Source organism: Pocillopora verrucosa, chromosome 4 (genome assembly GCF_036669915.1).
Source record: "Pocillopora verrucosa isolate sample1 chromosome 4, ASM3666991v2, whole genome shotgun sequence".
In the NCBI taxonomy this organism is placed as follows: domain Eukaryota; kingdom Metazoa; phylum Cnidaria; class Anthozoa; order Scleractinia; family Pocilloporidae; genus Pocillopora; species Pocillopora verrucosa.
The window spans coordinates 16407962-16536002 of record NC_089315.1 but is presented as its reverse complement, the minus strand read 5'-3'; the positions used below and the strand labels follow the sequence as shown (position 1 = coordinate 16536002).

At 38.2% G+C, this 128041-nt stretch overlaps 8 protein-coding genes, 1 long non-coding RNA gene and 1 pseudogene across 9 annotated transcripts; 3 read left to right on the top strand and 7 right to left on the bottom strand.

The window, feature by feature from the left end:
• Nucleotides 1–13362: 13362 nt before the first annotated feature.
• On the top strand, nucleotides 13363–17807 carry LOC131788492 (uncharacterized). Its single transcript, XM_059105586.2, has 2 exons — nucleotides 13363–13896; nucleotides 17559–17807. The coding sequence occupies exons 1-2, from the start codon at nucleotides 13363–13365 to the stop codon at nucleotides 17805–17807; spliced, it is 783 nt and encodes a 260-aa protein (XP_058961569.2).
• A 5611-nt stretch (nucleotides 17808–23418) lies between these two features.
• On the top strand, nucleotides 23419–24171 carry LOC131788493 (uncharacterized; annotated as a pseudogene).
• Nucleotides 24172–29473: 5302 nt separating this feature from the next.
• Nucleotides 29474–36505, bottom strand: LOC131788509 (quinone oxidoreductase 1). Its single transcript, XM_059105597.2, has 5 exons — nucleotides 36269–36505; nucleotides 34858–35056; nucleotides 33087–33302; nucleotides 32500–32679; nucleotides 29474–31200 (listed from the first exon to the last, which is right to left on the bottom strand). The coding sequence occupies exons 1-5, from the start codon at nucleotides 36359–36361 to the stop codon at nucleotides 30899–30901; spliced, it is 990 nt and encodes a 329-aa protein (XP_058961580.2). The 5' UTR covers nucleotides 36362–36505; the 3' UTR covers nucleotides 29474–30898.
• A 199-nt stretch (nucleotides 36506–36704) lies between these two features.
• On the top strand, nucleotides 36705–43305 carry LOC131788511 (coadhesin). Its single transcript, XM_059105600.2, has 6 exons — nucleotides 36705–36909; nucleotides 38670–38846; nucleotides 39785–39967; nucleotides 40487–40669; nucleotides 41412–41610; nucleotides 42239–43305. The coding sequence occupies exons 1-6, from the start codon at nucleotides 36810–36812 to the stop codon at nucleotides 42435–42437; spliced, it is 1041 nt and encodes a 346-aa protein (XP_058961583.2). The 5' UTR covers nucleotides 36705–36809; the 3' UTR covers nucleotides 42438–43305.
• A 545-nt stretch (nucleotides 43306–43850) lies between these two features.
• On the bottom strand, nucleotides 43851–51157 carry LOC131788494 (structural maintenance of chromosomes protein 2-like). The gene is made up of 9 exons (XM_066165335.1): nucleotides 51091–51157; nucleotides 49748–49842; nucleotides 46376–46612; nucleotides 45849–45909; nucleotides 45344–45598; nucleotides 45040–45195; nucleotides 44781–44927; nucleotides 44161–44277; nucleotides 43851–43903 (listed from the first exon to the last, which is right to left on the bottom strand). The coding sequence occupies exons 1-9, from the start codon at nucleotides 51155–51157 to the stop codon at nucleotides 43851–43853; spliced, it is 1188 nt and encodes a 395-aa protein (XP_066021432.1).
• A 1883-nt stretch (nucleotides 51158–53040) lies between these two features.
• On the bottom strand, nucleotides 53041–56087 carry LOC131788486 (structural maintenance of chromosomes protein 2). The gene is made up of 7 exons (XM_059105580.2): nucleotides 55884–56087; nucleotides 55351–55411; nucleotides 54886–55140; nucleotides 54317–54472; nucleotides 53992–54147; nucleotides 53183–53299; nucleotides 53041–53051 (listed from the first exon to the last, which is right to left on the bottom strand). The coding sequence occupies exons 1-7, from the start codon at nucleotides 56085–56087 to the stop codon at nucleotides 53041–53043; spliced, it is 960 nt and encodes a 319-aa protein (XP_058961563.2).
• A 9302-nt stretch (nucleotides 56088–65389) lies between these two features.
• Nucleotides 65390–71069, bottom strand: LOC136280558 (uncharacterized). The gene is made up of 5 exons (XR_010717299.1): nucleotides 71014–71069; nucleotides 70858–70910; nucleotides 68289–69311; nucleotides 65872–65963; nucleotides 65390–65572 (listed from the first exon to the last, which is right to left on the bottom strand). It is a non-coding gene; the product is annotated as an uncharacterized lncRNA (long non-coding RNA).
• A 1181-nt stretch (nucleotides 71070–72250) lies between these two features.
• LOC131788512 (DNA-directed RNA polymerase, mitochondrial) lies at nucleotides 72251–86444 on the bottom strand. The gene is made up of 16 exons (XM_059105601.2): nucleotides 86289–86444; nucleotides 84841–85691; nucleotides 83719–83970; nucleotides 82346–82775; nucleotides 81343–81548; nucleotides 80581–80742; nucleotides 79538–79820; nucleotides 78895–79135; nucleotides 78163–78368; nucleotides 77499–77689; nucleotides 76882–77115; nucleotides 75593–75868; nucleotides 74568–74909; nucleotides 73427–73515; nucleotides 72987–73063; nucleotides 72251–72600 (listed from the first exon to the last, which is right to left on the bottom strand). The coding sequence occupies exons 1-16, from the start codon at nucleotides 86428–86430 to the stop codon at nucleotides 72551–72553; spliced, it is 4032 nt and encodes a 1343-aa protein (XP_058961584.2). The 5' UTR covers nucleotides 86431–86444; the 3' UTR covers nucleotides 72251–72550.
• Nucleotides 86445–87556: 1112 nt separating this feature from the next.
• On the bottom strand, nucleotides 87557–118907 carry LOC131788504 (collagen alpha-1(XI) chain). The gene is made up of 54 exons (XM_066164968.1): nucleotides 118867–118907; nucleotides 118297–118350; nucleotides 117520–117573; nucleotides 116971–117024; nucleotides 116207–116260; nucleotides 116026–116079; nucleotides 115206–115250; nucleotides 115017–115070; nucleotides 114602–114646; nucleotides 114337–114390; nucleotides 113168–113221; nucleotides 112390–112443; nucleotides 111898–111951; nucleotides 111137–111190; nucleotides 110710–110754; nucleotides 110149–110193; nucleotides 109413–109466; nucleotides 108173–108226; nucleotides 107689–107742; nucleotides 107063–107116; nucleotides 106512–106565; nucleotides 106233–106286; nucleotides 106057–106110; nucleotides 104947–105000; nucleotides 104257–104310; nucleotides 103635–103688; nucleotides 102668–102721; nucleotides 102046–102099; nucleotides 101472–101525; nucleotides 100871–100924; nucleotides 100169–100222; nucleotides 99816–99869; nucleotides 99496–99549; nucleotides 98549–98602; nucleotides 97724–97777; nucleotides 97214–97267; nucleotides 96733–96786; nucleotides 96438–96491; nucleotides 95805–95858; nucleotides 95313–95366; nucleotides 94388–94441; nucleotides 94143–94196; nucleotides 94013–94030; nucleotides 93651–93668; nucleotides 93145–93162; nucleotides 92802–92819; nucleotides 91688–91720; nucleotides 91461–91478; nucleotides 90916–90966; nucleotides 90124–90259; nucleotides 89221–89327; nucleotides 88730–88756; nucleotides 88380–88538; nucleotides 87557–87871 (listed from the first exon to the last, which is right to left on the bottom strand). The coding sequence occupies exons 4-54, from the start codon at nucleotides 117010–117012 to the stop codon at nucleotides 87755–87757; spliced, it is 2778 nt and encodes a 925-aa protein (XP_066021065.1). The 5' UTR covers nucleotides 117013–117024; nucleotides 117520–117573; nucleotides 118297–118350; nucleotides 118867–118907; the 3' UTR covers nucleotides 87557–87754.
• On the bottom strand, nucleotides 117346–124202 carry LOC136280318 (collagen alpha-2(IX) chain-like). The gene is made up of 16 exons (XM_066165334.1): nucleotides 124176–124202; nucleotides 124030–124083; nucleotides 123198–123251; nucleotides 122718–122771; nucleotides 122296–122340; nucleotides 121588–121641; nucleotides 121216–121260; nucleotides 120795–120848; nucleotides 120167–120211; nucleotides 119972–120025; nucleotides 119801–119827; nucleotides 119285–119338; nucleotides 118867–118911; nucleotides 118297–118350; nucleotides 117520–117573; nucleotides 117346–117351 (listed from the first exon to the last, which is right to left on the bottom strand). The coding sequence occupies exons 1-16, from the start codon at nucleotides 124200–124202 to the stop codon at nucleotides 117346–117348; spliced, it is 726 nt and encodes a 241-aa protein (XP_066021431.1).
• Nucleotides 124203–128041: the final 3839 nt, after the last annotated feature.

Here is a 128041-nt window from a genome sequence, read left to right as displayed (position 1 = left end):
TTCACATAACGACATAGCCGAGAGGACTTCGTTATGCTTGAACGAATGCGCTCATAAACAAATTCCTTCAGTTTTCAGCCCTTTCTTCTGAGACGTTTCAGAGTAGCTTCAGTTATTCTACTGGGTTCTCGATCACGTCTAAATACACGGGTGTTTACATGTAAACATAATATTAGATAGCTCGTTTGATATAGCAGGTTTCGCTTGATATTTCTCGATAGAAAGTTCACTCGTAAAGAATCGCTCGTAAATTGATCTAACGTAAAGTTCACGGACCGACCCGTTCCCAAAACGCTCCACAAGTTTTAGTGTGGGTCTACCGCGAACGGTGTGTGACTTTGTATGTATATTGAGCGTAATAGCCATCGAATTTCTTTCAAGTACATCAAGCAAAGAATTGCCCACAAAGGCAGCCATTGCTTTAAACCATACCCTCAGGGGTTGATTCTACGCATGCGCTGTGGTGGAACTGCGTTTTGTGACCGAACGCAACTCTTTACAGTGGCCAATTTATATTATCAACTCAGCTGATTAAACCAGATCAATTTACATTATCAACTCAGCTGATTAAACCAGATTATCTCGTAATACCCCTAAGAAATGAGGAACCGTTGTTTCTCTAAAAATTAACCCCTTTTATTCATTTGCTACTTATTGACGCCCAATTGATATCTAGGGAACATAAGCTCGAGCTCCGTCAAAGCTTGAAATTTTTAGACTGGTTAAAAAACAAAGTTTAACACTTATTCATGCAAACCGCGCTCCGAACATTTTTATATCAAGAAGAAAATATGGCCTAAACGTTAAGTTTTTGTGAAACTGTCAAAATGGCGTTTATTTACCACTGAAGCAAATATCTTATTACTGTTTAAGTAACAAGTCCATTGATTGTTAAAAACCGCAGCCCAAAGTAGACCTAGCCAATAACCGACCCTTTCAGATGAATTCAACCATGAAGACCGCTAATTACTCTTATCACTTGAAGTAGACAGTAGGCTTCGATTTCTGCATGCTTCATGCAGACCAATTAATAAAGAAAAACTCAGCTCGAATTTGTGCGATGCTCGAACAAGTTAAGTAAGAAGTCCCAAATTAAAACTTTTTGAATGCCGATATAAATCGAATTCAGTTTCAATATGGCGGGTGACTGCAGTTTTGCTCGATTAAATTTTATTTGATTGAAAATGGTGATGAAGCAATATAAATCTAGAGCCACTGTCAGTACACAGTAAGAATCTGACGACTTGCAACATAAAACAATTGCAAAATAGTCAAACAATCAACAAATGGTAAGATAAATAAACGAACAATTAAGAGTGAATAACTGAATAAGAAAATAAGTGATAACTTAATAAATAAATAGGTAAATAAAACGTAACGACATAGTCAAAGCTTTATTTTTATGGCCAAGCATCATAGCATTTTGAAAGGTAAAGCGTCTCGTGTCTCTAGGTTGCCAGAGACGTACAGCTCGAAGTGGCAAAAACAAAAGAGCTGGATACGCTCCTACCGCTTTATTCATCTCAAGTTATGTTCTTGTTTCCCAGTTATTTGCCTCATTCCTTCCTAGTCGTCCACAGGAGGCTGTTATAGCTGTCTAGGCTCCCGTCAAAATGACGTCGACATAGCTTTGACATCTGGCTGATTGAACTGTTTCAGTCGAGTTTCGACTCTTGTTGACTGCCTATTGTATTTGAGTTGACTGCCTCCGGCACAGCCATATTCAATGTTCGAGGGAGTGAAAGCGGCTTTTTGAGTGGGGCGGGATTAATTTTTGTGGGCTCCTGGTTTTATACTCAACTCTTTGAATTTTTTCTGAAAAAAGTCTCTACAAATTGAAAACAAAGCTTTGAAAATTCATGTTGTTGGAAATGCAGTAACTATACTTTGGTCCAACGTGTCGTAGATCACGGTCACAGAAGAGCATGGAGCTCCATTCCTTCCATGTTTACCGAATGGCGAAGAAAATTTCTTTTGGAAAACAATCCTGTTCTTATAAGATCTGTGAGGCGTTTTGACATCTTGGTTATGAAGGGTTTCTTCAATCATTTTCCAAACAACAGTTTCGCCAGCAGCATAGAAACAGCTTTTCCCCTGTTCGCCTGGGTCCATGTGACTAGCTCTAATATGTTCCTTCACATCATCTTTGAGTGTATATGTGATATCACGCATCCAACTTTTGGATGATGATGTCATTTCGCTACAACGTTCGCTAAAACTCCCAATAAGTTTTTTGTTTGGACTGATCACAAGTTTCTACTGGTAAATCCTGTGCAAACTGCTCCAAACTCCCGAAGGTTACTGCTTTAACTCTCCGCCGAAAATTTTGGAACATTCTCAGGTTTCACTATGTCGGGATGATCAGCCATCCGAAACGGCGGCATGAATAGATTTTGTGGAATCTGTAATATTTCTCAACAACAAAAGCGCAATTCTGAATAATGAGAAATTCAGAATATTTTTAGTAGGTTTTGGAGTAATTGCTTTCACTGAATTTTCAAAATACCTAAACAATTGACCTGAAAAGCTTTATTTAGGAATAAGTATTTCTCCTCACATTGCTTAGGGTTAGGGTTAGGATTCGTGCGAAGATGATTCTTATTCATAACATCACATACCGTTGTTTGACCTTGCCCCTCTTGACAGATTTCGGGGAGGTTGGGATTGACGATCGGTCATCCGTGAAAGGAGGCATCGAAAATATTTTTGTGGGATTAGCAACGGCAAATATGTTTTCACCATCACAAATTCAAGAACGGAAACGAAGTACGTGTTCCTTTCTACGCTATTTCGCAAGTCTAAATTGTTATCTATACCCTGTGAGCAGGGTAACTGGGATACCTGGATGGTACTGGATCCTTGGAATCAAGTGTTGTGATACTACGGGTGTCGGACTAGTATACTGAAATAGTGAGCTCAAGTCTAGCCAAGGGCATACACCTATTTCAAAACATAGGCATGCTATGCATGCAAGAGTTATTTTTTGTAGGGTGAGTGGATTACTTGAAACATTGTAAGTGGTCTACATTCTTTCAAAAGGAAAGAAGAGTATTAACGCGGAAAAGAACGAAAATGTCGAATTACTTCACACACAGGTTTTCCCTCTTGCTTCCTTTACATTTATTTATTTAGTTATTTATTTTTTGTGTTCCTATGTGAATTGACACGGCTCTTGAGCCTAGCGGGGCATGAATAGTTGGACTGCTATACAAGTTATGCATGTTTCAGGTCGGCTGGTTGCCATGGGCCACGTGCTCATGTGTGAGATAAACTAGACTCTGTGAGCAGGGTAACTGGGACACCTGGATGGTACTGGATCCTTGGAATCAAGTGTTGTGATACTACGGGTGTCGGACTATTATACTGAAATAGTGAGCTCAAGTCTGGCCAAGGGCATACACCTATTTCAAAACATGCATACTATGCATGCAAGAGTTATTTTTTGTAGGGTGGCTGGATTACTTGAAACGTTGAAAGTGGTCTACATTCTTACAAAAGGAAAGAAGACTAAATGTAACCAAAAAGAAACTGTATTGGTGCCACGGATACCTGTTAGTACAAAATGCTGACAGTAGACTGCAGACCGGATACAAAATATAGACTGCAGACTGCAGAGTGGGTACAAAATGCAGACTGAGAATCTGAAGAGTTTTTACGTCTGGTATATGATAACGTGTCATCTAACGGCTTACCGAGCGTCACGCAATCGCTTTTCCGCGATCAGCCTTCACGATTATTTGCACTATTGTGGAAAATTCCTGCCCATTTATTGATGAAAATCGATCGTAACATAATTTAAAGCCTTCGATATATCTTCTTACTTTGCGCGCGAGTTGGTGGGTGTGATGTCTGCACAGATTTTACCAACGTAATAAAAGTAGTTGACGTGAATAACAGTGATGGTAAAGCAAGCTTAAAACGGCAGAAATCGCCAGAAACTACAACGGATACACAGGGTATGAGTAAGCTCTATTGATTTTACAAGAATTATGTTTATATTTTGAAACATTTATTGTTGTAAATCGACCATATTTCGTTCCCTATACTATTCCTTATAACGTGTTCAAATTTTCAACGGTTTCTTTCGTAACTTAACACCGAGTCACACAACGCGTGACGCATTCATGAATTAATCGTTGGCTTTTTCTCGAGGCGTGAGCTTGGGCCACCTGTGACATGACAATTGCGTGAACAATACTTAACATAATAACATTATACACAAAAAACACAGGATTTTGGATCATGTATTTATTAGAAAAGAATATCCATACAACCACAATGAAAACAAACATAAGATTCACCTTTCTGATCGTGAAATTAATACCATTCGCACTGTTATCCTAGCTACATTCCCGGGCATCAAGTGAATCCAACATGGCGTCTTTCTTCACAAACAGTTTGCATCCATTAGAGTTTTGTTCTTCAGTCTCACGGTAGTAGTGTTGTTCAATAGATTACATAGAGTATATGTATGGGGTGTAATTACCGTCAAAAATAAATGTTTAACTATGATATCCACAATTTCAGTTATGACACTGAGATATGCAATTGTGCTATTCCGATACGATTTCATGATATTTGCAACTATGATGTTCAAATTGATAATGAGACTTTCAATTATGATATTGAGACATTCAATTATGGTATTGAGACATTCACTTATGATATCGAGACGATCAGTTTTGACATTTAACTTTTATGTTCAAATATGCAATTTTGACATTTAATTCCGATACTTACATCCATCAAATTTTCAACAAACATGGCATTGTGACATTCAAATATTCAATGATGATATTCAGATGTTAAATTATGAAGTGATAATGTTGTATTCTGCATGACACTCAGTGTTCTGTTTTTGGAAACGAGCCGTGAAGGCCTAGGTACCACTCGGAGCAAAGAAGAAGGAGAAAACATGGCGGACATCTTGCAACGGATAAGAAATCAACTGATCCAGGGACTCTCAAAAATCCTTTGGCAGTTGAATGTGGAAAATTTAGAGAACAACCGCCTTGATAGCTTACAGTTTCGTGTTGATTGGATTTACGGTAGAGTTGTCAGATATCAAGGACTTGACGTTATCGATGACCGAGTGGTTGCTTGTTTAAGGGAGGCCAGAGACTGTATTCATAGATCTGTCATGCAGTAGTCAGTGGAAAGCCCCGCACCCCCATACCCGGGGAATAGCGGGACATTAGACCAGGCGTCCCAACTAAATGAAGCAAATTCCCCGCTATGCGGGGCAATTTCTTATGTCAAAACCTCATTTTTGTACTCCGCCCCCGGGGCAATACTTGAAAAATCCCAAATACACAACGTTGACCAAAATTAATTTATTTCAAGAATTGTGCCTCAAATTTAACTCTTACAAAAACTTTTTCAATGTCTTCATAAAATAGATGAAACAATCATGGCTTCCTCTACTCCTCTTGGTAAGACATAGTTCTGTAAACTTTTCTCTGGACGTGTAAATGACTAAACTGGAACATGGTGATTCAAGCAACGCATCAACACAAAACAAGTTAAAGATACACCCGAAATTGTAAATTTGGCAATAACTTCCTTTAAAATTGGCAAAAACCACTCCTAAAACAGTAATATCAATTAAAGGGCTTAGCTGTACCCGAACACGAACTAAAGTAACTACTAGATTCTTTGACATAACAAGTCCCAACATGCATTTGACACACAACTACATCTAGAGTAAGCCAGATGGCGGTTGAATAATCTCAAATAATGGTAGTTTACACACTACTGTGTTTGAAAAAATGCATGATTACATGTAGAAGTGCCCAATGTGTATATTTCAGACACATCATTTGCAATGTGTTTGAATGTCCTTTTGTATGAGAATAAATTGAACAGTTTGGAGATATCACTTTTGGGACATTTTAACTGAACGAGTTGTTGGATTCACATGTATTGCTAATAAGCCAAATTCTCATTTCATATTCTACAAATGCTTATCTGTTGCTTTCTTCACAGTCGGGACACAGCCACCTGCCAGCTGGAGCAGCAGTCAGGCCCAGGCACTCAAAGTGAAACCATTCAATTGGACAGGCAACATTATCACATGCTATCATCTCCCCATATTCCCCCTCTTGACACCAACAGTACACATCATCCCTGTCTTTAGATTTTGCAGCTCTCTTTGATTTCGCTTTGGAAGTACGAATTCCTCTTGAACACCGTCTTTTTGCTTGGGCCTTTTTAACACCCTCTGCTCGTCGTTCTTTGATGCTTTCTAGATGCTGTAACCAGAACGAAACATCATGCTCAGGAAGAAGTGTCTGCTTTGCCAATTCTGTTATCTCCAGGCTTGAAATGGTGGTTTTACTCTTCTGGGACTTCTCAAATGCTTCCTTGATGATTGCTGAAGGAGGTGTGAGCATGCAGTCTTTCATGCCAAGCTGACGAATGTGTTCAACACACTCCTTGGGTGGTAAGAAATGCCCATAGCAACCAGAAGTACACTTGTCACATTCCCCTCCCCAGGGTCGAGCAGGATCTGGAATAGGGAAAGGTATTTCAGGCAATGATGGACCACCCTCGAACCACGTCATTTCAACATCAGGCCTTCCTCGTTGACACACAGGATGAACACAGTCAGTTTCATAACAAGGTAGTAGGAAAAAAACATATTGCTCCGGCAATCCTTTCACCATGTGTCGGTTCCTCAAGTCCCAGATCTTTTCGAAATAGCTATAGTCATTTGGTTTCGTTTCCTTCAATGTGCATTTCATTTTCTTTGAGCCTTTAAGAAATATCAACAATTCATGGCGTCTGTCCTGTAACCTCTTTGCATGCTCGTCTATCGCCCCTTTGTAAAGGGCGATTTCACTCTCGCCACAAGGTGCTCCATTTACTCGGTTGATGTACACATCAATGGCTACATCCAAATTTGTCGCCAGTCTGTCATAGTCAAGTCCTTGACCAGTTATGTTTGGGCCCGTCAACGTGGATGGTATGAACAAGTTGCTATGAGCAATGGCAAGGCAACCATTTTGCATCTCAACCCGATTGAGGTACGATCCTCCACTGTGTCTTGTTGTAACAATTGTTGCTTTCTTTCCTAGCAAAAAGTTTCTCTCTGTCCAGTAAAACTGTACTTCATGGTGAGATGGCCCCTCATCCCCGGCACCATCTACCCTGATACAATCTACAGCTTTGTCCTTCATCCATGGCTCAAGCTCATCTTTGCTTTGCAACATAACCAAATCCGAAGCATGCTGAGTAGCATTCTTTTTGTAGAGATGTTGAGCCTTCACTACACCAACACATCTCTCAGCTGTCGTACTTGTACCCAGGAACATTACTGATGTTGTTTGAATTACTCAGGCGTACTTATTACGTAATCTGTACGAGTTGTTGTCTCAGGCTTGTCCGTCAGTGCAGTGGCCTTATGCAACTTGTGTGTATACGTAGTGTCCAATCTAAATCCTGATTGATCGTCCCTATTAAGTACCATCTTGTTTTGACCATCCCTTAGTTGAATAAAGTCCAGACCTTTATACATGGAAGTACTGTAATGAGCGTCGGGGTTAAGCTTTATAGCAAATCCTTTCCTCGCTCTACGGGAAGTAACACGGGCAACACTATGGTACCTTGCTGCAGACAACTTACGCTTGTTTCTCACAGTACAAAGCTGGACTATTGTCCCATAGCCAATTTTTGCATTATACTTGTCATTGACGTACTTCTGGATTCTCCGGTAAGTTACTTTTGGCCCTTTCTTTTGGTTGCCATCAAAGGTGAATACACCAGTCCGCCGCCATTGATCAGCCCCAACTCTATGCTCCTCCACAAAATCTTCAATATCCTTACCAATAGTTGGAAACTTTACAAATGTTTTATACACTTTCGCCGGTACTTTTCTCCTTAGGATATGCCTGTCAGCTATCTCCTTAGCCAGTTGCCTTCTCTTTTTTCTTTGAAAAATTTTTCGTTGTTTTATCACAAGTTCCTTTCCCTTCTCATCAAGAACATCTTGCACACCAACCCAGTCATCCGGGTTCTCGCTTTCCGAACTGGTTCCAACTTCTTCCTCATCAGCTGCACCAGCATCTCTTTGCATGGCCAGAAATGCCTGTCTTGACTGCTCTACTTTGTGTTCCTCTTCATCTGTTAAATCAGTGTTTGGCAGGTTGCGAGCAAAATCAAGTAGAGCTTGATGAAGAACCTCTGGCATGTAGTTCACTAATAACAATTGCAGTTCCCCAACAAACGTAAACCAGTTTAAATTGTTCTCACAAAGAATGGAAACTAGTGTTTCAACTGATGGAATTGGACTAACAAGTGATTGGCGTTTTAAGAGTGTGTCAGGATCTGGTAGGCCAGGCACTTGCTCACATACAGCAGCTCTGCTTCTTGGCAGCGAGTCTGTTTTTCTCTGAACCTTGCTTGCTTCCATAAGGCCATCGCCCTCATTTTCATCTCCAGAGGATTCTTGCATAATGCATTCGCCTTCACTTTCTTCATCGGAACATTCCGAGTCTTCAACATTAATTCCAAGTGCTTGAAGAGTTGCCTTTTCTTCCACGTTTGCAAGTGTATTTACAGCTTTTCTTAGTTCTTCTGCTTGAGAAAGAGCATCTTCTACTTCTTCATTAAGCTTGCCTAGACAGTGGATTCCATATTCCTTTCTGGCTTTTTTGTTACTAAGACCTTGTGCTTTGCATGCGGCAAACCTAATAAGTTTTCTGTCTTTCTCAGAAGAAGTAAGGGAACAAATTGCTTGGAGTTGATCTCTGGTCACGCCTTTCTTGATTTGATCAGTTGGGATAACCTTAGGAAACCACAAAACAAATAACAAAAAGTCCACATATGGTTTGTTCTCAGTCACGAAAAGTCGTTGTGAGCCAGGCCCTTGAAGGGTAAGAGTAAAAACTGCCACAGGCAATTGCAGTAATCTGCGGACGGCCTTGTTACTAATGTACTTCGTTTCAGGGAAGTGTTTACAATAAACAGTTTTAACGTCTATTACACCATAGTGTAAAATGTCATTAGCACATTTCAAAAGTTTTCGACACTCTTGACAATTCCTATGGTTTGCCCCACAGAAAAACAAGCAGAGAGATGTGAACTCAAGAAGTGAAACATCATTTATCAACGACCTGTACAGACCCCCGCCAACTTTGTAGGAATCTTTGTTACTCAAGTTACGTTTTACGGATGCAGCGTATCTTCTGTATGCATCAAAGTCTACAGAAGGCGCTACAAAGTCTATAAAAAAGGATCATCTTCAGAAGACTTCTCCGACACTGCACTTTCTTTGGTGGATTTGTTAACAGTACATTCCCCTTTGTCACTTGACCAATTGCCCTCAATATTAAGACTTGTTTCTGTGTTGTGTGGATCTTCTATGGCAACTTTTTGTTTCTTTGTGTCCACACCTTCATTATTACCGTCGGTAGCACCAACAATGGCTACAGGGCCACATGCTTTTCTTTTGAGCATGACATCAATTGTTGCACCTTGACCTATTGAAGATGAACTACAGTTGGCTCCAGTTTTCCTTGCCTTGTGCTCTCTGTATCTCACTGATTTGGCATCTTTACACTGTAAATCAGTAAGTTCATTTTGAAGTCGCAATTCAGCCATGTGCTCGGTTAAGATTATTGCCTGAGAATACTGTTGAACGTTAGTTTGTCTTGATCGCTGCTTCTCGTAGAGGCTCATTTGTAAATCAACCTCTTTAAGGTCTTCCATTACCTCGTTCATGCGTTTTGTCCTAACTTCTTGAGTAATGTTCTTTGCTTTGGTAGTGTTCAATTCAACATCGGTAGTCATTAGTGCCTTTGATCTTGATTTTTTCTTTTTGTATGCATAACCATCGGCATCCACTTTTGCAATATTTTGCAATACTTTTGAAGATTTTTTTTATCATGAACAAGACTTGGATTTTGTTTTGTTATCTCAAAGCAAGCATTATTGATGGCCTTGTGGTAATCTTTTAGTTTATCACCAGGATCCAAAGAGTAAATAGCTGACTGCATTCTTAGTTGATTTAAATCAATTTCGGCGTTAATTATCTCTTTGGTTTGTTGCTCAGGGAACTACAATCAGGAAAAAACAGAAACATCTGTGAAAATTTTACCCATAATTGGTCTGATTATGAAGGGATAATTTGCAAAGCGCATGACAATGTGAATCACTAAATGATTCAATGATGGTGACTAGTTTCAGTCTACAATTTTTTTAGTTAACAAGCTTTACTTATAAAGACGACCCTGTTTATACTCACTTTTACCCGAGGGCCAACTGCGAGTCCTCCATCATTAAATACTAACGTGGTTTGTCCTGACCTTGGTGCATAATTGATTATGTTTTGGGCTGCAAAAAATATTGACAAAGTCATCAAACTCTTAGTTTCCCAGCCTCTATGAGAAAGGAAGGTGGCACTAAAATTGTATATGTCAATAAAATATGTAGTTGAAAATTATGTGCTGTGCACAAGATGTTTAATGAGACAGAGTCCAGTGTCATATAAAATAAAACTCAATGCATGGCATCTCTATCATGAGTAAATACAAGCACCATGAAGCGGTAAAAGTGAAGTATAGAATTCCTGTAAATGTGCTAAAAAGGTTGAGAAGAAAACTTAGCAGAGAGGTAAATGACATTTCCTTGATCAAGCATCTGCTATTGACTTGAAAGGTACTCTCACAATTTTTTGAGTATCGCTTTCAATAAATAGCTCAAAGATGTCAATGCATCAACAGGACACCAAAACAAAGGTTTAGATTTCTTGGTAAAGACTGCAGTCTGAAACTATTTACCATCGTCTCCTATTATGGATGTCAAGCCAAGGATGGAAATGGATTCAATCTTGAAAAATTGGTCACTTTTTAAAGTTCTGAATTAAAGAAAACTTGTAAATCACACAGAAACATACTGCAACAGACCACGACATCTTCTCAAAAAACCTTAAAATAATTTTCTCTCATGCCTGAGGCCATTAAAACGGCTTTATCATACCATGCGAAACATCTCTGCATCCTGTCTGTTCTTCCACCTGCCAAAAAAGAAAATATCTTTTGTATAAATATTTCAATCAATGAAATGTTATGATTATTTATCTACAAGACTTATTACATTCAATATCACTGCTAAGTTTTACAGCCAAGACAGCAGCAAGTGAATAGTGAAATAATCATTTTAACAAAATAACTTACTATGGTCTATAAACTCCTCTATCCTCTTATTAAATCCCACTTGTCTTTTTACTATAAAATAACACATTGAAACATTGAAATAGACAAACTCCTAGCATCTGGCAACAAAACAAAACAGACTTTTAACCTCAAAAGTTAAAGCCACAAGGTACTAAACTTGTTACAGTATGGACAACACACGGATCTATAAACTGGAACTGGACTCATATCAATCATGTGCAATTACCTGGATATTTGATACTTGAGTTTTGTCAATGGACTTCTCACTGTCAGTGTTCTGCTCCAGCACAATTACATTAATTTTGTCCTTGTCACAGATATCTTCAACTTTAATGTCGATCCAGTCAGACCAAGTCTCTGAATATTTCTGTAAAACCACAGCGGCAGTGCTGCTGAGTTTGTAATAATCCTTGATTTTCATAATGACACCCTCAGTTTCACAAATGTCTACTGCCTACCTGCTGTCCTTATATTGAAATAAAACCTTTGAAAAACAAAAATTTCATTGCCACTTAAAACACAAGGTTAAAACCTTCAATAAGCTTTAAGATCAAAATCGATTAATGACTAGCAAATATAAGCGTATATTCATATACACATGTCGCCGTACCTATATTACTAAACATTCTCACCAGATGAATGACTGAGGTGTACACAATGGAGCGCCTAAAAGCTAAAATATACTGTATTATTCCATTAAGTTACACCGTCTGCCTTTAATATAAATATACTGAACTGATGTTTATAACTAAAAGGTGTGACGGAAAACTGAAAATCGATCCGATCCAACACAAGAGTTAAAAGTAAATTGACACGCTGAGCACATTATAGAAACATATTTCAATGAAAAAACAAATACAGTTACTTAAAACAACAAATAAAAAACGCCCATTGGCTCGGTTTGCACAGTTGCAACGGAAATGAAAACAAGTGCCAAAAGACAAAAGGTCAACGCTCTAAATAAATCGCTAATCAAGCATGACGAGGGCATAAACAATACCCAACTTTTTCTAATTTCACTACAAGACATGATAATATTTAGAGATTGAACACAGAATTTAATCGATGGCCCATTACAAGCATGAAAAGAATGGATTTTAAATCGTACATACCTTCTTGTTGGCGGCCGCCATTTTGAGATCATACGCTTTCCCAGTGTTCTTTGCAGGCCTATTCAAAAGCGAAATCCCCGCCAAAGCCCCGCTAGCCCCGCTAACGGTCCCCGGTCGCTGCTATTTGCGTCTAATGTTGTCGAACACCCCGCACACTGGGGCAAAGATGACCACTAAAAACCGCTAAAATCCCCCGCTAATGACCCGCATTCCCCGGGTATGGGGGTGCGGGGCTTTCCACTGACTAGTGCATTATTCAATACTCAGGCACACTCAGCCGAGCGGTTCTAATTTTTAACGGCGGGAGAGGTAGACCTAGATTTGAAATACCACGTGCACAGTTAGAATTTATTGTCGAAAAGGGATTTAAAGTTGCCGAAATTGCGCAGCTTTTTGTTACAGGCCCCAGTACAGTGAAAAGACGTTTGGCAGATTTTGGGCTGTCTATCAGAACAACCTACGCACAATTGTCAGACAGCGACCTAGATGCAACCGTCACTGAGATCATGAGAGAAGTCCCTAAAGTTGGATGCAAAAGAATGACTGGTCTTCTTCTTGGGCGTGGTTTACGTGTACAGTAAGCCAGGATTAGAGAGTTAATTCGCAGAGTAAACCCGGAAGGCGTCCTACTTCGAATTAAATGAATGAATTAGAATTAAATGTTGTACGCAGAAGAAGTTACCAAGTTCAAGGTCCCCTCTCCCTGTGGCACATCGACGGGAACCATAAATTGATTAGGTATGCTGAATATCAACTTGCAACTGGTTCATGTAAGTGGTAACGTTTCAACAACACACAAAAACAAATAATAAATGGTTGTTGCATAAAGAAAACGGCCCAAAACTAAGTTCTTTAAGGTTCACGGCTTGTTTTCATTAGCGATCATTTGCCCACATTCGACTGAATTTCTTTGTTCCAAGTTTAAAGCATTTTATTCAGCTCCTAAAAGAGGTGACAGGTTTTCTTTTCCTTGATTGTTTTCTTAAATGACAAAGTTGTAAATATTCTTGTAGCTCCTTAAAACTACCGATGATAAAAGGGTTATTCCAACAAATTCTGCTATTTACAGGTGGAGAATGGTTATACACGGAGGTATTGATGGCTTTTCGAGGTTGATAGTATACCTTCATTGCTCAACAAATAACAGAGCTAGTACTGTCCTAGAACTTTTTGAAGCAGGTGTTGCAAAGTATGGTCTCCCATCTCGCGTACGTTCCGATAAAGGAATGGAAAATGTTGACGTAGCATGGTACATGCTAACGCATCCATTGCGAGGTCGTGATAGGGGCAGCCACATCGCGGGCAGAAGTGTGCACAACCAGAGGATCGAGAGGCTTTGGAAGGACTTGTTCACTGGATGTACCTATCTCTTTTACAACATCTTCTGTCACATGGAGGAGTGTGGCATACTTGACAATGCAAATGAACTTCATCTAGCAGCATTGCACTATGTGTTTGTGCCTCGAATCAACAGGCATTTATCACTCTTCACAGATGGGCATAATAGAAGTCCAATTAGCACGGAGCGCAATCGATCTCCTAAGCAGTTGTGGATCAGAGGAATACTGTCCAATGCTTCACAAAGGATAGCAGATGAATTCAGAGATCAAGTTTGTATTAAAATTATTGAAGCATATATACTTTTCACCCTTTTAGCCATAAGCTATACTCAGTGAGCACAAAGTTAAGGTAAATTAAAGTACATGAAGGCTTGAATACAACCACCCAAGGCATACCCAGATCAATCAATCTTTATTGTACTCACTCTTGCTCAAAAATAAATAAATTACAACAATGAAAATATTAAAAGTAAAAATTAGAGTACTGGCTACCTGGAATAACCACGGGTGGCTAGCAGAGCCAGGCAGCCAGATGACATCAGCATTAAATAGAATAAAATTACAGGTCAGCAAGAAAACCTAAGCACAAATGCACACGTAGAAAGAAAAAGGGAAAAAAATGGGAGAAGAGGAAATATGCTATTTCTATGCTATGAAGGAGTCTAAAATAGTTAAATTTATAAATGAATACAAAACATTAACTTTAGAAGAACTTGAAAAGGTGACAGAATTTAACCAAAGACTAATTTACAGGTAATTTGGGAAACAACACAACTGCTAATAAGAATACAAGTAACAAATAATCTTTGACAAAATTGCATTTTACTGATTCCTTGAAGTTTGAAATAGAGGTTTTCAAATTTTCACTAATTGAGTTCCATTCTTAATAAGTGTGGACTATTATCGCAAGAGGAAATCATAAGAATGTCATGATTCCTTTCAAGCTAATTCAAATTTCAAAAAGCAGCTTGTTTATCGCTTCCTTGTCGTTCGCTCTCATGTGACTAATCTGATTACCATGCAAGTTGTCCATGGGTACCAGTCCCCACGATAACTTAAAACTCATGGAAAACGCGCGTTAAAAAAGGGAGAAAAAACAAAGAAACGCAACTAAAGGAAAAACGAAAGGTAAAAGTCGTGAAACTTGAGTATTGAAACTCTCAAAATTTCACCTTGTGCCACTGCCCATGCCTCACGCACTTACAGGCTACGTTATTATAATCAACACAAAAAAAGAAGAAATAAGTGGTGGCGAGCAGGAATCCAAGTGTTTTTTCCGACGTTTTTAACCATCCAGTTAGAAATATACAGCGCCGTTTTGTTGTCAGTACGTGTACCGAGATGCCGCCATGTTTTCAGCGGTTTCTTCTAAAAGTCATACCGTGGGCACGCTACATACGTCACGTCCAAAAATTTTTTTGCGATACAGCTAAAATAAATTTTGCCTTAAAATAACCAGAAGTCGGTATCTATTTGCAGTAAGCCCTGGTAAGTCCCTAAAGGTACTTGGCACCTGCCTACACTATGCATGTTCAATGAAGAGTATATATTTCAGAAAAATAAACAGTAAATTTTTCGACTGGCTTATAATATTTCAGCGCTATCACACAGATTGCTTATGACACTGAATAAACATTGTTAATGAAAAGATTTATCATCCGTTCTCGTTGAGCCATTAGACGCATGAGGTCTTAATAAAAAGATTGACCAATGTGAAACTAGGGGTGACGAATGGTGAATGCAACGTTTTTCTCTTAGATCGAGACTGTTTTCAACCTTTGATTTGCGATTTTGTCCCCAGCATGATCAAGTAAGCTTAAAGATATGAGACTGCGAGACGTTCAGAACCGCCGAAAAAAATACATTGCGAGACCCGCAAAATTTGACCAAATTTTTGCGAGACCTTCAAAGACCATTCACCACCCCTAAAAACTTAGTGATAAGAAAAATTCTTAATGATACGTACTTCAATCGGTTTGAATTCCGCTGGTAAAATATCTGTGGCATTTCGGAGGTACTCTCTGATTTTTTTCCTCTTCATAGACCGCGAAGACTTATCTACGTCCCAATAGTTTTTGCGGCTAACGTTAAACTTCACAGCGTTCTTTACAGGGTGACGACTTTGGGCAAGCTCATTTCTTAGAAGCTGGAGTTCCTGGCGAAGCTGAAAAACTTCTGCCCTTCTTTCTGCCAATTCCGTCGCCTGGTCACTGACGATTTCGTGCAAATGGCGAATGCGTTGGTCGTACGCCTTGGTCGTACGCCTCAAGAAGGGGCAAAGAGAGGACAGACTGCTCTACCTCGAAATGCCTTGGGCCACGTTTGTAGAGGACGTTTGCTTGCGGCTTGTCTACTTTGAACTTCGAAAACATTTTAAGTCTTTAAACAACTTTAAACCGATCTTTTCCGATGACTATTTTCAGATAACTCTTTTCCAATGACGAGAGCGAAATGATTGTTGTCAATTGCAAGTGGCACGCGCGTCAGTTTTAAAACCCGTCATTAGCATAATAAGGGCATTCATGAAAACTAGAGAACAATTGATGTCAACTGAGCGCGAATTTCAAAGACGCTTTCAAAGATGTTAATGAAAAAATGAAATGAAATGAAATGCCTTGGGTCAAGTTTTTAGAGGACGTGCTGACGTCCTGTTTGCTTGCGACTTTTCTACTTTGAACTTCGAAAACATTTTAAGACTTTAAACAACTCTAAACCGATCTTTTCCGATGACTATTTTCAGATAACTCTTTTCCAATGACGAGAGCGGAATGATTGTTGTCAATTGCAAGTGGCACACGCATCAGTTTTAAAACCCGTCATTAGCATAATAAGGGCATTCATGAAAACTAGAGAACAATTGATGTCAACTGAGCGCGAATTTCAAAGACGCTTTCAAAGATGTTTCGGGACGGAAACAAAGTTTGTTTAATTGTATACATAGGCAATTCGCACAGTGATTCCCACAACAATCTGAATAAAAGTCTATATTAGAACCTTTCAAGGCTGCCCAGCCGCTTCTTCAAGCAAGCGCGCTTGTTCACGGAAAGAAAAAAAATTAATTAATGGTTTGTTGACGATCAAATTCGCGACAAAGCCCATAAGACAATACACAATACTATGAAAGCGTTTAAAAAGCTTTGAATACTTTCAAGGTCTTGATGCACTGAAAGGGGTTTTATTATGACAATAAACCGCTCTAACAGTAGATATTTCAAATATAATTGGTTATGACGCTTTTTAATTCTTCGCTTGAGACAGACAGCTTTCTCGCAACTTGTTTGGCGCGCATTACAACAGGCCAGCAAAAATAATTAAAAATACTTGTACCTTCGCTTCAGTTTCGATTTCTTTTACGATAGTTGTGTGGCATATTCCATTCGTATTTTAAGATACAAACTGTCGTCCTTTCTCTACCTCGAAATTTGCGTTTATTTGCGGGAAAAAGGAGAGAACTTAACACAGCCGACAGCCCGCTCTCCATGTAACAAATTTACCCTTCCGTCCGCCGGCAAGTTTGCCGTTGCTCTAGACAACTTCTCCCTAAGCCCACCCCGAGAAAGAAAGATTTTGTCACATTCAGGTCATTAACGAAGTTTTTGAATCTCGCGCTCGGAAATCGGATACGCGTCGGTTCTTTCAAACCTTTGTTCTTATAACAAAAGAGCCTCAAAGCTGTCAACAATGACAATGCCCATAAAAGGATTAAAAAATCGTGCCATTGTTAGCAAAATCCCAACCCAAAGTTTGATATGAAACGCGGTGTTCGACTTGTGAAGTTTTGGGTGGTTTGCGATCTTTTTAGCCAGACAGCGGGATTGAAGAAACAGCTTGCGTAGCTGGAAACGGCATTTTCTGGAAACACTTAAACACGACACACTACATTTCAAATTAGAAGCATGTTAATTATTGTGATATCATCTTATCATTGACAGGTTTCCCTTGACGACTATGGAATTGATTGGGATGGTACGCTCCCAACTCAGGAATGGGATGGTTCACATGAAGAAAATAGTAACAACGTTGAAGTGCCATCAACACAGTTTCCTTTCTTTCAACAGGAGGTGGAACAGATGCAAAGAATTATTGACCCTTTAAGAGATTCACAATACTGCGGAGTAGACATCTACATGGAAGTTGTATACCTATTAAAACAACGTTTGAGTGATGGAGATGTGCAATAGCCGGAAAAATGCAAAGTAACAATTACTGCAACCATTTTTCTTTTTCCATTAACAATAACTTTCATTTACTATGTCACAATGACTAAGGTACTTTCATTGTAATTAAAATAACCAATAAGCTTGTTCTAGCCTCCTCGACAGCTGTTTTACTTATGCAGATTAATGCTATCATAAGAGCCCCAGTGAAGTTTGAAAGAAGGAAAGGGTGCCGAAAGTCGTTTATGTGTACAACTATAAAACAACTATCTAACTTGCAGTGTAAGTTTAAAAAGTTGAACTGTCCCAACAACTATACCTATCAAATTTCCTTTGTTTTCTGGTTTCAAATAGATAGGAGAGACAACTAAATTCTGGTTTTACCCCAGCATGGATTTTATGAAAAACATTATTCTGGCAAACTGTTTGACCACATATACTTGTAAACAAAGTCAAAATATTTTTATTGCCATGGCCAGGTAACGTAGCGCTTGAGTAATTAACAGCAGTTCAATTTATAATACTCTCATCTTCGCTATTTCATGCTCTCTCTCTCTGATACAGTATTTTCAAATATCAAAACATTACAACATATTTTCCCAAGTAGAATGAAAAAATACAGTAATTACAGTCAATACTGAATTGAACAGTTACAAGAAAAAGTTATTAGTAATTCTTTTAAGCTTTAAAAATGTTAACATGAGTTGGTGTTGTAGCAAGTGCATTTAAGAGTGCATGATGACCTTCACAGGTGTTTAACAATGGCTGTAGAACCCACCACTAAGTAGCAAAGGCACAATGATTTTATCAAGTTCCATTTACTTTATATTAGCACTAATGATTCTTGCACTCAGATGCACCAAAATAGAACATGCCCCCTTCGGCAAAATCAAAGCTGCTTGGTAGCACTTTTGCTTTAACAGATATAAACAGTTTATGACAGTTGGAATGATACTTCAGACTCAAAAAAACATTTAATCAATGCTATGGGATTGGAAGACAGTTTTTTCTGACTTTTTTGCTGAGCGGTCCCAATTAAGTACATTAACCATGTGGTAGGGTAACCCATAAAAACAGTAACCATAACACAACTAGAAGGAACTTGCAAATCACCGTAGGTTATTACGGTAAAATGCTAAACACCTATTCTCTATTAAATGACTACAGGTACACCCTTTAAGCTCGTCCATATTCTTTTCCTTGAATACGGACTGTTGCATCAAATGCTGCCTCAAATTGGCCATATGTGGAAAAGCATGTTGGTATCTTCAATGAACAAGCACAGGTGTCGGGATCAGGCAATGAATGACCTTTATCATCTGGCAAAAATCCAACAATTACTTCTTTGGGCATGAGGGGTGTTCCAGTGATAAAGGCCAATATAGATTTGATTTCAGTCCCTAAAAATTGCAGCATAAATAACTTGAACTTAATGTTTGAATTTCTTTCCTTGAATTTGATCTTGACCTTAGCACTCAGCATCTTGTTTCTCCTATATACAAATCACTACTCTATGACATAATCTAACAAAGGAAATGATCAACAAAAAGAGTTTTGATTGTTAACAAACTATTTTCATTGGGGTATTATAAGGGTTTAATGAGTTAAACATAACAACAGTATCACAACCCATAAAGGAAAGAGTACCAAAAATGAATATCCCAACTATTAAGCTACCTACCTTCTTTTCTCTTACAAACGTTTTGAAGATATTCATGAAAATATCCAAATGCTGTGTCACTCTTTCCACTTTGGCAAGATGTAGGGTCTTTTTTCACCCTTGCTAACAAGACATGAAGATGGACTGTAACTTCATCCACCGTTGGGAAAACCAGGGAAGTAACTTTAGGATGATCCATTAGCAAAGTTCCAATATGCAAAACATTGAGTCCTTTCCTGATCTCGTCTAATTCCCTTTACCTCTTGTGGATAACTTGGTGTACCATAATCTCATATGCAACTTGGGCTGCTTTATTAATGGTAACAAAAGAGGCACTAACTCCACTTTCATCCAGAAGATTAGAGACTATATCTTCACTATTCAAGAAGGCAACTTCATCTTCATCAACTTGGGACATGCGTTGCAGCACTTTCCGGACATTCAAATCAGGAACACCTTCTGTACACACCACTTGAGCGGCAGTTTCAGTGCAGCCAGTGGACAAATACACTTTGACTGCCCTTGCCAGACCAGCAAACCACACTTCATCATGAATAATGGCATGAGCCACAATTTCTCCCATCATTTTGAAATATCCACAAAGTACCAGCTGCTGACTATGGACGGGGAGTTTGTGGTCATCATCACCTTCAAATAGTTGAGGAGCTGTTTCTTTTGAAAGTGATTCTAAAGCAATGGTGAAGAACTCCCTTAATGGTCCCCCAATATCAGCTGCCTCTTCTTCCAATAAATCCTCTTTACCACTTTCTGAGACAAAATAGACCACTGGTGGTCTAACGAGTTTGTTGGCACTTTTCTTATAAATCCTGCAAAGCTCTCGAAAAGGATTCTTCGAGTGGTTAAAAGTGATGGGCATGGATGGACCATCAGTAATCACATCTTCCTTAAAGATCTTTAAAATTCGATAGCTGACAGGCCTGAAGGAAAACAATTTTAATAAAAATTAAATTGTTTTGCATGTATCTGCAGTATACCTTTGTCAAAGTAGCATTGGAACTGTATTTTCAATGCAATATTTGCAAAAACTTTTCTCTTATTTGCCTAAATTGTGCACATTTAGGTATAGTCTGAGAGATCTATTCCCTCTGCACAAGTTAAATGTCAGAGTCTTTTGTTGGCATTAAACCTGGTGACATTACAAGCAGAACAAGAGACATGGATTCACTTGGGAAGTACATGTGGTTCATGAGCAAATGTGTTATAAGAAAATATTTAATAGCACTATAGGAATATATAATAACCTGGACACCAGCAGCAGATATGAAAATTCATAAAAGGGTGGCAAAGACCCAGTTATGCTACACCGACCCCCCTATCAAAAAATGCCAGACACTATATTCTCTTAATCTGATGTCAGTTTTGTTAAAATAACTCTCACTACATGCAAGTGGACAGTTCTGAATATTAACTGAAGGTAAGTACCACAAAACATATAAGGACAGAAAAATAAACCCCAAAATTAGTGTAACAAGATTGGTGTAAATAAAACTGTTATACCATCTGGCACATGTACAGTCTTTGGGAGAAATGGACAAGAGCTTTGTCATCTATATCAGCACTATTGGTGGAGGGGATAACTGAAAATGGTAAGTTAAAGGGAAAGAATCAGCAGAAAATCAGTTGAACAAGTTTCAAATTCATGTTGAGTGAATGGTTGTATTGAAATGCAACAGAAGCAGGTCAGTACCTATTATAGTGACAATCATACCACTTGCCTTTGTCTTATTTCAGTAAACACCTGTAAAACTGATGTGAATTTCATATAGCAATTACTTTTTCAGTATGCAAAATTATATCCCCTGTACTATTCTTCTGAACTGATATTGAGACATTTTTAATAGATGTTCCTCAACTGCCATAAAGAACATTTCAATTAAATATCACCATAGTTGCAACACATACCTAACGCAGTCTCTCCAGAGATCCCAGCAGAGGTCCTGCTTGCACTATCACCACTGGCCCCTGAAAATAATAAATATAGATATTAATTATTGTATTGTCATTATATTATATAAGTAGATAACATAATGATGATAATAATAATGGTCCAACAAAACCAAACAGGCAATCCAACTAGGCTACGCAAATCGTATAATCTATTCCAATATATTATTATTCGATCTAAAGAAAAGAACTAGATACATTTGAGAAATTGAACAGGATCCATCGATTCATAAACACACGAGTAAAACTATTAGATAGAATTACAGCACTGAGAACTTACTTCTATGACGATGTCTAGTAGGATTGTTTCACGGCGTATAGCTACGTACAGGTCAGCAACAGATGAAACAGGTCAGGGTATAACAGAACACGGGTCAGCAAGACAGGTTAGCAGAACCTGTACGTATCTTCGAATCTTAAGTATCTGAACTGAAAACTGAACTATTCACGTGGCTTAATTACATAAGCTAGTGTCAATCAAAATCAATCAGGAAAATCAAGTTAATAATTCATTATATTGACGAAAAAAATAATAATATTAATTAATAATAATAACAACGCATATAGTTACTATTATGATTATGTTGTGATTTACTGGTATGCACTGCTACAAGCAGACAGAATTAGTAAGAGTAGACCATACCAACCTCTTTCTTGTAGGAGGAAGTCTGCTACTTCATTTACATCTCCAGAGAAAGTTTCAAGGGCAGCAAACTATTTACTGTCCTCCATGCTCGGAAAAAGAACCTTTAACCTTTTAAGATTCTCTGAAATACACAAGGAAAATGTGATGCACTTAGACCAAGTTATCCCCATGAAATAGACCATTTAAAGCTTGTAATTATGTGATCTGCTTAGTGCAAAAAGAATAGGTTACAAAGAGAGCATGAGAAAGTTAGTGGCTAGAAGGCTATTTTTGAGGTGACCGACACAAAAGACCAAGATTTTATAGGTGAATGTGTGTAAAATCAAAAGGGTTCTTATGATTGCAGTCCAGTAACTTTTTCCAATAACGGGTACACATTTTTCAAGTCACCATGAAATTGCACTGTTGAGAGTGTATACCGGTAACCTAACAATGGGCAGACCTACTTTTTGTTCTGTGAGCTCTCCATCTCTGGTACTTTTAAGGTGGTATTCCATGATTTTGGCATGAGATAGGTCATGTGAGGCTGGGTGAAAAGGGCTGATTCATTTCAAAGGCATACTTTTCTTGCCAATGGAAAATGATATCAAGCTTCTAGTACCATGACATCTAAGGCCTAGTTTATACGTCGCACTACAGTCGAATTTAATTCAGACGAATTTAATTCCATTAAATTCGTCGTTCCGTCGACATAAATCGTGGCGTGGTTTTATGCGTCGAAATCAATACGGTCGAATTTAATTCTCTTCCCAAATGCAGTGTCTCTGGTCAGAGGTGTCATTTTGAAACAAACATGGCGCGGGCTAAAGCTCTGAAAACAATTTTGCTCGAGAAAATTTCCAGGGAAAGACAACGGCGACGTCAACTACGGCGTAATATGGTTACATTGGTGTTAATGAGGAAAAGGTTTATCGTACGACTTTGTTTGCTGACGTGTCTCCTGTTACAGTCAGGTGAAGATGAAATTAGCGCTCGAAGACCTCGCAGTTGTCGTCGCAGTCATAAAAACACAGGTTGGCGGGAATTGGTCTGGGCGTCCTATGATGAAGGAAGATTTAAGAAAACCTTTCGTGTATCAAGGAATACGTTTAACCTAATTTTGAAGAGTCTTCGACCTGATATTGAGAAAGATTTTGTCACAGAGCAGCCCGTTTCTGCCGAATGTAGGCTGGCTATATGTCTTTTACAGATTAGGTAGAGGTGACTACCTATACACCATTGCGGAACTGTTTGGCCTTGGTGTGACGACCGTTCACAAAATCATAGAGGAAGTATGTGAAGCGATCATAAGAAACCTGTGGAAACCTTCGGTGCAAGCGCATTTTCCAATCACCAAACAGAATATTATGGAGAAAATGGTGGATATGACAGCGTTTTGGCAATTCCCCTGCTGCTGGGGTGCTGTAGATGGGTGCCACATCCCCATTCAATGCCCTCCTGGCGGTCTGAAAGCCTGTAAAGATTATCATAACTTTAAGAACTTTTATTCAATAGTATTAATGGCCATTGTAGATGCACAGGATCGTTTCATCTGGGCAAGTGTTGGTTTTCCATGAAATTCACACGATTCCATCATTTTCCAGTCCACGGATTTGTGGCACAACATTACTGAAAACAACATCATACCATCAATTTCTCAAGTCATTGAAGGTACCGAGGTTTACCCGATGATTTTGGGCGATTCTGCTTTCCCATTCAGAGTGTGGTTAATGAAACCATATGGTAATGCTAACCTTACACCTGAAGAGGGCTATTTTAACTATCGTCTAAGCCGCGCAAGAATGGTAACTGAGCGAGCCTATGGACAACTGAAGAGCAGATGGAGAGTTTTGTATCGAAAGCTAGAATGTAGACCAGATTCGGTGAAACTGACCGCGCTCGCGTGTATTGTACTTCACAACATCTGCATTACCACAAAGGACAGCCTTCCTGCCCAACTGGATTTGTCAATTGATCCTTTCACACAAAAGAAAAGGTCCAGAGAAGAAATACGAGATCTGTTACAGATGCGCAACTGCCCTAAGAGAAAGGATTCATCTCGCAAAGCTGGAGCAATAAGGGAGGCTCTGACCAGGAAAATGTGGCAGGAAAAAGAAGCAAACGAACTGGAAATGTAGACGTGATTAAAATAATTTTTTTGTCATCAATGTTATTTTTAAAGTTCTCCATATATTGTAACTTCACATTTCAGGTAAACTTCATAAAAGCAACAGTGTGTTGTTCCATAAAACATTCAACGCCCCTGTGAAGTTTTTTGTCAGACCTCAAACTCCCGCTAACTCCGGCAACCGTCTTAAACTTTAGCGTGTACTTCAAGAACTTGCTACTTGCCTTCACGCCGGAACGCGAGTTCTACGCTCTTAATCCACGGGGGTAGAAATGAATATTTTGTGGAACTGTCTCAATTTCAAGCATTACATGTACAAGCCCTGCAAATCGGCATTATATGAAAAACTCTCTTACTTCACTATTACATTTCTTTTCAGTACACATAACAGAAAAAAGAATCAAATTGGACCAAAGGAACTGAATAACATGACATTCCTAATACGTTTGTTGCATTACTTCTCATCAATGCTTTAAGCGACCCATTTTAAATGCAAGTTAGAAATGCACAGGTCTCGAGTTCATGTTCAAGCAAGCAATGATAGTCATTGGATCAAGGAATACTATTAATATATGACATTACGTTGCATCACTGTATATTTTTCAGACATTACATACAGTACCAAGAGATAAACACTGTTATGATGAGAATTGCAATACTGTAATTCAGTTGTTATTTCCTTCGTTAAAGAAATGTATTGATTCTTTCACCATACAATTTTCCTTTGTTTTCCAACTTTTGTAATATAATTTCAAACAAATTAACAAAGGGATATAAAAAAATGAACGAAAAGATTCAAAGTGAAACACAACATTTGAATGATTTGTAAACCATAATGTACATTTCAGTAATACACATTATGATACCCTGTTCCTTTCATGTTTTTGAGGGAACAACTTTGAAAGGGTATCTACACTGTCACCAGGGTATAGCCTTGAGGAGACAGCAGTACTTGTTTTCCATTGCACAAGTTTTTGTTTTGACTACTCATAACCACAAAGTAAACATTAAACAGAGAATTATTGAGGATCGTATCTTGACAACCAAAACATACCAAACTACCTATGGTGGTATCTCAGTGCAAAGAAACTACATGGGAACTCAGGTAATATCATTAATACCTCTGCTGCCAAAAATAGATAGTTTGGCCTGCACCTGTACATAATTTGCATCCACTTCAGGAACATTGCCAGGTACACCTTATAAGTTGGCTATCAGCTCATTCAATCAATTATGACAGTTAACGGTACAAAACTTACTGGTCGGACATGATCACCACTTCGTTGATATTTGCTTTAAAATATGTTCTCCCCACCAACTGTTTCCCCCAATTTTTCCCTCAAATAAATATTTGTATTTTTCTCTCAAATATATATTTGTATTTTTCTGAGCAAAATTCCACTGTTTTGTCTTAATTTGCTTAAGACCTGGATTTTTATGGATAACAACAACGACCAACTTGGACCACAAGAAGCATGGCTCTATTCCTGTTTGACATCACAGACTTCTTTCAAAGAATTTTTGCACTGCAAAGCAGTTTGTGATGTCATGAACAAGGAATAGATCCATGCCCCTCACAGCTTGGTTGTGTTTGAGATAAAAACAGACTTAATTTACAAATTCTTTTAAAAAACCAATATTTAAACAAAATGCTACACTTCTTGAACCATCATATCAGTGCAATATTGAGATTTCTGCTGGTGGAGAAAGATTATTTGAGTTATAGGAACTTCAAGACCATAGTGTAGAAGGCTCTTTTCAAAGCAGTTCCAAAATAACTTTAAAATATTAGAGTGCATGCCAAGACCCTTTCAAAATTGGTACAACTGTGAAACACCAGATTGTCCTTGAGAAGTCATAGTTGACTGAACGTGATGTAGGAGAGACTGCTCATCATTTTTTGGAGCAGATGACATCAATGATGTGTACCCAAAGGATGGGGTACTTGGGTGACTGCTGCTAGCTCTGGGATTGGACACAGATTGTTGTGCAAAATTATGGCTTTGATGATGAAAATCATCAGAATAAGACCTGCTATAAGGATGGAAATTACCATGGGGTTGCATGTTTGGGTTGCTGTTGGGTGTTAGTAGGCCACACATCAACTGGAAGTACCTCATTTCCTGTTCTCTAGACTGCTTCATATCTTTCCTTAAAATTTGAAAAAGTTCTTTGGTGGGATCATTCTCAATAGTACTTTGAAGTAGTTCAACAGCTTTTGCCATCTGCTCAGTTTTAGCTCTTTTAGAGGCAGGTTTCTTTGCCAAGAAACGTTTACCCTTGGATGGGACTTCTCCACTGCTATCCATAAGGCTGGATGAAGTGCTTGCACAGTCATCATCATCACCATCAACTTCTTGATCATTCTTGCTGGTATCTTGCTTGTCTACATTTCCAATATGTACAGAGGGTTTACATGCATTTTCTCGTTGACATGAATCTCTAGTTTTAACAAGTACATAAAGAAGGTCAAACCATTTACCATATCCCCGTTCTTCAACAAACCTTTCATACCTGAAGCAGTTTTCATTGTCATGCAGATCTGCTTACACGTACTAATGCATGACTTAAATTTATTTCTCATTTGTTGCACTTGGAAAGGAAAATCACTTCCGGTGGTCTTATTGTATTCGACGTTCAGCCGTTTCCGCACCATCTCATAAGCTTCAGTATTGCTTGCTTTCTTAGTATTGCAAAATATCAGTTTCTTGACCAGCTGGTCATCATTAACAATGATATTTACCATATCAGTGATGTGATCTTCTTTCCAAGTCGCTCTCCGCCCAATTCTTTTCTTCCTTTTCCTACATTCAGAACTCACCATTTCACCTTCCTCGATGAAATCTGACTCTTCTTCTTCTTCTTCTTCTTCTTCTTCTTCTTCTTCTTCTTCTTCGCGAATACATGTTGTAAGATCCCTCTGACCATGGTCTTTGTCATCTACTTCGCTCTGACAATCTTTGACAAGCTTTTCTGTACAAAAAGCACACTTGAGACAATACCCAACACGTTTATTTGGTTGCCAGCCGATAGCTTCTTCATTAACTTCAGGAATCGAATATTCCGATCGAACACATATACTTTTACCACACGTTATACAAGAATACTTCGTTTGTCTCTCACAATTACTGCAAGAAAATGACAAACTTTTCCTCCAAAGCGCCATGGCTATGAACTACAATGTAAACTCGCGCCCAAGTGCCCAAGAGGAATTTCTGCGCATGCGGAATACTTGAAAAGCTCGCCACGGGTCGCTGCGGGCTCGCCAAAATAAATTGAAATACATTAAGGAAATGTATGCATTTCATTCGACGCGAAGTTAGCGCGACGTTAAAACTGAAGACGCTTTATCGATATTTTATCCGTCTTGGTAAGACGGATAAAAAGTCTAGGACGAATTTAATTTACCAGACGAATTTAATTCGTTTTAGACGTCGCGCTATCGTCGAATTTAATTGCTTGTGGGACTTTGAATTAAATTCGTCTGAATTAAATTCGACTGTAGCGTGACGTATAAACTAGGCCTTAGATGTGTGTTCCCTAATAAGACGGGTCGCCTCTTCTAATAAATTCATCGCTCTTTCACGAAAAGCCGCCATGTTTCCAACAAAGACAAGGCGACAGGGAGGGAATATGTTAACATAATTATAATTCTGGCGGTAAATAAATTATCTTGTCCAAAACTCGTTTCTGAGAGTCATGACGAACTGCATGTTACCATGTCAAAACACCACAATGAAACGCACGCTATGAAAATGACAAAATCACAACAGCAAAACTGCGTGACCCAATGTCGAAATTGAAGAATACAAGAATGAAATGGCAAAATAGTAAAATATAATAGCCGAACGCCAAGGTACAGTGATAAATCAGCACATTACAAAAGCAAAATAGTCAAATGTAATAGCATGATGTCATAACACAAGGACCAAATAGCACGATTGCATATCTCTCATATTTCATAACTGAAATTGTGGATATCATAATTAAACATTTATTTTTGACGGTTATTACACCCCATATATATGCAGTTTGGTTTCAGATTTCAGATTTTGCTTTTTTACAACAAGTGTACGTTTTTCAACCGAGACATTGGTATACTTGGCATACAAGGCATACAAGGCATACAAGGCATTAAAGGCTTTCATGGCTTTCAAGCTAGGCTAGGTATGTCTATACTTTATACATACTGAAAGAAATTTCACCGTTAGTTAGCTTCTCTAAATCTTACGGTATGTATACTACATACTGAAAGGAATTACGCCGTTATTATATATATTTCTAAAACATTGCTGTTTTTCTTTGTTTTGTAGTGATCCCGGCTCAAGTGCAGTCACCTGTACGATGATCAGCTGTTGCATCAGGAGTAGAAGCGAAAGGCCGTCTCTGGAATCTAAACCAATCACTTTTACGGTTTCCCGTTGTGCCTTTTTCATTTCCTCCACGCCCACTTCTCTTTAAGAAAATGAAATTCCTTGCTCAAAGTCCATCTTTATTAAAGTAACGAGCTTGCAATCGATTTACCCCGCGTGGGAACCTGAAAACAGTGTAATAGCTGCGTAAAAGGCCATCACTTGTTTCTTCACCTTTCACTTTCAAACTTCCAGAGCACTGAAGGGCATACAAGAAAAAATCTCGGTATTATCTTTTGCTACAAATTACACGTTCGTTCGTACAAAAAGAGATTTATTGTGTTGGAGGGGAGGGAGAGGTGTTTGATTGACATTAAACAAAGGATCGCGCTGAATTCAAAGTTTAGGTTGTTACGACCATTTTTTTTCTGACTCATTCAGTATCTTGGTACGACTCCATGCGAAAGAGAAGCAAAAAGCCAGTGGTTGGACTGGATTTAACATTTCTGTCTGCAATGAGTTTCAAGTCTTGCATTATGTCATCGGATATTCCCGGTGGTGGTGCGGACGGAGTGAGCGGAATGGGCGCTGATTAGCCTCCTTCAATGATCCCGCTGTAGTTGAAGCTTAAAGAGATATAAATATAAATAAAGTGCAATAGAAACAGGTCTTCCTTTTATCCCTACTATTTAGGAGATTGAGAGGGGAGGGAAGCATTTGTCAAAGGAGGCCGCTCATTACAGAGGGCGCTTATTCGAGGAAATACGGTAGATGCATTCTTGTTTGTTTTATTCCTACTTTTGATCCTGTAAAGCACCTTACAACTTTTGGATTTTCACGCTATGTAAATTGTCAAGAAGAGATTTGCTGTATAATTTGCATAGGTAATCACATGATTTCGAGTGCAATTTGGAATAAATAAGCACGAGTAAATTTTTTCAAAGTCTAACAAAATTAACAAGTGCTTATTTATTCCAAACTAAACGGGAAAAATCTTGTGATTATGTATTAATAGTATACATGAAATAACCCTCTTCTGCATTGAATTACCTGAAAGCTGCATTTAACTTAACCAATAAGAACTGAGTAATTTTCTCGTGCATATTATTAGACGATAAAACACTGCTGAAAAATTGAAGGACGTAAACTTAAAACCATCGAGGTTTGAGATATTTTCCAATAAATTGTTTCGAAAATCACGACGTTTTGACGCTTGCTTAATGTCATTAGAGACCATAAGCAGTCAGAACGGCAACGTCGGGGGAAGACATTTAAATTTACATTTTTAGTTAGACTTTCGCGAATGGCCTGATGCGTTCACCGTCTCTTACGACACTACACTTCAACTTCAACATAACGTATGTGAGCAGGGTTGAGTTCCAAATGGAAACTTTGGGTTTGCGTGAACAGTTCAGTACGAACTTAACGAAGTCCTTTTGAGTGTTTAATGAAGAGTATTCTAAAAAAATCAGGTAATCGACCTTTGATTTGCATTTTTTCAACACTGAAAAAGCTGTTCAGTGTAAACCGGAGAACCCTCCTTTATAAGCGCTGTACACTCGCGCAAATCCTTCCAGCAGTAAATGTTAGGTTAAAAGATGTTCACACCGAAATGAGTATTAGATATTATGTAATTAGGAGCCAGAGTCTTGTTTATTGGTACAGGATACAACAAGCGTAACAAGATATGCAGCAGAGAGTAAAACAAACACTGGTCTGATCGCCAGACTGATAAAGTTGCCTTCAGTGGCTCTTGCATAAATTTCAAAACTCTTAATATCCCCCTGGTCCTTAGAGACATCTCAAAACCCCGTGCATTAATATATATTGATTAAAAGTACGTTAGCATTTGATGCAGTTTGTATCAGCCTTTAATCTACTAAAACGATAGAGGTTATGTTCGCGGGCGTAAATATGTTTTGGGCCCGACTCAGACTCATTTTAGCCCGAGCCGCTCAAGAAAATACACTCTGTTACTATTATTGTCACTTTGAAGGGCATTGAGAAAATAAAAACTGAAAAAAAAATACACACAGCAATCTGAACCCTAAAAAGTATGTTTTTTTTGGGGACGGAATCAGCTTCTCACTTTTACAAATCTTCTTCTCCTCGCTCAGAAGATTGATTCTTCGTTGAATTCTACGATTTCAGATATCATTTGGACTTTGAAAAGATCGCTTTCAATTCTTTCACCAACTCTGCGGGAATAGGGCGCGAACATATCTATGGCTTCTCGATTTCAATTTGCTGCTTTTATCGTACGATTGTTTGACTCTTATTTTCATTGGCTTATTTCAGCAGGATTAAATACAAAATGCGCCACAATGCCCGACAACGTGATAATAATGAACATTTCTTTGGATAGTGTGCTTAAATATTTTCAGTTCAAGGCTTCATCAAGATTTTTCCTGTAGATTTTCCACTTTCCAACAAATCGTAAGCTTGCTTTCCCTCGGACAGTGGTAATACAGTAAAGTCGCCAAACTTTACTTCGCCTTTCTTGATCCAGGCAAAGACTTCAGAGCTGCGCTTCTTCAAATCTTCTTCGTTTGCAATGTAGTGAAACAACATAGGTCGGCAAATAGAGAAGGAACCTTTGGCGAGTTTCTCCACATCAATTGGAGGCGGGGGTCCAGAAACTAGTCCAAATGATACCACGATTCCTTGGATAGCCAAACATTCAAAGTCTATAAAGAAACAAGACATGAAGGCTGGAGATATGTGTGGCACCTATTAAAGCCATGAAGTGACATTCCTATTTCGATTTAAGAGGGGCTTTTTCGTGATTTATGAACGTGTTTTTTTGTCTCTGCTTGAAACGTGAAATGGCAGTTTTAACTTTTTCATGAATCTGAAGATCACTGATGAAAGACAGTTTGCCACATGACTTAAATGATCCGAAAGTTACCCAATGATTCATGTTTCTTAGATGCAATGACTTAAGTATGTCAAATTGTTTTGGAGTGGTTTGAAAAATAAGTAAAAAAAGCATTTTTGGAGAAACACCCGCCAGCTTTGGTTCATCCTGTCAAAGAACGCTTAATCGCAGGCTTTTAAAGAAGGGATAAAGAAGCGTGACAAAAAATAAGAGCCGTTTTCTATTGACTCTATTGAGCAATGAAAGTAATCCAGGACTGCATTTATTTTGCTTCACAACGTCCCTGATTGGTTCAAAAAACTTGGGTCTACAACTCGATCGATCGGATACAAAACTAAAACCAAGCGCGACTTGCTCAACCGCGTTTTCCAGCACTTTTGGCACTTCGCTTGTTTACACTATGACTTCTCATTGGTTAATGATGACGTTACACTTAATTCTGATTGGCCATTGGGATTTCTCTGGTTTTGTTATCTCGATATATTATTTAAAACTGCACTGAAAAGCTTTCAAGTGATGCAAATATGCTAGATGTGCGAGAATTAGACGGCGAGGTGCAAATGCTAGGAAATCGAAATTGGCTGAGAGTTCATTCCTTGCGTTAGGATTCCTATTTATATACCAAAAGAGTCATTTTTGATTAAATTGTGATTTGTTGCTGAATCACATCGGACAAAACCTCTTTAGGAAATATATTCCAAGTTAATTGCCGTATGTGTGTCTGCTCAGTACTAAATTAGAGACTTCAGAATGAAGGAAGTAAAAAAAATTGTGGAGGAGGCAAAGCCAAGACTGCCACTAATGTTTTTCCCACATCATGGTATCTTCTGTGACCTAAAACTGAATAGAGGCACGGAAACATGGAATATATTTATTTTATGTAAATATCAAGCACAATCTTGTTAATGGTGACATTATTCTGTGAGTCTGTCCTCCAAAACCTCATAAGTTAGAGCCGTGTTTCGTTCTTAATTCACCTCATCATACAATATGTGGTAGACAACTCCACTGCTCTAATTTTGATTTGAGATAAGTCATAGATTTGCGCCTTTACTTGAGCCAAAAAGATCAATCAAATATCCTTTTTGATATGTGATCCACATCATACCTTTCTCAAAAGTTTTTTTTCCAATACCATCGTAAATAACATTAACCCCTTTTCCATCAGTTATCCTGTTGACTTCCTCTGCAAAATCTTTCTGTGAGTAAAGAATAACCTCATCAGCACCGGCCTCCCTTGCTTTTGCTGCTTTGGCCTCAGTGCTGGTTGTTCCAATCACAAACGCTCCTGAAAAAAATTGAAATTGAAATAATTAAAGAACTTTGTTTGGCCTCAAATTAATTTCTTTTTTTAAATCTTATTTAAAATGAGTGAACAATTGACTAAATAACTTAGATAGACAAACAGCAGTCCAACCCAAATTTAGAGGAGCCTATTTCATTTACCTCGCACAACTGACTTCACCAAGTCAACTAGCATGAAAGTAAACTTCCAGAGTGTCATGCATAATGCTTTGATTTTTCTTACTAAAAACTCACTATTCAATATCATGTTTCCCTACGAACTACCTTCAGAGAGCGTCACTTGAAGAGTACTTGGGAGTGATACTGTCTTGCTATTTTTACAAGAGAGTAACCCCATAAAAGAGGTTCCACTAAAAATCTCCAATTTGCAAACCTGATGCTGTTTTTTACCTCTGTTCTTTGCCACTTGACACACAAGAGACCCAGTCCCTCCAGAGATTGCATGAATCAGCACCTTGTCACCAGGCTTCACTCTGCCAGTTGTATGCACCAGGTAATGCGCAGTTAACCCCTGAATCATTGATGTAGCAGCTTGCTCAAAACTAATCTCATCTGGAACTTTTACCAGTCTTGATGCTGACACTTTTGCATATTCAGCATGTGCTCCTGATTATTAAAATGATCAAGAAGCTATTGTAGGTACCATAGGAGCTCTTCTAAGTTAAAACAGTTAACCTAACTAGTTTAAGCTTGGTAATTTAGTATTATCAACTGAGTTTATAAAGTAAATTGGTCACCATAAAGAGTTTAAAAGCTGACGTTTCGAGCGTTAGCCCCTAGTCAGAGTGATCGGAGGAATTTAGGGATGTGTGTGGGTTTATATGCAGGAAATGGAGCTACGCTATTAGTGGGAATATGGCGACGAAAAAACAAAAATAAATTGGTTGAATGAAAAGCGCTCGTTGATACCGTGGAGATTAAGAGTGCAGATTGGAAAGATAAACTTTTGTTTTAGAGTTTTGCGGTTTTCCGAACTGCCTAGATGAAGGGAAAGGCCGCAAACTGCTATATGCTGCTTAGAATGATTAGGGAGATTAAAGTGTCTTGTGACTGGTTTGGATGCGTCCTTTTCATTTCTTTCTACGTCGCGAAGGTGTTCTCAGAATCGGTCACCTAGTCGTCTTCTTGTGTCACCAATGTATAACTTTTTGTAATAAGCGTAAGTTATGAAATAGATGACATTGGCGGAGGAACACGTGAAGTGATCAGTGATCTTCATGGATCTCCTAGGTCCCGACATTTTCTCTACGTTATGAATGAAAGGACAAGTTTTGCATCGTGAGCGAGCGCATTTGAAAGTTCCAGGTTGGTCATTGGTTTGAAATGAACTTCAGTGACCAAAAAGTTACCTTTGTTTTTGTCACATTTTAATGAAATTGCTGGAGGTTGCGAAAAGATAGAACCAGTCTCTGAATCGTTATTAAGAAATTTAAAGATTTTAAGAATGATAGATTTAACTGCGTGATTGTGAGGGTGAAATGTGATAGTGAATGGAATGTGATCAGTATTTTTCTTCTCAGCCGTTTGTAGTGCTGACCGTTGATCAATTTGTTGAGCGCGGTGGTGGCCTACTTAAATGACAGAAACAGGACAGCCACGTTTATCGAAAAACTGGCTCAAGGCCTGTGATTTTTTCGGAAAAATCAGAGTCGTCACTTCATAAACGACGAAGTCTGAGAAACTGAAAAAGGTATGGAATTCTTGACGTATGGTGGATGTGAAGATGAATACAACAAGTAACTATGTGAATCTGTAGGTTTGTTGTGAACACTAGTGCATAGAACGTTGCCTTCAATTGATATTTTGATGTCTAGAAAAGCCGAAGAAGTGTCGGAAATTTCCCATGTATATTTCAGAGCCGGGTGAAAGGAATTGATGGCGCTTATAAACTGAGTGAGCTCCTCTCTGGTAGAGGTAGCGCTGATACAGTCGTCAATGTAGCGACCGTAGAGTTCAGGTTTCGTGTAAATACAGTACACTTCGTATATTTACTTTTTACCTAAAATCCACAAACCTAAAAACCTAGGTCGACCCATCGTCTCTGCACTCACATACACAATTTTGGTATTCTAGAAAATGGTTACTTATGAGAGGTGATCAGATATACGAGGCGGTTACTTAAGAGCATTCTAAAGCATCCATGTGTAAATCACTTATTTACCAGATCCAACAACTGCATAAGCCACTCTCTCTCCTTTGGTTACACCAATGACATTTGCACCGATTTTTTCGACTGTTCCAGCAGCCTCCACTCCCATTGTCAAAGGAAAACCAGATCCTAAAGCTTCGAGAGGTATATACCCATCCCTCATCATGACTTCCAGGTAGTTCAAGCCACAAATCTCATTTTTTACCAAAACCTAGTATGAAAATAACACAAAACAATTTTAAATCTCATACATACTATGATTTATTTCATACCTGATAAAACTTCATGCAAATACTACAACTTCTGGGAAGTAGAAACGTAGAGGGAGGATGTAGGACATCCTAATGTTGTTAAATTAGACCACTTCGTTGCGGTCTTTCCCACAAACATGTAAAAGAATTGTTTTAAGTGAGGGCACACAAGCCGAAAAAGAGAAAAAATTTTCACAAGCACTTGAATTGTCCATAAACATAAAACCAATCATAAGAAAATTACATGTATAAAGATGTAAGACTTAAATAAACTTTTAAAAAAATGATTAAAACATAAGACTTAAATTTTATCAAATTGTATGGCTGAGACAGGGTAATTTAATATAATCAACTGAGTTGATAACGTAAATTGGCCACCGCAAAGAGTTTCAAAGCTGACGTTTCGAGCGTTAGCCATTCGTCAGAGCGAAACCAAGGGCTAAGGCTCGAAACAGTGTCAGCTGTGAAACTCTTTACGGTGGCCAATCTACGTTATCAACTCAGTTGATAATACTAAATTACCCTGCTATACTCTCCCACCGACGCAGCACTACAGGTTCTTTAAAAACTTACCCCCTTAATTCATTTGTATGGCTTAGCAACTGGGAGATTGATTAACTGCACTAAGATACAGGAATGCCGAAAACACTTTAAATGCTAATTTACATATCAGTAATAACAATGCAAAATATTTTTGTAAAGCCTCGTTCTCTAGCTGTTACAAACTAAATGAAATTTATGCAATCCCGCTCTTCATTGAAAGTTTTTGGTTATATAAAAAATTCTCTCATCCATTTTTATCAAAGCATCTTGTGAGATTATAGCATGTGAACGGGGTGGTTTGTAACTGCAGACTTTGACATAATCAGATATGCGATAACTCATCCAAATAGCGAAGGGTAGATAAACAATAAACTTGCACTGTCATCATCATTATCTTGCTAATTAATGGGCTCCCTCTGCTTAGCTTAGCATGTTTTGCCTTTTGAGAATCCTCTATAGATCAGGTTTGTCGTGAAAGCTGATCCCTTCCAACAAAATTATGTTAGCTCTAATTACATGGTCATTAAAAATTGAAGACCCCGAAATTATCCATCAGTACCACACATGAAAGTAGGTGCAAACGCTGAAAAAGTTCAAGGGTGGGGAGAAATGGATTTGAGCTTCTTTACCTCTCCTTCTGCGGGTTCTGGCTTGGGAACCTCACCATACTTTAGCTTCGACGAGTCGCCGAAGTCTTCAACATACAGAGCTTTCATTGACATCCTTCTGGAAGAAATATGGACGGCTTTCGGAGAAGCGTTTACGGCTTCGCACACACTCTACACAAAAACAAAGAATATGCCGTCTAACAATTAATATTCTCATCCTATGATAGCGTGATAGCGTGATGGCGTGACCAGTTTTGTTATGACCCTCTAATTCTGAGCCAGCAGTTTGTCAGTGGCAATACGTATAAACAAGTTGGCTATAAGTGTAAGAATACACTGACAATCTGTCTTGCAGAATTTTTCTCTCGATGCCTTGGTTGTTTGGGGAACGTAAACAAAGTCACATTAATCATAAGAAGTTTTGACCACGTAGCAGATGAGGTAAGCAATAATAGATTCAGTGACAATGTAACTGCTTGCTCTCGAACAAAAGCACAAATCATACGTTTTAGCGGCATATATATTAAATACTAGTTAATACCCGGAAAAATACGACCGCACGATGACTCGCAATGTACGTGTCTTGCAAGCTTTGACAATTGTGGCTCTAGTGTCAGCCATATTTTATGTTTCTCACAACTTTGTGCGTTATATTTTAAGAGGTAGGGATAATTCTTTGCTGTGTTTGTATTTTTAAGACGTCGTCTAATTGTTGACGTCGTTAAAGACTTCCCTGTTAGGTAATAGAGTTGGCTTTAAAATTTAGTGAAGCTTATATTTAACATTATTTTATATTTTTTTCCCCTTTTTTTACCACTCTTGCTTGTATACACTCATGAGGTCTTTCACATTGCTATTACCACGCTCACATTCTTTAAAGTTGCTGCTCTAAATTTTTCATTTACTCTGGTTCATATTATTCAATTATTGCTTGCAATACACTATCGAAAAGACCAATACCCTTACACTTAATTTTAAATCAGAAGGAATGATATGATATATTGCATCTATTAAGAATACTGAGCAATAACGACTACTTTTCGTATACATCAGTAGTTAACGCCGAGGGCAATTTTTTTCCCAGAAAGCAGAGTAAATACTGTTGATTAGTACACACCACACAGATGAATAGTGGCTTTCTCAGTTCAACGCTGAGCATCCGAAGAGAAATAATTGCAGATCAAAAATTTAATTTCCAACCATTTTATGGTATATTGACAGAAATGAATTTTTTTTGGTTTCTGAGTGGTATCTACAATTTACTAAGACAACTATTCACCTAAGTGATGGTGAAAGTGGTGGATATTTACTTCTACTTTGGTGAATTATTGTTGAGATCAATCGCTCTATTGCTAAGCTTGTTGGTGCATAATACATATACCTCATTTGTATTCTCAAAAGCCATTTTTATGCCAAGCATAATTTGCATTCTGGCTTTGATCTTTGATGCTTGTTTCTAGGTAATCTGTTTAGTCTCCTTTTTTGGGATGTTTTGGAAAAGCCATTTAGTAGCAAGTGCTGCCCACTCTGGTGACCCCTCATAGTAACTTCCTGCTCAGATTTACAGATTTCAGCAGGGGCTCTTCTGAACATCGGGGGGGGGGGGGGGGGGCAAAATCATTCAGTTCAAAAAATGGGTGGTACAACTCCCCTTATACCTCTCCACCTTCTTGGGTTTGGAGTATTATTTGATTTTTAATTTATACATATCATGTAAGAGTTGTGTATTTGTGAAAGTATTAGTTAATTAGTAATTTTGTAATAAGGATGCCTACCTTTGTCCTAAACATTGCTTTTAGTCCCGCTAGGTGGGTTAGACAGTTCTTTGATTACTCATATTGAGATAACAGCCAGTTTCAACTAAAATTTAATCCTCTCATTCTCAAAATTACAGTTATTTAGTAATTCTCCTTACTGTCTGCTTTATAACTCTTGTGATGTTACTTCAAAGAATTTAAAATGGAGTCAACTAGTAATCTTCTATTGATATTTCCCTTTATTCCCATTTCCTGTTTTCTTGATATGTTATCTATATTAATTTATAAAGAGAAATTCTTTCTTGGTCCTTCATGGGAGTTAAAGGGTTGACAGGTATATTTAATTTAATTAGCTAAAACTTTGTATCTTTAAAAAAATTTTATGTCAAAATATGTGACATCTTTTGTGTTCGTGAGCAGTTTGCTTGGTTTTACTTGGAGTTCTCATTGGTTCTTAAGAGCATTTTCCTTTCCTCTGTTGGTCATTGTAATAAATTTGGTCTTGTTTTTGCAACACTCAATCAAAAAAGCATTGTATAACATTATACAAGTTATTATGGTAAAACAATTCAAGCATCAGTGTTGTTGAGTTAGTAGAGGATGTATTACAATTATACTAGCTTTTGATATTGTAAAAAACAATTTCTCTTTTAAACTTTTTGCAGAGGATGGAGGGTACTCACATTGGACAGTATTCTCTAGGTGCACTAAGTCCTGTGGAACAGGGGTGCGTTTCAGAACACGGTCATGCAACAATCCTGAACCACAGTTTGGGGGTAAAAACTGCTCTATTCTTGGAGAAGACAAGCAAACTTTCATGTGTAACATGAACCCTTGTCCAGGTATGATAAAGTTTTAGGCTGCTTTATTGTGTTGTTAGATTGTCTGAGAAAACAAACCTGATATTTAGACAGGTGAATTATGAAGAATCTAATTATTTTATGGGAGTATGGATGATGCAGTGGTGACAGCATTCACCTGCTACTAAGAGAGATTCCAACCCTTTTGAAATAAAAGAGAGAGGTTTCGGGATCGGTAAAGATGAGACCAAGAACAACAAAAGCATTAGCCTCGACATTGGTCTTGGGGCATGCTTCATCTGAAAATATTTTGAAAACATAGGCTTCCAAGATGCCATTTCCTTCATTTTGAAATCAAAGTCAGAGGAAATTTTATCTTGAATGACCTGATAGATTTTAAATCACATAGTGAAAGCCTAGGCTCACTGGTTCCTTTGACATTTTTGATGATAATATTTGCTTTCAAGGGAAATGTAATATTAAATAACACTTTCAGATGTTGAAATTTTTGATTAGGGGATGACCAGAATGACATCCAAAACCACACAACACCACACATAAATGCAAATCTCTTGCAAGGTCAAGGAAAGTATTATCTTTATTTGAGGAAACTTACAAAAGGAGAAGAAAACTGAATGAAAATGGGAAGCCAGAAAAAGATCTCTGAAAACAAGAGGTTTCCAGCCTTTGTTTGAAATCTCTGCAGTAATGTGGTCCATTAAATATGTGGTCACTTAGGGGCAAATGAATATTTCTTGGTATTGCATGTTACTTGTCTTTGTGCCCTTATATTTTCCCTGAATTCTATAGTTCTCCTCTGTACTTTACTTTAGGGTTTAACTGGGTTTGTTCCTTTTGCATAAAGGTTTTTATTTTTGAGGCCTAATCCATCAAACTGAAACCTAGTCACCAGCCTGATTTGGTTTTTGACCCCACCAAAATTTAATTTATTATAAGTAAATTATGTGTACATTGTACAGTTGATGGTGCCTATGGCCCCTGGTCAGATTTTGGTGAATGTTCAGTGACGTGTGGGGAAGGTGTTCAGCAACGGAGACGCCAGTGTGATAACCCAGAACCCAAATTTGGTGGGTTAAGTTGTGAAAAATTGGAACTTGGATCAGATGTTGAGTCAAGGGTGTGTAACAAGGGGACATGTCCAGGTGAGATTCGAGTACAATCATGATGATCTGACATTTGACATAGGCATTCAGGCTTTGTTCTTTGCTTTGTCTATTTGCCTCATAAAAGTGAACATGACTGATGTGTAAAGACAGTTTTGAATGACTCAACTCTGAAAGCATAGGTTTCCTGATGAATTTTGTGAGACAAGGTAACCTATGTTTGGTAGAATCCAAGCTGAGTTCAAGCTGAGTGTGAGGTTCAATTCCTGGCTGAGTTCACTGCACATGTGTCCTCAGACAAATCAAATTAAGTATTTCGCTCTGACAAAGGGTAAATACTTGAAACATCAGCTTGCAATTTCTTTGCAGTGGCCAATTTGCATTGTCAACTTGTTTGATAAAACTAAATTATCTTGTTATACTCCCCCACTGACGCAGCACCAAAGTCTCTCTGAAAACTTACCCTCTTTATCTACTTTATAATTTTCATGGTGTCTTTTTCCATATAGAAATGTAAAAGGCAAGTAATGAATTAATAGAATTAATGTATCTTTGTAGTAAATGGAGGTTATGGGAAATGGAGTGACTTTGGTGAATGCTCAGTGACTTGTGGGGGTGGCATGCGGGAGAGGAATCGTCAGTGTAACAGTCCTGAACCAAAGTTTGGTGGGAAAACATGTGAGGAGCAAGATCTGGGGCCAAGTGTGGAAACAGAGGCATGTAATGAACAATCTTGTCCAGGTGAGTGTGAGTGGCATTGATGATGTTTCAGATGGTCCTTTATGTTTGCCAGGTACATTGTTATCCCTTAGTTTACAGTTTCTTTTTCTCAGTTTTTCTGTTGCTATCTTAGATCATGTCACACTTGTGCATTTAACCAAAACCAAAAAATTGAACTCAGGACAAATTTAAGACTGGCATGCAGAAACGCTTTCAACCAACCACTAAACATCAACCTACTGCATTGATCTACTACTCTTGAAGCTAAAGAGAATAAAGTCTGTTCACAAGTCATAAGGCCTGCACTGCAAGAGTTTATTTGGGTTTGTGTAGCAGGAGGGTACTACTAGTATTGGTAATTCCCATGAATTGGATGCTACCTCTCTGTAGGTCACTTCCTTACCCAGCTTTTCCCTAAGGTTCTCTAACAGACCACTGGTTCTTATCTGCACTTCTCAGTGGAGAGAGGCTATGAGAGAGTAGAGTGTGTAGCTCAAGGAGAGGCCTGGAGAGGGTTTCAACAAATAACTTCCAGTCCAGAGTTCAATGGACAAGCCATTTTTTTATACCATGTCCACTAGTCTATTAGACTGAAAATCCCTGACTTTGAATTCTTTTCTCACTACTAGTGTGTCTGCTTGTTTTATAATGTTACTTCTAAATTCAAAACCCCTCCCCCCCGCACACACACACACTTTTCTATGGGGAAATGACCTAGTACTGAATAGGTGTTGGTGTTTAAGCAAGCTCTATTTTTTTCCAGTGGATGGCAGTTATTCAGAATGGACCGAATTTGGTAAATGTACGGTAACATGCGGAGGAGGTGTTCGCCAAAGGACACGTGAATGTACCAACCCTGCGCCAGATAACGGAGGTCAGAGCTGTGAGAGACTGGGTCCGGCGATGGAGTCTGAGCAGTGTAATGTTGAACCGTGTCCCACAAAGGCCGCGGAGAATCAAGGGTAATTGAGCTACTTGGTGCCATACCTTTTAAAAAGTGTAAGACGTTTTGTTATGAGCGTGAAGTAAAAAAAGATTTGGGTTACGATTAGATCTTTGGGTTCCTTGATGTAATGCTCTACCTCTGAGCTTCTGAGAACTTTATGGGGAGCAAGACCATTACAAAGTTCATATAACAGGCGTCCTGCAGAATGAGCAGTGTTGAAAGGGTCTTGTGGGTAAAGAGAATGACACACAAGGTCATACATTAAGGAAACATGACCGAGCTCAAACTTATCTTTTTAAGGGCGTTTAAAAAATTTTAAACCATGCTCCACGTGATGATTTGATAATATTTCTTTTTGTAGTGAAAGGTTAAAGGTTACTTATAATTAGATTGTTTTACTATTTAAAATTCGTTTTAATTGGCGTGTTAAGATTAAAGCTGTATTTCACCAGTTTTAGATTCGCTGTCTGATTGGTGCAGCGAACTCGCGCCACCCTAGCATTCCCCCGCGCCTCAGGCAGCATTATCGTTTTAACGTTAAGTTTCTTAGCTCTTTTTAAATGTACCTTTGTTCTGATTGGCGGTTGTGGTTTGGTTTTGCTTTTGTGACATTCAATAGGAATGCATCTCCTTTTCTATCACAGGAAAGTTAGTGACAACGGTGACGAGAAAAACAAAGACGACAGAAAGGAAAAAAGAGATGCAGAAGAGAGTGAAAAACCGCAAGAGATAAAGGAAGGGATCATAGAAAATGATGAAAATAAGAGAGATAAAGAGGAAGATGGAAATAAAGAAAAAAAAGAAGAGGAAAATGGAGAAGATGCGAAAGAAAAGTCGCGGTGATTTCAGCAGCTGCAAAAGAAAAGTAACAGCAATAGCGTGATAAATTGCACTAATTTGTTTCTTGTAAGTAACTTTGCTAAATTGTAAGGAACCCCATTTAGGTTCTCTTCCTTGGATGTTTTATATCTACGCGGTTTTCTTTAATTTTTATTATTTCTCCTTGTTAAAGGTTTTTTACGCGGGTCACGGAAACTTCTGTTTCTGTAAACATACAAAATTATTCTATTATTTTAACTGTTGCTTCAGATATATGAAAGATGTCTCAACTGATGGTTCTAGAGAATTTGGTGATGTATCAAGACAATGTCCCAAAGCTTAGAGAGTTCTTAACTCTCACTGCGTTTCGGTTCAAAATGTATTCTTTAAGGTGAAGAGAGCCTTTGTTTTAGAAGGAAAGCAAAGCCCTAGTTATACAGCGTAATAGTTAGAAATTAATAACGCGGGTCTCAATAGAGGGTCTAAAGTAATCCAGTAATGCATTAGTTTTGCTTGTGGACAGTCTTTGATTGGTCCATAAAACTCACGCAACCCTTTGGTCCAATGAGATACAAAATTAATGCAAATCGCGACTTTGTCACGTGCGTTTTCCCGCGCTTTAGGTAGTTTGCATGTCTTTGCCGTTAGTGGTTGACGATGATGTTACCCTTTGTAGTGATTGGCCGTTGTCTTTACTCTGGGTTTAGAATTAGAAAACGAGTTGGCTGAAGGTAAACAAGTCAGGTCAGCGGCAATTACACCCAGTTCACACCAACTCCACTTAATTGTTTTAGTTTTCACCTTTATCACTAGGACTGTCATATCTGCATGCACTGAATTATCTACAAACTTTCGGAAAAGGTTAATAAAATAATGCATTTTATTCAGTTAACCTTGCAGAGGTTTTTATTAAATTAATCATTAATAAATAATGATAAATATCAACAGCAAACATATTCAGCATACTTTCTCAAACTGATTGTGTCTTCTAAAGTATACCTCATTTCCTATTTCATGTTTATTTAAGTAACAAAAATAGACAATTTTGACAAATTTGGTCAACATTTATTAAATTATCATACGACAATGCTAAGGACATATTTACAAAATCATTTGAGAAAGAAGTTCTGAAAATTGAAAACAGCGTTCATTTAGACATTGTTTTTTGATAAATTTACTTACAAAAGTTTTCCTTAGACGATACAATATAACGAATTGAAAATGACAAACAACGCTCGGCTTTGAAATGTTTAATAATGAGAAAGAGTTAAGCTTGGGTCGTTGGTATTGATAATGATCTGTACAATGAAAAGATAATCAGAGTCAATGCCTCAATTTTTAAGTCAAACGAAAGCAAAGGTAATTTTTCAATCAGCACAATGCTGAATTATTGACGGATTCATTGCATTTAATTTACTGAATAACACTACACTTACTTCAATGGTATGATCCGAACCATTTGCTAAAAGTTCTGCTCAAGAATCCTTGTTCTATAGAAAAAACGAAAAGTTCCATGAAATTTAATATCTCAAATTAGGCTATTTCTGAGCGACTTGCCAAGCTATTTCTCAATTCCATATATATGACCTGCGCCTAGGGTATAAATACCCCCCTGAATATGAATTCCCCCAGCGTGAGGTCCTCTGTTTATATTACCATCCAAATCCGGCCGTTTGGCGATATTTGAACACAGGGAGCTTATAACAGACATTTTACACTTTGTATAATTTGATTGTTAGCAACTTACCAGTTTTAGGAAAGGAGTGTTGATTGATCTGCTGGTGAGCGAAACCTACTTGAGATCCACTGGGAACAGTGCTCGCCAAAATAGGAGGTAATGGGCTTTGGTAAGAATATGGACTCCCTGTACAATTCAAGAAGGCGGAGTTGGCAACAAACTTCATCTCATCACGGATGAAATTAAAGAATGGCTGGTGTCTAAGTAAATACCATTCACTAAACAAGGGAGGGGGGGGGTGACATTCATCTACCATGACGTCAGTTTTGTTCGTTCTTATGGAGCTACAATAGCTAGAAATTTTAATTCAGATTGCGAAGTTGAGAATTTCATTTAAACATAGGCAGATTGAATCTTAAGCTTACAGAACCAAACCTTAAATAGTTTCGGCGAGATTTGCCTAAACCTTGCACAACACAAACACAAACCGTGACATTGAGCACTCGATAACGAAGCTCGCTCCTGTCAATCAAAACAACCTCTACGTTTGTCACGTGACGTTCGACTGACCATACCTTGAACAAAGTTGGCAGCAAGGATGCGTGTTGGTTTTGTAATGCCATTAGCTCTTTTGGAAAAGGGGTTCACTTTGTTACCAGAGGAATCCGTGGTATTGTTCGATGGAACACCTTGCGGTTGAACCGATGGAGTGTTTTTCTCATTCTGCCTAGCTTTGAGATCTTTTGCTGTTACTGGAAAGTTTTTAACTTCGAGACATCCAGCATTGTTTGATGGAATGTCAAACCATGACAGTTTGAGGTTAAAGTTATCTTTGCCTAATTGTAATGAAAAAAGGTAAATGAAAATCAAAGTACACGAAAGAACACGTTATCAATAGTAAGTGTCAAACTGTTTTGTAACCCATCGGACAAGTTTCTTTCTTCATACCTTTAGCTGGCTCAGTGAAGGGTTTTGAATGTGATTTAGTATTCTTCATAACTTCAAGATCTTTTGCTGTTATTGGAAAGTTCTCAATTTTAAGACATCTAGCGTTGTTTGATAGAGTGTCAAACCATGATGGTTGAATGTCGAAGTAAGCTTTGCCTAAAAATAAAGGAAATGATCTTTTAAGTGCATGAAGAACACATTATAAAGAGATCATACACAATTTGTCAGGGTAAAGCTCCGCTTCTCGTCTTAAAGAAGAAAAAATAGTATTTTCAAGTTGTGCCATTCTGCTTTCCCTACTCACCATTAAATGTTTGTGGCTCGCTCTTGAATTTTGTTTCCTTCTTCAGTAAACTGTAATTTAGGCCATTCTCGAGTTCTTCGATGTTCTTTCTTGTCTCCTGTAGCTTTTCATCCATTATTGCCATTTGCTTGGCAAAATCCAACTGATTTCTTGGTCCGTTTTGTTGTAGCTGGGACAGTTTTTCTTTGAGATCAACAATTTCTTTGTCTCTCCCAATAAGAGTTTCCTTAAGAAAGGCATTCTCCTTCTCTTTAGCTGTAAAAATATAGATAAATTTTAAGAATACTTGAATTGAAAGGTAGATCAAATTAAATTTATGGATGATAACGCAAATCTGGAAAAAATAACAAGAACGAAATTATTAATGACGGAAGGCGAATCGAGGCGGGGGAGGGGGGGGGAGGGAGAAGATTTGATGTCAAAGACACACAGTTGAGGTTCGGCACCCCTTCGGCTTCCCCGCGCGCACCTCTCTTATCGCGCATGCGTCATTACATAGACCAACCGTTAATCTCTGTTTCAAGGCAGGTGATCTTCTGTTCCAGTTGTTCCTTTTCTCTCGCAGACTGGAAGAAAATATGTCAAAACAATTATTTTGGAATTAACGAAATTAGGAGTGAACAAGAGAATTCGGGATACAGAACATTATTAACTTCCAGCCGAAAGATGGTGGCGTGTCAAAGAGTGGCGTCATAATCTAAGAATTTCTGTTCCTCGCGCTTTTCAGTCTCTTCATGAAAATATTTTTTCAAACTCATTTACCTGAAAACCTTTGATGCAAAAAATTCTATTTTTTTCAAATGTTTGACAGACTCAAAACTAAGCCAATTTTAGAGATAACCGATTTTAAATTCAATTTGAATTATTTTTGACTTATTACTATGGCAAATGTATTTAATGAAGTACATTCGCGCGTTTGCGAAAAACCAATTACTTAAGGTTTTTTTCTGTGCTTCTCCGGTTACATAAGAAACTGTTTTGCAAAATTGTGATTTCAAAGAAGAAAAAGCTCAATTAATGGGGAACGCCCACCTCATTAGCCATGATCCGCGCTCCGTGTGAGGCCTCCAGAGGCTCGTGATAATACTTAGCGGAACGATTAGTAATATTGATTCCTTCATCAAATATTCTCGCTGCAAAGAATTTCCTCACGGACTCCTTGTCGCCTGCAGTGTTTTTGCTCATTTTGTAATTCTTATCTTCACTCGACTCATTCGATGAACACGAAAAATTCTTTTTCTCTCTCTTTGCTTCAGCAAGAACCAAGCTCTTGATGCGAAAAAAGTTTCGATTTGTTTATGACCAGTTGCATAGTAACATGTTTGTGCCGTCACTTCTTGACATCACACCGGAGTTGAAGCGTTAAGCCTGGGCACTAGATTATTGGTTGAAGCGTCAAAGCCAGAGTTAGAAATAATAACCTTTTTACAATGTTAAATCGCATAAGAAATTGTTTACGGTTCGCTGGATGTTTTTCGCGATGTTTAGGAGGGCTTCCCTTGGATACAGTTCATGGATCTGACAAATGATTCATCGGTTCTGATAATCTCTCGCTGCTTCCCATTGCCAAGATTGTACATGTTAACCTTTGTGTAGTGTGTGCATTTAGTGACTGTGATGTTCTCCATTTCACCATGTTTTTAAAAAAATTTTTAAGTTTGAAGAGTTTTGAAGCTTTGTTACAAATCTGACTTGTACCCTCACGCTTCGCCTTTCCCCCTTTCCTCTGTTTCTCTATTCTTCTTTTCCTCTATTTTTTCGTTCCTTTGTTCTTCATTTTCTCTTTCTTTTCCCTTTTTCCTCTGTTCTTTTGTTCCTTTGTTGCAATGTTCCTATTTTTCTCTGTTCCTGTGTTCCTGTGTTCATCTGTTTCTCTGTTCTTCTGTTCTTCGCTTCCTGTGTTCCTGTGTTCCTCGATAATGCTGTTCTTTTGTTTGTCTCTTCTTCTGTGTTCCCTTTATCTCCGTTTCCCTGTGTTCCTTCATCTCATCTTCCGCGTGCCTTCTACTCTACCACTGCACGTGTTTCCCGCTTCCTGCATTCCGTTGTCTCGTTCCATAGTTATTTCTTTCCTCTATTCCCATATTTTTCGCGACACTATTCCTTCTTTCGACCATTCTCTCGTTTTTCCCTTTCCTCCGCTCTCCTAACATCCAATTCGCTAATATGATTTGATTGGAAACAATTGCATACCAGTCAAAGTAACAAAGTAATAACTCATTCAAAAGAACTTTTTTTCTTCTTGTGGTTGGGTGAGGAGCTAGTGGCAGCGTTTACCCACGGATCTTTGCGATCGAAGTTGCTTCTGCCATCTTTCACTTGTGCGCGGCAGATTTGACTGTTTGTCTACTTACACTTTCACTAATTCTTAACTTCGATTCGTGGTAAACATCGGCTGAGCTGTTTTGCGCACTCACACGTACCCAGAATGGCACACATATTGGTTACATATGGCATGTGAATCAGCATCGTCGGGTTGCAGGTAAATTACAGTTTAAAATCACTCTTACAACGTGATTCAAATTTAACATCACACGCATAATTCAACTTTGTTTTACAAAGTACCATACAATTTAGGTGGTCGTATAATATTGCAGCTCGTTATTTATGTGTATTTGCTCTATACGGGGGAGTTTCTTTTTACGTTTAGTAGAGGACACCATTTTGTTGTTCAAACGGCTTGTGTTTGTACCTTGCGGGTGCTGTCAGTATTTGCCCGCAGGATGTAAAGTTTGTGGCGCATGTATTGCTCAGTCTAGAATGAATTCAAGTTTTCCAATAGTTAGCAAAGGTAGATTTGAAACTTTAATCATACAAATATTGTGAAACATATGAACTAAAGCTCACCCTGGGTAACTGGTAGCTTTATACACTAGTCTTCCCCTGTAAGACTCTGGCGTTATTGGTGAATTCAATCTTAAAAAAAAAACAAACAAACCGAAAACCAGTCTTGATATCATCATCCGAAAAACCATCATCTTGCTTGACCTTGAAGATTATCTTCCACAAGCCACAAAGTTATCTTTTATCAGAATAAACTTTGAATAGGTTTGAATACTGTAGACCCTTCTCTAAATGAGAAAGGAACTTAAAATGTGTTACACTAAAGAGACTTTCTGTATAGCAGCAAGGTAAATAGTCCAAATAGATTCAGCATAGACTGCAAATTTTATGTCATTGCAGCTCTTGATTTTGAAGGAAAGGCAACTTAACATTGTTGATATTCATTTCTCACTTGAAGTGTTACCCCACTATCACCATAGAAATTTTTTTTTTGTGAAAGAAGATTTTATATTGTCAGCCAAAAAAGCAATTGGGTAAGGAAGACTATTTATGTATCCCGTATTGTTTTTATAGCACAAACATTATTACTACAGGTAACTATTTTTCCTGAAATTAAGGTAAGCCAGACTACTAAACTATTTGCTCTGATGAAGGACTAATGCTCCCGACTTCAGCTTAGAAACTCTTTACATTGGCCAATCAATCAACTAATTTGATAAAACCAAATTATCTTGTTTTACTCCCTCAGGATGCAGCACTACTGTTAGAAACTTACCACTTGTACCAAAATTAATAACCATATGAATGATTCCTATCAGTTTAAATAAGTAAACTTTCACCACCTCTTTTAATTTTATATTTTTCCTATACAGATTTTTATTGTACATTGAGTTTGTGTTCAGGTGATTTACAGTCACAAGATACATATAGCTTCATAAGAATGAATTCCTCAGATTTTGCAGCTCGATGATATTCTAATATAGCATTCAGTGCATTTTTAAACATCATTCTGTCAAAACACTAGACATGAATTAAAACAAAGGAAAATAATACTGTGAGCCACAGGAATATTCAATGTCATTAAGAACTGAGTTTAAAATGAAGCTTTATCAACATCTATAGTCAAGTTTATTGCACAGTATTTGAGGGCAATATACTGTGCATTATGTTATTCTGTTCAACAAAGACATTGCCTCTCTGTGGTATCTGTAGGTTTCATACCACTACAAGTTTGCCCTGATCCATTTCATCCCAACCTTGAAGAGTTTGTTATATCAAGTATAACAAGTTTGCCTTTCAAGGTCTGCACCCAAATCTTTCATCTTGTTTCTTTACAGAGGATAGTAGCCCTTTGTGATGAAGTTAAAATTTATTTTGATAAAATGGAAATTGAATACAAAACCATAACAAAGTTTGATCAACTTGCAAATTCCTGGTTGAGGTAACTTTACACAGTATAACAAAGTTTGATCAACTTGCAAATTCCTGGTTGAGGTAACTTTACACAGTAATGACAGACTGCATGAGTAAATGGAAAGCCACTGTATTACATCAGTCTTAAGATAACTGGTTTGGCACTGTTTTATGCTTATGTTTATACTAAAAATAAGAACTAGTTACCTTGCCTAGCCCTGGTATGTGAGGCTGACCCAAAAACTTAAGCAACATTCTTGTTACCAAAGAGGCAAGCCTCTTCACTGGATTTAGTTCATACACTGAAAAAACAAACAAAAAAACAAACAAAAGAAACTGTTATTAGTCTAAATATTTCTCATGATTTGAGTAATTAAACTGAATGAAATAGGCAGAATCAAACCATATGTTCTATGTGAATTAAATTCAGGTAACACTAATTACTTTTCACTGGAAGTGACATGTGTGGTTGGGTTAAATTTGTACTTAAATTATCACTCAATAAAAACTTGTGAATACTGCAAGGAATATTTCATTTTTGTGTGGGTAGAGTATAGAGAAAGAGTGTTATTGCTTTAAGTAGTTGTGAATACTAATTACAATCACACAAATAGAGTAAACCAGTAATTAAACAGGCTTGGACTTTGACTATGTCAAGCATTATTGATTTGACTGATGAGTCTTGCTTTTGAGTAACAGATCTCTAATAAGTGTTTGGTTACACCAGGTATGCCATCAAGTAATACAATTAATGTATATTTGCAGTAAATCAAAGTTATTGTCCATGAGATGATGTTGGTAAATGCTTAATGACTTGCAGGGGTAGGGAGTGGGAGAGGAATTTTGTTGTGCACTTGATAAATACAGTGTTATCTCTCAGGTTAGAATTTGTATTATTCCTTTGTGGAGAGAGGCCATGTGGGAGCCAAGTGTTTGGCCAAAAAAAAACATAAAGAAGGCTTTAACGTAGAAGAAACCATTTTGTGGACCATGTCCTCCAGTATATCAGGTTGAAAACTTCTGACTTGAAGTCTCATTACCCGTGTGTCTGCTTGTTTTATAACGATCTTTTAATGTGGAATGTTTATACCATGCTCAATTAAGTTTGTCTCTTTCAAGGGTTTGATTAAATTCCTGCCAATACCCCTTCCTCTTCTTTTCTATGAGAAAAATCACAAGAGCATCAGTTTCTCTAGTGTTGGAAAAAATTAGCATATAGGCAAGCTAAATTTTTCTCAATGAATGGTGGTTATTCAGAGTGGAAAGCATTTAGTGAATGCACAGTTACATGCGGGGGAGGTGTTTACTAAAGCACAAGAATGAACCGACTCTGCGCCAGATAACAGAGTTCAGAACTGTGGGAGACTGGGCCCGGCAATGGAGTCTGAGCAGTTTAATGCTGAACCGTGTCCCTCAAAGGCCGCCGAGGATCAAGGGTAAATTAGCAAATTGGGCTGATATTAATCGTTTTGTCATGTAGGTGAGACAAAGATGAAGAATTTAGGTTTCTCATTAGGAATCTAACCACAAACATTCAGATTCTGCTCTACCTCTTGGTAGAAGCTTATAACCCAAAGCTCCAAAGTTGCCATCTTTCTTGGGGCGGTTTTTCGCCATACTCCTCTGCCGTATTGGTTCGATAATTTTGTTTTGTAGCTACTCTTTGAAGTTGACTTACTTTGATAAAAATCTTTTATTGCTTAAAAGTAATTTTCACTTGCGCATTTGGTTGGCCATGTGCTGATTGGTCCTGCAAACTCACGCTCCCCTCAGCGTTTATCCGCGCTTCAGGCAGCATGCTTGACTCTACGCTGAGTTTTCATTGGCTATTTTTTATATATGCCTTTGTTCTGATCGGCCGTTGTGGTTTGGTTTTGGTTTTGCGACATTCAATACTAGGAATGCGTCTCCTTTTCTAACATAGGAAAACAAATGACGAAGATGATCAGAAAAACAAAGCCGACAGAAAGGAAGTGAATATGCAGAAGAGAGTGAAAAACCACAAGATGACGAGAAAAACGAAGCCGGGAAGATGTAGAAAAAGTGTAAAACCAAAAGAAGAAACGCAACTAAATTTTTAGTAACCCTATGTAAGTTCTGTTTCATTTCTACGCGGATTTTAGACGTGTTTGGATTTTATCTCCTTTTGAACGGCTTTTTACTTGGGCAACGTATGCTACTCTTTCGTTAAGTATTCAAAATCGTTCTGAAATTTTCATCATCTTAACTTATGAAAGATTTGTCACAACTGATGGAAGTAGATTAATTTGTTGGCCAGTCTGGAGAAGGCAAGAAAATGTCTCACAGTGTCACGTGTGTTTTCCTGCGCTTTTGGCAGTTTGCATGTCTTTGCTTTGAGTGGCTGATAATAATGTTGCCCTTTGTTATGATTGGCCGTCGTGATTACTCTGGTTTTGCATTTGAAAAGGAGTTGGCTGAATGTAGACATGTCAAGTCAGCGGCAATTACGCCCAGTTTACACTTACTCCACCTTTTTGTGTTAGTTCTCACTGTTATCGGAACTGTCATATCCGCATGCACTGAATGATATAAAAACTTTCGGAAGGTTAATAAATAATGGTAATTGAACTAAGTGGAGTGCAATTTGGGCTGAAATCATACGCATGATTTCAAAATGGAAGCGCCCAGCGCGAGTTCGATTTGAAATCACAAGTATGATTTCAGACGAAAATTGTAGGACACGAGGTTCAATTACCACTTTATTACATCCATTTTGAAATCGCCCAAATACAGGACTTGGTCAAATATTTTATTGATGCAGTACTGAGCCGGTTTGAAATTAAATTTATTCCTTTTCTGGGGGAAAAAATTAGAGTTTTGGAAACAAAATTTGCAACATGATAGTCTTTGTCTTCCATTTTCCTGCAATTTGATGGGTTACTTTAAACAAGCCTTGAAATCTGATTGGTTGTTTTGTTTTTTAGTGTAGCCTCCTTATTGGCTGGGAAAAAGATGCTATTTAAAGCAAAAATTGTGCGATTCGTGAATAAATCGCACCAATTAGTGCCAATCAGATAATAGGGACCACCAGTGATTTCAAAATGAGTGTAATAAAATATTACAACGGCACTCAGTTAATATTAGAGAGGTATTTATTAAATTATTTATAAATAATGGGTTGTTAAAGACCACGCTAATTAAAAGCAGATATACTCAGTATACTTTTTTTAAACTGATTGTGTCTTCAGGAGTATAGCTTATTTTCTATTTCATGTTTATTTGAATAAAAACGATAACAAATTTTTTCAGCATTCACCAAATAGTTATCTAACATGACAATGCTATATACATATTTACAAAATAATTTTTCTAACAAAGTCCTGAAAATTGAAATTCTTGTTCAGTTAGACTTGGTTGTTTGATCAATTTGCGTACAAAAGTTTTCAAAGACGATGCATTATAAAGAATTCAAAATAGCAAACAACGCCCGGATTTGAAATTTTTAAGAATTAGAGAGAGTCGAACTTGGGTCGCCTGCATTAAAGGTGATCTGTAAAAAGAAAAGAGAATCAGAGAGTCACTTCCTCAATTTTAAGTCAAACGAAAATAAAAATAGTACCACAGTCAACGCATTGCTGAATTACTGACGGGTTTATGGCGATTTGATTTTTAGCAACTTACCAGTTTGAGGAATGGAGTGTTGATTGATTTGCTGGTAAGCGAAACCTACTTGAGTTCCACTGGGAACAGTACTCGCCAAAATAGGAGGTAGTGGGCGTCGGTAAGAATATGGACTCCCTGTACAATTCAAGAAAGATTTTTGTTTTTTACAAACTTTGACGTGTCACAGATTAATACCACTTACTAAACAAGCTTGACTTTCTCTGGAGGGGAAGGAAGGGATGGGCACAGTGGCATTTACCCAACTGCATGCACGTCCATCATGACGTCAGTTTTGTTTGCTTAAGGATGAATGAAAAATGTATCAATACACATTTCTAGGAGCCTATGAACACCTGACATTCCTGAAAGAGCCAATGTAGCTTGAAATTTTGATTTATGATTCCGAAGGAGAGAACTCAAACAAAAAGTCACATCGGTATTTTTAAATTACTGACATTTCAACTCAACACAGTCTTCGGTTAAAGGAGAAATAAAACGAGTGAAATACAAAGTTTTAATTGCATCATTTTTTTATATAACTGATAAAGCAAATTGTAAACTCAATCGCCTTACTTTTTTCCTCTTCATTCAATGCCAATACATAATTAATGACGTTTTCTTATTAAGATTTCATAGTAAACTTAATTGTGAAATCAGTGAGTTCCTCATTGAGCTGAAATGAGGTGAGTATTTTGCGAGGGACTTAAGCTGGAGGGTACATTGACAATTTTTAGTGTCCAAATTTTTTGTCATTCATCAGACTACCCAACTTCCGCATAGATGTAGACTGTTAAGGAATCGTATTTCGCAAGTTTCCTTCTTCATACCTTTCGCTGCTGCAGTGGAGGGTTTTGAATTTGATTTAACATTCCTCATAGCTTCAAGATCTTTTGCCAATACTGGAAGGTTATCAATTTTGAGACATCCAGCGTTGTTTGATATAGTGTCAAACCATGATGGTTGAAGGTCAAAGTAACCTTTGTCTAGGTGTAAAAAGAAAAGATAAATGAAAATCATAGTGTATGGGAGGACACGTTATCAATTGTAAGTATTTCAAATTGTTTTTTCACTCATCAGACTACTCTGCTCTCGCACAGATGTGGATTGTTAAATGTGTGCAATAGTATTTTACAAGTTTCCTTCTTCATATACCTCTAGCTGGCTCATTGGAGGGCTTTGAATGTAATTTGACATTCTTCGTAACTTCAAGATCTTTTCCTGTAACTGGGAAGTTTTCAACTTCTCGACATTCAGCGTTGTTTGATAGAGTGTCAAACCATGATGGTTGAGGATCAAAGTAACCATTGCCTTGTTAAAAACAAATAAAAAACAGAAACAGAACCAATAAAACCAAATGCATAAAAGAACACTTTTTCAAACGTTTTTAAAAGCTTATGTAAAGACTAAAGACAAAAGTCCCTTTTCTCGTCTTACGGATGGAAAATGATATTTTCAAGCCGCGTCTTTTTGGGAAATGGGAACGTACTTTTAAGTCACGCTCGTAAATGATGCTCATGCTATCGGCTTGAACAACGATTTTAAACATTTTTTTGTCTTCCTTGGCCTGTGAAAGGTGTTTCAGACCTTATTTCTCTCGCCATGTATGTTCTCTCATGTATCCCGGAAGCGTTAAACCGGATCCTAAAGACGGGGCAGTCGTATAAAACGCGTGGTCATCACTCGGTTGATACATCCCGTCCCATCCCGCTTTCCCTACTCACCGTTAAATGTTTGTGGCTCGCTCTTGAATTTTGTTTCCTTCTTCAGTAAACTGAAATTTAGGCCATTCTCGAGTTCTTCGATGTTCTTTCTTGTCTCCTGTAGCTTTTCATCCATTATTGCCATTTGCTTGGCAAAATCCAACTGATTTCTTGGCCCGTTTTGTTGTAGCTGGGACAGTTTTTCTTTGAGATCAACAATTTCTTTGTCTCTCTCAAAAAGAGTTTCCTTTAGAAGGGCATTCTCCTTCTCTTTAGCTGTCAAAATATAACTAAATTTTAGGAATACTTGAAACGAAAGGTGGATCAAATTCAATTTATGAATGATAACACAAATCTGGAAAAAATAACAAAAACGATATTATTAATGACAGAAGGAGAATCGAGGCGGGATGGGGGGGGGGGGGGAAGGGAGGAAGAGAGGATTTCCCGCGCGCACTTCGCGCATGCGTCATTACATAAACTAACCGTTAATCTCTGTTTCAAGGCAGGTGATCTTCTGTTCCAGTTGTTCCTTTTCTCTCGCAGACTGGAAGAAAGTATGTCAAAACAATTATTTTGGAATAACCGAAGTTAAAAGTAAACAAGAAGATTTGGGATGCAGGACATTATTAACTTCCGGCCGAAAAATGTTGGAATGTTAATGAGTGGCGTCATAATCTAAGAATTTTAGCTCCTCGCGCTTTTCAGTCTCTTCATGAAGATATTTTTTCAAACTCATTTGCCTGAAAACCTTTGATGCAAAAAATTTCCATTTGCGTTCAATTATTCTCAAATGTTTGACGGACTCAAACCTGAGCTAAATTTGGAGAAAACCGATTTTCAATTCAATTTGAACTAATTTTGACTTATTTCTACGGCAAATGTATTTAATGAAGTCCATTCGCGCGTTCACGAAAAACCAAAAGTTTTTTTTTTTCGTGCTTCTCCCATTACATAAAACCGTTGTGCAAAATTGTGATTTTAGGGAAGAAAAAGCTCAACTAACGGGGAACGCCCACCTCATTAGCCATGATCCGCGCTCCATGTGAGGCCTCCAGAGGCTCGTGATAATTCTCAGCGGAACGATTAGTAATATTGATTCCTTCATCAAATATTTTCGCGGCACAGGATTTCTTCACGGACTCCTTGTCGCCTAAAGTGGTTTTGTTCATTTTGCAATTCTTATTTTCATTCGACTCATTCGATGAACATGTAAAATCCATTCACTTTCTCTTTGCTTCAGCAGGAACGAAGCTTTAGATGCGAAACAAAGTTTCGATTTGTTTATGACCAGTTGCTTGGTAACATGTTTGTGCCGTCACTTCTTGACATCACGCCGGAGTTGAAGCGTTTAGCCTGGGCACTAGATTATTGGTTGAAGCGTCAAAGCCAGAGTTAGAAATTAAAACCCTTTCAGAATGTTGAATCGCACAAAAAGAATTTACGGTTCGCTGGACGTTTTTCGCGATTTAAAAGGGCTTTCCTTGGATACAGTTCATGGATCTGACAAATGATTCATCGGTTCTAATAATCTCTCGCTGCTTCCCGTGGCCAAGATTATACATGTTAACCTTTATGTAGTGTGTGCATTTAGTGACTGTGATGTACTCTATTTCGCCATGTTTTTTTATCAAAATTTTTAAGTTAGACGAGTTTTGAAGCTTTCTTACAAATCTGACTTGTACCCTCACGCTTCGCCTTTCCCCCCTTTCCTCTGTTCCTCTGTTCTTCTTTTCCTCTGTTTTTCCGTTCCTCTGTTCTTCTCTTTCTCTTTTTTCCTTTTTCCTCTGCTCTTTTGTTCCTTTGTTCCAATGTTCCTATTTTTTTTATGTTCCCCTGTTTTTAGTAGGCAGTGTTTACCCACGGATCTTTGCGATCGTAGTTTCTATTGCCATCTTTCACGTGTGCGCGGCAGATTTGACTGTTTGTTTATTTACACTTTTACCAAGTCCTACTTTGATTCGTGGTAAACATCGGCTGAGCTGTTTTGCTCACTCACAAGTAGCCAGAATGACATTCATATTAGATACATATGGCTCGTAAATCAGCATCGTCAGGTTGCAGGTAAATTACAATTTAAAATCACTCTTACAACGTGATTCAAGTTTATCATCACGCGCATAATTCAACTTTATTTTATCCAGTATCATACAATTAGGTGGTTGTATGATATTGAAACTCGTTATTTATGTGTATTTGCTTTCAAAAGGGAAGTTTTTTCTATGTTTAGTAGAGGACATCATTTTGTTGTCCGAACGGCTTGTGTTTGAACCTTTGCGAGTGGAGTCTTTAATAATCTGCCTGCGGGGTTTAAAGTTTGGCGCATGTATTGCCCAGTCTAGTATGAAATCTAATTTTCTGGTAATAAGCATTGGAAGATTTGAAACTATAATCATACGAATATAGTGAAACGTATGAACTAAAGCTTACCCTTTGTAACTGGCAACTTTAGACACCAGTCTTCTTCTGTAACACTCTGGCATTATTGGTGAATTCAATCTTCAAAAAAAATCGAAAACCAACAGAAAAATCATCCTCTTGCTTGACCTTGGAGATTATCTTCACAAACCACAAAGTCGTCTTTTATCAGAGTGGACTTTGAATAGGTTCAAATACTGTAGATCCTTCTCCAAATGGTAAAGGAATATTAAAATGTGTTACAGACTGTTACACAAAATAATTCTGTACAGCAGCAAGGTACGTAGTCCAGATAGATTCAGTGTATGCTGCAAATTTTATTGTGGTGTAACTCTTGATATTGAAGGAAAGACAACTTGACAACTTAGGTGTTACCGCATTGTCACCTTGGAATTTTTTTTAGAGAAAGAAGTAATTCATTTTTTCAGCAGAAAAAAAAACAATTATTTTGGTCAGGGAGACTATCTGAGATAACCACACAAAGTATGTTTTTTGGTTCAGGTTACAAACTTGTCTGGTTTGTATTTTTGGTAGAAACCCGTGTAATATACATGCACCATTTTACCCCCAATTTTTTTTTTTAAACAAATCTGGGAGGAGCTCATCTGCAAAAAAATCTGGAAAACCTGCAGCATATTTGCATAAATTAATACTATTCATTGAAGATACATGTATATCATAAAAACATATTGGAATAGAACTTGATCATTGCTTTTGCAAGTTTGGTGGCTCTGAGTCAAAGTACTGATAGATTTCCTCGGCACCCAACAGGTATAGTAAAAGCCCTTCCCTTTTGCAGTCCATCAACTCCTGATTGGTACTGTGCAGTTTATTTGCTAATGCATGTGAATATTAAGGCAGGTTATTCTGTTTATTAAGCTTTGTCAATTTTGCTTTTACTTAGGGCTTCTGCTTGCTTACCATTAAACCAAATCTTTGAAATAAGTAATTAGTTGGCTTTTACATTATTTTAGCTTTACAGTGTTGTTTACTTTTATTGTTTTATACTGTTGAAAGATTTTCCCAAAGGGCCCTTGAAAGTTTACTGTATTCGTCAAGTTAAAATGGAAATCTTAAAACTGTTTTGAATAAGCTTGTCATTCCAAAAATCGACATGGAAGTGAATAGTGGAGCTATTGCACGTCGAAGTTTGATCAGGAATATACAACTTGTTGTTCAATATTAATGCATCAGTACTTTGCGCAGTTCATTGTGTTACATATATTTATGAATATGAGGATTTTTAGATGAGCACCACCCTCTAAGAAACTTTTAACATCACCCCTGCAGAAGCTTTTCACATAACTCACAAAAAAATTATGGAATGTCCTGATGCATAATTGAGCATATTTGTTATTAATGAAATTTTCTTTTTACCTTTCCCTCTTGGGTTTGAAATAAAAGCAATGACAGTGGATGAAGGAAAAGAAATTTGAGGGAAAGAAATATAAAGAGAGTATTAATTAAGATTTCCAAGGACTCCAACATGAAAAACATAATCAGTGCTCATCTGAGTGACATACTGACCCTAACAGTTTTACTGGAATAATGTATTTCTCTCAGAATTGATGGCTGTTGGATAGAGTGTTTGTAGCTAAAAGATGTTAACAATTTGATTACCTGTTAGACTGAATGGTGGTATTGATTTTACAGGTCATTAAACTGACAAATACTCTGTGTGACTGAGTTGCTGACAACTATCGCCAACTGACTGACTCATCAGCTACTTGGCTAATTGACCAACCATGAGGGGACACAAGTGGCCTCAACTGTAAGTATCTCTTCATGCAGAGATAATCTCTTGCGGTTGTTGATGGTGTGATAATATGTCAAGATAAGTGCTACTCATCTGTAATCTTTTTCCCTGCTTTAACCTGTATTACGACATTCTATAAACTTCAATAAAATGTTTTTATCCGTGGCTTTTATCTTGTGGATATATTTCTCTTTATAATCTACAATGTGACACAAAGGAACTGGCTGAGGAATAAAGGCACTATTGATTGCGTGTGAAACAAAAGCATTAGCTGATGACATTTTGATATCAGGCATTAATTCATTTATCTTCTTATATTTATTCACCCTCATCTGGCATACTTTAGGTTTAGTGACAATTCTGTGACACACAGACGGATTTTGACACTCTCACGCAGTTTGGAATGTTAGGAATGCTAGGATAATATCCTAGCATTTCTAAAAAGTACTTACAGTTGAGGCTGCTTGCGTCCCCTCATGGACAGGCCAGCCAACAATGTCTTAAATTGAGAAACAAACCAACTTAACTGTCAGTTGGTCCCCTCATGGACAGGCCAGCCAACAATGTCTTAAATTGAGAAACAAACCAACTTAACTGTCAGTTGAGGAAATGACTGACCAACCTGAAGGGACAAACAAAGTTTTTGACTGGTACACAGACTGGTTAAATGTTTATTAGAGGTAATGACTGTAATGCAGGGCTAAAAACTGGCGGTCACACAGTCACCAGTGGCAAGTTAAAACTGACCAGGGCCACCAAAAGTTAAGGTTTGAATGCCTGATGTGCAACTATGCTACAGAATTTTGAAAAGTTGCAATGTAAATTATGTGAAGTGCAAAGTTAAAAATAAAGCTCAATATGTTGTTTAATTGGACTACCTTTCTCTTTGTTTCTATGCTTGGACTCTAAGATCATCTATTTTAGTGAACTTTTTAGTTCTGAAGTGGAAATTTTGAGCCGTTTTAACAGTGATCTCACAAGCTTTTTCTTTCCTTTTAGTTAACACTCCATTAAAAGCTATGGGGTGTTTATTCAAGTTTTTCATTGTAAACTAGAGGAAATCAAGGGCCACTTCATTTTGGGATGGACCATTAAGAAATTCAAGGAAACTGGCACGAGTGGCCACCAAGCACTGGAGTTAATTTTTAGCCCTGTGTAATGTTATCTGAGACATTTAAACAGGCAGTTGGACTGACAGGGGTCCCGTGACTGATTACTTTGTGCCTGGGTAACTTACCAACTAACTGGTTTGCTATGGTTTGACAGGTAATCCTCACCTTTTCCTCTTTAAGTTGGCATGCAATTGCATTGATGCTTTTAGATTTAGAAGGAAGCAAAATGATTTTCAACTTTGTGTATTCTGTTGTTTGTGTCATGATTGACAGGACTGAGCAACTGAGAAAGTTTCAAGTTGTTAGTTTTTTATTGCAGCTATAACTGAAAAGAGAGAACAGAACCAGAAGAAGTACCAATATGTGAATTCACATTTGTACAAAAAATAAAAAGCTGCAATGCTAGGGTGTACACAAAAGGCTGAATTTTAACACCAGGACAAAATAAATCTTTTAATAAGAAAGCTTTTAATGTGGCTTGACTCATTTTCAAAATCTTTTCTTTTGCATTATTTATACATTGAAACTAATGAATGGAATGTGTGATGTTGTTACATAGTAATGAACTGTCCCACCTCTGCTTAGCAATTTGTATTTTAAAAGTGAAACTTGTGTGCATTAAGATCAAATTTCAAGCTTTAAGCCTTGAATTTAGTGAGTGTGCAACTTTTGTACACCAGTAAGGCATTACAAAGACCAAAAGAAGAATACAGGTTTTACTGAAAAGTAAATGAAACAATTTTCTTATTTCAAATGTTGGACTAGACTGGTTATACAATTTGAAATAATACATTTTTGAAATGCTTACATAGGGCCAGTGTCCCAAACCATCTTTGATTTGGCAAAAGTCCTCCTCTTAACATTTTTGTGGCTACCGCCTCCAAAGGATTTGAAGCCTCATGTGTCATTGAAATGTAAAAGTGATTGAGTGAGTGTAACAGTAGAATGCTGAGCTGCCCAATTTTGACCCAGTGTTACTTAATGTTTGTTTTGCAGTATCTTCATGGTTCAACATTTGTCCTAGAGGTTATAAGGCACATGATAAACCAATTGAAAGAAAGAAGAATGTGTTGTGAAACAAATTATTTTGTGCATAACAAAGCCCAAGATTTAATTTAAACTGGTGGATTGACAAGATGTTTTGATCATTGAGTGATTAAATCACTGACTGTCTGACTGACTAACTTACTGATTGGCTGACAGACTACCTTACTGATTGGCCGACTGGCTAGCAGAGTGATGTGCTGAAATTCACCCTAACTAAATAACAGCTTAACCCTTTAACTCCTAAGATATGATTGTCAATTCTCCTTTTAACCACTACACATCTCCTTGTAAATTAGTTGGAAGAATTGGGTGTTGGATCAAGATATAAACTTCTACCTGATAAGTGTTAGTATTGTCATTACCTGCTTGCTGGATAATGTATGGATATTATAGGGAGAAGTTACTTGTTAGTCACTTCTGGGAGCTAAAGGGTTAAGAAATCCTTTACAGGGGCCAGTTTACTTTATCAACTCATTTGATAAGACCAAATTATCCTGTAATGTGCAGACAGACACATAGATAGTGTGATTTGTCCACCAAATACTAATTCACTGACTGGGTGACTGATTGTAGACTAATTCTCTTACTGACTGTTTGACAGGCTGACTCAGTGAGTGACTGACCAAAATACTAAGTGGCCAGCTGGCTAGCTGATGGAATGTTTTATTGGCTTACTGACCATCTGACTGACTGACTTATTGACTGCTATGGGTATGCCTAATGACAGACAGACGGACCTCATATTTAGTCTATTCGATTTGTAAGACACTGGCTGACTTACTGACCAACTAATGGACTAGTTTTCTAGTCCAAGTGGAACAAGTGGGTGACTGACTGGCTGGCTGGTAGACTTTTTGACTGGCTAGCTGACAAACTCTCTGACATACTGACTGGTTTACTGGAGGACTGAATGACTGACAGTGCTCTGATTAGTGGATGGTCTGGCTGTTTTAAAGACTATCTTGTTGATTGCACGCTTGAATGTCTAACTGGCTCACTGCTTGGCAGGGAAATTCTTTAATAGCTGACTGTTAATTTTCTTTTCAAAATGCACACAGTTAAAGTATGGCCACACTTGGATAAAATTAATGTCAATCAAATTAATAGTCAGCTATTAAAGAATCTCCCTGCCAAGCAATGAGCCAGTCAGACATCCAAGCTTGAGGTATGGCAGTTAAGTTTTCTCAGATGTTTAAACTGGCATTGTGACTTGCTGTCTAACTTCCCACCTGGCCAAGTAATGACCAATTGACTGGTTTAATAAGGGTATGCGATATACTGGATGGCTGACTAGCAGAATACTTGATAACTGACGGGCTGAATGTGTGACTGATTTAATAATAGAGTGACTAGCTTGTGGTCTAAGTGGCTGGGTGGTCAAGCCTTGAAGATGATCAGTGGATGAGGTGTGATGATGCTGAATTCAAATTGCTAGGTGAAAGCCAATGAAGCCATGGACAAAATCAGTAATTTTATAAGAAATCAGTTCCATTATTTCAATTCTTTGTCCATTTACATCGACTTTAAGTCACATGTCTCAAACAAATTCCTCGCCCTGCTATGGTAAAATGTGTTTTAATTGTCGAGAGGCAGAACTTGAAAGAAAATCCTTAGTGCTGATATCTTTTGTCATTACACAGGGGATTGCTTGAAAACATTAAATGTGCCTGATTGTAATTGAAGCAAGAGTGGATTGAAAGTCACAAGGTCAGTGATACCGTTATCATTCAGCAACAAGTTAGAATTTTCTACTCGTGAGTAATTATTGAAAATTTAGTCCATGATATCTTTTAGTGTGGATGATAAATTCGACTCAGTTTGTTTGACTGTTGTCACGTTGTATAGTTACTGGAAGAGACTTATTTAATCAGTTATTCTGTGAAGTTGAGGTGAATTATTGTATTAAAAGACCAAACTGAATAACTATTTTTAAAGTTTTACATGCTGCAAAGAACGTATAAACTTTCACGTGGTTGAAATTTCCGTCACGTTTTTTTAAGGAACAAATGAAAGTTTAGGAAGCACTAATTTTATTAGTTTTTCTGGTGTCATTCCTTCAAGTGCGAGTAGACTTCGTTTTGTTGTTTAGTCCATATGTTTAAAAAAGTGGGTGTCTCATTGCGCAAATTTATAAAATGGTGTTCTCAATTTTTTGGTAGAAAAGGCATCTTAGTTTGATATTTCCACTGAAACTTCGTTGCCATTTTTGTGTTCTTGGGTGGGGCTTCCTTCCAAATTGTTTTGACGAGTGTCAGACGAGGTGTTTCGAATTGTAATAAAACGTGTTTATGCTATACACGTTGATTGATGCTGTATTGTATTGGGTTTTTTAAAACGTATTTTTGTTGTTGCTTTTTGTCTTTTTTTTTTTTTAATAAATAGTTTCCTGTTGTTGTATGTAATGTATTATTTTAAGGTCGTTACATTTTTGTCAGCTCTTTACTTTAGAGTTTGTTGTTCCGTTTCTTTCTTCTAGATGAATGTTGTGAGGATAAAGGTGCGGACATTATATTTTTTAGAGGAGAGAAGAAAACAGGCTCAAGAACACTTTTACGTCAAAAATAAAGAATGCCAAGTATGTTATTTCTGTGATTGGGATTTGAGCGAAATTCTATTCAATACAGACCGAGAGATATCATCTGTACATTCCCTATGTCTAAGATAAATGTTTGTGGTTACAGTTTACTTCAACGATACGAAGGAAGGCGGACAATTGTCTACATTTCCCATTTACAGATTTCCGTTTTCCCAATTTGCCTGATTGCGATGAAAATGGATTTATTGTTAGGACATGTCGTCACTACTCAGAACCTTACGCATTCGTGACGGCAACGCTGAGAAATCTTTGATTACAAAATAACTTAACATCTGTAATGAAGTTTGGCGAGTGGCTCGCAGTCTTTATCGTCTTTAATTGCGTCCGACTTTCTCTTCAGGGTTTATGTGAAGGTGTCGTTAAATTCTAAGAAGATGCGTAAATAATTGGCCGTCAGGATTCCAGGGTTTATCGTTGTTTTTTCGTTGAGGACAACTAGGAAATGTACGAAGTTTTAATCGAACGTGCTGAGCTATTATTTTGGTCATTAAATCTTTTGTTTCACCACGTTCTCGTTGCCATCATGGTGTAGGTAAAGAGTGTATAGTTGTAGTAGATGTTAATTTGTTTTACTCTGGTTGCCGCTTGTTATTTTTTACTTTTCTTTCAGGTAACGCAAAGATCTTAAGTTTAAAATGAAGGTCAAGGGAGAAGGAGAATGGTGAGTATAATTGCTGTGATATTGTTCGACGCCCAGAACAGAAATCGTTATTCTTTCGAAGTTTCCCGTTTTGGTCATCAGTAAGTATGTTTAGTTTCGTCGAGCAGTGAACTGTTTCGCCGTGGATCAGATATGTCAAATGCTCCTGTATTCTCGCTTACTTTTCCTCTTCCAGCTTTTTGAAATATTTCCCGTGTTTTTTTATCCCATAAATTACACTTGAACTTGTTTGGCAGTGACATATATTTTATTGATTTATTGCCTGTTACATACGACATATATTCATTATTTGTATGTTGCACAGTTTCCTTCAGATTGTAAGAGAAAGAAAGAAGAAAACAAAATGTCAAAGAAAGTATCAGCGTGTAAAGGAGGGGGAAATTTTCGAACATTCCAGGACTTTTACAGTAGATTGGAAGAGGTTTCGATTTGAAAATGTTACTGATCTATTGTGAGGTGAATATTACGAAATAAAGCAGCATTTAAGCAAAAGGCTCAAGAAAATGTCTAAGGTTTCTGTTTGTAACAACCATTACTCCACTTCCTGGTGAAAATTATTGTATGTTTTCCCTCTAGATGTCACGAGGAATGACCATCTCAAGCAAGAGACCAGGAAAAAATGTCAACCTCGGAAGGAACGAAAAAATTGGGGGTCGATCCGCCACCGTCCCCCACCACACCCGCCTCTTATAGACAGTTGTTTTGTAATTTAAGACGTGTTCATCCTTATGGTAAAACTACATCCTTTAAAACACATGCGTGTTTTTAGACACTTTCTTATTACGATATGTCGTACCACAATGTTAAACTTGTCTAAAAGTACAAAACAACTGTCTATAAGAGGTGGGTGTGGAGGGGGACGGTGGCGGATCGACCCTCGATTTTCCGTTTCTTTCGTGGTTGACACTTTTCCTTGGTCTCTTGCTTGAGATAGTCATTTCTCGCGGCATCTTAAAAGTAAACTAGAGGTCGAAATAAGCCATAAGTGTTTCCCGCCAAAAGACTGGAAAATTGTTTGCTTCAAGTAAAACGAGGATGTCCGTCCGTACTTAAAGTTTGGAGTTTTTAGACTTCTTTCCATGGTTGAAATATTTGATTGTAACTTCGGGCAGAGATACCTGCGAAAAAAAAGGAATAAACGAACTACTCAATTTCTATAATATTATTAAAAAGGGCATCATGTGAGAACAAGAGAATATCAACTGATAATCTCTTGATGAGAATTATACTGGTTCTACTTAAAATAACATTTCTCATCAAAGTTAAATGCGAATGTCCAGACCAGCTTCTCTGCTAAGAAATAATCCAGTAAGGTTTCCTTCAAATTTGTGAGTCTCAACCGTCGCTTAATGAAGTAGTTGGCTTCTCGAAGATTTCAGGGCGGGGCATTAACAATAAAATAAAGCTAAAAACTTACTCGAGCATTCTCCCCATGTTCATTGGAAAACTTGCGGGCAAACCGTCACCAAAGCCACCTCACTTCTCAGACTTCGTCTCCGCTTTCTTCTACTTTTACATTGAGGATAAGGAGTATGCAAAAAAAAAAGAGACAACATGCAAATTTGATTCCTTCAACAAAAACAAGTTAAGCGAGTTGGCTGATTAACAAAAAGCAACACATGCTTTTCACGGTAACTTTTCACTATCTTTGCATTGCTTGACCGTAATGGATTATCTTTGCATTGCTTGGCGCAATGGATTAGCACACGATCACAAATCAAGAATTCAAAGTCAGCTAAAGAAATTTTCTTTTACCAATCTTTTTTTTCAAGGAAAAATCAAAGTGCGTTCGACATTTATCTAAATGGAAAGGATAAACTTTTTTAAGGGTTAAAGAGGTACGATTTACAACAGTTATTCTGTATGCCTTGACGTAAGTTATTTCCGAAAAAAAGTTGAAATACGCGAGACCCTTGAAAAAGAAAGAGAAAAATAGGTGTACGTTAATTATGACAAATTAAACGCGTTGCGATGAAAACCTGTAACAACTCCTGTTTCACTTTCACAGGGCTGTTTATCACTTGACGATAACGAAATTCCAAATCTGAATCAACTAGTCCAGTGTCCGAAACGTCAGAGCCGTTGAGGTGGCTTTTTACAAAGTACCCCACAACTTTGGTTTGTTTTCGATATGGAGTAGTAGTACAATATTCGAGTTTTTCGGCCAGAAATGCTGGACTGCTCTAGACTGGACTTTGGATTTTTGTTTTTGAATAATGATACCGTTTTGAACAGATATAATTATTTGATAATTAACAGTTAAGTAATTTTTTTTATCTAATATTGCTGTCAAACAACTTATGACAAAAATTTTTCCAACTATACAGGATGTATGCAAGCGTCAAAATATACTTTCTCCACAGAATGTTGTTAGTCCATACTACCATTATACTAGGAGTTTATCATAGAAGGAGTTGAAAAGATTCGCTTGAGAATCGAAACTGGAGTGTTCGCTAAGAATGGAAGGGCTAGACTGGCAAATAACATTATATGCAATCTTTAGGAGGCTCCATAGGGTTTTTGCTCAATGTTGGCGCCCCAGCGTAATTGTTTTTCTAGAAAATTTTTACGCATTCGCTTTTCAAGGTCACTAAAAGCCATCAAAAGGCGATGAGGGAGGTGTTCGAACTACCGTTTGCTGTAATATATATTATCAAAATGATTTTCGTTATTAAGCTAAGGCTCCATGTAGAGAGGCGCTCGCCAGCTATAATTTGGTTTTGCCTTTGATTTTCTTTATTTTGCTTCGGTGAAATCTCTCAAATTTTTCACAGTAGGGGTTACAAAGGCAGCTCCTCGCAATTTGCAATTTTGTGTTTTCTTCCTCTATCTCAAATTTGATCTTATAAATTTTTTCATCATCAGGCACTTGGGAGGGCTCAAATATGTTTAACGGTCCAGCAAATCTTAGGAAATTCCACCGAAGGAAACGCGGTAAATCTTACTCGAAAGATCCCTATTTTCTTTGTCGCAAAACATTACGCTATGGAGTAGAACTTCGCTGAGATCGGCATCTAAGCATGCGTATACTTTCGAATCTGTCACCTTTTGAATCTCTCACCGATCGAAGAGTCAATTCATCAGAACACCCCTACGAAAACATGAGAACCGCAAATGATGTTTCAATTCTCAATTCCTTGAACAATTCTTCACAATCATCAATTTTGTTAGTCAACTAAATTAATCAAAAGTCAAAAGTCCATCTTATCCTATTTTCCAGTCCAAAGTCCAGTCCTGCATTCAGTCTAGAGTTAAGTGTAGCTATTTTAGTTGGCTGAATATCTCCAGATCAGTTGAATACAAACGCTTGAAAGGCCGAATGTACTGCGCAATAATATACATCTAATCAATTATTTTACCTATAATAAGCGCGGAAATTTTGGGAATTTGCGTAGTTTTTTTTCTGAGCCTCTTAGGGGCGAGCGAAAAACAAAAATGAAAAAATGTCCACACGTGTTATATGTTAAACAATTGAGTAAGGGAGTTTCTATACCACCATTACTTAATTTTCTAGCATTTTGGCCGGTAGTTTTCGAAATACACCCTACAGGCTTATCTGAGCATCGTGTCGATCGTACAGGGCGTGCGGGAAAGACGAAAACAACACAAAGGAAACTATAAGAGTGTTCCCTATGACCAACAAAAGAGTTCTTTGCACTTTAAAGTTCGCCTAAAAAAACGGAAACCAAATAAATCAAAGTTTGGATCGTTCGGTCAGGCCACTAAATTGCTCCATTCTCCGATGCCTTAATAGGGTAAATTGGTATACTCTTGGAATAATAATATAATTCTAGGGAAACATAAAGATGTAAAAACATAAAGACAAGCTGTTACCTTCCTCCGGAATGTCCTTCCTCTTGACATTAGGTCATCCCTTTGGATCCAACTGCTTCTACCTTGAATTTCATGATGAAATGGAGCAATTCAAAATTTTGTCGCCAGAGTATTTCAAAGGGGATCAACGAAATTCTCATAGGTATAGCTTCTTCAATACATCAGGGACATGATTGGCTAGCTGTAAGAAACCATCTCTTATACACAGTTCAAGATCTCTACGCTACATAAAGACAGTCCAGTTTCCAAAACAATTTCCACACACTTCTCTTTGTTTTTTGGTGGACCAAGTCTTAGCATCCCAGATCAAGACTGAGCAAGAGACTTAATGGTGAAGCTGACTTCATTACAGGTCAGCTGTTAGTCACCCATCTCTTGTATACAGTTCGAGACCTGTTCAGAGTAGCAAGACAGTCCAGTTTCCAAAACAATTTTCACACACTTCTCTTTGTTTTTTGGTGGACCAAGTCTTAGCATCCCAGATCAAGACTGAGCAAGAGACTTAATGGTGAAGCTGACTCCATTATGGATCAGCTGTTAGTCACCCATCTCTTGTATACAGTTCGAGACCTGTTCAGCGTAGCAAGACAGTCCAGTTTCCAAAACAATTTTCACACACTTCTCTTTGTTTTTTGGTGGACCAAGTCTTAGCATCCCAGATCAAGACTGAGCAAGAGACTTAATGGTGAAGCTGACTCCATTATGGATCAGCTGTTAGTCACCCATCTCTTGTATACAGTTCAAGACCTGTTCAGCGCAGCAAGACAGTCCAGTTTCCAAAACAATTTTCACACATTTCTCTTTGTTTTTTGGTAGACCAAGTTATCGCATCACAGATCAAGACTGAGGAAGAGGCTTTATGGGTGAAGCCATGTGGGTCAGCCATTAGTCACCCATCTTTTGCAAACAGTTCCAGATCCTTTCAGCTTTCTGTCACTTCTCTTTTCTTTTCTGTAGACTCAGGATTTTTTTAAGTTGCAGGTACAAGTTTAACAACCAGCCAAAGACAAGCACTTCTGTTACCTAGGAAAGAAACAATGAGAACTGGTTAATAACTATTAAAAATAAATTAATCATATCATGTTGAAAGTGCCTCAATACAGATACAGCTGTAGGCTTCTTGATTTAGAGAGCATGACAAAAATGGTAAAAAAATCACTTATTTAATTAACATGATATTGTATAGAAAGGTACTCTAGTAAGATCTGAAACAGTTATTTAGTTATATCCCTCTAAATTACAACCACTTTCAGATGCCATTATAGTGATAACTATTTAGATGAAAGGTAACTTGATTTGGGAAAAAGTAATCAAGGTTGTGACCCTTGAGAATTTGTTAAGATGATACAAAGAATTTTGTAAAAAGCACCAAAATTTTAAAATTGTTTCTCTCTCTGGTCCAATTAAGGCTGTACCAAAATATGCTTAATACTTTGCATTAAACCATCATTTAATAGAAATGTTGAGAAACAGCCATCTGAGAAAGCAAGAGTCATCTCCAGTCTTAAAAGTTTGTTTAGGGATCAAAATTAACAATTTTCATGCCCCTACCAAGTGGCACACATAATTTTCTTTATTTTCAGTTACCTTACTGGAAAATACAGTGAGCAAAAAGTTGAACTAGTTAAATTTTTCATTTAGAGTCAAAAGTGGGTTTGTGGATAGGTTCATCAACAAATTGACTAAAAATCACCAGAAATTTAGACAAACGAAAAAGACAGATTATCAGCTTACATTAGCCTGTAAGATGTGCTCTCATTGGCACTGTAACAGGAGTTATGAAGGCATTTTTTTTTTTGCATATTTTTGTTTGGGTAACAAAGTTGATACAGTAGTCAGGTAGCTAGGGCCCACACAAGCCATGACTCAGTTGCCACAGTCATAAATGTTTTAAATCCCAAACTTTTTACCAAAGAGTGTTAATTTCCCCAGCCAAATGAATTTTCAAACATTTCCATAAATGAGTCCTGATAACGGCCTTGAACCTCCCATCACACCCATCTTCTCTACCCATAACATGAAAACATGATTGATTTTGTAAGAAACCCAACATCAGCTTGTCATTTAGTTTTTAGCAGTCAAAACTCAAATTTAAAGCTTCAAGATTTGAACAAAGTTAAAGCTTAAAATGGAAACACGAAGAGAGTCACTTCTTGGAGCCTGTCCTTCCATGTGGGATCAATGAAATAGCAAATGCAGCGCATATGAGATCAGGGCTTGTACCCTTTTTCAGAAATTAATTCCTATTTCCAGATTATTAACACTTTCAAAGATCAATAGTCTTTTTTCCAGGACTTTTCAGACCTGGAAAATCCTATTAAAAAATTCAAGGCTTTCCACGTTTTCCAGATCACATATGGGATCCCTAGAGATACGGATGTCATTCTTAGTATGCAAAATAGCACAAGAAATTCTGCAATTCAGCCCTTTTGAATATTAATATTACAACTGATCCCAAACTGTTATTATACAATGTCCTGAAGCTAATACTTTCAATAAATTGCTCTTGTGAACATCGTATAACTTGTTTAAACAATTAAGATGCTTTTAAAAAACTCTTGCAGCTTACCATATTGTGAACATGTAAACAAACTTTGGAAGAGACCTTGTCGTCGAAGTACACTGTAAACAAAGATAAAATATTTGACCCTGTAAGCAAGAATACGTTTAAATCCTAATAAAGTAACATTTCAGGACCAAATAGCCTTGAAATTTGGGTACAAACCTTTCAAAGTAGAGAGAGAATCAAAAGACATTCATCATGCCGACGAGCGGTGCTGCACCCGCAAAGACATATGGGAAATTTTAGCGGTCTGAGAGGGAGTAGATAATCGAGCGGATAGTAAATGACTGTCAGATAAACTTCAACTAAAGAACATTGCAGGAAAGGAAGTCTGAAACATTCACGCTTCAAATGGTGCCTGCAGGATACTTATTGGACACGCTGTTACTAATAATTAAGCGAGCAAGGCACACGATGGACGCGAGGCAAATTCTGAGGATTCTTGCTCATCGTAAGGGAAAGTTAAAAAGTAAAGAATTAAATCATATTTGAGCTGTGGATAGTAAAAAAAAGATAATTAATAGGCCATATTCAACGCGAACAAAGCCCCTGTTTTAAAGCGAAGGCAATCACAAGGATTTTGACGTGATAAGGATTTTCACAAAAATAGTTTCGCACTTAGCCTCATTTTACAGGTGAGATTTTTGAAGTGAGGTGAAGGTCTAATATCTATGTAGTTTAATATTCACTGTTTTAAATGGAGTCATCTACAGGGCTTATTATAGGATTGAAATAACATCTTTACACCGCATCTTGCACCTATTGATAATAAATCCTTCTGGCTCTCATGTAGCTTAGTGTCATGAAAAGTTTGCCATTTCAGACCATTTTCAGACGGCACTCGTTAAACGTAAATCCTCTTAGGACACAAATACTGTGTCATAATCACAGCATGATTGTTGTCTGTTTTGGATAAGCTATGGAACTTGTAAGTTGTTATAAGATTTCGTGTACTGTAATGATCATTCATTCGAACTCACCAGGACTGCGAGGTCGTTCATACGCTCTGTAGCCGAAGGAAGTCTTCCTCCCGTCGGGGCGTAGTAAATCGGAACGCGAACGGTTTTTACTTTATTGCTGAGAAACCCTACAGTTTGGTAAGAGAGTAACAATGGAAGTGGAAGGGGTGTTGTGAGAAAGGAGGGGGGGGGGAGAGAGAAAGACTCTTCCCTTCAACGGAACTCGCCTTCTCAAAACAAGAAACTTGGATAGAATGCGTGCGCACCACTTTCAAACTCAGGTGATTTACCGTCGTGGCAGTTACATGAAGAATATGATAATATATCTGTTCGTCACTCAGAAAAGTTCGCTTGTATAGAAATTAAATACAGGACAAGAAATGAACAAAATGTTCATTTCTTTGTAACGAATAAAAAATTAAAATTTTTATTTTTTTTGGCGTTGAAGTACTTGGGCCATGCAAAATTACTTGAGAAAAGGAATTATCATGGTTTCCATGGTGATATTGTTCATTTACTGTGCCCAAGAGCAAACATAAATAAGCGTCATAAGACCAAGAGATGGCGTTTTCTTCACATAGACTGATGACGAAGCCTTTCTCTTCCGAATGTGTTCGTTACGTAATATCCTAAAGTGTCGATTGATTTCAAATAAACCCACATAGGGCTGATCCTTTCATGAGACAAACTGATTCTTCATTATCTCATTGATTGATCGAGTCCTTCAATTCTTTTGCTGATCAACAGAAAAAGTACGTGGAGTGCAGGACTTCGTTGATGTCAAAATCACCTGAAAGATCGTGAAAAATAGAAAAGAATTACAACTAGATCAGTCATTTTTAAAGCAGAGAGAAAAGCTCTCTTTTAATGATATCACTCTAGCTGTAAGGCCATCAGAAAATTTTCGGCAGGAGCAAGGATAGGGTGAGGTACATACAAAAAATTAGTGTAAGGAAAAAATAACCCCCTTCCTCTCCCCCCAGGTTAAAAAAAAAAAGGCGCGGGTGGCCCAAAGAGACACCTTCTCTTGAAAAAGAGTCGCGATGATAATCGCCAATGTTAAAGTCTATTGAAGAATCGTGATGGTGTACAATAAAACTAAGAAAAAAATCATCTCCAGAATGCTCATTTGCACTTGTATCAGGATAACTTCTGTGACGCCGTTCAAAAACTTACCAAGTTCAGGTCGTCCATCAAATGATACGCGCGTTCTTTCCACTTTTGAGTTTTTCGATTTCAACGGACGATTAAGCCTGTAACAAAAGTGTCTTGTTAATTAAGCGTCAAAATAAAATAAAACAAAACAATTCCTGTCCCAACTGCGAACAGTCCTTCCTTTTCGGAAGTCAAAAAAAGAGTTGATGTTAGTGCGTCTAATACAAAGAGTTCTGCGCGACGCGCAAACATCGATCTTTTTCCCTGAATTTTTTGGACCCGTGCGATGGACTTCGCCGAAAAGAAGGGAAAAATCGTAGTCTAGTCTCAATGTTACATGTTCAGCTAAGCAACGACAAGACAGCCACGAACACAACGGGTTAAAGCAGTTCTTCAGGCTGTAACCTTGGATTGATAAGATACTGCAGAGTAAGAGACGTAACGAGAAACAATTATCTTACTTCAAATTAGCATAATTCTTCTCGAAGTGGTTTTGAAGTTCCTCAAGAATGGGTTCCCTGTGGAGTGTGACAAACTGCTCGCGGCAAATCTGAAAATGGCAAAACAATTATCAGTTAGTCAATCAATCAATCTGTCGGTTTATTAATAAATCAGTCTGGTTGTCCGCCAGTCATCTTTCACTCAGTCAGTTAGTCAGCCAGTCTGACAGTAAGTCAGTCAGCTAGTCATTCTTTCACTCATTCAGTTAGTTGGTCAGACAGTCAGCCAGTCATTCTTTCACTCCGTCAGTCGACAGTCAGCCAGTCATTCTTTCACTCCGTCAGTCGACAGTCAGGCAGTCATTCTTTCACTCCGTCAGTCGACAGGCAGTCAGTCATTCTTTCACTCAATCACTAGGTTAGTCAGCCAGTCATTCATTCACTCAGTCATCAGTCAGTCATTATTTCCCTCCGGCAGTCAATCAGTCAGTCAGTTATTCGGTCGGTCATTCTTTCGCTCAGTCGGTCTGTTTGTCAGCCAGTCAATCTTTCCCTAGGGCAGCCAGTCAGTAAAAAAAAACAACAAATATGAATACCAATAAATTAACTAAATTAAGAATATACAACAATTTTAAGAGAGTACATTCTTTGTCTCAAAGCAGATGACAAACCGACGTATCCAAACATTTTTAGATAAACTCCTCCGATGTAAAATCTCCTTAAAAAAAGAAGCCAATGCAGGTACAACAGAATAGAACTTACAGAACTTGCTCAAAAGGAACTACATAGGACTAGCATGCACAGTAAGCAACCCTATTTATAAATAAGTTCATTAAAATCTACTCCTCCTCCTCGAGAGCAGTGAGAGTTTTGCAATGCCTTCAAATCCAACCCAACAAATAAAAGAGCCCGTTCATCTGGGTAACCTCTAGAAAATTTTAGTCCTTTGCGAGCAGCATTTGTGACCTAAGATTACCATTCCGAAGACATGTGGTGCTCTATGCTTGCATGTTCAGGCAGTTCTAACATGCGCATTTAATGAGTATACTTTATAGCTGTAACAGAGATTGATGCGCAAGTACTATTCCCGCAAAGATTATATTCTGAGATTCCCCTAAATAAGGTCTCTGCTTGGCTGTCACCTTATCTCCGTTTAACTTACTCGATTCATGACACCCACGTTGGCCGCATGGGTCCAGAAGCTGTCATGCACAGACGCGAAAGTCGACCCAGACCGCTGACAATACAGCGCGGTAAGCATCATGTGCGTGGAGTCTAGGGAATGAACGAAATTTGGCGGGAAGGCCCCGCGCTGTTTCCGCGAGTCGGGCGGAATATCAGGAAGCCCTTTCACTTTTAGCAGCAACCACTGAAGATTAGTTTTTATGGAGTGTCTAACAGGCTTTTTGCAGTAAGGTTGTCTGACATACAGTCCCAGGGGAGTGTACCAGTCTACATAGTGACCAACTAAGGCGATTTGTGTGGCTGATGAAGCAAACCAGTTCTGCAAGAAAAAGAATTAACTTGTAATTAGCATAAAAACATAAAATAAAATTATAAAAACCTAAAAGCTTACTAGAAAGTGTCTCTATTCCCTGGGTTAAATTAAGGACACATGAAGTAGATTTAAATCGACACTGTTTAAGCCTTTAACTCCCAAGATCTCATTAGTAATTCTCCTTACTGTCTGCCTTAAAATTCTTATGTTAGTTATGAGAATTCGTCGTTGGATCAACTAATAATCCCCAAATTGATACTCTTCTTTATTCTCATGACTGGACTGCTTGGTATTGTATTGATACAGTTGGGAGAAATTCAGTCTTGGTCACTCGTGGGAGACATCATGGGGTTAAGTAAGTCTCAGGATGTGGTCTCATCTATTTTTTGCCAACCTGAGACCAACTAAGAGTCCTTTACCTTTCATGATCATTACAACGCAGCTCAGTTAATGCAGTAACAGCCCAAGAATGTTTGCAATCCTCACGAAATGTTTCTTCGTATGGCACTGGACTTAGTTTGGAAAAATATTTATCAAAAACGGTAAAAATGGCACAAAATGGGAAAAAATGGTAAAAAAACGATAAATCACTGTTCTCTGAGTTCTGCATCTCACGCCAAGGCTGGGGAAAACAAAATCACTTTTCAATTCGCGTAGTGTTCACCAAGTATCTCTAAAACAAAACCAACCTGAATGGCACTTGCTGCTGTAAACATCTCTCCGATGCTGGCAAAAACCTTGTTCACCAGGTAATGAGAACATTTAAAAACCAGCTTCGGGTCCATATCTAAGTCTCGCAATTGTCTCTCGATCTGTAGTCGGCCGCCGACGAAAGTGACGCCGTAAACGATGGTCATCACTGTTTGTTTAACCACTTTGCGCGTGACTTTTCCTTCCAGGTCCTTAGCAATTTCGTTACCGTCGGCAGCGTCACGTGCTCGAGTTGCTTCGACAAGTTTTGCTACCTACAGGAGAGAAAACAAGTAATAGAACACATGTTGTGCAGTTTAGGGCATTTAGTCTGTTCTACACATATCAAGTTCCTAAACTCACAAACCAATGCTTCAATTTAAGTTGAAATGAATAATTTATATGGAGTGCCCAAGAAGAAAACCATAGTGTATGATCAGTCATAGGAAGAGTCTGAGAGAGAGAATCTAGAGAACCTTGAGAGGAACCATTTAAAACGAGAATGAAAAAAAAAATTGAACTAATAAAGGACGCTAAGTTCGGAAAAACAACCTGAGCCAAATTGGTTATTGGCGAGCGTTCACCGTAATATGCTAACAGCCTTAATGCGAGGCTCAGTGAGTACGCACCTTAAGCAACCCAAGACGGCAATGGAAAGGAAGACGTGGTAATACAAAGGATCAAATTAGTAGAGGAATAGCTAAGCAGGTGTACTTTAGAATTTTGTACATTTCTAAGCCGTACTCGTTACCACAACAACAAGAAATCAACACAGTTTCCGTGCTCTGTGTACGGTAAGCCAAACGGCAAATTATTCAAGTTTCTAAATGGATTTCAACGCTGTTCACATACGTTAAACTGAAGTTGAGGTGTGGCGCCGTTCGAGACGGTAAACAGTCAGCCATTTACGAAACTCGAACTATAAATTTAAATTCATTTTTGAATGGACGTCTTTTCTGGCGTTGCGGTCCCTAATGTCCATCCACAGACACATGACTGCCTTCACATATTATTTATAAGCTTCTGTTAAGACTTAACGCGATTAATGTTAAAGGTAGTTTTAACCGTTTTACTCCCATGACATCTGGACGGAATTTCTACTCATAAGTACTGAGAATAGAGACAAAAATATCACTTATGGGGTTATTAGTTCATCCAATACCAAATTCTCCGAAGTAACATCACGAGAATTTTATAGCAGACAGTAAGGAGAATTACTGATGAGATCTATGGAGTGAAAGGTTTAAAACAATCTTAGTTGGCGAAAGAACGGTTTGTTTTAAAATACCTCCTCGTAAACATCTTGAGGTCGATCAGCAGGCATCAGATTGACTTGCTTTGCGCCATAACTATCATGGCCCAGGGCAGCGTAGTGCTGCAAACCATTGCACGAGCCATCCTGGTGAACTGGCTGATGGGAAATATACTGCGCGGGGTCTGGGGACCGCATAGCGTCTACGATCTCCATGCAAGTGGCCAGCGTTTGCCACGGATCGTCCGCTGTCTTCCACCAGCCTCGACCCTGTAACGGGAAAGGAACGTTACCACCAAGGGCACAGATATGAAAAAATGCCTTATCTGAACATCAGTGTCAACTCTCGCTAAAGTGGAGAGAACCCTCTAAGTTCTTCTCGGCTTTCATAGAACCAAACAATAAGCAAAAGTAAAAATAAAACAAAACCAATGTAATCCTGGATTATTATGAGCACTTATTGAAATTCGCTCTCATTATCATTTTTCAGGAAAATATACATCACTTAAAGTTGTAGAGAATTTGCCATCAGATCCTAAAAGCTCATTGAATTTCGAGACGACAGCTTCTTTATCAACGTCCGTTACAGCTGATAGGTTAACTTTCACTCTCGATAACCAATCAGAATTCTTCTCTGCTCTTGGTGTATTTACCATCAGAGGGTTTTCAGCAGAATCCACTATATCATCCATGATCTCATTGGCGTAATCCAAACGTTCTTGCAAAGATGATTTCTTCTTGGCACCGTGCAACGTCACTAAATGTATTTTGAGCCAGTCCAGGCCCTTCTCTCCCAGAGGAACTCCTTTAGCGAACTGAAGCATTCCTCTGCTTAAGTCATCCCCTTAACAGAGACAAAGTTAATAAAATTGAGGTTAAGAAGGAAAACGCCCACAAACGAAATGATAAGAAGAAAAATAATCGTATCAATAAAATCTGGTATCAAAGCCTTGATACCAGACACAGAGATTGTTCGAAATTATTGATGCGGAGGAAAAAATTCACCGTCTATCTTATTCAGTTTAACCTTTACACCTTACATCAGTAATCATATTCTCTATACTATTCTTTATACATTTCCTAAGGTGCTGAAAAGGAGAATTTGTGAAACATTCAACAGCTTCGTCAAATGGTTTGATTCAGGGATGATATGGTAAGCAGAAATTAGAAGCCAGTCTGTCTTAGATTTAAGGGTTAAAAGTACTTTTCCAATGGACGAGTGAAACCTGATGCGTTTCGAACCCACAAGTAAAGTATGCGATGCAGAAAATGACCCAAATGTATTTCGTAACGTACAAAAGCAGAATCAGTACTCACCGACATGCGCACAATGTGGGGGAATGGGATACACTCTTCCTCGAAAATCCAGATTGATTGGCAGCCAGAACACGTGATCACGAAAATGATTTGCGACAGAAAGTTTATACAGCGCGGACATGCGCAGAGAATACTGTTCACGAGCCACCTTCTTGGCTAATCTCCTCTCACGTACCAATTTGTTTTTCTCTTGTAAATCGTCTGTCCTGAGGAATGAATGATACAGACTGTGAGAGGTACGATGTATTGAATTAATAAAACCTATTTACAAATATCTCATAATTCAATGAAAATTTCTAGTATGGTTCCACTTAGACAAAAGTTCATCCAACCTGCAAGTAAACATTTCACCCAGCAAAGGGTGAAATGAAAGGAAATGATGGAAAGCCTCTAACAGAACTTAATTAGGAGTTTCGTTTTTTATACTTTTTCAAAATCCGGAAACCAGTTTACAGTATTTTATATATTTAATTCAACATCAACAACTGGAAATAATTGACTCTCTAGAGAGATTATCGCATTATGTACGCGACTCTTGCACAAAAGGGTCTATTTTTTTTCTAAAAGTTTTCAAGGTTTCATTGCTGAAAAAACTGAAGAAAGTTAAAAACCATGTCAACAGTAAACTTTTCTTCAAAGTTAACCAAAATCTACAAACCAAACTTAAATTTACTCTAAGCCAAGGTTAACTCGACCATATTTTGAACAACCTGGCCATGAACTAACACTCACTTGGATGATATGGAATCCACTTCCGGTTGAATAACAGGCCCTGGCACTGCTAAGTCCTCGTTTCCGCCGTTGTTGAACATGTGGATGGCAAGATCTAAGATTCGTTTGTTTGTTCTCCATGCACATCCTCCAAGAAAATTCAGCGAGTCAAATATGGCCACCAAATCCTCTTTGTTTGTCTTTTCTTCCAGAAGTTTGTCATATTGACCATCTTCATCGCCGGTGCTGCGAATGAGCTCAACTGTGAAAAAACCACAACAAATAATTGGTTTTTTTATCATTATCCTCAAACAGACAAATCAACTTTGGGAATAGACTGACTTTGTCTCCTTCAGAGCCGTTGTTTAGTCTTGTTACGCAACGCGTTCTCTTCCAGGTGTGAAAGAGAGCGGTTGCGTGACGAGACCAAACAACGGTTGTGAAGGAGACTGGGATAGACTTAGACTGATCGATGAATAGCCTCCTCGCAGCCGTTAATCGGGATGTCACGATATGCTCCACCTATATATCTGAATATCTACTTATTTAAAATGTTTTCAATGTACTTAAAAGGGATGGTCATAAGAGTCACTAACATGGCAATTTTTGACGAATGAATTGATAAAATCATAATGTTTAGGAATATCTCAAATATTTTTCAAACCTGGTAAAATGAGGTAAGCCCCATCCTTGGTAGCACGCCAAGGCCGAGGTGGCACCAACATTGGCACTGAGGTTGTTTCCATGGAAATCTCCCCCTGCTTCGCCAGGTACCCCTTGAACAATTTGCAAACTATTGGATGAGGTTTCAACACTCCATACCTCTTGTCCATTTTAAATTCATACGTGTGATAAAAAGCTGGAAGCATCTTCTCAGGACCATTGTTGAAGAGATTTACATTGATTTGCGCTGTCTTGAGGAAGCATTCTACCAGTGAACAGCCAAACTGAGGAAGTATGCAATATTTTCATGTTGTTATTAATTGATAATTGATAATAACTTAGAAAATAGCATCTAATACTCAACCCTAAGAGTCACCAGCATCTAATTTCTCCTTACAGTAATACTGCTGAAGCATTCATTAAGATCATGAGAATACAGGAAATGATTCCCAGCCTACAAAGCTTTGATTGTTCAACAAATTCTCCTTGTCAGTAACAAAGGAAATGTATAGAGTAGAGTATGGAGAAAATGGACAATGATGTTAAGGTGTAAAGGGTTATATGCCACTCAGGTTCAAAGTGGGGAAGGAGGCACTTAAACCCTTTAACTCCCATGAGTAACCAAGACAGAATTTTTCCATACAATATCAATACAATATCAAGCAGACAAGTGATGAGAATAAAGAAAAATATAAATTAAGGGAATATAAGTTGATCCAATACCAAATTCTCCAAACAAACATCATGAGGACTGTATGGCAGACACTAACTAAGGAGAACTACTAATGAAATATTGGGAGTTAAAGGGTTGAGTTTGAACAAGAACTCCTTAAATCAAAGGACTTTGTCAAGGAATGTATCTCACTGACCAGCCAGAGGATACTTTTGCCACTGACTGAAATTCATTGTAGAGAAACTCTCCAATGATAGAGCGTTCAGCTACTCCTAAACGTAGTTACTTATGATAATAATGCCATCAGTGTTTAGAAACACTGATTGAATCAATTCCTCTAAAGCTTAAAGAATTGTGTTTCATGTACATACCACAACTTTTGCTGCCCAAGGCCAGTTTGGAACATCCTGTTCCAATGATCCTCCAAGTGGTAACATATCATCCATCTCATCCCAAAACTCACGTGCCATCTTTGTTGCCATAACTTTTTCATCCATTAAATATGAGAAATAGTCAAGATATATGGCTTTCATCTGAAGATTAAAATAGCACATTAAAAAAAACCTAAACATTTCATGCTACTCAGCTTCTCTTGAAAACTTCACCAGACAAAACAAGCCAGCCTGCACCTTTGTGAAACACTTCTTGTTTTCAAAATCCCCTAATTTTTTGCAATTATTTAGTACTGATTATCACAGAATTTAGAAGCGAGATTATGGTGTCAAGAAATAGGAGAAAGTGCTTCCTAACAAATACACTGTAGATTCCATACTATCATGGGTCTACTCTGAAATCTGAATTAAAAAAAGCCAAGGCATCAAAATTTGACCAGGGAATTCTGCATAACAGCTTGGGAATCATAAACAAATGATTAACTGTATTTTGCTAGAGGGCTTGAACTCTCATATTTGATTGAGTATTGTAAGTATGATTAACTCATACAGGGGCATAGCCAGCTTCTCCCCTTGTTGCACACGTAGGCCTGTACCCTAAGAAAGTTCAATTTTTTGTTTCATACCTTGCAAGACTCACATTCTAAAAGTTAAGCAGGAGGTAAAAAATTTTTGGCCTGGGCTTAGAGGTCCATAGGCTGGCCATTCCCCTGACATACTAAGTAAATCAGTTCAATGTACCTTGTCTAACATCCCTGACTGCACTCTGTGTTTCACAATGTATTTTGTATTGAGCACTGAACCTAATTCTCCACTGATACCATACAAAGGCACCCCTTCAATGCGCCCTTTGACATAAAACACAATGGTGTCCAAAATGATGTCTGCAAGCTCATCAGGTTCAAAGACTTGGAAGAATGAAGCATGCTTTGGAGGTATGCGATTTCCTGTGGAAAAATAATGAATCTTGTTAAAACCAATTGTCTACAAGTATGTACAAGTACCTAGAATGCTAGAGTAAATGCTTAACCCTTAAACTCCCATGAGTGATCAAGACAGAATTTCTCCTTACTACATCTAAACAATATCATGCAGACGAGTGACGAGAATAAAGAAAAATGTCACTTATGGGATTACTAATTTAGCTTTTCTCATCTCAGTATAGAGTAGAAGGGGGAGTAAAGAAGATTGTGTTGATTAAGTCAGCAGCTGTAGAGCAGTCCGTAAGTCTCACATATAATTTGATCACAAAAAAAGCATGAAATATAATAATTTAGCTAAATAGTTTACAAACAACTGCCTGAAAGTACATGTATGCTCTCATCTAAATATATGTATGGCATTTGGACATTGCATGTTTTGAGAAGCAAACAGTTTTCTGTGGGTGAACCTCAAGGAACACTGTGAGCCTCCTGCAACAGACATTGTTCAGGGATAGATTTCCAGGATAAATTTCAAGCTAAATGAAGACTGTTGTGATGATTGCCCTTCAAATATTTTCCCAGCATATGAAACCAAATGTTTGAAAACAGCTAACAGTATGGGTGAAATGGATATTGGCTTTTCAGAGCAACTTTACAAATGAACAAGTTTTTCTCTTCATCTACAACAACTGCAAAATGCTCTCTACACATGAATTAGCTCTTGTAGGAATAAGTTCATCATGTGGGATGTAAGTTTAGAAAATTGTATATCACAGAACAGCGAACAAAAAAATATTGAATGGATGTTAAAATCCTCACACCTCTTGAGTATCTGGTTTTGTACATTTCATTGTCAAAGGTCTTGATGAGGGCTTCCTTCCACTTGCTACGACAGTCCAAGAACATTTCCTTCAGCCTCTGGTTTTCTGTATTCTGTTCCTTGTTATCTTCAATTGACATGATTGGTGTGAATCCTGAAAGTTCCCTCGATATTTGTTCCTCAAAGAGCTCTTGAAGTCTGGATTCATCTAGTTCTCTTTCAAGTTTACCAGGGACACTTTTCAGTTTAATATCCAAGTTGTCCCTGTCAGAATACCACAATTTTAACAGAGATGGGTATCTGATCTGATTATGTGCTTCCTTAACAACTGGTTGGAAGTGAGGATCCACAAGTTTTATTGCATTAGAAACTCCCTTGGCCTGAGGTTCTGTCAGGCAGCATTTTATGAATATATTGTTGACATCAAATTCCTGTGGACAACACAAAGTATCTAAGTCACAAATGCTAGTAATAAATCAATCCCAAGCAATCAACCCCACAGCCCAGCTTTTGTTGTCATCTATCATAATTGAAATTGGTGTTTAAAAGCAGAGAAACACAAATAACATAACATTATGAAGAAACAACCTCTTGAACCCTCCAAAATACCATGCACTGTAGCACAAGTATTTGGTAAGTACTAATTTTTACAGATGTTTTGAGTAATTCTTATTCCAGAGAAGTTCCTGCACAAAAAAAACCCTGCAAAGTAAAACGATTCAAAATTTTCCATGTATCTTCAATCCAAAAAAATAAATAAATAAATAAAAAAAACTGGATGGGAATTAGGTGCCAAAATGCAATCTTCCTTTTCAAATTTACATAAGTATTATAGAATTGTCATGACCAAATTCCTACAAATGTACATGCAAGTGAACAGTGCTATTAACCCTTCCATTTCCAAGATCTCATGTTGTTACTTCACAGATTTTGGTATTGGATCAATTGATAATCCTCTCACTGATATTTTTCTTTATTCTCCTCACATGTCTGTTTGATATTGTATTATTGTTGCGAAGAAATTCTGTCTTGGTAATTCATGTGAGTTAATAGGCTAACACCTATAAAAAGTAATGCACAGGTATCGTACTAACGAATGTGAATACATGAAATCATATATGTGAACTGTGGTTTTTAAGAAATGAAGATGAAAGTGATCTTTGCAGTTATGAACACTACTTATAAACAGTAATTGTAAAAACAAAAGCCTAAAACAATTTATCCCATACAGGCCTGAAGTTTTTCTTAAGGCCTTATTTTTACTACTGCTTAAATAGTCTTCATTACTGCGAAGATCACTTTCATATTCAGGTATTGCACTGTTTGACTGAAGACACATGTACATGTAAGTACAAGTTGTATTCATTTGCTAACCTTTTGTTTCATTTCATCAAGAATTGTTTGCACTCCTTCTTTATTGCCATATTTTCCATAGCCATGTAGTAATGCAGCATATGTTCCCATGTCAGGTTCTAGTCCTTCAGTGTTCAATAAATTCCACAAAAACTTGATGCTCATGATGTTGCCTTTCTGAGCCCAACCATGAAGCAATTTGTTGAAAGTGTCAACTTCAAACCTTTTACCCATTCGCAAATATCTGTTGAACAACTTTTCAGCTTCCTTAGGCTAGGGAGTGAAAAGGACACTGATCAGTACATCCAAGTATATTGAAACCTTCAAAACATTTTATGCCAAAAAAAAAAATGATATACCAGTATGTAGATTGTGTAGTTTGCTGTGATATTTTTCATCTTACCTCAAATTGACATTTAGGAATGATCAGTATGCACATTTTAAGGCCCCCTTGGACACATTAATTCTAGCTGACCAACCAGTCAATTTGACAACATATACAGACTGTACAATTTTTAATTCCACTAAAACAGTAGCCACAATTTTGAAATTATGGATCTGATTGGAAATACACATGTAGTATTATTGCAGTATATGATCCCACATCAGGTTTGCGTCCTTTGTTATTCAACAAACCACATGAAAAATTGATTTTTACACACAGTACATAATGTTTCTAACTGTTCTCAAATGAAACAGAATGTTGATTAAAATTAGAAGGAGACACCCTTGGTTAAAACAGAGGGCAAGCAGTATCAGAGGGTGAGTGGTCTAAAAGTAGTCACAGTCAAGTCTACTCTCAAGCTCAAAGGCCAACACTGTATGGGTTTACTCCAGTTTCTGAGGTGCAAAACAGAAAAGGGTTTTGCTATTCTCCCTGGATGGGATGCCAGTGAATTTTAAATTAGCCAACATATCATTAGAGGTTTTCCTAACAAGTCCCTAGCATCCATAAACTGAATACTTCTTGGCGGAAACAGGTACCGTAGGACTAAAGAATCTTTCCCACAAATACTAAACCATGAAATGAAAACATGATGTTGACCCACTCCTTCCAAACTCAGATGCCAAGCAAAGTAACTGTCAGATACCTGAGTCTCCATCAAGAAGAATTACAAATTCAAACTCTGGTTGACAACTTACTTTTCCAAGGTAAAGGTATGCATCCATTTCAGCCAAAGTCTCCTCTTTGAACAATCTTCCTCCTGGAGTTCCATCTTTGTATTTTGCAGGTCCTTCAAAATATTCTCCAGGTGCATTTCCATAGAGAGGTTTTGCCACATCCCCTTGTACTTCCACATTGCATACATGCTGATCAACGCTGCCGTCAATGTCCTCAAATTTACTTTGTTCATGGAAATGTTCCTCTGCTTCAATTAAAACAACCTCTGGACTATAATCTAAAGAGTGAGTTTCATTATCATTAATTACGCCACTCACTCGAGAGGTTGTCGTTTCCATAATTTTTTTTGATGGATCAGATTTCTTCTTTGCTTTTGTATTGTTTGTTCCACTGAGCTGTCCTTTTCTATTTGTAACTGACACTTGATCCACTTTCTTTTTAGTGTCAAAGTCATCTTTACTCACATTTGGCCAAACAATATCAGTGCTTTGTCTTCTTGATTTTGCTTTGCTACTCTCCATTCCCTTTATTTTCTTCATTACAGGTAATGTTAATTTTGAAGCTGAACTCAGCTGATTTTTCACTTCATTACTGATTTCTTTGATAATGTTCTCATCTCCATTTGATTTCACAGTGTCATTCACTATTTTTACTGCCTCACTTTTCTTCACATTCTTTTTCTTTGTGTTATTTCCTGTGGCTTTAATTTTCTTCTTTGTGTGTGTTGGCTCGTTGTCAGTCGAAGACTCATAATTTGTAACCTGGATGGCATTTTGTTGTTGAAGAGGATGTGCTTGAGTAGTAAACAGGCAAGTAAGCAGCTGATTACTTGACCTTGGCCCTAACAAGCTTTTCTTCAAGTTCCTCTTAGCTGCATTTAACAACATTAGACAGAGAAAGGTTAAAATGTACCAAACATAATACCACATCATACAAGTACAGATATCCATATTGATTAATGTATTTGCACTTGAGGAACTTAGGACCTCTATAGGACACTGTTGTTAGAGATGTACAATAATGTATGCGTAGTTGGTTTAAATGCCAATATTATCGTTAGCCAGCACATTATTAACAAAAGTGCTATTTAAATTCATGTAATAACAAACCAATGAAGTTATGAATTACAACCACTTCACACTAAAATTAAACCCGGAGACAGAAGTAAATCTTCGCATCCAAAAAGACACACATGTAATCATAGCGTAATTGCAAAGTAAGTGGTGTACAACATGTCACGATCGAACTAACACGTGGGACTGACACGATATTATGCTTATTCTGATTAAATTCTGCTGTGATACAAAATAAATTTGCTTAGCTCCACGGAAGTCTCCATTTCGTAATCGTTTAATTCACATTGCTTCGATTGGCACAAACTAGTCAGTAGTAGTAATGTAACGCACAACCAAGCTGCCAACACGTGAGGATTGAAACACAAGAATATTCTAGTCTACAGAATTCTTACCTAAACACGTAGGTGCAAACTGTACGTTGTGATGTAGTAAAAAACAGGAGCTGAAGGAACTTCTTCCTGTCAATAAACGCTCCAAGGAATAACCTGCACCAAAAACTGGCCGATGTCGACGGCAAATCTGCAAAAACGCCATATTCACTCGCCATTTTCCATTCTGAGTCCGCAATAGCGATCAGTTGGGTATCAAAGTAATATATAAGTACGTCATGTACGAGAACGCACGCAATCCCGGTAACTGTAAGTACATATGGCTAAGTACTTGTAGAATCGAGGAGGAACCCCCGAAGTACAGGACAATTTTATAAGAAAATTTTCGTAGTGCTAAAAATTATGCAGCTGGCTTGTGCGAGTTAATTTTGCAAAACCGCTTCGAAAATGATAAAGAATTCAGAATTCACAAAATAAAATAACTTCAACCCTGGTCTAGATAGAAGTGCTCGGAGTTGGATTTGGTTGGTTGGTTGGTTCGATTTAAAGATTTTTCCCTAAGAATCCAATGTTACTTTCTAACTAAATCAAAGCTGCCACCACTTCTTTTTCTCTTCTCTGAACTTTGCGTCCACTCAATAGACAATCAACCACATTTGTTTTGAACAGCTGTACTGCAGCAAAGTTCCACGTGAAAATCTCATGTATTAAGGGGCACAGTTTTTTCTTCAGTGGGATTTAAACACCAATGACTCTATTAGCCTACATGTGGCCGTTCCCTCCCCCTCAGGGTGAAACGCTTCCGTGTCACCTTAAGGGAGTGGGAGGGTACGGTTACACGTAGCTATAGGTTACGAGTACAAGAGGGAGATTTACGGAGTAAATCAAAGCAATTTGCACGGTTGTTTCGAATGTCCAAAGTAATCTGGGATTACAGTGGTTTTGTTTGACTTTGCTTTCCGATTGGTCTAGAAAACTCGTGCCGCCCTCTCAACCAATCAGATGCTTAACCAAAACCAACCGCGAATTAGTCACTCGCATTTTCTCGCCCTCCAGGAAGCTTACCTTTGCAAATTTCCTCTGTTCTGGTTGGGGGTTGTGACTACTCGATCGAACTGCTCTCTGCTACTGACAAAAATATTTGAAAAGGCGAGGCAGACTTTTAAAACCCCAGACACATGCCTACTTAAAAGTGTGCTTGTCGTTCTTCTTTTATTTGGCCTAAATACTTGCACTACATAATCTTCAACACACCCACAGACGTAAAAAATAAAGCTGAAACAATTCGTTTTTGAAACATGTTTACAACTCTAAAAACGAACACGTGTACATTAAAATAGGTACAGTTTATTTATACTAACACAAACAAAAGTAGAAAGCATCTCTACAATTTCCAATCCAACTTTTCACGCATTTCGCTCAATTTTCTATGGAACGTTCTTCATAGTGAAGGATGGGTATCCAATTATTCGTTAACAAATATATTGAGTCAAAGAACTACAATAAAGTTAATAACTAGAGATGCAAATTTATTGGAAACAGACTGGGCCGAGCTCGAATTTGACTGGCTTCTGTTGTGTGGTGGAAATGTCCTTCAAAGGAAGTAGGTCTTTTTGGTCGATGGAATGAACTTCGTTCTGGCCGCTCTGAAAATAAAAAAATTAATGTATTGAGATCTCGGATATCACAAACCGTCTAGGGCCCGCTTCCCCAGGAGTGAATTTTACCCCGGATATCTTAGAAACTTTGTTTCTTCGAGTCCTAATGAAATCAAGCCCAGGCCCACTTTCTCGTGAGTAAATTTTAACCTCGACATTTTGGTATCTCCGTTCTTTCGAGTCCTAGATATATCACACTTGAGCTGCTCCCCCGGGTGTGGATTTTACCCCGGATATCACTTCGAGTCCTAAATATTTGGACCCGCTTCTCAGGGGGAAAATTTTACCCTAGATATCTTTATATCTTCCTTCTCTCGATAGATATAATACACTTGGGCCTGCTTTCCCGGGAGGCCTTTTAAGGCTGGTTATTTTTCATCTTTCCGCAGGTTCAAGCTAACAGGATTTTTCTAAAAACGGTTAACATAGCAAGCAGAGTAAACTGGTGTCTTCTCTTACCGACAATAAAGTGTATCTATAAATAAATATTTTTTACCGTGCATCTAGGGTGATCTGTTGTGATCTTTTGTCCGTTAAAAGTCGATATGGTCAGGTCATCGGCATTGCTAAGGCATTCATGTGAGATGTCTTGGACACCTTGCTTGCTCAGAAGTTTAAGGAACTTGAACTGTGTTGGACTTGCCTCGTAGGAGAACTAAAAAATCCGGAGTAAACAGACAGACAGACAGAGAGTCAGTCAATCAAAATTTGACGGCACAACGGGTAGGCCGGCAGCAAACAGGCAAAACATTTTAAACCGCACAAAGTATTTTCCTCAGGAACTGTTCACTAAATTCTTAGGTTGATAGGTTACCATGCTCTTGTATTGATAAAACGCGTAAATACCTTGAGGATCTCTCTTGAATTGTCACCCTGAAATTATAAGAGGGCATGTCAGGTTTTACCTTACCCCACTTCTAACGAGAAAAAAGCATGTAACGAACAAACTTACCAAAGATTAAACAGGCAAAAAAAAAAAGACAAACAAACAGAAGAAGAAATAAACAAAAGTAACTGCGCGCCGTGATAACGTGTTCTTTCCCCATGAATGTCGTAATACCAAAACCTATATTTCCGCATTCGTTATTCACTGACCGATTTCACTCTCCTGTCACATTTCGCTAGGAAGACTAAGTTTCAAAGTTAACTGAAAAAATTGTTATCCTTTGAAGTTCTGCCCGACTAACAAATAAGACATTTCAACAATGTCAACCCTAAAAGGAGTTTTTGGGCTTCACATACATAATAGAAAGTATTAGTTTCTTCTTTCGGTCCCGGTGGAATTGCGTCTAGTCCTTTTAAAATACCAAAGAACAGAGAACTTCAGTGATTCTTACCTGCAGCTGATTTGGGTATATGCATGTTTGTCCTCCAGCAGAGAATTTACATTCCGCTTGGAAGGCATCTTCTGCACAGCCGCCGTTAGGGTCTAGCCAGTAATTACCTGGAATAAAAATTAAAGACATGGTCACGAAGTTACTAAAAGCCAACTAGACTCTGGACGATCTAACACGCCGATCGCGGTAATTGGCGTATTTAATTCCTTATATCTGGCATCAACGATCAAATTTACCAGCATTAACCACCAAAGCGTGTTCCACCAAATTTCTACGATGATCGCTGGGTTACACCAGATACGTCGACCAGTCGGACCTTACGAGTTTTATTACAAGACGTAACCAATTGGCGCTATCCCAGCTACGTGAACTAATCAGGCTGAGTTAGTTTGTCACAAGACTTCTCAAATTGGCGGACAAGAGCAAAAGTTGTAGTTGAACAAAAAAAAAACACTAAAATCGGATCGGTGATCATGAAGGCAGCAAGTCTCCCGTTTTTAAGTCCCCTTGTTCGGCAACATTATCCTGTTTACTTACACTTGATTGGCGCCACTGTCTTTCAGATTTATTACCACTTTTATCCTTTTTGGGGGGGAGGGGGCGCGAATTTGTAAGGGGGAACCTGTCAAATATAACGAGGGGCGAACTTGTCGCAATGGAGAAAATTTACAATAGGGCGAACCCTCCAAATATTATTTCAAATTTGTTTGCACGCAATAGTTGAACGCATAAAATTCCCGCGAAGTAGACCAGGGGACAAATCGCTGGCATCAACGCACGAATTCACCAAGAGTTTGTGACAATTTTACTTGCGATTAAATTCGCCATGACTGTCGTACGGTATCACCCCGTATGTCGCCCGCCCGCTTTAGATGAGGTGTCTTAAGAATGAAAGGTACTTACCATCAGGGAGCGTGCTGTTAAGAAGCATGATTTCTTTACATGTCCTGGCAGAAGTTTTGGCTGATCCACCAAGGGGTGTTTCCAGGTTTTTAAGCATGTCCAGGACTTCCAGAACACCAATGGTGAGTTCGACAAACTGTTAACAAAAACAATCACTGTAAGATATTTAACCTTGGTAATAAACATAGGTTCGCAAAATCGCGAGTTAACTTTTATTTCGCATTCTCCGAAGTATCTACGACAACTCGTCGGAAGTTGAAGCACCTTCGCGAGAAAAATTTTTGTGGTACATTGAAAATGTTAGAGAAACTGTTAGAATTTGGAATATTGGCACTATCTTTCGCTGACTGAAGTGTCATAAAAATCGGAAGAGTAGATCTTTTGACATGAACGAAAGTTAAGACCTTTATGTCCCAACCTCAAAGCGGTTTGAGTCGCAAATTTTCTGGAAAAAATTAGATCTCCCCGGAGGTTTAGGAAGAGTTAACCTAATAAGTGCAACCAAACCCTCGTTATTTGCCCATCAGTACGAACGTTTTTACGCCATTTACCATGAGCAACGTAAGCTGGCGAGAGGTCTGCGACGATTCAAGCACTCATTATTAGTGTCAGACCACAAGCAAACCTCTCCCCAGCTCGTCTGAAATCTTCACTCGGGGGGGGGGGGGGGGGGGCGGAGAAACGCGCGTCTTGAAGTGCTGATGATGAGCGCTCGCTCGTAGGCTAGTGCATCGCATGTCAAACAAAACACAGCAATGTACTCTTGAAGGTGAAAAAAGTGATTGAAATTACCTGATCTTCCACATTGTTAGAAACGGATCGTCGTTTTCTGCGCGAATTTCCCTAAAAGACAAAAAAACATTTGCCAACGCGTTAATATCTCTAGCCGTTGCAGAACATTGATGTCAAACTTACCACATATTATAGTACGCCTGCGATGGATTGCAATATTTATTAAGTCGTCAGGTTTATTCTGATTGGCTGAAACCAGCCATGTATAGAGCGCTTTTCGATCGAGTGCCATAAAACCAAAAACAAAGAAATCAGAACAGCCAATCATAGCAAGGAAAATTTCACGAGAAGGAAACCTGCCTGAAACGCGAGAAAATGCGAGTTATCAGGTCGCGATTGGTTTTGGTTTTGAATCTGATTGGTTTAAGAAAGTGATATGAGTTTTCTGGACCAATCACACAACGAAATAAAGCAAAACCAAAGCGATCCCGGATTAATTTCGACACTCCTGCTCTAATCATGTGACCTGAATACTGCTCCATAATTGAATAGACCCAGTCATCACATAACACGTGACATAATGCATTTGAATAACACAAACTTACCCCAAACAGGCCGCCAACCTGAAAAAAGGAAAAAAAAGAAAAAATTTAAGATAACTGTTTAGTGTCAACTGGGATATCATGATGAATGACCATATGATGTTCAAAACCAAGGTATTACATAAAAACAGATTCGTCATACGAACGTTTTTTTTCCCTAACTGTTACGATCATCACGCTATCAGTTGGCTTGTTCTTTCATGAATCCATAACATCAAAAATACACCTACCGAGCCAGGAACTCCCGGGGGACCAGGGGGACCCTGGGTAACGGAAAAAATAAAACGAGGTTAACACCGCGTAGAAATCTACACATAGAAACGACTTACATGTCGCTATATTAGTGAAATGAGTTGTCTAAACAGAGTTTTATATGTGTATCTCGATACATGAATCAGTGACAGTTAAAAAACATTACCAAGGAGTTAAAGTGAAGTTGTTTTGGTTATGTTACAAACATTAACATAGTTTATAGGGATTGTGAGACGAGGATACACAAATTCACCTGTAGTGAGAGACTGTCAGTGTTTTGTAAGCTTCAAACTGCCTTGTCGCACATATAATTGTGAGCGCTATAAAGGACTCCCTAGAGCATCAAATTTCTCAGGCAGCCCCCCCCACCCCTCCCCCGCTTCACTCAAATTATACTTTAACCCTTTGACTCCTTGGAGTGACCAGCATCTAATTTCTCCTTAAATTATCTCTCCTGCATCAAACATTAAGGTCACAAGAATAAAGGAAATGATCCCCAGCTAAAGAAGCTCTTGATTGTTACCCAAATTCTCCTTGTCAGTACCACGGGAAATATATAAAATATAGTATGGTGAATATCCATACTGATGTTAGGGTGTAAAGGGTTAAAGTAGTGGCTGTATTATTACTCACTAGGGGTAGGAGCGTTTCGTTACGAATATACCTAAACTTGGCAGCCTACGGCTGTTTTCGTATGAGTTATAGAAGGGTCTCAGTCAAAGAAATGGATATTGTTGATGGTGCTCGTTAAATCTGGGCGACAATAGGGACCTTAAGCAAACCACGACGGCGACGGCAACGAGGACATGGAAAAACAAAAGATCTAATTAGCAGAACAATAGCTCAGCATGTGCGTTTTAAAACTTTCTACACCGCGACGACAAATTATTTTCATTTCCATTTGGAACTCAACGCTTCTTTTATACATTATGCTGAAGTTGAGGTGTGGAGCTGCATGAGACGATAAACAAATGCAGCAATTTTTAAAACTCTAATTAAAGGCAGAAATTCATTTTTTAATCGAAGTCTTCCTTGGCGTTGCCGTCCTGACTGCTTAAGGTCCCTAATGAAAAAGAAAAAACGGATACTCACGGGTGCACCAACTCTTCCCTAAAAGAAAGAAAACCACAATTATAAATACCAAAATAAAACAAAATTGATTAATCTAAGAGGGTCGCCTATTCTTTTTACGTGAAACGTGATAAGGGTTTTTTTTTTCTCGTGAGTCGTGATTTCATTTTTTTAAATTTGCGAATCGAGATTAAATTTTATGTCTATGTGAACGAATTTCGTATTTAAACGTTACCCGTGAATGAAGAGTTGAATTAATCGTGATTCGAACGAATTAAAGTGGACCCATTTGTACTCGTTCCTTGGCTAAATAGGTATAAGTGGTTCTCGAAAGTAATAATCAAAATTTAACGCGAAACGTTACCTTGACACCTTGCTCTCCCTGAAAATAAAACAACAAAACTGACGTTTAACAACGAAAAGACATTTAAGTGATAAAGGGTAAAGAAAATAACATGAAAAGGCTCTATTTAGCATTGAGCAAGCTAGCGTCGTAAAGTTTTACAAAATTGTACGATTTCTTTCGATTTCGTCAAATATTTTTCGCCTGAAAGGATACATGGTCCAACTCACAAGATGTAACGAAACCTCAGTTTTCTGCCCTCCTTTGCAAGCCTTCCTTAGGGAGTTACACAACGCTCCTTGACGACGTTGTGTGACACCCGAAAGAGGGGCTGCGAAGGATGTAACTGGTCGGTTGAAAGAAAGGATAGAGTTAGAGATGAACAAGAAAGACGTTACAATGAAACGAGAAAAGAAATGTTTCTGTCTGACGCTGTAGGATTTTTCCAATTCTGATATCAAATGTAAAGTAACAGAACTTTAAAATTCCTGGAAGTGGATGCAACTAGCTATGAAATCAATACTTACGGAGGGTCCTTTAGATCCCTGCGAAAGATACGAACAGAAGAGTAAAATCATTGAGAGGAATTATTAGTTCAAACGTGTTATCTCTCCTGAAGTTCAACTATTCTACTCTATCACCAGGTGGAAAAATTTACATAAAAGGCTTAAAAACTCTGGGGCTAGTTCGGATGATTTTTACACACTTAACGAAAAACAATTCTCGCTCCAAGGTAATTTGTCCGCAGTTGACATAAATGATTTTCATATATTTACTATCATTTATTAAAATCTACTTCCTCCGACTAAATATTCATTCTTTGAGTTAGAATTTAACAGATAAAAAAGAGACAGAAAAAAAAGGAAAAAATTAGAGTGACAAAACTCACGCTTCCTCCAGCTCTACCCTGTTCGATTAAAGACAAAAGAAAAGAAATAAATGGTGGGGTAGGGTGGGATAGGTTAAGAAAAGGTAAAGAACAGGATGTGCATCTATCCAGTTTTTGTTTATGGCTTTACCTGTACACCTTGGACACCAGAAGGACCGGAAGGCCCAACTTCACCTTTAACACCCTGAAAAAAAAACACATAAAGAACCAAATAAACAAACATCAACTGTGCATAGTACCCATGGTAGAAGTCTGATGGATAAACAGTCCCAGGTATGCGCAGTGACTTAGGGAGGACACAGAAATGCATAGACTTCATAAACAGTTACTACGCTGGTTCCGCAAGGTTTTTTTCTCTAAGTGGAGAGCACTTACCCTCGGTCCTTTTGGTCCTCTTGTTCCTCTCGATCCTTCCTCTCCTATTTCGCCCTGAACAAAGGAATACACATTTAGAGCTGATAATAAAAAGAGTTTCTGAAGTTACATCAGTAAAATTCGAGCCATATTTTGCGCGAGAGAATCGCCTCTAAAAAGAATCAACTTTTCAAATAATCGTTTGCTAATGTAGTCAAACACCACCAGGGAAAAAAATAAGGAAAAGACAAATAAAGGGAAGTAAATGGTTAACCCTTTGATTCCAGAAGTGATTAAAATGTAACTTCTCCCTATATATATCTGAACAAAGTCCAGCAAACAGGTTATGAGAATCCTCAAACGTATCAGTTAGAGGTTGTTGTCTTGATCTAGCACCAAATTCTTGTAACTGATTTACAAAGGAATGTGAAGCATCTAAAGGGGAGAATTAACAATCAGATCTTGGGAGTTCAAGGGTTAACTTCTCCCTACAATATCCATACATTATCCAGCAATCAAGTAATGAGAATACTCAAACTTATCAGGTAGAACTTGTTATCTTGTTCTAACACCAAATTCTCCTCACTAATTTACAAGGAAATGTGTAGCAGCCAGAGGGGAGAATTAACAATCAGAACTTGGGAGCTAAATGGTTAAGGTTTGAATAGATTAACAAGAATGGAAAATGACGAGCTTTTCATACAAGCTAGATTTTGAAGACGGACGAACAGAGACGTGGCTCTTTCAAACATACTTCGAATGAAGTCTTAGAGATTAATAAAGTTGACGGGGCAACAACAAGATCAATAAATATATGCATTATGAAGGAGAGCTTAAAAGGGAATTTGAACAAAACTATTAGTGAGTGGGTGAGTCAACAACAATGGTAAGTAGCTGACAGTTTGAAACCAAAATATGCCATTGATTGACAGCTCTAACACACTACCTTTGGTCCTTTGGTTCCCGGGGCGCCAACAGGTCCCATAGGGCCTCGATTTCCCTAAAAACAGTCAAAACAGAAAAGTTAACAAGTGGTCAACATGAAATCGGTACCTGCTATTCTGTTTATGAATGCAGTGATTTCTGTCCTGTGTCCTTACGGTTAGCTTTTGATTTCACCCTCTACGAGTGGTCGTTTCACCTGCAGATTTCAATCACGATTGAGACACCATACTCGAGCCAGGGAAAGTGCATGAGTGGTGCAGAGGTGTAGTGGTGCAAGCACTCGGCTGCTACCGTTGTGGCTTGGGTTCGATTCCCGTTGCGCTGAGCGCTTTTCTCTAAGTTCTCCTATTTTCCTTTCTTCACTAAATTAACAGTCTAAATTCTTTTTGACCCGGAAACCGTGGACAATTCGAGCCATCAAATACAAGTCCACTGCTAAATATGTATCTGTTATCTTAGTTATACTCAACCATTACTCGTTCTATTAACTCACCTTGTGCCCTTTGACACCAGTTTCGCCTTGCTGACCTTGCATGCCTTGAGCACCCTGTAATAATGAAAAAAGTTCATTTTTTTCCACTGAGGTTTTTAACAACTGAAAGAAAATGACCAATACCCTTCCACAAGGAGATAGAAAAACAATTATCAAACTACTAGGCAGCAGATTTATCAAGATTCCCACTAAAAAGCACGCCATGCGCACCCCGCCCGCCATGTCTCAGAGTATATTAAGGTAAAACGAGAACAAGCCGGTAAGATCGGTAAATACCAGAACAGAATGGGATAAAAAAAAAATTGAAAACAAAAAACAAAAGATAAACTCATATCTGAGGTCTTAGCGAAAAAAATCAAAGGAAAATGTGATCAACCTTATATATGCTTGTGCAAAAGTTTTCACTTTGCCTTAAACTCTTTTAATGAAAAGTATCTTCAACGTATTGATCGAACTTAGAACTCAAAGGAGGATCAAACTGATTTTAGACGACTGGTTAACCATCAGAACTGGTCATGCGTGAATATAAACCAACCTGCACAGCATTTAAATTCGATAAGTATCGAAACACTTTTCTTCAATCAAAACTATCACATTAATGCAGTAACACACTTGACTTCATCAGCAACTTACATCTTTTCCCGTTGAACCTCTCTCGCCATCGGCTCCCTGGGCCCCAGTATCTCCCTGCCAGTAAAAAGAAAGGGTACTTTCCAAAGCGTAGGTACCATAAGCGACCAATTCTCCTTAAAGATTTTCTTATTTCTGATAGCAACGAGGCACCGCTGAAACACTTGGCCGTGCCTTTGTTCTTCAAATTAGTATAACTGGTAACTAACCTCTGATCTATATAATAACTGATGCCGCTGATATTACGGGGTAGCTCACGCAAAATCTACGATCTAACAAAACAGATATTCTGTGTAACCTTTCTTCCAGAAACTCCTTTGGCACCAGCTCTTCCCTGTGGTCCTGTAGCACCCTAAAATAAACACAAACAGAACTACTTACACTTTACAAAATCAAATCAACCTTAGATGGTATTCATTTAAAAAAACCCGCATATAAGAACCTCGGTTTTTTCAAGTTAGCCTCCATAGGTTCTTATTTAAATGGTGTTTACGGTAAAATTAGGCTACCTAAGGTCCTGAATTACGTTCTTAATTTTTGTTAAAAAAAAAAACCAAAAAAAACAAAAAAAAAAACTTGTTTGTTGGTAGGTGTGGGTGTGATACTGTGCTGTATGCCAGCCTCATATTGCCCCGCTTTACATGGTTAACTTGTACACACATTCTGAATCGGCTAAGAACAAATTCCATTCATTTAACTGTTCAAGCCAAATAAAGGAGACTATCTGATGGGGACTATCAGAACAATAAATTCCTTTTTTGTCGTCACTTGATACGTACCGCTTGACCGGGGGCACCTGCGACTCCTGCAATTCCTCCAGCTCCAATATTACCCTGCACATCAGATAAATAATAAGTAAGTAAAGTAAATAATAGTAAGATAAATAATAACTACCACCCATTGTAATTATTACGGCCAAATGTATGACTGTAGGAGACAAAAAATAAATAATATTAACAATAGCAATAGCAGATTCCCATGAGCTTGGCCAGCCTGTTTAAATATTGCAACAAATAAATAAATAATAAATAAATAATGACCATTGAAATCACCCATTGAGATCCAAACTGCAGACACTCGGATTCCGCGGTTCAACTATCATTACGCTATAGAAGACACTCTCAGAAGTGATTTCAAAATATTGATAAAATATTAAATTCTCTTAACTAATTTAAAAGGAAATATAAAGTTTCCAGAAGGAGAATTACTGCTTACCAGACCTTGGGAGTTAGATGATTAAGCAACTGCCGCAATAAAAAAAATTTCTGAGAAAAGATTTAACTCCTTACTTTTTCTCCTTTTGCACCTCGGGGTCCTGGGGAACCTCGTGGACCGATTGCACCCTAAAACACAAATGTTTGAACCCAACATCGTCGTATTTCATAAACAGATGGGGAATATTGTACGCTGGATGTGTAATGAGTAAAATTGTATCTTATGATGACCCTAAGAGTGACCGGCTTCTTAATTCTCCTCACAGTATCAATCTTGAATCAAACGCAAAGGTTAAGAGAATTACGGAAATGATCACCAATTTAACAATTTCTAGATTGTCAAACAAATCCCTTCTTATCATGAAATGTGGAGAGACCAGTGAGGAGAAAATGTATACTGATCTTAGGGTGTAAAGGGTTAGTGCTGGGTTTAGACGAACAACCATGTATGAAAACATAATAAGGGGTTATTGAAAATTCGTATTGATTAAGGGTGTAATCGCATGAAAAGTCTACAGTCACCAGGATGGCCGAGTCGAATCTCTCTGTTTTTTTCCTTCGCAGCTGGGCGTGTTCAGTAGTTCAGTTTTACTTTGCAGTTCTCACATGGAGGACAACTTTGCACATTATTTGAATTGCACGACAGAACACTCTCCTTCATCAATAAAATTGAAAGGGGATTGCTTCAAATTCTGTTACCTACGAGTATTTCAGGTGCCATACAGTCTACAATCTCTTTCTCCAACCGTGGAAATCTGCTTTTCCGAAGTAATGAAGGTTGAAGAGTAATACTAAACGATTATTTGGCTGTATGGACTGTGCGTCACACAGCCCTAACACTGCACTCCTGAACACATCCAGGAGTAACTGTTGAAATTGATAATCGGTCTTTCCACCTACCGGCTGACCATTAGAGCCTGGTGGTCCTGTGCCTCCTTTTGCTCCTTGAGGTCCCTGCGAAATTAGAAGTCGCTTAACATTCTGTTTTTATCATCAAGATTTCTTTATTTTTTGTTTCATCATAACCATTACAATTCCCTCATATGCGATAGGTGTATTAGCTGTTTTATTCTGCACAGTTGTCATTGGACAGTGTAATCGGACTGTTGGCCGTAATCGAACACCTGTAATCGGACAGTTGAAGCAGCCAATCATACTTCAGCCAAATCCACCAATCAAAGAATTGATCACAATAACCATAGCAACAACCACTTATCCTAGAAAAAACTGTGGAATTTCTAAAATTAGGACAATTTTCACGCTACACTTTGTCTCTACCGGAGGTATTTGTCATAAATGTATTTGTTGTTTTCAGAAATTGTAACGGTTATGATTAATTGGTAAAAAGACTTTGTGTCGTCTAATTCTGTCTGTAATCATACTCGTGATTGACAAATCAAACTCCCGCCTCGCGGTCGTCCGATTTTGTTGATCACTCGTATGATTACGGACCGAATTAGACTCCACTCGGTCCTATTACCATTATCAAATTAGTGGATTCATGTTTTACTTTTCTCTCCTTTCCCTCTCCAGAACTGCCGAAAATACGGACACTTAGCAATTAAATGATGAGCTCGAGATTTTTATGGCGTGTTGCGATTAGAGAGAAGCACGAATCGCCTTACACTCGTAGAAATCGAGAGCGAATAATCTAATTGTTTTAGCAAACATTTACTAGTTCGTAAAGTGCAGCCCGTGCTCTCCATATAGTATGAAATTGCTGTAATTTTACTTGTAACTGTTGGGTACAAAAATAAAGTTGTTGCTGTGTTGCTATAGAACGCTTACAAGATATATGTCGATACGCTTTTGTGCTTTGTGCCCTACTTAGATTTTCCGTTACTTACAGGAAGGCCGGCTGCTCCATCAACGCCATCTCTGCCAGCAGGGCCTGGGTCTCCCTGTTGAAATTAGACAACAGTAAGAGAAACAAGAGACTCGAAAACTAAGCTATGAACACAACGCAATTAAGTCAATGCGTAAACTAATTGTTATGGATTCTGTTATAACTGAATTATGTACTGAATGCTGATCTTTACAACTTCAAACCCCCACACGTGTAAACAGGTGAAAAGGCTTAACTACGGCGGATTATTTAGAGAGTACATTAATTCAATTTTTTCTTTCCTTTTTTTAGCACTTTCTGACATAAGAGACATTATATTACCGCTTGGCCAACCGGACCGACTGCACCCACGCTGCCTTGCATACCAGGATATCCCTTTAAAAAGAGAGGTAGAGTAAGAAAAAGTTTTCAAAGTTAATTCATCACACAGTTTTTTTTTAGGAAAGGTAGTTAATAATCCGTGTTTGATACACCAAACAGTGCAAATAATAGACCGATGATCCAGGTAACGGTACTTAAATAAAACGCAAACATGTTTCTCGAATCCAAAGACCACTACAACTGAACGCCCTACAACAATGTTAAATCTGTTTGTTTTATCGTGATTGGTTGGCTGTTATTTCTCCCTTCATTTTGCTTAAACTCCTAAAAATGGAGAAGTGACATGGTCATACCGCCTCTCCTTTGCTTCCTTGCGCTCCTTGGGAACCAACTGCTCCTGGTGGACCCTGTAGAAAAATAACAGGTCAGTAAAGGGAAAAGTACCCATAACTGCCCACGCCTATTCCCGTTTCTACGGCTCGAGCCAAGTAGTCCACCCAGCCGGAGCTTATCCAAGTTTCCATAGCATGAAGCGAAAAGTAGTATTATCACTCCTCCCTAGACGGGACGCTAGTCCACCCGAAGGTTACACCCCTACATATTATTAAAATCCCTGACCCATTTATACTCCTGAATGTGGAGAGGCACTGTGTGAGTACAGTGTTTTGCCCAAGAACACAACACTGACGCAGCCTGGTCTCGAATCAGGACCCATGACCCGGAGTCCAGTGTTCGAACCAGGACCTCTCGACCCGGAGTCCAGTGTTCGAACCAGGACCTCTCGACCCAGAGTCCAGCACACTGACCATTAGGGTCCAGTGCGTCTCCCACGAAGTGACAAGGAGTATGTCCACTAATCCTGGATGGGATGCTGATGTCCTCCCCCATACCACAACACAATGACCCGCCTAAGGCTCAAAATGGAGGCTTTGGTGATTGCCACCATGTTGCTGCGCCACCCCATGAGAAAGGAGATTCTATTCACACCTCAAAAAAGAATCCAGTACTTGGTGACTACTGAGGTGAATAGTTGGTAATAATCCTTTAATGCTCACCATTTGTCCTTGTTGACCTTTTATTCCAGGCTGACCAGGTAAACCATCTCGACCCTGGATGAGAAAAAAACCACCATTTTACATTTAAACAAATAATTGTTTTATTATCAAGTAAACCTGAGCATAAATTTTAAGGTAGAAGACGTTTTTTTTCTATGGTTCTAACTCAGATTGTTCTTTAATCGAAACGCCACCTTCCTGTTACATCTCCTTTTCGAACAGTAAAGAAGCCATTACGATAAAAACAGGCAGTTTAAGACTGCATGTGGCTGCTGATATAGCACAATTTTTATAGCATTGAAAAGAACTAGAGGCTGTATAATGATGCTAGAAGTTAGTGTTGCAAAAGATTTTTCTGAGACAGAAAACCTGCCACAGCCCACATATTTATGAGTACCCTGTTCCAAAAGTTACTAATTGACAAGATCAGAATTCTACAATTACCATCACTCGCTCACTCATTTCGACGACATTAGTGGCTTCACCCTCTATAGGAAGCAGTAGCCAAAAAATTCAAATGTTATCCTAAACTTTTTGATCATTGAATGCATCTTCTTAGTCGCAGTTTGCGTAGCATTTACTGCTAATACTTTAAACCTACAGCATTTCCAGGTGGTCCGTCTTCTCCAGCTGGTCCTGTCCCTCCGGCTTCTCCCTAAGACAAATAACCACAGAGGAAACTACGATGAAAACCAACACGCATTGGAAGGGACAAAATGTTATGGTAAACTATAAAGGGACCCAGCTTTAAGAATCACCTTTGCCTCAACATCAAACGAAGCTAAAGCCCTGTAAAAGAATCTTGTTTCTCTTTTCAGAAGCACGCGCGCAAACAACGCATCCCTCAAACTGTACAGTTCCTTTTTGCCCACTCCCCTTACTCTTACCTCCGTTGTCAAAATGTCGTGGGGGGGGGGGGGAGGTGTGGGCTTTGTCATTTTCAAAACACAAAAGCCAAGGTTACGTGGATTAAAGATATCAAGGAGAATGAAGACTAAGCCTCGTACATATGCGCGTATTTTTTGAGAGTACCGCTGAAACTTCTAGTCAGGATTATAGTTGACACTGAGCGCACAGCTAAAAGGAACCAAATAATGTTCTAGTTAAACTAGTTAAAATTTTGAAAACCAAGTAGACCACACAATGTTGGACAGGGAGAAACTAACTTAACTTACTTTTGGACCATCAAGACCGTCGCTACCTGTGCTTCCTTTCGGTCCACGTGGTCCCTGATGAAAAAATGGAGTGATGAAAAAAAAAAGAGAAATATCCTCTACAAACCTCAAAACTACATCTAGGTACTTATCCTGAAAGCAAGAGACATATCAAAGCGCAATACAGCATTTTCAAATGAGTGTTGAAAGCAATTATGGAGGGAATTGATTATGCGTTACTTTCCTCAGTAATTGGTCTCAAAAAAATTCTCAGCCAATCAAATGCAAACAGCACCTGGAGTCGTCTTAATGCATATACTTTGTGTTCTCACTGGCTCTTGGTGATGTTTCCCTGTGTTTAGCCAGCGAGTAGGTCCTCATTAGAAGCGCTTCAGCACGAACACTTCATCGCCCGCGGGAAAGTATGAAGCCTTGAAGTACACGAACTGGCGAGAGATCTGCAAGGTGTATAGCACGCAGGCAAACCTCTCCCCGACTTTTCTCAAACCCTCCTACAGGCGGAGAAACGCGCGTCCTGCAGTGCTAGTAATGTGGACCTTTGTTCTGATTGACCTACGATGACTACTTTAGTTTTTGTGTTACGAGACTCGAGGCACTCTACAGATGAGGATAGTTTGGTTACCTTTGATCCTATTTGACCCTGTGTTCCCTGACCTCCTTGAGAACCTTGAGCTCCCTTAAAAATAACAAGGCAAACAGAAGTGTCACAAAAATACCTCAACGGTAAGGGGAAAAAAAAAAGACAGCCAATTCATCACTAAGTGTCTTATCTGTATATAGAGTGACTTTCACTCCAGCAGTAACTATCTACGAACAACACTGAATCCTACACTCATATTTGTTTCTTTGTTCTACGCTGGTCACTTATCTATTTTACATCTCTCTTCACTGGAAAACCAGGCTTTTAAATTCATAATATTCCTCTCTGTTTTGCTACAGACGAGTCTTTCGACAAGACGATCCGATCAAGGCGTATGATAAGGTTTAATAAGGATAAAGGCCAAAGTGTCCGATGGTTATTACACAAGGCGGGTTCGATACTCGAGGGGACCGTAATTTAACCCTTCAAAACCTAAGTGACCAGCATCCAATTTCTCCTTTCCGTAAAACTGCTAAATCATTCATTAAGATCATAGGAATAGAGAATATATCGCCAACCAAAGAAACTCTGGTTGTTAAACGAATTCTCCTTGTCAGTACCAAAGGAAATGTATACAAAGAGTATGGAGGATATGGATACTGATAATTAATAAAATCCTACACATCTCACGAATCAATTTTTCTTTGGCCTTTACACTACCAAGATCTAACAATCAACTAACTGATCTGTCTGCCATACATTCATTCTCACATGAGCCCTTAGAGTTTGCTGTTAAATCCCGGCAAAGCTTACCCCCATAAAGAAATCACAGTTTCTTCTCATCATCTTTCGGCTCGAAATGTATTAACATTGTAAGGAGAAATATACTTTTAGTCCCAAGAGTGAAAGAGGTTGACTATTACCGATAATGTTTTAAAAACAAACAAACAAACAAACAAGTCAACATAACACCGCTGGATAATCATAACGTTTATCCACTAGTACTTACAGGCGCACCGGAAGTTCCACGGTCACCTTTTGCTCCTGAAGGTCCTGGAGGGCCCTGGGAACGAGATGAACGATGGTTAACAGAGTTTACTGATGTCATTACTTTTGGCTAGAATTCGATCAACATTACAAGTGCTCAAGAAAGTTCTAAATGAGGGCCAGTAGTAATTTGGTGTTACTTTATTTCTGACTCCGTGATTGATCCAGAGAACTCGTCCCACCTGCTCTGCCAAGCTGATGAAAAACTTGAACCAAACGTTTGCTCGCAGTTCAGTTCTCATTGGCCCCTAACGATGTTTTTCTTTGCTCCGAATGGGTGTTGTGATTACTGTGGTATTATTACTACGACAGTCAATCGAAATTGCGTTTTTGACTATTGACTTTAGAGTAAGACCTCTGTTAAGCCTGCGTGCAGGCTCGTGAGTTTGGTTTTTCGCCTTACGGCACCGTCGCCTTGCACATTATCGCCATCGAAACCCTGTTTTTGTTGTTTCCCTCGCTAACGTAGTTCAGGCTCTTCACCATACACAGTTGGGCTTGTCAAGCAAAAATCTTGGGCTTATCACGCAACACGTTATCTTCCTTTCGGAGACCATGCTTTCTCAGTATTTACGATGACTTACCTGTTCTCCTTGGGCGCCAGATATACCAGGTGGACCATTTTTTCCAGGGCTTCCCTGAAACAAGAGATATTGTACAGCTAAACAACAATTCAGTAAGTGTAAAAGATGCCTCGCTGTGTCATTTCCCTTCTTATTTTATTTCTGTTCACTCCAAATGAACAGCATCACCCGAAACTTCAGCATCATGGACTACTGCTTGCATTTGTACAAATACGAAACTGTGCTTGGTGAGTTTTCCCGTGTCCGTTCAATCCTGGACATAACTCGTGCAGCTTTTGGTTGCAGCTTACTCCGTCCTAATGAATCTCAGTTAAATAACACGTTCGCTTATTTAATTTGGGAAAACAAGATCGGGACGGGACGAAACGAGGATGCTGGTCTTATCGTTATAATCTACAGGTTGGTCTCCTGAGGCCCGTTTCTCGAACGTCCCTGTAACTTAACGGGCTTGAAGCCATATTTTAAAATAAAAATTTGAAGAATAGAGAAGCAGGCTCTGGCGTCTTAACCAATCCATTTTGTTTCTTCAGCTGCTAGTTTTACTGTATAATTCTAAAAACTTTTCAAACCTCCATTTTGAATGAAAACAGAACAGCTTTACGGGCCCGTTCAGTTACCGGGACCTTCGAGAAGCAGGCCCTTGCTACGCTAATTTCAGATGTGAAACTGGGTGACATATTATTCACCCACCTGGTCTCCAACAGGTCCAGTTTGACCTCTTGATCCTCGTCCGCCAGCAGCTCCCTAAAACAAGCCAATGAGTAGTGAAACTGCTGTAGTAATTATTAGAAACAGTTGCAAACGCTCACTTCAAGGTTACTCTATCACGAGATTATTGTCATGCTATCAGAACAACCAGGGTGTCACACCGTAAAGCAAACGACTAAGTTTTTCGAGAAATTTCAAAATTGAAAGTGATCCTAAACTGCAGTTGTTTTGGTTTACAACGTTTTGTGATTGGGCTAGAAAACTCACGCCTCAGTCTCAACCAATCAGATGCTAAAGTGATTTTTCAAAGGCTAAAGTTTTTTAGCCACTGAAGTTGTTAACTTGTTTAGAATTTGAGAACTCATCCGTCCTGAGTGATGTTGACCTTAGCAGTGCTGAAGAATTAAGTTTAGCCTGCATGACAGGCGACGCGGGGCGAGTACTCTTCCATTTGAACCTGACTCGCCCTTCACGCTCTTCTCACGCAAGCCTTGCGCTTGCCTCGCGCTTGCCTAGCGCTTGCCTCGCGCTAGCCTGAAAAACTCTAAAATAAAGTCTGTCTGGCAGGTTAAATTAAGTTTTGGTTTGAAGACACTCAATCGAGAAGTGCACCGAAACAAACTTATTTTATTCTGTAGTTATAATTTCCCACAAAGTGCTTGTTACATTGTCAACAGAGACTCTTTTTCGAAAATCCTCTCTTAATTAGCCAAGTTGCACACTAAACCCAATCATAACCGCATATCAATGTTAAATAGTAGAAGTCTGCTTGAGTTCTCACACAAATGCTTCGATCTGATTGGCTGAGCAACTAGCTATCTATTCTGTGACAGAGGGTGAGTAAAGAGACTGAGTCAACTGTGTACGGTTGCAAACAAAATAAAATAAAAAACATGAACCCGTCTTGTTGATAAGTTTTGAACGACTACTAGATTTTTACAACCATGAGATTGTTTACTCTTGATTCTTGAGTGCGATAGTTCATTCGTGCTCTGCCCTCGTCAACTATGACGCGTATCACGTGATAGAAACCTCAAGCCAATGATCTAGTCGTTTAATAAAGGAGAAGAGGAAGGTTCATCTGCCACTTACCATTGGCCCTGGTGGTCCAGGAGGACCAGCCACTCCCGGCTCCCCAGAGGATCCCTGGTGTAAAAACAGGAGGTCAAGGTTAGCGAAAAAAAAACACTCTATCATAACTATGATACCTGAATATATTATAAGTGTTGAAAAAAAGACGAACTCGACAATCAGTCGCGTGGTCTTACCCTAACTCCGAGAGCACCATCTCGCCCGGGCGTTCCTGGTTGCCCTGCGTCTCCCTATATAGTGAAATAACAGTCTTATCACATCTGACTTAAGGGCAGGTACTGATGTATTTTTGGGCTACATATTTTGCACTTTCACTGGCTTATTAAAAGTTTTAAATTCCCTAAGAACAAAAATAAATGTAGCTTTCACGTGGCAGTGTGGTTCATTTCCTACACATTTCAATTTTTTTGCCTACCAACTTTTCTGATTTTTAATGTTCCCTTTTTTTCACTCACCTTTTCGCCTCGTGGTCCTTGTTCACCAACAGGTCCAGGCATACCAGTGGAACCCTGCGGTATGTGTTATTAAATGCATAAAGCCAAAATCAGTGGGGCATTCCAATGTATACGGTTTTTTGAGCACATACGTGTCGAAAGTAATCCCAGATTGCACCAGTTTTTTCTTTACTTCGCTCTGTAATTGGTGTGTAAAAATAGCGCCACCCTTTCATCCAATCAGAAGCAACAATAGTATCCACTTCTACTTGGTCATTCAATTTACATATTTGTTTGTGGTGGCGCTGCTGTGTAATGTTTTGAAGTTAATTACGCAATTAATCCTTTCTGGTGGGATGGAAGCTAGGAGAGCCCCAAGTTATTTTCCTATGGGGAATTGCATTTGATAAAAAATTTCCTCGTCTATCCTCGCACTCGACCCCCATTTTTTACGCTAATCCTAATCAAGAATTCTGACTCGGTGATCAACCGTAAACTAATAATGCTGACTTGCCGCTCTCTTGTTCATTCTTACAATAAAGTGACGGTTAATTTTCAAAGAGTCCACTTACGTCAGCTCCTGGTCCCCCTGGGGCTCCAATAGGCCCAGTCTCGCCATCTGGTCCCTAAAAAAAGAAATTATTAAAAAAACCGAACGAAGAAGGCATCATGTAGAGAATATCTCGCTGGTTAGACTTAAAGGGCTAGGTCACGACTCACGCATGTACAGTTAGAACACAGAAAAAAGTGGCACCAACGGGCCGTTGGTAACCTTGGCCTCCGTGTTTCCGACAATTCAAAACAAACACCTTGTAATCGTCAGTTTTTACAATGACGCTCTTTGCATTTGTCGTTTCTAACAAAGTTCAACGGCAATTTGATGCCTATAAGTGTACAACTGGAAGAACTCAGTGCGCAAGCTTATAGCGTGACCTAGCCCCTTTGCGTAAAAGGGTAGAAAAGCCTTTTTTTCTCTCCTATTTACCATCAACACAGTGCTATCAGTATGGATGCCTGTTTTAGCAATCTCTACGGAAACATCACAGCAAGAGTGTCAATACCGTAAAAACATTCTGCATGTTCGAGGGGGGGAGGAGGAGGCGGGGGGCGCATATCAGCCCTGCGAGTCAGTCTCGTATCCAGACCTTTTTAGTGACAACAATAAAGTTGTTAACACAGTTAACGACTTGATACTTACAGTACTGCCCTTCTCTCCTGCCGGTCCTGTTGCTCCTACTGGACCCTCTGGACCCTGCCAGCAACAGAGCAGAAAAACAAAAATGGTGAAAGAGAGCAACAACAATGTACACATCTAATTTCTAATACTACGTTGATGCCACCGACGATTCCAAGCTCTATTTATAACCTACGGAGATAAGTTCATTCAATTCATCAAATGTAACATGAATGAAATGTAACCTTCAAATTCTAAATAGATAGGGGTGACAGATTATTTGACATGCCGAGATGTCTGTCTTCTGTGGTTTCGTCTAGCGACTGTAAATACTGCTCATAGCTTTTTGGGTTCCCAATCTTGAATGGGAATGTGGCAGTTCGCTTCTTTCAACTGTCAGTTGTTTTGTCCCAGCTTTCAATTTCGATAGTTGATCTCTTTGCCGCTAGTAAAACACGATACTTTGCTCGACTTCGTCTAATAATTGGTAATTCACTGTTTTACTCACCGAAGCTCCTTGGGCCCCAGTTTTACCAGCAGGTCCAGTCATTCCTTGGGATCCCTGTGAATGACAATAAAAGAGTTGGTCCACTACAATTCGATGAAATTTCTAAAAGTTATCTGGACAATATCTATTGAAATACTTGGAATCGAGAAGTTGTGTGCAAGTGTTGGTTAAGTGGCAATAAGCTAGTACCATAATGAAGAAATCAAATGCTATCATAGGGTTAAAATCAAATGCACCATTGACAGTGCGCCAAACACACCACTAACAGCAAACCAAGGTACTTTGCAGTGACACGTAAACTTTCGACTTCGTCGCCAAACTAAGGCTAGTAGTATGGCAATCGGGACATCGCGATAAATACAATTGATAGCCTTCACCGTGAGACAAACGATTCAACGTCCCTTAACTGAAAAACCACGACGAACATTTTCCATAACAAGGTTAAAATTGCTCTAATCTACCGAAGAATTTTATCAATGCTTCAGAACCTCATCTGTTCTGAATTTACGCTTTTATTTGAAGTCAGTTCTTCCACACCTTGGCCCCTGCCATCAGAATTATTTTATGGAAATCTGACGAGTAGCCTTTGATTTCTGAAGTTGTTACAAACGTGATATCTGGAATATAAACGCTTTCCAAAGAGTCTCTTTTATATTATGTGAACAGAAATTCGTTTGTAACACCTGTCACTGAATTTGAAGATAATGTAAATATAATTATGATTCATGTCTGCATTAATCGCGAACTCATCATATTAGCCCATTAGACAGGAATTCATTTCGCGTCAGATGAATCATGAATACAGAAGTGCAAGTATTTCGGTATTTAAAAGGCTTCGCTTTACTTCCCTCTGCGATTGGTCCAAAAATTTCTCACCATCCATTCAACCAATCATATGTCGGAACTAAAACCACACGTGACTTAGTCACCCCCGTTTTCCCGCGCTTCACGCAGTTTACAGGTAATCAGTATAAGTGACTGCTCAGAAGCTCCTCTTGACATTTTTCCTTACAATCTTTTTTCTTTGAAAGGCCTTGGTGATGACTTTAATTCACAAGTTTCAATAAAAGCTGGTAACGGGCAGTGTACCACCGCCTATGAGACCTCTTACCACCGTCGGTTCAGCCTGTGAAAAGGTTAGTATTCGGGATTTGCCCCGCCACCAGCAGCCACTCATGGAAAAAAAAAGATTGAAGCCCCTGCTATCTACCATAGCTGAAGTTCTTAAAACGTTCCTCACCATCATTCCTGGTCTTCCTTGTGGTCCTGCTTCGCCCCGTGCACCTGGGAGTCCCTAAAGGGCGCGAAATGTTTTAAACATAGCATAAAAGAGTATATTCGCTATAAGTAAAAAATCACACAGCAGTACAGAGAGATATGAGCTCTGTAACCCTAACGACCTTCAACGTCATTACCTATTTACAGTCTGTAAGCCTGATCTAATAAGTAATTGTTTCTTCTGTTTACTCGCAATAAGATCTCAGGCGATATAACTTTTGTTTCAGGCGACCTGACCGGTTACCGTATGTATATTATTGATTTGGAACAAAAAGTAAGACCAGTAGAAAACGACAGGACTTTCTGGCAAACATCCTTATTCATTAAACACCTGTAGCACTGGCTACCATTTAACACCCTTTACTGGATATTTACACATTAAGTTCACCAAGTTTCTTATATTTTATCTATGGCAGAAGCTTTCAGTCGATTAAAAGTTCTTAACAGCGACCACAACCGCAAAATGACAAATACATGGGATCCATGGTGGAACCGGCATTTGCCAATTTAATCTGAGGGCTTTGGTTCCACCACGATCAATAACTTTACCCCAGACTCATAAATACTCTAAGAAATATCGTTCACTACGAAACTCATTCCACAGTGGATCCATAGCCCAGTTTGTTAGAGCATAGTACAAAGAATAGGAGGGGTCATAGGCTTAAAACCTGTGTCCATCCTTTAAGATATCAACTCACAATTCCGCCCAAATCACCACCTGCTCCATTCAATCCTCGGGGTCCCTGTATTTCAATAAAAAAAGAATCAGTATTGTCAAAATCGAACAAAAGTAGAGTATTTATCCACTTACTCTGACGGAAGGCTAACGCTCGAAATATCAGCTTTGAAATTCTTTAAGGTGGCCAATTTACGTTACCAACTCAATTACTAATACCAGATTCCCTTGTTATACCCTTCCACCGACGCAGCACCACAGTTTCTTTAGAAACTTACCCCCTTTGTTCGATAGTAGAGTAATTATGTAAATGATTATCAAGATGCGCATGCTTCAATAAAGCAAGGATCGTGCGAGGATTGCGTCCTGCATGGCCAAATCAGAGTAAATAGAACCCAGTCCCTTTCAAGCGAGCCAAAGAAACGTTGCTAATGGAAGAGGTTACACAAGAGAAACCATCACAATAGGCTTAAACAAAAATGATTGGATGCACTTATTATCATTAATGATTTATTATTTATCACTTAACCGGGGTATATAAGCACATTTTAACAACATTATTCATTTGCAGCACAAAACATACGTTTTCACCATCTCTGCCGCTCCTTCCCGCGTCGCCTGGGGGGCCCTGGAATCAAGTCAAACATATAGCAAGTAATGTTTGGGCGAAGAATTAAAAGGATACCGGAGATGGGAAACTTTAACAACATTTCAAACAACGACGCATCCGCAGCGAGTTTTTTTCTTTTAACTCACCCACTCTCTTTTTACTTGTAACTTATCACACTGTTTTCATTTTCAAATTTTGATTATCATTTTATTTTACAAAAGACTATTGGCAAAGATGGTTCGAGTTTCTAAAGGTTCGAGTTTTTCTAGTGAAAATTACAGTATTAAGATTAATGAAGCTCTGGGTGACCGATTTCATTTCGAGTTATTGGGAGTCGCCTGGATATGTTCCAAGGTTTCAAATTCAATAAAACCAATCGTTTACTTTGTCCAATATCTACCTTTTGCCCATCCTGTCCAGGTTGCCCCTTTCTTCCCTTAACTCCTCTCGAACCCTGTAAACAACGGTAAAAAGGTTATTTAATCATCACTCTGAATCAAAAAATGAAAATGATGATACAATCTTGAGACAATTACATCGAAAAACATTTGGCACCATTAGCACTGAGCAAGGGAAATCACGAAATGGCACAAAATTATGCAAGAAAAAAATCCTTCGAAGCGACATGATTGAGTCAAATTTCAGATGATTAAAGCGCATTGTGTTGGTTAAGGTTCAATAATGTCCTAACCCTTGCTTGCGTTAATGTACGATTTGTAATGACCTGAAATCAACCCTGTACATTAGGAAGTCATGGATTGACGATTGCTTAGCAAATGAGAAATTTTAGAGGGGGAGTACTTGGGAAAAATAAAAAGAATTGGGAATTGAGAGCATCAGTATCAAATTTGTGTATGTATACCAAATTGGCTACTCCTCCATGGGCTTTTCAGGGCCTATACAAATAAATAAATGAATGAATAACTGGATGAATAAGCAGTGTTTAAAAAACCCAATAGGCAAGAGGCAAACCAGATGGTTATATACAAAGCGCAGCCAGGGAATTGAACTCTGGGCAACAAAGAACAAATCCAGTGACTAGCAGAGTGGAAGTCTTGAACCTGAAACCAACAGATTACAAGCCCACTCCCCCAACCGTTCGGCCACACTGCCTTTGATGACATATTTCTTCCGCAAAAGGCAGAACATTCTAACACCCACCGGTCTTCCTTGTGCTCCTTTCTCTCCATCTGCACCTCTTGAGCCCGATGGACCCTAAGAAACCAATCAAGTAAGAAGTGAGTTCCCCCAAAAACTCGACAGGGAGGGTTACATAGGGCTCTAGCATTCTACTAACTGGGATCAGGAAGGAGGCACTGAAAGGTTTGTCCCTCTCTGAACATTTCAAGTCGGTGCTTGTGCTACAAATTCGTTTTTTTAACAGAGTATCATTACAATGGCTGGCTAGTCCAATAACCTTTTTGTAGCCTATGAAAAGTCGAGTTCCTAGTTCTTAAGTATTTGAAAATATCTGGGCTTAATCTAACATCATTAACCATAAGTGTGAAAATTGCCTCTCTGCATTAACTTAAACAAAATGAAATTGGCGCTTTGAGTAGAGTTACGAATATAAACAGAAGCTGATCAAGTGGCAAGCAAATCCCATTATTCACACAAAAAACGAAAAAAATTAAGGACTTTCTGATGACCTACCATGGGACCTTGAGGACCCGGGGGTCCCTCGCTGCCGGCTGGACCCGGGTCACCCTAACGAAGGAGAAGGAAAGAGGTTTAAACTTCGGATAAAGAAAGATGGTACATTTTGAGTTGGGTTATCGAATATGGATACATGGTATATATTTTTTCACGGGTGTAGCTCAATCTTGCAATCTGAGTCTCCGGCGAGGGTTTTAACTTAGGACATTTGAATTTCGTGCTCCGACGTACTGCAATACCACTGAGTCACAGACCAGTCAGGCCATGCAATGAGTTCAAATGTAAAGCGTCCTGTACACTAAAAGTCAGTGTTTTGACTTAGGACATTTGAATTTCGTGCTCCGAATTACTGCAATACCACTGAGTCACAGAGCAGTCAGGCCATGCAATAAGTTCAAATGTAAAGCGTCCTGTTCACTAAAAGTCAGTGTTGAGCTCGGTCGTTGACTAGTAGATCAAGACGCAAATTTGACGGCCTGAAATTGTAATTCTAGTTAGCCACACGATTCTTTTTTCTTTGTACCACACTGACAGATTAAAGAAACTTTTTTCAAAAAGTTTTGTTTGCATCACCATTTACACTTCCATTAATGAGAGGTGGAATAGTTGACACACTCCGCTGTGGCTCGTATGTCAATTTTCGGCATACTATATTTCTACCTTATCTGGGTTTATTTTTGAACTGAGGTACCGCAACGTGGAATCTATCGCTTAATTACATAGGGGGATAAAGACACCTGACAAACAAACAAACTCTTCACAGGACATGAAATACCTGGGGTCCCCGCTCTCCATCGGGTCCAGTCTCTCCCTGTTTCCCTTGAGGACCCTAAGGCATAAACATAATATGAAAAAAGAAACATGATACTTGTAATGAAAACTACCACCCAACTTTTCATAGAAAAAAACATTTAAGCAAATGCATAGGAATGCGAATTTATTAGATGATAAATTATTATTCAACACCCCAACATGTCCGGGGATACGACAGTCAAACTTGCCTTACGCTGTCACCCACGGGGAATGAAACAGTGACCGTTTAAAACAGATTGTCTAGTAAGTGACTTGAGTGATGTTCGTGCGTAACATTGGTCCTTACAGTCTAAACAAGAAAGCTAGTCTGCAATGCGTTGAGGAACTTGGAACTCAAAGTACTAATACTGATTCTGGGAGATAAACATGGAATAAATTTTACATGAGAAATTATTCTTAGTTTTGTTTCAATCGTTACGCTCTAAGTGACCGTTTAATACAAGAGGAGGACTACATAAACAGGCCGTTGGGTCTCAGTCAAGGGCGGGTAAAAATCGTAGTAATTAAGGGGAGAAAATTTCGGGACTAATACAGAGTGACCGCTAAATACAGTGCCACTTAATAAAATTTTATCTCTTTAATTACTACAATTTTTACCTCCATAAAAGTAGTCGTGAGGACCACAGGGTTATCAGTGAAAGCCGTCCCGTGTCACCTTCTTTAAACAAAGTCTCATAAAGGTTCGAAGGTGGGGAGGGAGATTTTAAGGTTTAGAATTTAGATTTATTTTTCAGTGATCACAAGAAGGATAGGTTAGGATGAAAGGATGAAAAGGATGAGAACTTCCTTTACATTGATCTTAAATATTATAATCAAAACAATAACCAAGATGGAATCCATTCATCTGAGAGTACTCAGTAGATCCCCAGGATGGGTTAGAGAACTTCCTTGACACTGATCTTAAATATTATAATCAAAACAATAACCAAGATGAAATTCATTCATCAGAGAGTACTCATTGAATCCCCAATCAGAAAGCCTTCACATCTACCTGACTACAATGGCTTCCACAGACATCACCATAGGAAGACATTTTGAAAAAAAAAATGTAAACAATAGAAGCAGGTGCATGATAAAAACACATTTACTTTACTGATGTGTTGTTGATACAGGTACAAGGGGGGTACATACCGGAGATCCTCTCATTCCCATCTGTCCAGGAAGTCCTTGAGACCCAGTCACACCCTAAAATCAGTTTAAAATATGTAAGGATATTCAAAAAATTGTATGTGCTGATTTCCCTTTCTTTGATCTCTGAAAGCCACCAGTGCCTGAAACTAGTAGAAATCAAATCAGACTCTGTTCTGACAAAAAACGCACTATCAAAGAAGGGAAGGAGGGAAGGGAGGGAGAGTTAGGGAGAAAGTGATGATGCTAAATGTTTTACAGTACTTACAGGTGCTCCTTGGCTTCCTGGGGTACCAGCATTTCCTTGGAAGCCCTAAGAGAAAATCACAGTCTTAGATCCTGTAATTTGTTCTGAGCTTGCCAATTACATTTTAGTCCAAGAAAGTTTATGGCAAGGAACAGGCTATGAACCTTACCAACCAACTATGTTGATAACCAGAAAATGACACACTGGTAAGATTTTAATTAAGCTTATAGCTATTTGAAATCTTGAGTTTGATGATTCCCACCCAAAAATTTTAGTCACTTCAACAGGAAGCACTTAACATTGTTGACGCATTAAAACAATCACATGACTGTAAAAATAAGATGACAAAGTCCAAAGCCATCAGTAAAAATCAAATTTAAGCAGGCACCATCAAGCCAGAGTCTAATCTTGAAATTCAAAGAAAACACTTTCTTACAGGTAACCCATCTCTACCAGGGGAACCAGTACTTCCTTTTGATCCTCTTGGACCCTGAAATGAAGATAAGAAAGATTTAAAATTACAAATACAAAAAAAAAAAAAAAAAAAAAAACTCACTGTAGACAATTACCTGGTGAGATAAACAAATACAAAGCAGTATACAACAAATGAACAATAACTACTTACTCTGGGGCCTGGACCTCCCCTCTCACCCAGTGGCCCTGCCTCACCCTAGACAAAAGCAAAATGTCAGTTGCCATTTTGTGTGCATGTGTAAATTGCATAGAGCAAAAGTAAGTCAAGCAAAATGCACAAATTTTGTTCTTTGTTCTTGCAACTTTCTCTGAAAGTTGGAGTAAAAGTTTGGCTGAAATGTGAGCTTTTTCAAGCAAAATTTTCCCAGCACAGGGAGTGCTATTTTGTCCCAATTTTGTTCCAAAAGGAAAGCTGACAATGAAAAAAACTTTTTACTGGAAAGTTTTCATAATTTTATCAAAAAAGCAACAAACTTCTATGCCTGATTTATTGGACTGACATGTGTTAATTCTCCCAGAAAATTATAAAATAATAACTGCAACAAAATGATTAAAACAAAAAAATTGCAAGAAAGATGCAGGGATACCACCACTCTGTATGTATTCATTTATTATTCACTCTTCTATCCAATGTCCTTCACAACAGAAGAATAAAGAATAAATGTCTATGCATTGCACAGCCACACCAGTGTCTTCAAATGCAAAAGATATTTTGATTGATACATTATGTCAGTTTGTCAGTATTTTGGCTCACTCAGTGTTTCTTTGTTGCTCAACTATGGTTACAAATTCTAATCTTCAAGACTTTGTTAATTTTTACACTTGTTATTGCTCAGTGCTTCATTTGCCTAAATTGGAACATGCTTGGCCAAGCCCCCCAGATAGCTTCTGCCCATGAAAAAATTACAGAAGACTGCCTCACAAACATATTAACAACTATAAAAGAGGCATATTGTAGCTTGAGAACAGACCTTGTCTCCTCTGGGACCTTTAGATCCCCTTCTTCCAGTTCTGCCTGTACTTCCCTACAATAAAAAGTCACCATTGTAAATGTTTATGGATTTTTCTCAAATAGAGCATACCTCATTTTTTATTGCTTTCCTTGCACATCTGAAATTGACTGACTTATCACTTATCATTCATAGCACCCACCTTTGAACCTTTCATTCCTGGCATTCCAGGTAACCCTTGAGTACCCATGACTCCCTGGAAAGAAACAAGGGAAAGAACAATTAGTTTGCATTTGATCTGACATGACATGAAGCATCCCCTGTGCCTTGTTTTCCATAAACACTAACACTCTACTAAGAAAACACTCTTTGGGAATGAACTTCTGACTGATAATTAATGCTACCACACAATACACATACACTCAAAAAAAGGAAAAAAGGCATAATCCACAAGGTGTTTTCTAGAGTGCACATACAAACATATGTGGGTGTTTCAAAAAGAGGCAGTATCTGGCAAAATTTGCTGTCTATGTGAAGCAAAATCACCACCTATTTTCTCTCAAATTAGCCACTATAGAGTAAAGATCTACCTTTCGTTAGCTGCCTCCTTTACAGTGCTATCTACTTCAAAACTTAAACCCCTGATCAACTAGCAGTGTAAAAGAACAACAGTGATGGGCATAACATAGTCCATAACCTTCCACAAGAGCCAAAAAAAACAAAGGCTTAATTGAGATGGTGCTTCTTTTATCCCAACAGTGGCTTAAGTACTTTACAACTGTTCATCCACTGTTATCTGGCTGGAAAATCTTGCCTTAATCCTTCCAGGCCAATTGAGAGAAGTAATCCATGTCTACTTCTATCACTTGCCACTTTATAATTTGCAGACCACAGCCACTGGCAAGTTAAGAGAGGCTGACTGCTTTTAGGGCTTTAACAGTATTTTAGTTTGTTTTGAAAAATCACCTTTGGTCCAACAGGTCCAGGGCCACCTGGAGGCCCTTGCATTCCTACTTCACCCTGATTTAACATAAAAAAAAAGAAGAAAAAGGGAAAGAAAAAAGAAAACAAATGAAAATTGCACAAAACGTTACATTAATTCTGGCAAAAATGAATGTGATGTTTAAGAAAAAAAACTGGATGAAGGAAATGCACCACATTAACTAACAATAACCAATGAATTGTCATTCCAATGGGGTTATTCAATGCACTTAAGGGCAGATGCGTGCATTTCAATGGCAAGTAGATTCTGGTGTTCAACACCAAACTAGCAATTTCATTAGCTATTCATGATTCTATAAAGCATCTAATAGCGGAGACACATGACACAGATCAAAACACTCAACCCTACAACAAGAAAGTTTGAAATGAATTGAAGAATGCAGCAACTACTTGTGATGGGTGCTCACTCAAGGAGAATAAAACTGACAATGATTGCCAAATTAGCACAAATGAAGGAGCAAAAAAAAGAAAAAAAAGAAAGCACCAATTGATTTAAAGATAAAAGTAACTCACAGGAGCCCCAGGGGGCCCAGGGACACCAGGGTCTCCAGGAAGGCCAGCAGTTCCCTGTAATGGATTACAAATAAATCATTACTTGTCAAAATCTAATGAACATGTAAATTAAAGGGATTAGCCATAATGCTTTGTGCTCTTGATAAATGCAACCAACAAAAATCCTGCTTTGAGTGATGGTGAAATTTAATGTGAATCTTCATAATCCTTTCTATCCAAAAAGTGACAAATTATAAAGTATTATCTCCCAGCAATATCAACACAAACTGTCATGCTGGAAGGTGATGAGAAGAAAGAAAAATATCAAATGCTGTAGAAGAAAGAGGTCAAGACACAACACCAAATTCTCAGGGAAACAATAACAACAAAACATATAGCAGGCAGTGTGGAGCGTTGATATCAAGAACTTGGGAATGAAAAGGTACATTTCAAACACCCTTCTCTCTTTAGGATTGTGAGTACTACTTCCATGTTCAACTAGATAAATAGAGTCTTTTTAATGTGATACCATTCATTTTGTATACAAATTTAATTTAAATTTTGGTTGTTTAAGTAAATTTGTGCTAGAAGCTGAAGAGCATCAATTTGGTTTTTGTCAAACTTAGAAAATTGGAAACAAGAAAAACTGAGAAGGGAAAAGGGACCAACAGCAACTTTAAATATTTCAATTAAACTAAGTGAGTCCACCTACACTCTGTTAAATGACTATTCATACTAACACTGTCATTTTACAAGAGGGAGGGGAGAGAAGGTAGTGTGATAAACTGTACTGCTTACCCTATCTCCTGGTAGGCCTGGAAATCCTTTGACCCCAGCCACTCCTCTCTCACCCTATCAAACAAAAGATGACGAGACACTCATGCTAACCCTGTCATGACAAGACCTCAAAATAGATATGACCTTTCTCTAAGTTTATTGAGGCAAGTTTACAGAAGCAAGAGAACCACAGCTATCAGTCTCAGTATACCTACTTTAGTTTCAATGGCCTCAAATAACTCAGCAAAAAGTGACATTACTTTCCCTTGAAATTAATGTTCATACACAGTAAATATATGTACACTAACCAATCCATTAGTATCTTTTAAATTTTTGATGAAGAGAAAATAAGCTTGAAGTTGACTAGGTACACTTCAAGGTTGAAGTTGGACATTACACTGTAGAAGGTGTTTCAATAGTAAGTCCATCCCACCAGAGGAAAATGCAGCTATGCTATGAATCCTGAGAACAAATTCTTAATAGAGGGCATTAAGAGGCCGCGAGAGGTGCCAACTGCCCTGTAACCAGCTATTTTAGAAAATTATAAGTACATTTGTAAGTTATTTTTTTTTTAATTCATAGGATACTTACAGCCACTCCTCTCTGTCCTTTCCTTCCTGTTGGTCCAGTTACACCCTACAGCATAACAAAATTAGTACAGGAAAATAGGTACCAAAGAAACTAAAATTACCAAAGGGTCCTAGAATCAAAAATTGAGACAAATGTGCTGCAATTTAGGTTGGGAGCTCCTTCTTAACTTCAACCATTCAAGAACAATATATAATCATAACAGTTATCACAAGAGTACCAAAAAGAATATAACCTTAAGACATGAATGGGAGAGATTTATTCACTTTCAGTTGTTGAATCTTGCTTGTAGACCTCATAATTAGGGATTTGCATACCAATTATGTGGACAACATCAGGTTATGTTCAAAGAGCATACCTAAAATTGTTAATGAAATCATGGAATTATCTTAAAGAAAAATCCATTGAAACGCTATCTTACCTTTGGTCCCAGGTCTCCTTGTGGCCCCTGAGCTCCCGGCGGGCCTGGTGGTCCCTGCAGAATAAAGAATTATCTTGCACTGAAACTACCCATTGGATCTGTACTTAATTGATCTTACTTTAAGAGATAAACCTTGAGAGAGGTGATGGAGTCACAGAAAAGCTTCAAATTACATTCATAAATTTATTTTTTCTCATGTTGGCATATTTTTAATTGATTTAGCATTTACATGTTTGTATGAGGATATTTCTCAAACCCATAATTATCTAGTTCACCAAAAGAAACTATAATTGACTTGGCAGACTGGCCAAAACATTGAGAGAATTTTGTTAACATTCAGAACTGTCCAGATGAATCAATAACTTCAAACATACTAAAAAAAACTCTTACACAAGTATATCCATTGTTAAAACTGATTATTCTGCCCCAAGATACAAAGTCATACATTAAAAAAAAATCAGGAAATATAAAGTAACCAATGTCTATTTGGTAGACTTACAGTTTCGCCTTTTTCACCAGAGTTCCATCAGGTCCAGGCATACCCTGTCAAAAAGTAAAACAGCAAATTAAACATCACTGCAGTAAGCTGTTATGTGTACATTCACCTGAAATAGAGAAATCATGTTTGGAAAGAATTTCCAATTTCAAAATAATCATACAAAGATTCATCCTAATCTTGGTACTTACAGGATTTCCAGGATTCCCTCGCACTCCCTGGGTTCCTTGAGCTCCTGGTGCACCCTAAGACAAAATTTAGCAAACCCTAAGTTTCCTTCATAACAAAAAAAAAGAGTATGTTCTCCAGCAACTTAAGTTATCTGATTTTCTATCAGGACTATCACAGCAACAATCAAGGAAAAGTAAAGTTGATTTGTAACTTACAGGTGGACCCATTTCACCTGAAGGGCCATCTACACCAGGGTCACCCTGAAAAACAAACAAACAAACTAATAACCATACACATTAAAAAGACTAAATAAAACGGGCTCTGATCATAGATGACCAAGGAAATATTTATATTAAATCAAGTCACTATAAGTGATGATAAATTTCACAACAGTCTTCCATAGCTCACTTTCATGTCAGATGTCTTATTCTTTTGTAAAGAGCAAGAGATGTACATACAATTACTGGTACATTTGAATGATGGAAATCAAAATTTTCCTTGCCTCATAATGTTTTAAACAACTTTAATTTTCATCTGTTTATTATGACAAGTTATTGTAGTGGCTATTATCACCTGTCTTAAAGATTCCATATGCATATTTAATTTAATGAAATGGTGAGCAAAGAGGGGAAGTGCTGTGATAATGATGGCTTACAACTTGACCACTGTACACACAGTGACAAATCAGCAATATCTACAGCAATTTCTGTCTTTGAAATTTTTCCCATTCATCCTGGTAACTGAAAACATCGACAGGTTAAGGGAGTGTAAATCAATAGAAACTAAAACATATTATTGCAATCTTTGATATACACATTAATACATGAAGGGTAGAATACACACCCTTGGTCCTCTTGCTCCACTGACACCTTGCTGTCCAGGTGTCCCAACAGCTCCCTAAGAAAAATGCCATGACATCTGCAATTTGTTGCATTACATGTTAGAAAAAAAGCTTAGTTATTGCCATTTACTGCACAATTATCTTACTATTCTATTAATTAATCATTTTATTATTATTAATTAGCCCTTTAACTTCCCGACGTGATTGACATTTAACTTTACCTCACAATTTACCGGTATGTGTGATCTTGCAAACAGTTTATGAGATCAGACTAGCCATCAGCTGGAGAGTTCTTGTTCGGATACGAGACCATATTCTTTTGTCTTATTTATAGGGAACCATATAACTTAGAGTAGGGAGAATTATGAGTAGATCATGGAAGTTGAAGGATAAACACAACTAATACACTAATTTTCACTCTACCTTAGGCCCTCGAGGTCCTGGAGGACCTATTGGTCCTGGTAAACCCTGTGTAACACAACAGTAAAACAAAAGGTTAAGATAAGCCTATGTGTGGCCACACCCTTCCCCACAAGGAAAACCCAAGGAAGGGATCAATTCTTCACTTGCCATCTCACCATAATTGTGCATGTATTGAAGAATTCATAAAACAGCCTATAAAATACTACAGTGAAAAGAGTTCTCAACAGCTATTACATATTTCTTTAAGTAACATTGTATATTATTTCCAATATTTTCTATATGGATTCAACACCTTTGCATGAGATGTTCTTTTAAGGATCCTAGACTATAAACAACTTGATGCTTTCCAAAGTTAAATTTGGATGAACCTACCTTTGAGCCTGGATCACCCATTGGTCCTCTTCCTCCTTTCCTACCAGGTTGACCCTGCATGATGCACAAAGGAACATTCAGTAGTAAAATATATCACTTTCATCAATAGTTCCAATATTCACATTCCTGTAAGTATTAACCTAACTCTGACAGTCTATACAGAATTAAATAATATACTAGATAAATATAGGGCATAAATTATACCAACTAAAGTTTGTGAGAGAATGAGGATGTTTCAGATTGCGAGCAAAATTGTGCAATTTCTGTTTGGGATAAAAATCACACATAGTTGTTGTTGTTGCTTTTTTTGTTGGAATATTCTTCTAGAGAATTTCCAGAATGAGTGGAATTTCAGAGGAAGTAAGACCATTTTCATAATGGAAACATTTCCTAAGAAAAATCTGGGAGCAAGCCCTTATTATTGGTACAGCAACAGGGTATTTTTCCCCATATGTAAAAATAAAGGCAATTTCAACCGTCATGCATCACAACAATCATCACACAATGAGAGAGGTGTACCACAGATGTTTCTATTCAGGGTATAGGTGAGTCCCATTTATGGTTTTTCCATTCAAATGGTATGAACAGAATAAATAGCTCACACAATTTATTATCGTTTGAGAGAGCTGCTAAGAGTTAAGGTAAAAAATGTTATCACGCTATAATTTTATTTTATTTTCGTATTCAACCAATCCCATTTGAACATACCATAGCACCATTTATTCCATTGGGTCCTGGTGCTCCTTGTTCCCCCTTGCAAAAGAGAAAAACCAATTAGACAAATTTCTATTTAGAGACACTAACGAATTTTAATTTATGGGAGCGCAATCAGAAAAGATATTGCTCTTTTCCAGCGTTAACATTCCTTTACACATGTAAATGCAAACAAATCTCCAAGCGTCATTGCCAAAAAACTTTTCCTCACAAAGGGAGATACACTCCCTGCTAAATTGTCCAAGCTTGTTAAATTTCAAAGTAACAATGTGGTTTATAAAGACCTTCTGTAATTGTTGAAGAATGTGTAATCAATAAATCAAGAGCTACTTTGCTCATACAAACACAACAAAAAGCGAATCCCTTGGGTAACAAAGTTGTGTCTTACATGTATATGTATAAAAGATAGACTATACCTTTTCACCCTGCAAGCCAGCTGGTCCTTTTGCACCTTGCTTGCCTCTTTTCCCCTACAAAACAGAAACAGCTAAGATAGTGAAAATTTATCAAAGAGAAAACAATTTCCTTAAAAGATAGAAATGCTAAGTAAAAAGATAATACAATGAATACTGAGAACAAAGAAAATTTTTAGGATGTACTTCTCAATTCTGTCTATAGTTTTCAAACCACAAAGGCGGTCAGAGGAAACACAAGAAAAAATTGTTGGCACGAAACAGAGTTGCTAAAAATATCTTTGCCCAGGAGAGCCCTCTGACCCCCCCCCTATAATTAGAGCTTGTCACTGCTGCCCAAGGTTGTCATAAGTGCAACCTCAACTAAATTTAGCCCCAGGTTTCTTTCTAACTAAATGTAGCAACCGAAATGGTTGTAGCATGAAATCCTGAAAACATGACCAAGATTTTATTTATTGTTCAAATAAATAAAGATATACCTACCCTTGTACCCTTTCGTCCCATCATACCAAACATACCCCTTGGGCCTTGATCTCCCTGGATAAAAAAAGGCAACAATATCAATTAGCTTTTGATAATATTCCAATTTTTCTGCTTTTTTAAAGAGATCTGAATAATAACACCCACCTAATACAATAATGCACACTAACTGGCAGTAATATTATCATTCAAACATAAAATTCCTATTCATACACTGCCATGTGCTATACTGAAGATTAAAATGAAAAATTAGCATGCCTCATAGCACACTCCTTCAACCCATTCAGGAAATAAGTCTAGCGATTTAGCATTCATTTGATAAATTCATGGTAGCAGCGGGCAACTCAGAGTGAATGTTTTCTATGCATTTCAGAAAGTAATTCCTTCAGAAAATTCACGCATTACAATTAGAGGGTTGTAAACATAAACAGGGAGTCAGTGACCTTCATTATTTGCTCTGCAAGATACTCTACTATTCAGTCTCCAATTCCAGATGCCTTTAAGAAGACTTGTTTAGAAAACTTGATACCAAAAAACTATCTGCTTCTATACAACAACTGTCAACCTTGCCCAAAGGTAACTGAAGGTTTTGCCCTGAACAAGTTGCCATCCATTGTGACAACTTTGCCCCACATAGAGATACTGCCTAGCTTAGATTTACATTTTACTCTAAGTAAGCACACAGTTTCTACAGTATTTTTTCATTCATCTGAATCATATTTTTGAGCAGACATTCTGAAGTGACCTTAGAAAATCCTAATAAGGATTTTCCATTTCTTTCCCTAATCCATCAACTCCATCCATATACAGCTGTATGCAGCGAAGAAAGTCTCACCTTTTCTCCTGATAGTCCCACAGGTCCTGGATCACCAACGGAACCTTCTGGTCCCTGAAAAAAGCGGTAAAGTCAAACATGTAGAAACAAAAAAGTTCTCAGATCATTTCTGTGTTTTTTCATTTTCTGTAAACAGCACAGAATACCTCAATCTTGATCAAAGACAATTGCATGAATAGATCACATGGAGTGTAATATCCAATTTTTGTATGGCACTTTGTTGAAATTTAGGCCTTACAAAATAACTAAAACATGTTAATGAATGACACCTTTATTTAAAATAAATAAATAACAATCCCAACACCAGGGTAGTCCCATCAGAATATATGGCTCTGCTATAAATAGGAACCCTGGTGAATAGGATCCTAAAATAAATACAATGCATAATACAAAAATAAATATAAATAATACTACTAATAATAATAACGACAGTAAGAATATACATGCTATCTAAATATCGAACAATACTACAAAAATCTATATATATACAATGGTATAAAAATCTGTAAATACACACAAAACAATAAGAAAAATTTTAATTAAATGTTAGTTTTTAAACTATTGCAAAAAAAACTCTTGGTATTTGTGAAAATTATAGCATAAAATAATCAAATTAAGCAAAAGATAGTTTTAATCATTTTAACAACAGTTTTATTTTTTGTAATGTGCAACAAAGATGTACAGGGAAGTGCAGGAAAATTATTTTGTTGAGAGTATAATGGAAAAAAAAACATTGTAAAAGTTGCACACGCAATTCATGATTTTAAATCAGTCATGAAACTTTACATACACCACTTGAGCCTTTAATTTACAAAAAAAAATTAGATTCCCTTCTTTAATTTAATCTTAATACACCTGAAGATAGCCAAAGAACTAATCCATTCCATGTTTATAATATCTGTAGGTGATCACTGCGACGTAGCATTCAACAACAAATTTTCTTAACTCATGAACACAGGCACCTCGTAAAATTTCCGTATCTGGGGAAGATTTGAGTAAAATTTCCGCACAGCCCTATACTATTGTAAAACAAATCTGTTTTCCCAATGGCAAGAACTGAATGCATAATGTAGTATGGGGTCGTTGTGCGGAAATTTTACCAGTTATCAATTCAGGTAAACAAATGTAAGATTTCGACCGAATTCCCCTCCAAGATGCCAAGATATTTTCCACATATCATCACCTTCTCTACATATTGGGGTACAGGCAGCCATGTTTTTTAAATTTCTAACATTGCACCGGTTCTTTCATGAACAGAATCATGTGTTTCTTCTCAAGAAGGCCATTTTTTCCAACGTAATTTTAAGACAGCAAGATTGAGGCATATAAATTCCGCCATGTTGTCAAAGATTCAGTCACCAGTGCTACTCTTCGTTTAAAGCTCGAGGAATCCTCGTGCCAAGTTCTCTATTTTCACAACGTTTCAGTTGAGTATTTCGTTTGAAATTTATTATGCAAACCTTTCCATCGAAAAATTACTTTAAAAAAAAACGTAAATAATCCATCCTGGATTTTTGAGAGCAGTTAGGGACAGATAATGTTTATCCTGAATTTTGCGCTCGAAATCAATCTGTAATTCAAAACGCAATTAAGACCTAATTAGCAAACTAAAATCTCGTGCAAACGTGCAAGTTGACTTGCAAAACGCACGATTTTGCATAACTTGCAAGAAGTCGCATTATTCCACTTGTTTATCGCATCTCTCTCTGCAGCAAACGGTGCGGTTTAAGTTATGAATGAATGCACCAAAAGTATGGAGTCTTGTTCACCTCACATGCAGCAAAACAAATTCCTTTCAAAAAGGAAGACACAGCCTCCCACGAAACCGAAATCGAGAAATTCTCTAGGAAAGAGAGCGCATCACAATGCACTGGAACAACAAAGGAGAGGCGTTATTCGAGGTTGCTTCGAAAGCCTTCGCAAATCAGTGCCATCTCTGGCATCAGACAACAAGAAACTATCACGGTCCGGAATCTTAAGAGAAACAGCCGTGTATATAAAAACGGCAAAGGAGAGGGTTGCAGAATATGCGGACGATCTTGAAGAGCTCCGTCTTCAAAACCAGCTGCTCAGTGGAGAAATTGGTTATTTGGGGTACCTGCAAGACATGACACGTCCACAAGACGATCTGAATAGTTTTACAAAAATCGCAATGGAAGGTGACGAAACTGAAGGTAGCCAAAACGAGGGGTACCACACAGACAGCATCATGCTCGATAGCTTGCCTCTACCTCAACACAACAAAGATCTCAAACACAGTTTTACATTCGTTTATGACACTGACGTTCTCTTCATGGAAAAAGGTCTCGAGAGTATGGATTGTCCGAGGAGCGTCGCTCTAGAAGGAAAGAGCTCCACAGACGAGGAATGTGATGTTGATGTCGACGTGGAAGGCTTTGAACAAACACCGTTCTCCTTCACGGCCATATCTGATGCTTAAAATTTTTACTCATTTGATTCACGGTCAAAGTAAACCCATAAAAGGAAGACACAAAGGCAGCCAAGAGTGTATATTGACATATTTCGCAGAGATATCAAATGTTGTGTTGGTAATAATAAACATGTAATAGTGGATTCTCAGAAATGTAAAATGAGACTTCAATGCTGATTATTAAAAAGTTGATTATGAAATGTAGTAAGGTATGTCCACGATCATGTGTTACTCCACCAGCAAATTTCCAAGTGAGTGAGAAAAGTAGTCCGGATCTGCATTGGTTTTGCCTCTTTTCGTTTCGTAACTGTTATAAAACTCGTGCCAACTCCTAAACCGATCAGACAAAAAACTACAACATCGTCACTTGAAGGCCGTTTTAACAGAAGGAAAAACCGGGTACGATCCGGACCCACCAAGAAAGGAGTACTAATCCCAAAATTTTGCTAGGATGGATGCGTACCTGTGTTTTTTACGGTTTGGGGCCATAGGCGTCTTTGACCCCAAAACGTGAAAAAAAAAACTTGGGTCCTTACTACTTTCTTTATATTTTTCGAGTCCATACACGATTTTCCTGCGGTCTAAACGGCTTCTTGTTGGTTACCCCCTTTAAACCTTGCTTCTGCAAGTTTATTTGTTTTTAGCTTAAGTTCTTATAAACTCCTTGCAGCATTTTCATTTTTATTTTACTACTACCTCGTTCCGACTTCCTTGGTTTCTGTTTTACAACACTCAAAAGAGAAGCCTGCAGCTGTTAAATTGTTTCGATCACTCAATTTTTACTGTCTGGCGTGATGTGCTGTTGCCATGTAACGCAGTCGTCTAAATGATCTTCTTCAAAATGTTTTAATAGCACATTTTGTGGCAAAAAGTAAAATGCCTCAAAAGGAAGTCAACTATGTATAATTTACAACAACATTCATCTTATTGAACGCAAGCTTATTGAAGGTAAGATACTTACGTCCTTTCCAGGTCTCCCTGGGTCTCCTGTCGGTCCGACATCACCTGGAATACCCTAGAAACAAACAATCCCAACCGTTAGAGGGCAAACTCACCCTAGACTAGTGAAGTCTGATTGAAAGAGGAATTCTTACAACGACGAGCTGCAACACACATCAAATTCAGAATTTTCTTAATTCAAACATCGCAGCGAAAGTAACTTCCCTGCCCCGAACAGGCGCTGCATCGTTCAATAATGAGAGGGATGGTTAAGATAAGATTAAAAGGCTGATCAGCATAGAACCTAACATTCGTGGTACCCAACTCGACCATACCAAATGCGCTATTTTTCATCAGTAAATTGACCAGAAAGATGTGCGCTCAAGAGATGACCTATAAACAATTTCGGTGAAAATTAAACATGGGAACTAAAACAGACGTCTGCCTCTAAGTAAATTTGTTCACTCGACACTCAGGCTGGTCTACTTCGCAGCTGTCCTTTTGCCATTTCATGGAAAATTGCAGGACAACCTTAAGAACCAGTGTGGATGATGTTTCGCCCAATTCCGCTTTCAGTGCGTTAAAACAATTTTCAACTGAGTGTTAAACATAATAGTGATAGGTCCAGAAAACTAACTCCTC

Excerpts from the sequence above, each read along its gene's own strand:
- LOC131788492 (XM_059105586.2), top strand. The coding sequence starts at position 13,363 with ATGGTTATACACGGAGGTATTGATGGCTTTTCGAGGTTGATAGTATAC. Across the intron at positions 13,897-17,558 it reads CAGATGAATTCAGAGATCAA|GTTTCCCTTGACGACTATGG; the intron begins GTTTGTATTAAA and ends TATCATTGACAG.
- LOC131788509 (XM_059105597.2), bottom strand. The coding sequence starts at position 36,361 with ATGTCAATGAAAGCTCTGTATGTTGAAGACTTCGGCGACTCGTCGAAG. Across the intron at positions 32,680-33,086 it reads TCAAGTGGCAAAGAACAGAG|GAGCGTTTGTGATTGGAACA; the intron begins GTAAAAAACAGC and ends AATTTTTTTCAG. Across the intron at positions 31,201-32,499 it reads AAAAAAAACTTTTGAGAAAG|ACTTTGAATGTTTGGCTATC; the intron begins GTATGATGTGGA and ends GTTTCTTTATAG.
- LOC131788511 (XM_059105600.2), top strand. The coding sequence starts at position 36,810 with ATGACTCGCAATGTACGTGTCTTGCAAGCTTTGACAATTGTGGCTCTA. Across the intron at positions 36,910-38,669 it reads TGTGCGTTATATTTTAAGAG|AGGATGGAGGGTACTCACAT; the intron begins GTAGGGATAATT and ends AACTTTTTGCAG. Across the intron at positions 38,847-39,784 it reads TAACATGAACCCTTGTCCAG|TTGATGGTGCCTATGGCCCC; the intron begins GTATGATAAAGT and ends TACATTGTACAG.
- LOC131788494 (XM_066165335.1), bottom strand. The coding sequence starts at position 51,157 with ATGGCGAAAAACCGCCCCAAGAAAGATGGCAACTTTGGAGCTTTGGGT. Across the intron at positions 49,843-51,090 it reads TTATAAGCTTCTACCAAGAG|TGTATGAACTAAATCCAGTG; the intron begins GTAGAGCAGAAT and ends TTGTTTTTTCAG. Across the intron at positions 45,599-45,848 it reads CCTTGAAACAGAGATTAACG|CTAAAGAGAAGGAGAATGCC; the intron begins GTTGGTCTATGT and ends ATATTTTTACAG.
- LOC131788486 (XM_059105580.2), bottom strand. The coding sequence starts at position 56,087 with ATGGATTTTACATGTTCATCGAATGAGTCGAATGAAAATAAGAATTGC. Across the intron at positions 55,412-55,883 it reads CGCGGATCATGGCTAATGAG|TCTGCGAGAGAAAAGGAACA; the intron begins GTGGGCGTTCCC and ends ACTTTCTTCCAG. Across the intron at positions 54,473-54,885 it reads CGAGCCACAAACATTTAACG|GCAATGGTTACTTTGATCCT; the intron begins GTGAGTAGGGAA and ends GTTTTTAACAAG.
- LOC131788512 (XM_059105601.2), bottom strand. The coding sequence starts at position 86,430 with ATGGCGTTTTTGCAGATTTGCCGTCGACATCGGCCAGTTTTTGGTGCA. Across the intron at positions 85,692-86,288 it reads GTTTGCACCTACGTGTTTAG|CTAAGAGGAACTTGAAGAAA; the intron begins GTAAGAATTCTG and ends TGTTAAATGCAG. Across the intron at positions 80,743-81,342 it reads AGTCAGGGATGTTAGACAAG|ATGAAAGCCATATATCTTGA; the intron begins GTACATTGAACT and ends TTTAATCTTCAG.
- LOC131788504 (XM_066164968.1), bottom strand. The coding sequence starts at position 117,012 with ATGCAAGGGCCTCCAGGTGGCCCTGGACCTGTTGGACCAAAG. Across the intron at positions 106,287-106,511 it reads AAGGACCACGAGGCGAAAAG|GGAGACGCAGGGCAACCAGG; the intron begins GTGAGTGAAAAA and ends TTCACTATATAG. Across the intron at positions 90,260-90,915 it reads CTAACAATGTGGAAGATCAG|TTTGTCGAACTCACCATTGG; the intron begins GTAATTTCAATC and ends TTTTGTTAACAG.
- LOC136280318 (XM_066165334.1), bottom strand. The coding sequence starts at position 124,202 with ATGCAATTGTCTTTGATCAAGATTGAG. Across the intron at positions 121,642-122,295 it reads ATGGAATAAATGGTGCTATG|GGTCAACCTGGTAGGAAAGG; the intron begins GTATGTTCAAAT and ends TGCATCATGCAG. Across the intron at positions 117,574-118,296 it reads CAGGCCTACCAGGAGATAGG|GGAACTGCTGGCCTTCCTGG; the intron begins GTAAGCAGTACA and ends AATCCATTACAG.